Source organism: Ranitomeya variabilis, chromosome 6, assembly GCF_051348905.1.
Source record: "Ranitomeya variabilis isolate aRanVar5 chromosome 6, aRanVar5.hap1, whole genome shotgun sequence".
NCBI lineage: Eukaryota > Metazoa > Chordata > Amphibia > Anura > Dendrobatidae > Ranitomeya > Ranitomeya variabilis.
In genome coordinates, this window is record NC_135237.1 from 71,676,892 (window position 1) to 71,821,070 (window position 144,179).

Genomic DNA, 144,179 nt, shown 5'->3' on the forward strand with positions numbered 1-144,179 from the left:
CTGTATGGGCCCCTCTCTCTCTTTCACCTGTAGATTTTGAGCCTTTATAGTCAGCAGGGTCCTAATGCTCTCTCTCTTTCCCTCCTGTAGAGTGTAAGCCCTTATGGTCAGCGGGGTCCTTTCTCTCTACCTCCTAATGTGTATTTTCCAAACAATTACAAGACTTACAGTATATAGAATCAAGCAAGTGAGCAAATTAAAATTTCAAAACATCCGCTCATCTCTAGTAATGATGGTAATCCAGACGATCGCTTGCTTTCTTTCGTCAGTAGAATTCTTTATTTCTACTGTATACAGATACAAACTGCTTTTTAGTATACACCTGATGTGATTAGTTAGCAGTCTTCCCTGATATTATTTTATTACAAGCTGCATATAATGCTGTGCTATGGGACTGCGTAGACAAAACATAGATTTAAGGCTCGGTTAAGGTAAATCATGCAGTCTTGAATCCTTTTCTCCCTAAAGACCTTAATACATTATTAATGCAGACTGCATACACTGCCATATTAAATATATTGATCTTACGTTCGGCAAAGTGTGAAAAAATAGTTTGATGGCGCCACTGTATAAGCCAAGATTGCCTAAAATGACAACTTTTATTGTACAGTAAATATAATGGCGCATCTTTACACTTGTATTATTTCAACGGCAGTGTCCATCATTAATGTGAATGTTGAAATTATAATGAAAACACACCTTTGTAGAGGCAGGAAAATTCAGAGGTGTTATTATAATGCTTCGACTTGGTAGGGCTTTCAGGATTACAATTTCTTAAGTCAGGAATAAAAAAATATTCCGCATGAAGTCATTCACACATCTGCTTTTAAAATCTGGAATTGTGAACCTGGATTTAGGAGGAGGTATTGAGATTACTTAAATGCTCCCTCTGATAGGGATTCTAGAGTAATATATGTAGAAGCTGGTTCCCATGGTGGTGCCCCATTGCTGGGTGCAGTAGTGCACCTCATATTTAAAATAATTGTTTGCATAAAATGCATATGCTTTTTAATAAAGTCAACCTCATCATTGAGGTACCTTCCTGTTTTAGTTAAAAAATATTCTGATGCCTCACACCTTTTTCATGATTAATCACAGTATAGAGGGAGGTAACATCCAGAGACCCCAATATGTACTCTTCTTTTCACGTGCATTTATTGAGGAGGTTTAGAATGTGTTTTGTATCTCTTAGATAGTCTGGTAAAAGTGAAACACACTGCTGTAATTGTAAAACCACATACCTAGACAGGTTAGCTGTAAGGCATTCAATTCCTGATCTAATAGGGCTGTCGGGTGGGTATCACGGATGTGTCAGAGGCTGTAGACCGCTGCTCTGCATCTGACTGCAGAAGGTCTCAGCAGTTTGCTTTGCCGACTTCTTCCCGGGCCTTCAGACCCTAGCTCCCAGTGGCAATCTTTCCCCGGCTCTAATTGACTCACCTGTACCGGGGTGTTTATACAGTGGGTATCGAAAGTATTCAGACTCCTTTAAATTTTTCACTTTTTGTTTCATTGCAGTCATTTGGTAAATTCAAAAAAGTTCATTTTTTCTCATTAATGTACACTCTGCACCCCATCTTGATTGAAAAAAAAACAGAAATGTAATTTTTTGCAAATTTATTTAAAAAGAAAAACTGAAATATCACTGAACTTTTTTGAATTTACCAAATGGCTGCAATGAAACAAAGAGTGAAAAATGTAAAGGGGTCTGAATACTTTCCGTACCCACTGTGGTGGCAACCTTCCCCTGGCTCTAGTTGACACACCTAGACAGTAGTTTGACAATAAATGGCTTCATCCATCCAATAACCATGAGTGGAGAAAAAGTTTTGGTGTTATCATTAATATTCTCTGAAAAAAGGCCAAGAAAGCAAAAAGTCTGCAGAGGGATGTAAACTTTTGAGGACAACTGTAGTTTTCCATTTGCCTCTTGTTCTCACTAACCTTTGGTTACTTGTAGACTGGATATACAGAAAGGTATAACACTTAACTACAGGATCAGACTACACAGAGTTTCTTCATAGTCTGTAACTATGGAGACATGAAAAGTCATTGGATTGGAATAAAGAAAGTGATATGGGATAGATAGATAGATAGATAGATAGATAGATAGATAGATAGATAGATAGATAGATACTGTAGATATGTCTACAAAGGACAATATAGCCTGATACTTATTAGCCTTCTACACTCAGAGCCATACCACATAAAATTATTCCCCCTAGACATGAAGATACTTGGATACAGAAACTGTCATCATTACTGCTACATTCTATATCTGCTGAGTTACACTGTGGGTACATGATGATGAGTACTGATCTTCATGATTGTTTCTATGAGATATGCTGTATTATTGAGCCTGTTAATTAAAGGAAATTTGTCACTATGAAATCTGCAGGCATCATGTTATAGAGCATCAGTAACTGAGTAGATTGATATATAATTTTGTGACAACAGGTTTAGTATAACCTGTGTTTTAATTACTTAATCCTCTGCTAGTTTTCAGTCCAGTGAGTGGTCCTCTCAATGACTGACAGCTTTCTTTGTATAATAGTCCACATAGAGGTAGCTGTCAGTCACTGATAGGACCACCCACTGAACCAAAAATCCCCAAAAGAGCAGAGGATTAAATGATTAATACACAGGATATACGGAATCTTTTTTTCACAAAACTATATATCAACCTACTCTGCTCCTGCTGTTCTATAACATAATGCCTGCAGATTGGATTGCATTTTCATGGTGATAGATTCCCTTTAAAGGAACAAGACTAATCACTTTTGACACAGACCCTAGTGTGTTAGAGCGTTAATCAAATTGGTCTATTTTATGGTGACATTTTTAGTTGGTGTGTGTAGTAAAAGAAATAAAGGCCACAGCTTGGAGTACAGTGATGGCAGTTTAGTCTGAGAAAAGTGGAGTCCAGAAGTCATTTGCATAGCTATCCAGCAGGAGGACCTGCTAAAAAATTACCACTGGGGCAGAAAATGGTTTGACCAGGAACAGAGGAAAATGGGAGTGCTAATTCACTGCACATGATGAGGATTTGCCAAATTACTGAAAAGTTGAGATGCCACAATAGAGCAAATGGCAAGTGAAGAGTGTAGCCCCAAATGCAAAGGAGATAGCTACCAAAACTAAGACCTACCCTCCACACCTTCTGTCTGGCATATGTGTTGTCTGATGTAAGAGGCATGTGCCTCTGCCTCTTGAATCACATTCATCAGTAAGTGTGTGCTCTTTTCTAAGCATGTGGTACATAACACAACAGCAACCAGCCACGAGAGGAACAGGACAGCCAGGTGTCACCTCCACACATATGTGCTTTTCACAAAAGAATGAATCTTGGCCACTACCTTCCTGGGATGTGGGTTTCTACATCACAACACAATCACTGTCCTCAGCCCATTACTTTTCCTTCTGTGCCCCATACGTCTGCTTTGTGAGACTGAATAGAATATAGTACTATGCTTCTAAATGATATATTTAGCCACACATGTAAGGATCATTCATTATTTTATTAATGTAAGTCTACCGATAGATTTTTATGTACAATGCTAATGCCCATAGACAATAAAATTATATGATATTTTCACATGACTGCATGTCCATGACATATACTGTATGTCTTCTTGACTTCTGGAAAATAAACAATTGACATTGCGTTGCCGAGGTCCCATATTAACAAGGCTCCTATAAATCAGCATTACAGGAGCAGCAATACATGAAATATAACAATGCAGGTTGGAGCTTACTTCAGAGTAACTACTACATATGTCTTCATACTACTCCTTATAGATAACTTTTCATAGTAAGAATCATGATTATCTTTATTTTATCAATAAAAATAATTCATAGTTAGCTATTTTGGTACATGTGTGTAAAGTAAATGTTGTCAGTGTGTATCACCATGTAGAGATTGCAATGAATAGAAGCTTAAATGAGTTCTGCCTAATTGTCCAACCTGAAGACCTTAAGAGACAGAAGTTTACTAGATCAAGCTGATTTTCCAATGAGAGAGCACTAAACGATCATACATGGATTCAAGATAAGTTATGATTCCTGGAATACTCCTTTAATTGACAATTTGGGCCTGATGCATCAAAGTTTTCATCCCAAAATTATGCCGTAAAAGCTTAGAAAATTCACAACATTTAGATTCAACATGGAGCTGTGCCTAAATTTTGCAATTTTTGGCGTCTTCACAACAGTTTCTCCCAGCTCCAGGTAGAGCTGGGGCAGGATGGGGGGGATGTGGTGACCACCACTTGTCAAATTCATTACTAGCAATGGTGCTCGCTATGACACAAATCTTAATCCAGCAGAAACTGAAGAAGGAATTATGGTGAGGCACACACAGAGTTGTACTTCGCCTGTTTGATGCCGCTGAATCATGAAGGGCATCTGACTCCAGCATGCCACCTCGTCAACACTGACGTGAACAACTCTGGTCTTGATGAATCAGGTATTTTGTTTTTGCAACTTTTTATAATAAAATGCATCATTGTTATTGGACACCAAAGTAGAATTTTTGCCCTGTATATAAATACGTAACATATATCTTCAGTGGCAAAATAGACACCTCATCTTGCTTCAGAGTTAATTAAAATGGCTTAAGGATGAGGTTGAAAGTTGCTATCTGTGAGTGAATGTCCCAAGTCTTTAAATAATGCATAAAATATTCCACATTGTCTAAGAAATTTGAAGTCCATGGGATGACTTACAACCTCCACTGTGGATGAACATTTCCAAGACTTGTATCCTTGTACATGCATGCACAGAATTATGATATTCTCTCCTCTAATGCTTCTTAACCATGTCACTCCATCATTTATGTATGAGCCATGCATAGTTACATAGATACATAGTTACAGAAGTTGAAAAAAGACCTAGGTCCATCAAGTTCAACCTTTCTCCACCAATTGTACAAAAATTTTATTCTCTGTTCCCACTGATGGTGTGCTGAACCTCCATTGAAGTATTTGTAACCCTTTTCAATAAAGATGAGGGTATCAGACATTTTAATTTTCCTATTAGCGCGATTATTCTCTGAAGTTATTAGATGTTATTTCCCACTAATTTAATGTGTTTATTATGCTCTGGGATTCCTCCAGACACCAAAGCATAATAAATTTGCAATACATTAAAATCAGATAAAAATCCGCTCACCTCTCCAGCTCCTTTGCTACTCACCACCACCTGTCCAGTATTCGCTGCATCCTCTCATCCTCTTGCTTACGTTGGAATCTTCGGTCCTCTGATACTATGCCAGGCCTTCTGGAGTCAAGGCATTCGGGAGTGCTCTGCGCAGGTGCACGGAAAGACATAGCACCATAACATCATGACATGTGCCTTGACCTTCCATTTGCTTGTACAGAACCCACCCAGATGCTTGACACCTATAGATCCTGCACAGTGCGGGTGCCCTGAAGGTTCCATTGTGAGTGGCAAAGGATTAAAAGATGTGGCGAGGATCCGACATCGGGCAATGAGTAATGAAATGGCTAACTATTTATCTTTTTTTAATACCTTTTGAAGATCCATTATTTTTTCATTAAAATAGTGAGAAAGCAAACGCCATTTTACTGAGTCGGCGCAGAGGCGAATTCCAAAAATTAACATTTTGGCGATTATTGTAAAATTTGAGTAGAATTCAATTTTGCCCAATTTTATTCGGACATTTCTCCTTTTCAATCACTTTAACAGTAGGAACAGGACAATCCGCAACACTTTTTTTCCCATAAAAAATACAAGATGATATCTATTAGGCCTATGTCACACTTGCAACTGCAATGCGAGAAACTTGTGCGAGTCTCTCGCCTCAATACCCAGCACTGCTGCCGGCACTCGGGACATTCAGCGGCATAGAAATACATGCAGCCACACACTCCGGTCCCGAGTGCCGGTGGCAGCGGCGCATATTGAGGCGAGAGACTCGCGTGAGTTTCTGGAATTGCAGTTGCAAGTGTGACACCGGCCTTAAAGTCATTAATGTCCTCGGGGGATATGCCAATAACCATTTGAATATGGACAAGTCTAAAACATAACTTCTGACACTAATCTTACCAGAGTCCAAGAGTAACAGAATGTTAACTAGTGTTGAGCATTCCGATGCTGCAAGTATCGGGTATCGGCCGATACTTGCTGTATCGGAATTTCCGATACCGAGATCCGATATTTTTGTAATATCGGATATCGGTATCGAAACAACATTAATGTAAAAAGGTGTAAAAGAAAGAATTAAAATAAAAAAAATCGCTATACTCACCTGTCCGACGCAGCCGGGACCTCGGCGATTGTAAGCGGCAGCGTTGTTTCTTTAAAATTCGCGCTTTTACTTGCTTACGTGAATTCCCGGCTTCTGATTGGTCAGGGCGGCCATGTTGCCGGGACTCGGACCAATCACAGCAAGCCGTGACGAAATTACGTCACGGCTTGCTGTGATTGGTCCGCGTCCCGGCAACATGGCCGCCATTAACCAATCACAAGCCGTGACGTCACGGGAGGCTGGACACGCGCTTATTTTGAAAAGCGCGCGTGTCCAGCCTCCCGTGACGTCACGGCTTGTGATTGGTCACGGCGCCATATTGCCGGGATGCGGACCAATCACAGCAAGCCGTGACGAAATTACGTCACGGCTTGCTGTGATTGGTCCGCGTCCCAGGAACATGGCCGCCATTAACCAATCACAAGCCGTGACGTCACGGGAGGCTGGACACGCGCTTATTTTGAAAAGCGCGCGTGTCCAGCCTCCCGTGACGTCACGGCTTGTGATTGGTCACGGCGCCATATTGCCGGGATGCGGACCAATCACAGCAAGCCGTGACGAAATTACGTCACGGCTTGCTGTGATTGGTCCGCGTCCCAGGAACATGGCCGCCATTAACCAATCACAAGCCGTGACGTCACGGGAGGCTGGACACGCGCTTATTTTGAAAAGCGCGCGTGTCCAGCCTCCCGTGACGTCACGGCTTGTGATTGGTCACGGCGCCATATTGCCGGGACGCGGACCAATCACAGCAAGCCGTGACGTAATTTCGTCACGGCTTGCTGTGATTGGTCCGAGTCCCGGCAACATGGCCGCCCTGACCAATCAGAAGCCGGGAATTCACGTAAGCAAGTAAAAGCGCGAATTTTAAAGAAACAACGCTGCCGCTTACAATCGCCGAGGTCCCGGCTGCGTCGGACAGGTGAGTATAGCGATTTTTTTTATTTTAATTCTTTATTTTACACATTTATATGGTTCCCAGGGCCTGAAGGAGAGTTTCCTCTCCTTCAGACCCTGGGAACCATCAGGAATACCGTCCGATACCTGAGTCCCATTGACTTGTATTGGTATCGGGTATCGGTATCGGATTGGATCCGATATTTTGCCGGTATCGGCCGATACTTTCCGATACCGATACTTTCAAGTATCGGACGGTATCGCTCAACACTAATGTTAACTATAAAATTACAGGTACTGTATCTCAAAGTGCCTGGATTTATTTTAAGAAAAGACAAATATATATTGGCACATTTTTTTCAGCAGCATGTCAGTATAAATCCAGATTGCAACATTATCCTTACAAGAATAGGCAATTCCTTATTAAATAGTTAAAGCACATTGTGTTATTAAACATAGAAGCACAAATGTACCGAGAAATGACACATTAAGCAACATTCATCACTTCCGAAATCTTACTTTTCAATTGCGAGCCTACAAATTGCTCACATTTATTATCAAAATGTTAATTTTACTTTGCATCCAGAAAGTTAAATACAAAAATTCCAACCCTTCTGGAATGAGATACTGCCCCTGCTGGGACTATACAAAGATAGAGACTTGGATATAATTACAGATGACATCTCTCTCCGGCATTGTGGGTAGTGCCATGATGAGAAATGGTGATGAGTAGACTTGTCATTTACACGTATACTACTGTAGATGCCTTATTAGAGGTGAAGCTGATGCATGTCCTATCAGCAGCGCTTTCTATAAATCAATAAAATAGAAAGCACAGGCATTCACGAGGGTGAAGTGATATCCTTATGTCCACAGCTTAGGATGATTTTCATATTAACCCTTACGTGGCATTTTGCAGCAGCTCAAGGCGATGCGTGAACAACTTATACTGAGTCTATTGCTGGCTTAAGCCTACACTTGCTGCAATCTAAATGTACTTCTATCAGCTGCAGGGAGAAATAACCTCAGCTGTGAGATTAGATGCACATAATGTTATTTGAGCATAGCCCAGATACATACGATATGTGTAGAGGACTGTTCTTTAGTTAATCTTATTGAGAGCTATATTTTCCCACTGGTTAATACAGCACTAAGCATTTTTTTAAAGAAATCTCTGCATTTCAGCACTGGACTCTCCGGACAGCGCCAAAAGAATGACAAGAACTTCGAAAGGTTCTGAAATAAAATGCAACAATTGCCATCACACGAATCCCGCAGAAATCCTTAAATCACCTAAAACTCTTAATATTATGCAAGTTGCCTCCTGTCAGTAAGGCACACAACATGTTAAACAGACGGCATGTTAGACAAATGCTTGGGTCCTACCTTAGGTCCCTTGGTGGAGGGACATCTGACATTGTTCGTCGCACCAGCTGTTTGGTTCATGTCGGTAGAATAAGTGTTTCCGTCAACTTCTTTTTTCTTTTCCAAGTCCCAAAGGAACCTTACAAGAGTTGCAATCCTAAGACTGTACGGTGTCTATGGCAGCATGTTATGCTTTTTAATATTCTGTCTTTAACGTGGAAGCGTAAAGGGTCCCAAGTAGATGAGCTCTGTCAGAGGGATATTCCAGACAATGTGATGCTGGGCTGCAATACCCAGCACGGCTCTGCGAGCAAGCACGAGCTATTAGTACACAAATAACGTGATTCTCAGCTCAAGAAGTTCAGCAGAATGAAATGGTGTGAGATCTCCCAGCAGATGTGTGCAAATCAACTAGATCCGGGCAGTGCAGCTCCACCTCTGGCACAGATCACTGGAGATCACTGAATTAGGCTCAGTCGCCCTTACGGTACACACAGCAGTCACATTTGTTCCTTGATAAACTTCCTCAACAGATTGACTCAGCTGCTGTACCTGTCACGTTATTTTACTCCCACTTTCTCCTCGCTGTATATTATGTACTGTTAACTCCTTCACATCTAGATGCCTTTTGGGCTTTTTTTTGTGTGTGTGTCAACAGCAATATTTTAAGAATGATCTAATGCATACTAAAAAAAGTAAAAAAGAATATATAAATATATTAGTATCATTATGTGAAATTAATATTGAATTATTTATACTATTGACCATATTATGCTCCAATGTTTTTTCTTTCTTTGATACCAATGAATATAATTTAGTGATTTTTTTTTTAATAGCAAACATGGTACACAATCAGTCATGAAGTTTTGCAAATGTCACTGCCTGGGGGTAGGAAAATGATCACTGTCAATCCAGTTCAAAACCCTTTCATTCTCAGAATGTAGGGCATGTGTGGACCTATGGTTTTACATTACCCGCTGTGAATGTAGGGGGAGGTGGGAAAAAGGCAAAAAAGTAGAGAGGACATCAAGTTTAAAACACTGGACCAATTTTTTTTTAAATAAATTGTGTTACGTGTCTGATTAATTAGGGATTTGATTGTACAGTCTACTTTATGATGATAATCTGTAGAGTGCTTTACACTAGGTTAAGACTTCACTTTTAAGGTCCCCACACATATTTGTTAACTTTCGGCCAATCGGCTACAGTGCCTTGAAAAAGTATTCATATCCTGTGAAATTTTCCACATTTTTTCATGTTACACCCACAAATTAATATGTATTTTATTGGGATTTTATATATGTTCACATGGTGTTCTGGTATAGAATTTAAATATTAATGGTGATTCTAGTGCAGTATTCATGTTCTGATTATGGTTTTCGTGCTGTATTCATGATCTGATGATAGTTCTGGTGCTGTTTGCATGTGCTGATTATGCTTTTGATATTGAATTTACATACTGATGGTGGATCTCATGCTGTATTCATGTAGTCTTGATGCTTTTTGTAATATATTCCTTTATTAATGGTGGTTCTAGTGCTGTGCTCATGTAGTCATGATGGTTCTGGTGTTGCATTCATGTACTGATGGTAGTTATGGTGTGATGTTACTGTACTGATGATGGGTTTTGGTTCTGCATTTATTTACTTAGGATGGTTCTGGTGCTGTATTCATATATTGATGGTGGTTCTGATGTTGCATTCATAAACTGATAATTCTGGTGATGTGTTCCTGCACTGTTGGTAGTTCTAGTATTGCATTCATGAGCTGATGATGGTTCTGGGGATGTATTCATGTACTGATAATGGTTCTCTTGTTGCATTCATGTACTTATGGTGGTTCTGGTTCTGCAGGAATGTAATGGTCATTAATTAGTCAGAATATCTGCTGCAAAGCTGTTAAGGGAGTTATTAAGCAGTACTTCATCTATATTTATGTCAGGAACATTAAATTAAAATACTGATTGTAAAATACTTCAATAACACCTACTACATTATCAGTACTCAAAGTAGTATTAATGTAAGTTTTTATGGTGTTACATAGGACTGCAGAGAACATCTACCACATTACCTGCAGGAAAATGTGGCTTTAATTTTAGTTAGCATTACCTTCAGGGGCATTAAACTATGTGTTATTTCTACAAATAGGCATGGTCTGAAAAGGGGGGAAAGTTTTTTTAAACTGTTTTTATTGATTTTAGCATAAATGAATAAACAGAATTACAATATGCTGGTACAATTAAGCTAGGTATCACACTAGTGCACAAAATTGCTATAGTATAACTTGTAGTTAAACTTCCATTAACATCTTTTAACCCCCCGGGGCAAGTTTTTTTTAATGTAGAACCTTTGTGATATCTGTGTCTGTCTCCTCGACTCCTGCTTCGCTCATCGGCCGACACAGAGTGACTATTCAGTAGCCCTGTTTTTTCCTTGGGCTTGTGCCTGCTACCAGTCCAGAAGCTATGGAGTTAAATTCTATTAGGTTAGGTTTCTCCCTGCCTTTAGCCCTGGGTGGGGCTCTTCTCTATTTAATGCCTTAACGACATGGCATATATATACATCATATGTCATGACTCCCTCTTCAACGCTGAGCCTGCTTGTATTCCAGCACATGACAGCTGATTTGATCAGCTGTTAAATGAACCCTAACAGCTGCGGGTAGAATTGTGATCCACCCGTGGCTATTAACATGTTAAATGCCGCTGTCAATCTCCGATAGTGGCATTTAACATGATCATGCTAGAAGCACGTTACTAACTCCACCCATCGGCACCCCTGTCACATGATCGCTGAAGCACTGCTATATATAGCACAAGCGATCAGAAGATCACAGCTTCAAGTTTCCTAAAGAGACTATTGAAGCAAGTAAAAAGTTTTAAAAAATGTTTAATATAAACTATAAAAGTTCAAATCACCCCACTTTTGCGCCATTCAAAAAAACAATTAAAAAAACACAGTTGGTATCGCCGCATTCCGATACTCCCAATCTATCAAAATCTAAAAATAATTAATGAAATCAGTAAACGACATAACGAGAAAAAATTAGAAACTTCAAAATCATGTTTTTTTAGTCACTGCAACATTGCAGTAAAATGCAATAGCAGGCAATCAAAAGATTGTATCTACCCCAAAATTGTATCAATAAAAGCGTCAGCAGAAAATAAGCTCTCATCTGGTCCCAGATCCTGAAGAATGGAGATGGCGCCATTTTTTAACAAATTTTGGACCTATACGTGTCTGATATCTGCAAACTTGTAATGACCTGTGGAATCATAATGGCAGGTCAGTTTAAGTATTTATATAGAAAACACCGTGTGCACTGCTATCATTCGGTGCAGAGACTAGGTACCCAAATCCTTCAATGGACAGTAAAGAAAGTCTCGCACTCAACTTAAGTATTGGTGTTTTTGCAGATTTATTAGTACTGAAGTAGCACTGGAGAAACGTTTCAGCCTTGACTAGGCTTTCATCAGTCACGTGTTGTGTCTTTCGAAGTGTATCGACAGTACTTAGAACTATGACGCAGACCATGCGTGTTGCAATAGGAGGCCGCCTTGTGGAAGCATGGAGTGATTTTTAAAGCAGGTAATGATACAACTTAAATGATCCTGCCTAGGATTTAGAGGTAGTAGCCTCAAAGGGCAGCCAGACACCGCGTCAGAGAGGATCTTATACTTACCACAGCGGCTTCCCTCCAGCCACCAGATTACATTGCTGGACGCCCACTCACAAGTGTGACCCCAGCCTTATACTATATCTCTGTAGAGAGGTTAAAGGATGAAGGTCAGGTTTACTTTGGAATCTGTCAGGTGGCTTGTGTCCAGTCTTTCCATGGTAGCGTTTTTGAACCTGTGGTCTCTAACTGACGTGACTGGTGATTATGTATCCCCTCCAAATGGTGGTAGATCAAGTGAAAGAACTGGCCTGTTTAATCCAAGGTCTTGCAGACTGGATTTGGCATTGTGACATAGTTCAGGTCCAAGCCCCTGCAGCACCTTTTTCGTGAACCTAAAATTAACCTTTCTGACCAATTTTCAGGTGACTCTAGGAATTATTTTTTCTTTTAGGGAGCATTGTTGCCTGTATTTCAGAGTCCGATTACAATCATCTGGTTCTGTACTCCAAAGGGTGAGACTCATCATTTTTCTGCTGCAGGGTTAACCCCAAAATTTACGCATTTTTTCTTGCCTTGATGCTTCAAAGCTCTCTACAGCAGACTCGTTTTTTGAGGCCTTAGGACTCATATATGACAACTCTGACTGAGCACTTTTTGCTAAGAGTAAAATAACAACCCTCCACCATGGGCAGCGTCCTGCTGAGGTCATGCCTCCTAAAGATATGCCAAGGAAATCTTTATCTTTAGGCATCACCCCTCCCACCTCATGAACAAATGTCCTACTTTAGTATCCCTTAAATGTTGTGCCTTTTTCTTATCAGTTTATTTGTAATCATGCCTGAAGAAGGAGCCTCTGTTCTCAGAAAGCTTTCAAACATATATTATTTTCTGATTAGCAAATAAATTTATCACTGCGAGAATACTTTTGTCATCATTGGGCAGAAAAGTATTCACATTGATTTTTCTGTCTAACACAGTACCACAATATAATTTTGTTATTGTACATGATAATATAAGCAATTGTGAGTTTTGGGGAAACAAGTGGGCCTTCGAGGCATGGCGCAACTGTCTCAATGATTCAAAACATAAAATTACTGTTATCACGGACCACAAAAACCTTCAGTATCTTAAATCAGCCAAAATGCTAAATCCTAAGCAAGCTAGTTGGGCTTTATTCTGCTCTAAGTTTGATTTTATGGTGAAATTTAGACCGAGTACAAAAAGCATTAAAGCAGTGCTCTCTCCCAAAGTTTCAGAACTACTCCCCTTTGTAGCTTAGGTAAATGTTATGTCTTTGGTTTCTCTAGATCTTGATGAGGAGATATGTAAGCCTCAAGAGTTAGCCCATGACAATGCTCCTTTCCAAAAATGAATTGTTATTCCCCAGTTTTGTCTGAGTACATCAAAAGTCTTATTATTCTGCTCTAGCAAGTCACACAAGTCTAGCAAGATTGTAGGGGACATGCTAGTGCTTGCGAGATATGTGCCTGAATGAAATTTCCCCAAACTCGTCCCGCCAGACGTCTTCAGTCCTTACCCATCTCAAAAAGTCCTTGGACCCACCTATGAATGATCTTCACTACAGATTTCCCACTTTCAGAAGGAAAGATAGTTATTTGGGTAGTGGTAGACAGGTTTAGCAAACAGTGTAATTTTGTTCCTTTGTCTGGGTTGTCTATATCTCAAACCTTACAGTAAGTAAATTGCTTGACAACAATGGGATTCCAGAAAATATTGTTTCTGATAGAGAAACTCAGTTTGTTTCCAAATTCTGAAGGGCATTCTGTGGTAAAAAGAATATTGAATTGTCCATTTCATCAGCTTGTCACTCAGAGACCAATTGTCAGACTGAATGTGCCAACCAAACACTCGAGCAGTATCTTCAGTGCTTTGTCTCCTACCATCAGTCTGACTGAGTTGAACAGCTGCTGGTAGTTGAATGTGCCATTAATAATCAATATTAAGAATCCATTAAGACGCATCCATTCTATTGTAATCTTGGGTATTACAGTCGTGTTTTTGACTTTGCAACCTTTGAAATTGATACTCCAGAGGCTAGTAAATTCATAGACAAGTTGAAGCTTGTCTGGTTAAGAGAGAAGCTATGAAGGGCACAATCTAGACATACATTTTCAACTAATAAAAGGGAAATGGCTAGGCCACACTTTGCTATTCGGGACAAAGTGTGGTTATTCATCAGAAATATTAATCTAAAAGTCCCCTCCGCTACACTAGGACTCAAATTCATTGGTACTTATGAGATATAAGAGGTTGTCAATCCAGTGGCCTTCTGGCTAATACTTCCCCCTTTTTCTTGGATTTCCGATGTGATCCACAGATCTTATGTAAAGGCATACCATTTGCCTGTGCACACTCTAAAGCATCCCCTTACCCCAACTTTGGTTAAAGGTAACCTTGAGTTTGAGATAGAAAACATCCTTTATTCCAGGACAGTAAGGGGGTATGTGCACTATCTGGTACATTGGAAGAGCTATGGTCTAATTCTCACCAGATGGTTCCAGAAAGTCTTTCCATGATAAGACCTGTTCTAAGGGTCCAAAAGCTCATAAGAGTAGGGGTCCTGTGACATCCATACCTCTCCCATCTACTCATCTACCAGCCCAGTTTTAATAGTTGGACTTATGTCTCTGACCTGTCAAGAAGATATTGGGTTGAAATCTGTTAGGTTGTGTTTCTTCTTGTTCTCTGCATTGGGTGGGGCTCCTCTCTATTTAACCCCTTCACCCCCGAGCATGTTTTCACCTTCATAACTAGGCCAAATTTTACAATTCTGACCAGTGTAAATTTATGGGGTAATAACTCTGGAATGCTTCAACGGATCCCACTAATGCTGAGATAGTTTCATGACAGTGGTAAAATTTGTTCGATATGACTTGAGTTTATTTGTAAAAATATCGGAAATTTGGCAAAAAATTTGAATTTCTTTAATTTTCAAACTTTGAATTCTTATGCTCTTAAGCAAGAGCTTTATGCCATACAAAATAGCTAATAAATAACATTTACCACATGTCTAGTTTAAATCAGCATCATTTTTAAAGTTAGAAGGGCTAAAAGCTTATCAGCAATTTCTCATTTCTCCTGCAAAATTTAGAAAACTATTTTTTAGAGATCACATCACATTTAATGACAGAAAATACTCAAAAGTGACACCATCCTAAAAACTGTACCCCTTAAAGTTCTCATAATCACATTCAACTGACTCCATTTTAGAAACCAGACTCATCAATGTATTTATCTAGATGTGTGGTGAGCCTCTTAAACTCCTAAGTGCTTCACTGAAGTTTATAACCTAGAGCTGCCAAAATAAAAAAATAATCACATTTGTAATGCAAAATTGTTCTTTTAGCCCCACACTTTTAATTTTCGCAAGGGTAACAGGATAAAATTGACCCCAAAATTGTTGTGCAAATTCTCCTGAGTACATCAATACCCCATATGTAGGGGTAAATTACTGTTTGGGCGTTTGGCAGGGCTCGGAAGCAAAGGAGCACCGCTTGACTTTTTGAACATAAAAATGGCTGGAATCGAGTGCGGACACCTTGTCGGGTTTGGAGGGCCTGATGTGCCTAAACAGTTGAAACCCACCACACCTGACCCCATTTTGGAAATAAGACCTCTCAAGGAATTTATCTAGATGTGTGGTAAGCACCTTGAACCCTCTGGTGTTCAGTCTATAATGTAGAGCAGCGAAAATAAAAAATCACATTTTTCCCACAAAAATGTTCCTTTAGCCCCAATTTATTTCACAAGGGTAACAGGAGAGAATAGTCCCCAATATTTGTTGTGCAATTTATCCTAAGTATACTGTTACCCAAATGTGGCAGAAAACTACTGTATGAGCACATGCATGGCAGGGCTCGCAAAGGAAGGAGTAAAGTTTTGGAAAGCGGACTTTGATGGAATGGTCTGCGAGTGTCATGTCGGATTTGGAAAGCTCCTGAAGTGTCTAAATTCCCAAAACTGATTCTATTTTGAAAATTGAATCCCTCAATAAATTTGTCTAGATGTGTGGTGAGCACCTTGAATCCTCAGGTGCTTCACAGAACTTTACAACGTTGAACTGTGAAAATGTAAATATATACACTCACCGGCCACTTTATTTGGTACACCTGTCCAACTTCTTGTTAACACTTAATTTCTAATCAGCCAATCACATGGCGGCAACTCAGTGCATTTAGGCATGTAGACATGGTCAAGACAATCTCCTGCAGTTCAAACCGAGCATCAGTATGGGGAAGAAAGGTGATTTGAGTGCCTTTGAACGTGGCATGGTTGTTGGTGCCAGAAGGGCTGGTCTGAGTATTTCAGAAACTGCTGATCTACTGGGATTTTCACGCACAACCATCTCTAGGGTTTACAGAGAATGGTCCGAAAAATAAAAAAAATCCAGTGAGCGGCAGTTCTGTGGGCGGAAATGCCTTGTTGATGCCAGAGGTCAGAGGAGAATGGGCAGACTGGTTCGAGCTGATAGAAAGGCAACAGTGACTCAAATCGCCACCCGTTACAACCAAGGTAGGCCTAAGAGCATCTCTGAACGCACAGTGCGTCGAACTTTGAGGCAGATGGGCTACAGCAGCAGAAGACCACACCGGGTACCACTCCTTTCAGCTAAGAACAGGAAACTGAGGCTACAATTTGTACAAGCTCATCGAAATTGGACAGTAGAAGATTGGAAAAACGTTGCTTGGTCTGATGAGTCTCGATTTCTGCTGCGACATTCGGATGGTAGGGTCAGAATTTGGCGTAAACAACATGAAAGCATGGATCCATCCTGCCTTGTATGGAGCATCTTTGGGATGTGCAGCCGACAAATCTGCGGCAACTGTGTGATGCCATCATGTCAAAATGGACCAAAATCTCTGAGGAATGCTTCCAGCACCTTGTTGAATCTATGCCACGAAGAATTGAGGCAGTTCGGAAGGCAAAAGGGGGTCCAACCCGTTACTAGCATGGTGTACCTAATAAAGTGGCCGGTGAGTGTATATTTTCCCACAAAAATGTTATTTTAGCCCCAAATGTTTTATTTTAACAGGGATAGCAGGATTAAATGGATGACAACATTTTTTGTGCCATTTCTCCTGAATAAACCGATACCCCATACATGGTCGAAAAATACTGCATACAGTGCATAGCTCAAAAGGGAAGAAACGCCATATTGGAGGTTAGATTTTGTTGGAATGGTTTGAGGGTGCCATGTTACATTAGCAGAGCCCCTGAGGTGCCAGAGCAGCAGAAACTCCCCATAAGTGACCTTATTTTACAAACTACACCCCACAATGAATTAATCTAGGGGTGCAGTGAGCACATTGACACCATATGTGCCTTGCAGAATTTTGTATCATTGTGCGGTGAAGAAAGAATAATTACATTTTTACCACTAAAATGTTGTTTCAGCACCAAGTTTTTCATTTTTTTAAGGGCTAATAGGAAAAAATTAACCTGTTTGTTCTGCAATTTCTCCTGAATGCACCAATACCCTACGTGTAATATAGAACTACATTTCAGGCAAGATACAAAGTTCAGAAGGAAAGGAGCACCATATTCTAGTACAGATTTTACTATTATGGTTTGCGGGTGCCATGACCCACTGGGGGAGTCCCTTAAATGCCAAAACAGAAAAATCCCCAAATGAGGCTCCATTTTACAAAATACACCTCTCAGTGAATTTATCTAGGTGTGCAGTGATTATATTGACACTACAGGTGTGTCATATAATTTTATATCATTGGGCAATTAAAAAAAATACATTTTTACGACACAAATTTTATTTTAGCCCCATATTTTACATCTTCATACAGGGAAATCGGTAAAAATGGCACCAAAATGTGGCACACAATTTCTGCTGAAAGTAGAAATACCCCATTTGTGTATGTACAGTACTGCTTAGCCCAGTGGCGAGACTCGGGAGGAATCAAATGTTATTTGCCTTCTTGATTTTACAAGTATAGTTTGCAGATTCCATATCCAGAGCCCCTAAGTGCTAGAAGAGCAGAATACCCCCTCAACTGACCCCATTTTGGAAATTATACTAATTTTGGAATGTATCTGTATGTGTTCTGGTGATTTCACTACATGGGTGTTTTACAGAAACAGATATTGTTTTTGGAGACACATACCCATCAATTAGGTGGGCTCTCATTGCCATGGAAATGCCAAACACATCCATCAACAGATGATGGACTTGAGTAAGGACTAGCTTTTATGTGGATTGAGTAGAAGCTTTTATTGGGAACATGTTACATAACATTTTGGATCTCTTATACTGCACTCTACGCTTAACACTTACACCAGGGTTTAAATCTAAATCTCTGAATTATGCAATTCAGACAAAACCCCTGAGTGATCTGTTCACTAAAATGTAGCACAAGAGTTACTCTGCACTCCATCTGGTCCCTGCTCAGTGTTGTCCTTCTTTTCAGAAGTGCACAAAACTGCACGCCTAAAAAGATGGACAAAGTGAGATCATAAGCCAGATGGCATCCACAATGCCTCCTTCTGCCTCATTTTAGGGAATCTTCCATTGGGGCTTCCGTCTGAATCAGGTATTTCAGAGATTTACACGGAAACCCCAGGGTAAGCACTCAAAGTGGAGCGTAGTATAAATGTGTGCTGAGCATTCAAGCAATCTTTGGGAGGCAGAATGAACAAATCAACAGCAGGTCAAGAATTGGTTTCATTTACATTTTACGATACTCCTCATGCGGTATAAGTGATTAGACGACTTTATTTTTTGGATCGGTTCGATTACAGCGATACCAGATTCATATCCTTTTTATGTTTGCCTGCTGTCATATACTAAAAGATGCTTTTTTCTTGCAAATACTAGTTTTTGCATCACCATATTTTGAGAGCTATAATTTTAAAATATTTCTACCGAAAGAGTCATGTCACAGCTTGATATTTGTGGTATAAGAGTTGCCATTTTTATTGGTACCATTCTTGGGCACATGATACTTTTTATCACTTTCTATTCAGACTTTTGTGAAGCAAAATGAACAAAATTAGCAATTCAGGAAATGTTTTGGAGTTTTTTTATGTTGTTCTGCTTGTCATAAAACTTATAAGGCACATTTGTATCCTGTTTATGTTTTGTGGCTGTTACACAATAAAAACTTTTGTAGAAAAAATTATTCTTTTTGCATGGCTGTATTCTGAGAACTATAGCTTTTTTTTTTTGCCACTGATGGAGTTGTTTTGGAGCTTATTTTTTGTGGGACAAGGTGACATTTTCAGCTATACAATTTTTAATTACATTTGTCTTTGTGATCGGTTTTCATGCCACTTTTTGCTCTGTGGTATGATGAAAAAGCATAGTTTTTGCCTCGTTTTATATTTATTTTTTACGGTGTACACTGAAGAAGTTAACAAAAGTGACAGTTTTACAGGTAAGGTCATTCTGGACGCATCAATACCAAATATGTGTAGTTTTTTTAGCAAAAATATATTTATGGGTACGATTAATTTTTTTATTATTATTGAGTGATTTTTCTTAAAAAATATATTTTTCTGTTTTTTTAGCTTTTTTAAATTTTTTACTAAGTCCCTCTATGGGACTTTCACTTTCAGCTCTTTCATTGCTGTTATAAAGCATGGGTCAAGCAGGGATTAGGTATCCCGCTCGGCGATAGGTGTGGAACCTACTGTATATAGGGACGATAGGGCCCTAGATCTGTCTAGGGGGCCTCCACTTCCCCCTTCCCTAGTTCTTTTTTTCCCTCTCCATTATCCCTTCGTGTTGCACTTAGCCTTTCCTACACTGTGCGTGACATTATCACCTGCCTTTCATGTTTGCAAAAGAAAAAACCTGACAGTTGTTTTTTTTTGCTGTGCTTTTTCTCTGTGAGGTTTTTCTTTTGCTGAGTTCATGGATCCCGTTTCTAAACTTGCAAAGCAGCTGCAGAGGTTGGCACTGGAGGTGACTAACCTTAGTACTGAGGCTCAGCAGCAACTGCAGCGACTGCAGGCTCCTATTGGGGGGAACTGTGCTGGTTGGCCGGTGCAGCTTGAACCCAAAATTTCCCTCCCGGACAGGTTTTCTTAGGGTAGGGACAGTTTATTTGTGTTTAAGGAAGCATGCAAATTGTACTTTAAACTTCGTCCTTACTCTTCTGGAGATGAGGAGCAACGAGTAGGAATTATTATTTCACTGTTGCAGGGGGAAGCTCAATCCTGGGGTTTTTTTCTGCCACAGAATTCTATGTGTCTCCAGTCTTTAGAGGAATTTTTTAGGACCCTTGTCTTAAACTATGATGATCCTGACTGTATTTCCTTGGCTCAATCAAATCATTCAGCATTGCATTCAGCAAGGGAATTGTTCAGTGGAAACTTATAGCTCTGAATTCCACAGGTAGTCAACTGATACCAAATGGAATGACCCAGCTCTCAGAAGCCAGTTCCTTCAGGGCCTCACTGAAAGGTTAAAGGACGCATTAGCAATGTATGAAACTCCAGTGTCTTTGGAGACTGCTATGTCCTTGGCTATTCAGGTGGATAGACGTCTGAGGGACAGATGGGTAAGACCACCTGCTTCTGAGCCCTCTTTGCAGGACAGGATCCTGGTGTTGGAGGGAAGGTCCAGGGGTGAACTTATACTTGCAGAGTTAGAGGAACCCATGCAGTTGGGGCTACGTTCATGTCGTATGTTTTCCCCGATATTTGCAAGAAAAAGGGTGTATTTTTTTATTGGGAAGAAGGGACATTTTATTGGGGCATAACCTGCATTTCCAAAGCAAAAGGAGACTTGATTAACCCTTGGGAGCTTTGAGCTTCATAATCAAGGGGTGTGTTCATCTTCATCCTGCAATTCTCGTTTTGCCCTGACATGAGAAATGGTGCTGGAGAGCAAGTGTGAAAAAATTTCTGTGTTTGTAGACAGTGGAGATGGAGACAGTATGGGGGTTGCTGAGTTTGCCTAGAACTCATGTTTTTGTCTGTCCTAACTTGGCTAAACCTATTCCTATTTGTGCCATCATCTCAGCACCACTTGCACAGAGAGCACTGACACAAATTGTTCATAGCATAAGACTGAAGGTGGGGTCTCCGTATTATGAAATAATCCCTTGTTATGTCCTGAAGGGTCTCCACACTCCAATGGTTCCGGGTTTGACCTGGTTGATGAAGCGTAATCCAACTTTGGATTGGCAATCCAGAAAGATTGTAAAGTGGGGAGATTACTGTGATGGTAACTGCCTAAACATTTCCCCTTCTGCTATATCTACAGGGACCTAACCAACATTTTTGTCTGGCTTTGAGGACACTCCCAATTTTGCAGTTTTGCAGAAGGGGTAGGCATTTCGGCCTTGTACACTGACCTGGAGGGTGAGGTGTTTGAAGCTCAGGGGGATGCCCCTGCTTCCTGCCCTTCAGTGAGGTTATTTGTGCTTTCTAAATTGCACCACAAGTAACTAGAGACTTGCTGGCCACCCAGGTTGTAAGGCTACCGTGGACCACAGGGCTGATTGCCATGGTCAGGAAGGGATTACGTATCCTGTTTGGCGATAGGCGTGGAACCTATATAGGGACGATAGGGCAGACACGGTGATGTTAGATCTGTCTAGGGGGTCTCCACTCCCCACTTCCCTAGTGTTTGGTTCCTTTTCCCTTATCCCTTCATGTTGCACTTAGCCTTTCCTATACTGTGCGTGACAAGATCCTTCAGAGGTGTGTCTTTATGAAAACATATGGGAACCAATATGACATAACAAAATGCATATTATATATCAAGGACCCACTCAAAATATCATAGAAAAACTCATAAGAAACAACAAAGAGCTTTAAATGTCCTAATAGTAGTATGGATATACCAAAAAAGCATCTGTAATATTCAATTCAACAGAGACTACAAGAATATATATAAGAATAGTCTTTATTATAACAAAATATTAAATATCAAACAATGCAAGTTAAAAAATCCATACTGAATAAACAATTAGTATGGTAAAGAACAGGCGGGCAGCAATTCAACCACGTGTGCAAAGGAGGGCAAGTGCTATGAGGCTATAGAAAAAATATATATATATGTACACATGTCCTAAAATACAAGTTAATCTCTTTTAGTAAAGTGCATAGTGCATTCATCAGGACAAATAAAACAGATATATATATATAGCCTTAAATCACAGGGTAGAGATAAATAATATATAAATAGATTAATACCACTATATAACAATGCATCATTAGTCAAGTTAGCAAAGTCTCTTACTCATCCTCATGCCCTAACCAATGCACAGGAGCCCCGATGCGCGTTTCGCTGTTGCTTTCTCGGGGGGCCGTGCATTTGTTTCCAGAATGCAACCTTAAATACCCAACCACAATCCCCCATAGCCTGTAAATGCGATGCAGAGAGGAACATCCGGCCACATCATGTGAACATATGAAGGTGGAGTCACGGGCCGTAGTAGCAGGAGATACATCCAACCGCGTCATATGAGCGTGCAAAGGCAGAGCAACCCGCAGTCCGATACGTCACTTCCGGCATCATGGAGTGGTGAGTTAGGAGTAAATACTCCTTCTGACGTCAGTACAACGCATGGCCCTGGTAATTGATGCCATCCGAGACGCATGTTGAGGGAAGCACCGCCTGCACACGCTACCCACAGTGGGATAGAGGTGTGTCTTTAGCCTGACTGCTCTTTTTTGTTACCCTGTGAATATCGACCTCTCTATTGCAGAATACAGGATACTCAGGGAGTCAACAGGAATAACATAGGAGCAAAAACTGGAAACATTTGACCTGTTGAAAGATCCTTTTTATGTAGCAAAAAAAGAGAATAACATGTTTAAGTGCTACCTAACATGTGCAGCACATTGATTGGGGTCCTGGAACTCACATCAATCGCTCAAAACGTTGCCTAGCAGTACTCTGCAAGCACAAGCACTAAGCACACACAAAGCAGTACATGGGCTCAATAGAATGTGTAAGAATATGCACATCACTCGTACAAAATAATATCCTTACCTGCCAGAATTAACCAATAAAAAGATCACCAAGGTTGCGATGACATACTGCGCACATAGTGCATTTTTACCACTGCAAAATGTCAATATTTTTGCTGGAATTTTCAAAAATCGAGCAGGGCATTTTTTGTCACAGTTGTGTCAAAATAAAGTATCATAGCAACAATTCAGCCTTAAAGAGATTAGGGTACTATAAACTCTACACACAGCCTTGCGTGTTAATAATCCAAAAATTGAAGTCTAAATCAATGACTAGTTTAAGCAAATTTTTGCTCACAAATATCCTCAAAATTGCCAGAAGTGCCCATTTTACCACAAATTAATGTAAATCTCCTTCTGTTATTGTATGGTCTATCTTTTTACAGCTTGTCATTGCCTGCTGGGCTTTCTCTCTAGTTCATACTACCCATTTTTTATTCCCTTTGAGGTTTTAAACTTTTGCAGCCTGTCTTTTCTGAGCTGGGTTAAAAAATGTCAGATTACCAAATAAAAAATGATAAATAATACAAAATGCAAATTCAAAGAATAATGGATGCCTCTGAGAGATGTGAGTTTGTTATTCAGTGTCAGGTTCTGACTTGTAAATACATGTAGACTGAATTATTTTTTTTTCCTTTCACTGTGTTCAGAATGCAATAAACTAAAAATAACCTAGATTTATTGAATAATGAAAAGTTATATTGATTTCCAAAATACTTATCTGGGAGTCCTGCATTGTACCAGTGAAAAGAAGGATGGAAGATCCAATGCTTAGCATGTGTGTAGCATCTGCAGCCTCTAAGGCCCTGTTCACACTGAGTTCATGTAGTGCATGTGGTGGTTCTAACTGAATTCCCAATAAACGTTATTCAAACAAAACCCCCAATGGAGCCAGAGTTAAATGATAAAAAGTTCAGGACCACAGTCTACTACATTTTTGTGATAGTCTAAAATACAAAAATGCAGCAAAAACAGCAGAATCTACGATAATTGAACTCAGTTTGCATTATTAAAATCTTTAGGTACATAAAAAGATTCTATCAGAAGGCACACCGCCGAAACACGCGTTGGGGAAGTGGCACCATCGCTGCAGTACAGGTAATTATGTCTTAGCTCTTTCAGCATCAATCTATGCATTTTGGTAGTTTAACAGCACTTTAAGATTCCTTTTTCTCTATTGAGAGCTTATGCACTACGCACTTTAGCGCTGACTAGCACTGCTTTCATACAGTATATTACTTTATATTACGTTTTGGGACAAGGCTTTCCCCACGAGCTGTCCAATCCTTATATGAGATATTTGTATCTCTGTTTGCAGCTAAATACTAAGACATCTGTCTCGTCTGGCTGTGGTGCCACATGTTCTTGGCTCACTATTGATTAATGTTTTTTATGTGTTATTTTGTGTTTTTGCAATCATGTATTAATAAAGTTCTGTATAATTGAATGGTTCCTGGTGCACTATTTTTTCTTTATGTTTTCATTTGCCCTTTTTTGGTGCTGAACTAAGGAGTCCAATTGTATACATGATCACATATATTTAAAGGTAGTGATTTTCCATACACCTGATTAATGAGTTACCTGGTCATGGACATTACAGTACACGGTTAAACTTTGGTTTGCAACCCGTGAGCTTGATGTTAATGGCAATAAAACAGCTGACATCAACCGCACAAAAATTACCCCACTTGCCACAGCACCAGGGCAAGTGGGAAGTGCCAGTCAAAGCATCAGAATTGGTGCAGCTAAGATATGTCTTTTTGGGGGCGGCTGCGAGCTGTGATTTTTAGATTGGCCCCATGGCCCATTCCAGCCTGAGAATACCAAACCCCAGCTGTCTTCTTCAGCTTGGCTGGTTGTCAAAAATGGAAGGGACCCTAATGCCATTTTTTTATATTATTTATGTAAATAATTTAAAAAAAAAACTGTTTTGGGGACCCCTCTATTCTTGTTAATCAACCAAGAAAAAGCAGACAGCTGAGAGTTGCAACCTGCACCTGTCAGTTTTGCCTGTGCTGGTTATCAAAAAGAGACGAAACCTGGCATAATTTTTTTAATGTATTTATTTATAGCACAAGTGCTGGCTGATGAATACTCCCATCAGCAGCATCCGCTCTCGATTTTATCAGCAACAGCAGGCGTAGGCTGATGGAAGAAGTAGTCTCTCATAAGTTCAATGCCTCTGTGATCGGAGGTCAACTTTTCACAGCTACTGGATCACACTGTCATTTGACAGGGTGGGAACCGCAGCTCTCTGACCGGTGGTAATAATCTTACCGCTGATCAGAGCCGCCAGTGTTTCTTGTGCTGTCTTGCAGATGACAGCGTGTGAAACACTCGAAGTTCGGGGAGCCGAACCCAAACAGTAACACGGACTTCACGGAGAAGTCCGTGTTTGGGGTTTGTGCCCGAACACTACACTGTTTGGGTTCACCCATCTACAGTGGCGATAACTGGGAAAGTATACAATCTTTAGTTATTTAATCACTATTGTTGGCTGTTGGCAAGTTTTTAATTAACATGGAAGACTCCTTTATTTTAACTTTTTAAAAACATTCTGGTGGTAAAAATATGGAGGAGTTGCATGTATAATGGAGAAAGTGATTAGGAAAAAATGAGAAATAATTATTAAATGCAAATAATGTAGACTTCAGAGTATAACATTTCAAATATCATGACAACATTTGGGAAATACAATTTATATTACAGAATTTTACATAAAAGTTATTTTTGTACTATAAGATAATTCTCCCTCAAACACAGGTTTTTTCCAGTTACTTGTTAGTCATTGATTGATGAATCCCATGTGTAGGTTTCACTGTTTCCCTTATCAGAGAGTGCAGAAACGTAAATGTAACCATTTGTATGGTACAATGACTTTTACGCCTTTGTTAGCTTATTTGATTACTTTTTTTTTCATTTGAAGCCAGTGGTTTAGTTGTCCTTTTCAATATATTCATTGCTTTATATTCATGATTTAAGCAAGTCATTACTCTAGCAGTATTTTTACCTATAAATTCAAATTCTGATTTAGTAGGTATATGTAAATTCTGAAATATATCATGTAAAGTAGGGCAACAAACAGCAGTGAAAAAAGTCTCAGGGTGAAAGCTCGCTCACACTGGTGTATAACATGGTGGAGTGCTATGAGATGTTTTCTCAGACCAATGTTATATTATGGGGCAGCACAGGTCTGCTAATATTTTCTCATGCCAATTTGTGAGTGGCTCTGAAATGCAGATCATGCGCACCCATACAAGTCCATGGGTGTGTGTGAAACATTGGACTGCACTCGGATGTCATCTGAGTGCAGGCCAACATCCGATGTGCTGTGATTTTCTCATGCAAGAGAATCAGATCACACTAAGGTGAAACTTGGTTCAAATTTTGACAGACTTTGACCCAACTGTCATTAACATTGCCCGATTCTCTCGCATGAGAGACTCTACACCAGTGTGAGTAAACTCTAAAGTTGTTGAAGACAGCATAACGATTGAAGATCATTGGCTGAAAGTCAAAAGAGGCAATCTTTTAGTAGGAATCCTAGTTAGATATTTTTTGGGGGAGGAATGAAAATTAAATAATTAGGGAATTACTTTACTTTTTTGTTTTGTTTTTCATCATCAAATGTTTAACTGTTAAGCATTGTTATGCTTAAAAATTACCCCATTTACACAATGGTACTGGTTTAAGCTGGCAGTCCCTGTGATCCAGCAGTTAAATTATGGGTATCTGCCACTCGGAGATTGACGAGGACCGAGGAATAAATATGAATAAATATACAGTATAAATATACAGTTTTCATTTAACATTGTGTATAGAATAAAGGAAGTGCACTGACTGTATTGGTCCATTCGGTCATCTGACTGCTGGTCATGTGGGTGTCAAGACGCTGGCAGCAGGAAACTGCTGGGTCTAATTACTCAACACAACCCTAACAGTGATAATTGTCACCAGAACAGAGATTTCCCCTGTAACTAGAGCTACTGTGAAAAATTAAAAAATATCCATGAAAGACTTCTGATTTTTTAAGAGAAATGAATATAAGCTAAAATACACATACACGTAAAGTAATCTCACCTATAAAACTTTCTCATTGCCAGTCACTTTTGTAAATAGAGCAGAGACACAGTCACTCTGAAATGGACAAGCAAGGAGGAATAAATATTAGAGATGAGCAAATTTGAGCAGAATTGAATTCTATTAAAATTTCTAAAAATTGTGCATGCCCATGTTTATTGCACTCTGGGGCCATGAGAGACCCCAGATAATAATACAAAAGATTCATTATTTAATTTTCATCAGATAATTTTGATGCAAATTAAATTTACTGTAAATCTGATAGTCTTAAGCAATAACCTTGATGCAAATCAAATTTCACCGTGAAATAAAATTTATTTGTTGAATTCAAATCTCACCAGATTTGATCATCTCTACTAAATATAAGTCTTTTTTAAGGCAACACTACATTATTTTTAGCAACATATGGATTAAAATGTGAAAAAACATATATATATATATATATATATATATATATATATATATTACTACTTTTTAAAACTAAAAGAGTAGAAAAAAAATCATATCTTTATCCCAACCAAATAGAAAAGTTAGTCATCTTGTGATAGAAATATATATATCATGTAGATCTCACTTGCATGTATACTCCTCTATAATCATATATACTCATATATTCACAGCTAATATGTTATTCAGCTAGTTTATAATCAATGGTTTAAAATGGCTGACATAAACTGATATAAGCCAGACAGATTGTATGGGGTTTTCCATGCAAAAGCAGAACAACGCCAGATGTATTACGTGCTGATCAGATGTCTCAACCATGTATACTCCTCCATCTCCTTCTTCTCCACACTTCTTCCCTCCTTCTCCACTCCCCCACCACACCTATCTTCTCCACCTGTTTCTTCTCCACTCCCTTCAACCAATCCTCCTGTTTCTTCTTCTTCCCTCTCCACCTCCTTCGCACACCCTGATTCTCCCCCTTTCTCTTCACAACACCTTTCTATCTCTCTCTATCTCCTCATTCTCCTTCTCCGCACCTCTTTCCTCCTTCTTCACTCATCTCCTGTTATGGACCTGGTGGTTAGGTGCACCAGGAATGACCTGATAGTTAAACACGGAATCGGGATGAGCTCTGGGGTAATGGGAACTCTGCTGACCGCAAACGCTACTCCTATCAACACAACTAAAAATAGCCGTGGAGCGTGCCTGACTCTACCTAGACGCCTCTTCACAGCCTAAGAGCTAACTACCCCTAAAGAAAGGAAACAAAGCCTCACTTGCCTCAGAGAAATTTCCCCAAAGGTAAAAGCAGCCCCCCACAAGTATTGACTGTGAGTTAAGAGGAAATCACAAAGACAGGATGAATTAGGCTTTAGCAAAGAGAGGCCAGTCTAACTAAACAGATTGAAGATAGAAAAGGGAACTTTGCGGTCAACACAACAAACTACAAAAACCACGCAGAGTGTGCAAAAAATACCCCCGCACCGACTCACGGTGCGGTGGTGCCACTCTGCACCCCCAGAGCTTCCAGCTAGCCAGGCAGTTTCATGATAGCAAGCTGGACTAGAACTTAGCAAGAAAAACCATAAGTAACAAATGAACAAGCCGGAACTTAGCTTTTGCTGGAGTAGTCAGGTCCTCAGAAAGATCCAGGAGAGATCTGAACCAGTACTAGAACATTAACAGCTGGCATGGAGTAATGATCTGAGTGGAGTTAAATAGAGAATCCAGCCTAGCCCTAAACGAGGGCAGGTGGGGAAGGAATCTCAGAACCAGCAGCTCCACTCACAGCCCCAGAGGGAGTCCACGGACAGAACTCACCGAAGTACCATTCATGACCACAGGAGGGAGTTCGAGAACGGAATTCACAACAATCTCCACATTCTCTCTCTCCTCCTTCTATTCTTTTTTCTCACTCATCAACCCCTCCTCCTTCTTCTTCCTCTTTCTTCCTCTTCGTTGCCGGCTGGGCCAACGCCCAATTCAAACAATGTGGTGCTTACAGCACAAGGATCCCCTTCTATGTCCCTGGCACAATCCAGGCATTGCCAGTTGTGATATTGGGGAAAGAAGGTGAAAATCCCCTTACACAAAATGCAGTAGGCAACCCCTAGACACATCAGGCAGCAGACAGCTCAGCCCTGGGTGCAGAGGGTGGAGGACTGATATCACCATCTATTGATAATGTAAAACTTACTTCAGCTCCGGTCAGAGCTGCCTACATTCACAACAACATACAATTATAAGCCTAATCCATCACAGCTTCAGCAGAGGGGGGAGACATCCTCACACAAAAAAGCAACTTCTAAGTCCAACATCAGCCAGTGTATGACCCCAGTACACGCTATCACAACTATTCCTCTGATGAAGATGAAGAGGGAACATCATACATGCTGCCCAGTACTAGGAAAAGAAACCCACAGGCACCAAGAATGCAGGGGCAGATAGAGGCACCACCATTACACTATGTGCACTTAAAGTCAGGTGACAATCGTCCAGACCCAGGGATGCATCCCATGGCATTTTACCAAAGAATGCAGCAGAACCAGCAAACTTCTGCAGCCGCCTGGAATGATCTCTGGGCCATAAATGGAAATAAAAGCAGGTAATGCACTCTGGCCAATCATGAAGGAACAATTCAAATTTCCAGCAGAATTACATGTCCACGCTTGGGAAGTCAGGGCCACAGCTAATTGAACAGCTCAGAGAGTGGGCCAAAGGCAGATTGGCAGGACAAGCCCTCAGCTTACATGACATGAGCCAAGACAAGACAGAGTCTGTAAAGAAGTTTCATGGCAGAGTAATGCTAGTTTTCCAAGACTTGGGCTTCACCATTCATGACCAGATACACAGGCAAATGTTGGCACAGGCCTTTGTGCATGGACTGAGACAGCCAATCAGGAAACCACTGATAGTGGCTAGGCCTGAGAATAGGTCAATCGCAGTGGACTGACCCAGCAAAATGGTTTATGTGTCCCTAGGAGACTGTTTATTGCTGATTGTCACCAAAACTGCCGCCATTATAGTGCCACAAAGAGCGTGAAGAAGGAAACGGGTGCCATGCTGCTGAGAACGCTGGAAGGGGAACCAGAGGTGAAGACGCTGCAAAGTGCCGAGCGACACACTGGAAGAACCACTGCAGACTCCAGAGAGGAGACACCGAACTCAATAAGGTTAGCAAAGGGGAGAAGCTATGTCAGACCAGGGGGAAGAAGTGATGACAGATGCAGCCACAGCCCCTGTAATGCCCCAAGACCTTGGGTTGGATGCAGTCACCAATCCCATGGCACCCCCAGGCCTCGCCACGGATGCACCTGCAGGCCTCATCTTACCACCGCAGCTTCAATCAGCAGGCCAGACCCCACTGCCACTACAGTACCCATCATGCCGTTGTCCACAGTAGCCAAAGGGATTGAGTCCCAGCCAGGGGTGCAGAAGAGAGCCCCTCTCATGGTGACCACTGACCTGGAAGCGCAACCACCCTACAAAGACAGAAGAAGTGTCAAGTGTTACAACTGTGGCAAGTTTGGCCATTTCCGGAACCAGTGCAGAGCACCCATGCAACCCAAGAATTGGTCCAGAGAAACCGGTCAAGGAAGAAGTGCAGAAAGCAGTGAAGTACCCCGTCCATAGGACAGAGGCAAGCAAGCCAGGTCCGCAAGACACTACACTCCTGACATGTAAAACCCCATCTGCAGGACCAATACCTCAAATTACCCTGAAATGGATGGCGTTGTCAGATCTTTTCTTCTGCACACTGGTGCAGCCAGAAGTGTGATGAGACCTGTGGAACTTGCTGATCCCACCTGCTTATCAGAATCCTCTGTGTCTCGCATGGGCATTGATGGTCAAGTCAGATATTCTCAGCTTACAAAGCCACTGAGCGTGTACACTCAGCCAGGACACTCTATCCTGTCCCAGTTTGTGGTGTCAGGGACCTGCCACTCAACCTGCTGGGAGCGAACCTACTGCAGAAGCTGAAGGCAACCACAGTGTTCCAGGAAGATGGAACAGTGACACTTTCTTCATCCCTGACCCAAGAAGAATCATGCTGGCGGCCCTACAAGAACCTTAAACAACTGATGAGGCCTACGCAAGGAGGTACTGGACATAGTACCAGAAAGTCTATGGTCTAAGGGACCCCAGGACATGGGAAAACCTCAAGTTTCCCCAGTATGGGTGTCACTCAAGCCAGGTACCCCGTACCCTCATAAGGCCTAGAGTCAAGCTGCCTCTGACTAACTGAAGGTCTACCTGGAAATAGGAATCATTGTTCCTTGCACATCGCCTTGCCATAGCCCGCTTTTCCCGGTCAAGAAAAAGACTGTAAAGGGAGAGCCAGCCAACTTCAGAATAGTACATGACCTGAGAGCTGTGAATGAGGCCACGGTGTTTGAAACTGCAATTATGCCGAATCCGCACACTCTGCTCTCAAATGTGCCTGCCACAGCAAAAGTGTTCACAGTGACCTACCTGGCTAATGTTTTCTTCAGTGTTCCCCTTCACCCAGATTACCAGTACCTGTTTGACTTAACGCACCAGGGGGGACACTACACATGGACAGTGATGCCACAGTGGGCCCAGAACAGCCCTTCACAGTTCACCAAAGCAATGTCCACAGTCCTCACCAACTGGGTCACAGAAAATGCAGAAGTAACCCTGCTACAATACGTGGACGATCTACTCCTTTGTGCAGTTGGCTTTGACATGTGTAAAGCCCATTTCTTGTATCTCCTACTCTACCTGGCGGAGCAGCACTGTAAGGTCTCAAGCAACAAAGTCCAGTGGTGTCTGAAGCGTGTTACGTTCCAGAGACACTGTATTGCTCACCAGGCGAAACACCTGACAGATGACCGGAAGACCACAGTGGAGAAGATGGTTCCTCCAACAACTCCAAAGGTGCTACAGGCCTTCCTTGGTCTAGTTTTGTATTGCAGAATCTGTATCCCTGATGTTTTAGTCCTAATGCAGCCTCTGTGTGAATACGTCAGCATGACCCCGTTCCTCCTGACAGATGCAGCCTTCAGCTCATTCAACAGGTTAAAAGGCTCTGTAGTCTCAGAGCCATCACTAGGCCTACCTGACTACGAGAAGCCATTCCATCTCTACTTGATGGAAAAAGAAGGCCTTGCTACTGGAGTCCTGACGCAGCTTCAGGGGGGAAAGCAGAGACCTTTGGACTACTTTTCAGCTCGCCTGGATCCAGTTGCAATGTCACCAACTGCAGATGCACAGTCCTCAATCCGTCCACTCTACTCCCACTCCCAAGGGGGGATACAGATATGGATCCTCAGATAAAAATTCTGATCAAGATCAAAATCTGCATGATACCTTCTGAAGGGATCTGGATTTGCTCTGGACAGGTGACCATGATTGCCTCAGCATCATGCAACAGGAAACAGCAGGACTACCCAAGGTGGCAGAAGAGCCACTGACCAACCCAGAGTTGATCCTCTATGTGGATGGCTCCAGATATGCAGATGACGAAGGAAGATTCCACAGGGGATGTGCAGTGACCAGCAATCAACAGATCCTGTGGTCCAGAAGTCTGCTGCCTAGTCTGTTAGCCCAGGAAGCAGAACTGATAGCGCTGACGAAGGCCTACCAGATGGCAGAAGACAAGACTGCAAAAATGTATACCGATTCGAGGTACTTGCATGGCATAGCACATGACTTTGGGCCCATCTGGGCTGCAAGGGACTTCATCACAGCAAGCGGAACAAACGTGAAGCATCATGGAGCCATTAAGGACCTGCTGAACGCACTTCAACTTCCAAAAGTGGTGGCAGTACTAAAAGTCAAAGCGCATGGAAGACTAAACACAGTAAAGGCACGAGCCAACAACGTGGTGAATATGGCAGCCAAAGAAGCAGTCAAAGGAAGACAATATGGAGAAGTGGGAGAGGTCGTATAGCCGGACGGCTACTACAGGACAACTGAAGACAAGAACCCTGACAAGATGATGTCCTGGGATCTGCTCAAAAAGCTGCAAGAGCAAGCCCCAAAGGACAAGAAGGAATGCTGGATGCGGAAGGGAGCAACACATGAAGAAGGAAGGTTATGCTCAATGGACTACAAACCCTGTTTACCCCGAAGCATGTACCCTATCGTCTGTCTGACCTGCGGCAAATGCAACCCTGGAAGAATGGAGAAAGTTCCCACACATCATCTTGCCAGACCACTGTACCCCTTCCAGGGGATCCAGATAGACCACATCCAGATGCCGCCAAGTGGAGGTTTTGAATATGCCCTTGTGGTCGTGGACGTGTTCTCAGGATGGCCAGAAGCTTTCCCAGTGAGGAACCAGCCAGCAAAGACTACTGCAAAGAAGCTACTCTCAGAGATGAGATATGCAGATATGGGGTCCCAGAAGTGATAGAGAGTGACCAGGGACCCGCATTCACAGCAAATCTCACGCGAGAGATCTGGTCAGCAGTAGGGTCAGACTTAGGCCTACACACTCCCAATCACACTACTCAGTGTTAGGCACACTCCCAGAGGCCCAGAAAAGCTGTCACCATATGAAATTTTGTTTGGGTCTAGTCCCAGGTTAGGGGTATACTTTCCCTCAGCAGCTGATTATGCAATATGATACTTTGTCTGCTTATGTAATTGAACTCACCAAGAAACTTGCTAATATCCATTCTCAAGTTTTTTTCTGCATTGCTAGATCCAGATTCAGTGTCCGGTATACACTCCTTGAAGCCAGGTGACTGGGTGTTGGTGAAAAAGTTTGTACGGAGAACACCACTTGATCCCAGATTTGATGGTCCTGTTCAAGTGCTGCTGATGACACCAACCTCTGTGAAACTGGAGGGAAGACCCACTTGGATCCACTCATCGCATTGCAAGAAAGCTCCCCTACCAGAAGATGACACCCAAGCCAGAATTATGTTCTGGATGCCCTGCCTGACCAAATAGATGACCTACCTGATAAAGAATACACTACACATGCTATTGACTAAGAGACTGATTGCAACAAACCCCCGTTAGGGACAGATCTCCTGACCGCCCATTTGCGAAAAGTCTGTACGGAGTGGGGCGTAGGCGTTAGGCTTGCGTCAGTTCACCGGCAGCACAAAAGAGTTGCAGCGCTTTGGGACAGGAGGCTAGGACTAGGGAAAGTGCTATCTAAGGGGGGCTTGTGATAGAAATATATATATATCATGTAGATCTCACTTGCATGTATACTCCTCAATAATCATATATACTCATATATCCACAGCTAATATATTACTCAGCTAGTTTGTAATCAATGGTTTAAAATGGCTGACATAAACTGATATAAGCCAGACAGATTGTATGGGGTTTTCCGTGCAAAAGCAGAACAACGCCAGATGTATTAAGTGCTGATCAGATGTCTCAACTCTGTCCTAGATGCAGAAAGATGCAGAGAGCTCAATTTTAGTTGCTTAATCAGAATTCATATGTGCATTAATCACAATATTCCACATATGTTTAGATAGCCAATAACAGAGGAGCTAGACAATATGGTAATTAACTAACCACCCCTAACAACCCCTAACCACTCCTTTCTATATGCAATTATAAAACTATGTATGTACAATAAAGTATCAGTATTGATGGAATGTTTTTCTGTCACAATGGTGTACAGTCTATTCTTGATGAGCGCTCAAAATACTCAGTCTTATTGGGAACGGCCGCAGCACACACAGGGATAAATTTATCCAATCCAAATTTCCATATCAATTAAACTAATACAAATTAAAAACAGCTAAACTGTGTCTGGTCCAGGAGTCCAAAATATTGTGAACCTACAACGGTTAATTGACTATTGTATTTGCAACTAAAATTATGCCATTTCCAATATATGTACATTTTTTATATCAATTCTTTCAGGGTTTCAAGGTTTCTGCTTTAATAAGATCATTTATGGTTTGCTTTATGTCTTGATCAAACACTGTAATGGAAAAACAGGTGTGCAACTTGTAATACATTTACCACAGCCTTGTAGGAAACTAGTGTAAATAGCTTTTTATCTGCAGGAAATAATCAATGAAATAACAATCATCAGCATTTGATAAAGTGTAAAAGTAAGTATAGAAGAAAATTACAGAATTATTCATTAATACAATGACTGATTTTTTTCTTGTAAACCTATAATGTGTTCTTCTTTACCGTTATGTTGCTTAAAGGGAATTTGTCACCAGGTTTTTACTACCTAATCTGAGAACAGCACAATGTAGAGCCAAAGACCCTGGTTGCAGTGATGTGTCACTTGCTAGGTTGTTTGCTATAGCTTTGATAAAAATCATTGTTTTATCAGCAGGAGATTATCGCTAGAGGAATAGTAATCCTGCTGTCTGGTAGTCCTGAAAATTCATGAGTTGTGTATAAACACGCCCCCACCATATGATTGCCAGTTTTCTATCTATGCTCTGTGTACATAGAAACCTGGCAATCAGTGGTGGGGGCGGGGTTATACAGAGCTCAGCATTCAGAGAGCTGCTAGATCTGCAGCAAATATAGCTACAGAAACTACAGAAAGCAACCCAATAAGTAATACATTGGTGGAAACAGGGTATCGGCCACTACATCATGCTGCTCTCAGATTTTGTAGCGAAAACCTGATGACAAATTCGTCTTACAGAAGATCTTTCATCAAATTTTTTCTTTTTTGATCTGGACACTCAATGTAATAGTGGCTGCAGAGTAAAATAACACTTTGTTTATTTTTGTACTACATTGCAGAGATATGTACAATCAAAGTATTTGGGCACTTTACTGTTGTTCAGTCTAAGTGAGTGTTATCAGATAGCAGTGCATACATAAAGAAGAAGTACATGCCCCCAGTGAAAAGGATCTAATAACACCCACTTGGACTTGGCTAAAGTTAACTGATTAGGTGCTAAATACTTTGACTTCTAATACTTCTGCCATGTGGAGAACAAATTAAAAAAATATATATTTTGTTCTGCAGCCATTATTACATCGTGTGTCCAGCTCAACATAAAAAAAATTGGGTGAAAGGTCTTTTTTAAATGTTACCTTAGAGAAGAGTTGGCCAACTGAGTGTTTGGCCAATAGCCAACTCTCGTAGGTTCCAAATACTCAGGAGAGCGTTAATGTTTTCTCTGTGGAAAGACTCGTCTGACAGAGGTTTAGTTGCCTGCAGAGTCACAGCACCCAATCCGTCTCTTCCGTGTAGGGAGACATGGTCTGGTAATCCAACCAAAATCAAGTTTTTACAAATTTTATCTAATATAAACGAGGACTAAAACAAACATTGGTTAGATTGGCAATTTATTTCATGCTTATCAAATTCCAGTGACAAGGGAGGTCAAAATTGGTGCAAATGAAAAGTGGTGTACAGTAATTACTTACCGTATAATAAGCATTCAAGTTAATACTTGAATGACAGGTGAAATCCAATGAGTTAATAATGGTTTATTCTTGCAAACCAGGATAGCATGACTTTAACCCTGGGGTCACACTTGCAAGTTCAATGCTAGAAACTCTCGAGTCTCTCGCATCAAGTCCTGGCACTGCTGCTGGCACTCGGGACAGGTGTGTGCGGCTGCATAGAAATATATACATCTGAACGCTCCGGTCCCGAGTGCCGGCTGCAGTGCTGGGTATTAATGGAAGTGACTCACGCGAGTTTATCGCATTGAACTTGCAAGTGTGACCTGGGCCCAATAAAGAGAAAAGGGAAAAGTGGCAGTTGACCAGACAGCTTGGGCCATAAGTTGTATTGTGCCCTGATGGACCTGAAATGATAACATGTCATTGTGGAATTGCATGATATGGATATGAGTAAGTAAACATTGCTAAAAGAAACTTTATAAAACAACTTGTCTAGTTATGAATCATAGTATTTTTATTTTTTTTATTGTTTATTTTTATTTTTAGGATTAGTATTTTTATCCAGTCCTGGCTTAGAGTGAACATATGGCTGGAGATTCAACGTGATGAAGGCATGCAGAATCAGATGGCAGGTAGGAGACGGCGAGGAGGGCTAGTTAAGCTGAGTAAGCATTTTTTTAACGTTTATTATGCACTTTGATCTGAAGCAATGTTTCCCAAACTCCTGTCCTCATGGCCAACAACAGATCATTTTTTCAGGATTTCCTTAGGCTGGGTTCACACTGCGTTTACAGCAGCCCATTCAACACATACGGTAACGGGCTCCTGTAAATGCAAGTGTCAGTATGGCAGCATGCTAGTGCAGATAGAGCATCTGCTAGCTCTATCTGCGCTAGCAGTGATGGACCCAGAAACTCTGCAGCCCCCGTCTCAGGCTCCGTCACTCAATGACGGCACATCGCGTTTATGCCGCGGTGTAACGTAGTCTGTCTAACGGACGCCCATAACACAGTGTGAACCCAGCCTTAGTATTGCACAGGTGGTGAAAGTATCATCAAGGCATCACGAATTCTCTCACCTGTGCAACACTATGGAAATCCTGAAAACATGACCCGTGGTGGGCCGTGAGGACTGGAGTTTGGGAAACACTGGTGGAGATCCCAGGGCATGATATGGACATTCAATGTGCACATAATAGCCTGCAGTGTATCGACTTTCCAAGTAAAAACTGTACGATTTATCAACTTAGAATTTTGTAAGATTTTCCCATCTCTAATAATTAGTAATGTTGTTTTTGGCATGATCATAATATTTGTTTTACTAATTTAATTTTTATTATTTTCTGAGAGTAGATTATTTTCTTATATTTTATGCACATGATTATGGTGGCAGTTAGCATTTATAGTTATGCTTTGTCACAGCTGTATAGACCAGGGGAAACAGTTTGAAGATGTTTCTTGACTTCTATGGGAGAGTGTTGTGGGCATGCTCCGTAACCCAGGAGGTGATAAGGTAATTGAGTAGGGATGGGTAGCCATCACTTATTGTGAAAGATGCGATCCTATATTTGGATGATATATTTTATTGTAAACTTGCTTGTGATGATAATAAAATAACTGCTATATAATGATCTTTGTAAAACAGTAAATGTTAGCTTATTATAAGGCTTAGTGATCAGAGAAAAAACTGCAAGATTCCACAACTTTTTAAAACACAGTTAAGTTGAAAATTAAAAAGAAAGAAAAATACTTACAAATCTTGAAAACTATATTTAACATAAATAATTGGATTTGAATAGATCATTTTGGATGACTGCTTTTCTTTAACTCTCTGTCTCTCTATGTAGAATCCTCATTCTGTACTATTTTGAATTTTGTACCTTTAAAAAGTTTACACAAGACAGATTATGCATGTCAGTATCCTGAACTCCGGGATTAGGTTTCTTCCAAGTTATAAATAGACATTACATTATTGATACTGTGTTCTGTTACACTCTATATTTCGCTTCATAACTCTCATACTTTTATTATCAATCTGCTTTGTCGTGTGCCTCCTTTTTCAATTACAGAGATATATATACTCACTGCATACACGGGAGAGGGTGTAAATAACACCAATTTTGCACAAAATATAAAATGTATATAAAAATCGGAGTGATTTTTTGCTCAGAATAAAATGTCTTTTTTTCGCTTCATGGTACCTGCTTTCCTTTGTGGCAGAGAACGTTGGCGTATCTCAGTGTCCTTGTAGCTTTGCTCCATGTTGAAATTTGTATTTGTTCCCTCCTCCATGTCACATACCTAAATCACTTCTGAACCCTATACCTCCACTGCATCCAATAACCTATAAAAAGCCTGTAAACACTAACCAAAACTCGTTTCTTTAGACCCAAGTGGAGTCACCAGAACTTTGATATAATAGACATCAGAATTAGTTCTGGTGATAAAGAAGCAGGAACCATCATCAAAACACATCCCCCAGGCATTGATTTTACTAACAGCCATCAGTACTTAAAGTGATTTTCCATGGATTAAAAAAAATATTTATGAATTGTTAGGATTTGTGAAAAGAATTGCATTTTAAATTTACATGTATTAAAAATTCTGACATTTTTTCTCAATTTTTCCTCTTACCTGACTACCAAACGTTCCCTAATATCTTCAGTCTCAACAAAGGAGGAAACAAATTTGTATTGAAAAGTTTGATTAGTGTGTAACCTAGCTCCCATAATTATTTGCTCCATTAGGTAAGGGTTGATAATCCGCCCCTCCCATAATTCTTGTTGAGCCCCTCCACAAACTCTCTTTCTCCTGTGTCAAGACTGAAGAAATGAAAGAACTTCAAGTCCTCTGATAAGAGGACAGGGGCTCAGAAAAGACGTAAGAGTTTTTAATATTTGTAAATTGAAAACTTTTCTTTTTTTTCTCAATTCCTACCAGTTTATAAACAAATTAAATTCCATGGAAACCCCTTTTAAGGGCAAGCATTTCACCTATAGAAGGTTCAGAGCAGAATTGGACTTTTTCTATGATTACACAACTTCTTGTAACCTGTAAAATTGTTATAATTTATATTTCTGGAAATGTTATCCAATCGTATGTATACTGTATAAGAAACTTTAATGCACAGAGCATGAATTGGGTCTATGCCTAAGTGGATTAGTGTAAAGGAGTGGCACAGAAACTAGAAACTTATGAAGGCTGACTGTGATGTTTTACATACGTTATTACATGTATTATACGGTATCTAACCTGACAAAGAGGTTTGTAGAATTGAGGAAGAACTCCCGAAACATGTGTTAAGGAGGTCCACTGTTGCAGATTGGAGCTCTGGTAAATATGCCTGTCTGTATGCCTATACTGAGTGTTGTATACATATCTGCTTAGTAAACCATATTTGTTTCACTGCACCTGGTCTGTCTCCTACCAGATGGTTTGGAATCATGACATTATAGCCTTATTTCTAATATCCAAGCTGTCTGGTTTGCGCCACACACCTGGGACAGTCCCCAGCATCTTCCAGCATCACATACATGTATTAAGCAGTCGGCACTTTGCTTATTGCATATTAAACCTTACTGTCTTGGATGTTCATTATGATGTATATTGCATTGGTAGTGTGATTAGAACTGCAGCATATATTTCCATCATCAATATTAGGTTCTTACTAGTGATAAGCGAGTATACTCGTTGCTCGGGATTTCCTGAGCACGCTCGGGTGAGTAGCCTGCTTGATTACATGTGGGGGTTGCCTGGTTGCTAGGGAATCCCCACATGTAATCAAGCAGGCTAGCAGCTGTAAATCATTCAGCTGCCACGATGAAAACTAAATCTCCGAGCAGTCATAAATACTCGGAGGTCACCCGAGCATGCTCAGGAAAACCCGAGCAACGAGTATATTCATGCATCATCATCGCTTACTAGTTTACAGGCTCCATATGTATAAATCCCTATAAATGGAGTGATTCTTACTATAACCTCTGTACAGTGTATTTTTTGTTTTCTGTTTGTATGTGTTGTGATCTCCTTTTCTTAATTATGTCCTTTTTTAAAAATAATTGTTTCATAAAAATCAATACTTTTAGACACTATTTTACCTATAGAAGCATGTAAAGGGCTGCACCACCACCAACGAGGAGTACAAAAAAGATACACACTGCTTAGGAGAGAGTAAAAGATTAGTTGGAAGGCCCTAGAACAGGTTAGGAATTTAGTTACTAAAGGGAGAAGCTAGGAAATTCTGGAGATAGTAGGCCATAGTGTGTGATGGAAAGAGAGCAGCAGGCGTAATAGCAAGAAGTAACCATTGGATTGATAGTGGCAAAACAAGATGCAGCATGGAGAATAGGAGAAGCCTAGTGCCACAGAATTGTGATACAGAGAAGGAAGGATTTTGATTTAGTGAGCGAGTATGAATGAGTGAGTATGGTGCTAAAGAGTAGAGTCAAGTATCACAGTGAGTTCGAAATAGAAGCCTGAGACAGTGAGAGACTGGGACTGGTGCAAGTATAGGAAGGGTCCTGGAGGCTACAATGAAAGAATACTGGCATAGCTGGTCAGAAGCACTGAAGCATTGAGCTGAAGTCAGATACTGAAAGATTATGGTGATCAAACATGCTTTATGTAGAAACTGTACTGCTTTCCTTAAGCTGGAACCTCTGTTAGTAACACAATCTGTGACCCTTAAGAATTGTGCCTGTTATTCTCTCTATATAATGTTAAAAAGAAATTAGTGAATAAATTCAACTGGAATTGAATTTTGCGGAATTTTACAGAAATCTGGATTCACCTAAATGCTTATTTACATATAATTTGCTTCAACACAGAATCAGCAACAAGGCAACTTTTCCCATGGTGCTTGCGCTGATGTCAGTGAGTTGAACTGTGTTCATTAGCTGTGAACTCCCAGGACCTTTCTGAAGGTACAGCGAGCGTGAGAACTTTCTCACGCTCACGGTGACGTCAGTCAAGTCATTGGAGTTTACCGCTAGACACTGAGCAGCGATTGCAGACACTACTCAGTGTCTCTGTGGATGGCAGGCTGTATAGTCACATCATGCAGCAATGCAGCCTTCTATCTAGATATAGCAGAGCTAGACCCATTGCGGGGCAAATGGATTATTATCTTCTCAGCAGACAAGTGAGGATCATGATTGTTCATTATTTTAATTCTCTTACAGGGGACAATGGCATCACTGGAATAAGTGATGACATGAGTATGGTTTAACTAAGATTGTGTTTTTATCCAATATGTCTATGAGGGTAGAAATGGGGGCGTCTTACAGACACCACTCCATTACTAAGCTGTGGGCTTGATGTCACCAGAAAATACAAAGGTGACATCAGCCCAACAAATATGAACCCCATTTGCCAATGCCACAGAGCAAGTGGGAACAGATGGGTGAAGCACCATCTAATAGATGTGCCTTTTCTGGTGGGGCTGTGGTCTGTTATTTTTAGCCTCGTGGGGCAATATCCATGGCCCCTTACCATACTGGGAATACCAGCCCCAGTCTGCATTAGCTTGGCTGGATGTCAAAAATAGGGGGGACCCACACCATTTTTTTAAATTATTTTCTTAAATAATAAAAAAAAAAAAAGGAATGGGGATCTCTCTATTCTTGATAACTAGCCTTGCTGAAGCTGGCAACTGATGGTTGCAGCCCTCAGCTGTCAGTTTTGCCTGACTAGTTTTAAAAAATACAGGGGAACCACATGTCATTTTTTATTATTTTTTAATCTATAGCGCAGCTGGTGGCTGATGATTACTCCCATCAGCCGCCACTTTCTCTCCTGTTAACAGTTTAATACAACTTTCAACATTGTCTCCTGCTAGTGCTGGTTGCAGCATAAGCAGGGGACCATGATGAGAGCTGTCTTTACTTCAGCACCTGGCGCCAGAGAACAGCGCAAACAGTAATGCTGATTCCCGGACGCTGGTATGTGTCACACTGATGACACAGGCATGTCATCTGTGTGTCATCAGTGTGCCCATGCTGGTACTAGAAACACTGATGTCGGGAAGAGCAATTAGTGACCTTGAACATTTACAGAATTTTGGCTGAGTTTTGCTGATTTTGAGGCAAAATGCTTGGAAATCCAATCCAGATGAGCTACGTTCATGCCTAATTTGAGATTGGCAAATATTTTCCACACAGGTTCACTCATCTCTATACAATACCAGTGCACCCCTTACATTTGAGTGATGCATCATTACAACATAGTTTTATTTGATCTTTATAAACTATTAATATGGCCATACAAGCTATAAACTGCTGAAAACAGTCCTCCCTGTGAGTCTCATATTAGCTGTATTGTTGCTGAGAAATTCTCTTTTATTACTTTTATAAGTGACCTCTTCCAGGCTCCAGGGCGGATAGCGCCTGGAGATAGCTCTGCCTCCAGACCTTATATTACATGAAGGAGGCATTTCCAGTGTGAGGCAAGTAATCAACACAGAACAAGAGGAATAAAATTTGTCTTCTTGCACGCAAATGTTTTGCTTCTCTCTCAGCTCTGCTGTATTGCAACTATATTACAGCCCTGTCTGCCTGTGACCTGGAAGCTGAAACTGCAGTTCCTGTGTCAGTTATCAGGAGAGCATAGAGCAGCAATTACACATCACACTGGTAACACTGGTAATCATGTCATATCCCACTGGTAATCATGTCATATCACACTGGTAAGTCCACCTTGTGCTTAGAAAAACCTCTGTGGGCAGAGTTATCTACAGGCACCATCTGCCCTGGAGCCTTGAAGAGGTCATTTATATAAACTGAAAAAAAGATGATTTCTCAGCAACAACACATCGGCTATGAGACACACAGAGAGGACTGTTTTCACATTATATAACCTGTATGCCCATAGTAATAGTTTAGATAGGTTAAATGTGGTGACAGATTCCCTTTAATAGTCCTTTACAACATATGGACAGCATAATCTTAGATTACATGAGTGATTGCGCGCCCTTTGGGCACGCGCTGTGATTACGAACCACGCAATGGGGTGTAACCACGCACCAGACTGGCGTATGTGCAGACTAATAGCAAACATAAATAACTGGTGCACCTCTCCTGCCACTCCTACCTTGTGTATGAAAAATCTCTGTAGTTAATACTGTTCGTGTACAGTTATCCGATAGTGCTATCCGTGAAGAAAGTGAACGGGTAAAGTTATCCCATATCTCTATTACTAAAGGAAATGAATGGGTAGAGCTATCCAAAAGCGCTATTTCACAATGTTCCTGAGCGTAAGCTATTTCACATGGTTGAGCACACTTGGGATCTGCCCCAAGGCCCTGCCCATGCCCAATGCTTGATCCGTAGACCAAAGCTAGAAGTTAGTCCCACTTTTGTGTACAAAATTTTTGGGCTTTTACAATTGTTAAAAAGCTTAATAAAAGACTTCTTTGTACACACAGTTGACAGTAAACCATTTGTAAACCTTAGGAATAAGTTTACCTTGCTTCTATGTCTCAAATGTTTTGACCCATATTTGTTGGCTTTTCCTTCCCCTGGTGAAATCCACATATAATTGACAGTGTGAAAACACTGGGAAAGGCAAATAAATTCCTACAATATCCAAGGACTGTCCCTGAGATTTATTGATGGTCATTGCAAAAGCCAACATGACAGGAAACTGACGCCGTCACATCTGGACTGGCAAGTTTTTATCTTTGGAAATTAGGTCAATTCTTGGAATAAGAACTATCTGACCGTTTGCTTTTCCATTTAAAGCAACGGCATGAATAACATTTGATTTTAAGCTTTACACATAAAGCCTTGTGCAATTACAAAGGCCACGCTTTCTGTTAAGATTACGCAGGAGCATAATTTCGGCTCCTGGTTTCAGCTTTAGTTCATGAGGAGGCATCCCAGCGGGATTCAGAGTTAAGAAACTCTACAGGGTAATCTGTGAGAATCACACCCTCCTCTTCCACAATTGTGTCGACAGAGAGATATGTTGAGTGTTCACCTTGAACTTGACTAAGAATTTTATCAACAATAATATACTTGGCACTCAGGAGAACTTTTTGCAAGATAAAGCATCATTTATTTAGTGCATCCAGTTCAACATGAACGTTTTCGGTCTAATCACAAGACCTTCATCAGACAGAGTTTTTTGAATACTGGAAGTCACAATTTGTCTGTATGGGCCCACAGTGGTGCCAGTGTCAGGCAGACTTCAGGAGATACGAGGCCGCCTTGAATAGCCTGAGGGTATAGGGGATGTGCGCTGCAGAGAGGCGAGGTACTCGCTAGGGCAAAAGCGCTGTTGCCGCTGGAAACATCGGCGCCGTGCTGCAGGGGATACGTTACTCCCGGAGATGCTGCATCTCCGGGAGTAACGTATCCCCTGCAGCACGGCGCCGATGTTTCCAGCGGCAACAGCGCTTTTGCCCTAGCGAGTACCTCGCCTCTCTGCAGCGCACATCCCCTATACCCTCAGGCTATTCAAGGCGGCCTCGTATCTCCTGAACTCTGTCTGACACTGGCACCACTGTGGGCCCATACAGACAAATTGTGACTTCCAGTATTCAAAAAACTCTGTCTGATGAAGGTCTTGTGATTAGACCGAAAACGTTCATGTTGAACTGGATGCACTAAATAAATGATGCTTTATCTTGCAAAAAGTTCTCCTGAGTGCCAAGTATATTATTGTTGATGAAGTACGGGTTGGATACCTAACTTGAGCACCTCCAAGAAGCCCAGAGTGCTGTGTCTACTATTATTACATATTGACTAAGAATTTTGTCATTCAAGATGTGAACATCATCATCATTCAATGGCGTAAGAATTGCTTTATTGGCAATTGCTTCTACCGTTGCATCGGTATATCCAATTGAGTCGCCAAAAATAGCTGTAATTAAATCACCCTCTTCAATAAAAGAATTTGGGATTTCAATTGTGTCTTCTGGTAGAACATATACATTTGACAACTCTCCATTGCCAAGTTTCAGTAACCATGAGTTGTACTCAACTTCGTCCTGAGACATTCTCATATTCTGTTGTAACTTGAACCGTGAAAACTAATTCCAGGATTTTGAGTATTTAATGGTGGACTGTACAATTTGGGCTCTTTTTCCATCTTCCACTACTGGTAGGGTTTGACGAAAGTCACCACCGTTTATGAAAACTTTTCCACCAAATGGTCTTTTTTTTCCACATATGTCTTGGAACAAATTATCCACAGCGTTCATATTAAAACAAGGAGTCATTTTTACTTCATCTCAAATAATGACAGCTGACTCCCTAAGCTCCTTTGCTTGAAGTGAGGTTGGCTTAATTTTTGACACTGTGGTCTCATTTGTTGTAATTCTAAGGCCAAACTTGGAATGGTAGGTGCTAACGTTTTGTAGTAATGTAGCCGCCAATCCAGCGGAGGCTACTGAGCAAATATATTTCTTTTCTGCTTGTAGTGTCTTGTGTAAGCAGCTGTACAAAAAAGTCTTCACACTGCCTCCTGAGCGTCCAGAAAAAACAGCGTGAGCTAGTGTCATCTGGCTGTGATGAAGCATTGACTGCTTGCATAATTGCATCGAAAGCTGATTTCTGAGCTACATTAAGCATAGCTTTCAATTGCTCAGCCTCCTGCTTTATTACAGCATAATTCAGTTGGTCCAGTATTTCATCTGGAACATCTACTGGAGTTCGCAATCCGTAGTCAGCACAGGACTTTTATTGCTTAAGAGCACTTCATTAATATCATGAAGAGCCAGTTGCTCAGCAATTTCTGAAGTATACTGCCTGGTATAATCCTCCATAAATTCGGTTTTATATTTTTGCCATAATCTCAATGGTTTAGCTGTTTCCCCATATACATAAATTATAGCAAATAAGTCGCGAAGTTGGTAGGGCATTTGGAAAGCGATTGCATCCATTATACCATCTTCCCATTGGGAATCATCTTCCAAAAGATGAAGATCAATGCACGCATTTTTATACATGTCATGTACGACTCCATTGACAGTCCTTAAGTCAGCATAAAACTTTGCTCCTCTTACGTGAAGTAAAAGGAGTTTTAGGTAATACAGCTCACCATCTGTTAAAGACACTGTATACATTCGGGCTATTGTTTTCCCAAATTAAACCCGTTGTTTTTTCCATCCTTCTGGTACAGCTTTTCTATCCCAGACATAGTGTTCAGGGATTTCACTGTACAAATACTCACGGGCGGAAGCGTCAACTCTGTTTAGCTCAAAATAAGCCTGCAGAGTAGAGGCTTTTAAGTTCGAAATAACCATATCCACATTACCATCTTCGAAGAACACTTCAAGGTGAACAGCAAGCCTTTTAATGGCTGGTTCATTCTGGTTTAATGTATCAAACTTGACATTGACACAGTCATGTCCTTTGTATACATATTTGAAAAGATATTTAACACTTTTTATTGAAGCACATATCTCAGCATTGATATGACAATTGTACTTGAGTAATAAATAGGGGTTCTATGGATTTACCCATCTATTGTCAATTTCTCGCGTTCCGCGTCTGGTGTTCCCGGTATTGCGTCGACAGTGCTGTGGGTAACCATCAACATTGGGGTTTGTCTCTGTATTAAATTCCTTTGGGAATTTTTTTGCGCATTGACCATTTGTCATGCATATACCACCAGGTTGATCTTCGCCACATGGGCCATGAATCTTGTGCTTCATCACTGCCTCATGTAGTTTTGGATTTGCTGTCTCATTTGGGATTTCAGCAGAGACCAATTTGTCAATTATTTCTTTGTCCCTCATGTTATCTTCCTCTCCGAGGATTTAGAGCATGTGAGCGTATGGTAGTCCATGCTTTTGAAATTCTGTTACATGCACATAGGCAACTACACGGCCAAAAATGTGTTTTTTCAAAATCTTGTTAAGCACAGCTTGGAGTTTGATTGTAAATACTCGTGCAACCAAATCTTGTCTGAACTCTGGCCTTTGCCATGGTTCTAAGTTTTCAGCAATCTCTTTCCACTATGGACTACAGGTCATCATAACAAAAATATCTGGCTTTCTGAATTTTCAGATAACTGTCATGGCATCTTGATACAGGAAAGATATATATCTTGGTACCATGTTAGCCAGTTGATAGAAACATATTTAGAATTGAGAGTCCTCAGTGGTTGATACCTTTTAATGGTGAACTGAAAAGATGGTAACAAATTGCAAGTTTTCGAGACTACTCAGGTTTCTTCATCAGGCATAGACTAAAAGAAATTCTGAAGAATCACATATTTATGGACAACACATCACAGAAAAACGCCATAGATAAGACAGGTGATATGAAGCAGAATTACCATTATGTGAGTGACAAACAGTTATGTCCATAAATATTAGAACAGTTCACAGATAAGGGATGTTTTATTGTCCCCTGATTGGGGTCTGGTTCTGTTATGATGACCCCACATGGTCTGAGGGGTAAATTCCTTAGTTGATGTAAAAAGACATAAATCCATGCGACACATTCATTCCTGCACTGAGTGTCAAAGGTCATCATCCACTTATATTCCCATACTCCTCTGTCTCTCTGAGATTTGAAGTTACCTTTTAATACCTGATGAAGAGACCTGAGTAGTCTTGAAAGCTTGCAATTTGTTACTATCTTTTCAGATAGCCATTAAAAGGTATCAACCAATAAGGACTCTCAATTCTAAACGATTTTCATGGTGTCTTGGTAATTTTGCTGCATAGCTCTTGGTCTTCCAATGAAAGTGGATGGTAAAATTACTGGTGTCCCAGCTTTTAGCCCTTGGTGTAATGCAGCATTATGGATGTGATGCATAACACCGGCATAACTGTTGACTCGTAATGCCTTTTGATTTTGTTTTATATATTCGATCCTGTCGGATTCAATTTTGACATAACTGTCAACGATAAATTGTTGCGTCAACTTCCCAGCATTTAAAAGGGGATAGAACTAGTCATGAATGGCAAGCCTGTATGCATAGTACTGCAACAGGGTGATTTTTTCTTGTCGATCTTGATCCACTGGTATGGATGGTGGATGAATGTCACCAATTCCTTGATGTTGCACACTTAGGGCAATTGGAGTTGTCAAATTTATTGTCCATCCACTGTCCCCATATGGAAATAGAAGTGGATATGTCATTGCATCACACTTTCTTTGAAGCAAGCTGATTTGAACAGTTGGGTTTTCACTTTTGAGGTGAACTCCGATGTCCCTATTAAATGGGAGTTCACCCATTGCATTTTTATAAATTGTAGCTACTTCATTGCACCTTGGTGCATTGTAGCGCAGCTGGTCATCATTGTAGTCATTTATAATTGACATTGTTATTTCGAGTGGATCGCGATTTTCTAATTCAGCAATCCTCTTTTCCTCTATTTCAAATTCCCTCATCATTGTGAAGGCTCTTGCGAGTGGGTCAATTGCTTTCATTTTCTCTCCAAGAGATGATAGCAGTGCTGGGAGGCACTTTTTATTTGCTTGACTTCTTGTACTTAATGCTTCTTCACTGTTCAAGATATAAATCTGGGCAAACTTGGGAGTACTACCCACAGCGGGATGCAATGGGGCAGTTCTGTGGTTAATTTGCCCATGAATTCAAAAACAGTATGGACCATGCCCAGGAGGTGGCGCTACTTGTGCTCCCATTGATGCCAAAGCAAGTGAGCTATTGGATTGCCTTATATTAGCCATAAACTTATTGGAGTGCTGATGCTCTCCTTTCATCAACTTGACTAATTGATCATCCATACGAATGGGACGTAATTGGATGCGCCGTCTCTTGCAGCAGGAAGGGAATGTTTTGTCCTGCTCCATTTCATCTTTGAAATTTTTAGTTCGCAGAACTGACATCGAAATGTCAGTTCCCCAGCATAGTGCTCTTCAATACATGTCTCATCAATTTGATTGAGAAGGCCTCTAGCCGCAAATGTAATTTGCCGTTGTCGAGTGGCTCTTGCATTTTGGACACGTATTCTATCTTGTTCTCTTTTTTGTGAAATATGTGTATCACTTTGTGCATTGCGTGTTGCTCATTGCCGTGCAGCATTAGATGCTCCACGTGATTCAGTTACTTCATTAATTTCTCTTGCTCTGGCTGCCCTCTGTCGGGCTGCATCAGCAGTTCTTCGACAATTTCGTTCATCTTCTGCTTCACTAAGATGCCAGTTATGCATCTGTATGCGATTCGCTTCTCTACGTGCAGCAGCATGCTCAATTTGATCCATCTTTGCACTGTTGCCTAAGTGTTGCCTCACAATGTTGCCTCAGCTGTGGATGACTCATAGCGCACAGACACATGATTCAGCTGTGGATGACTCATTGTGCACAGACACATGGACACCTCCAAATTAGGTATGTGGATAGTCTGAAAGAGCGACACATTTTCCACAATAAATATAAGAAAACTGACTGAACAGCCATCTAGTCTGAACTGGTGCATAACCAAAAAGTCTTACATAGCAAATAGATAATGGCTGCACTGAATTTTACTGTGCTAAAGCAAGGAAATGTGCAATACATGAAATGTGAATAGCATAATGGCTTGGGAAATTTATGAAAAAACACATGAGATTCTTAGCACAAGATTTGGCCAAATGTTGTGAGCCCATCCACCAAACATCAAGGTAATCTCAAAACGGATGGGTAACTGAGCTGACTGCCTAGTGTGAACACTTACCTATGGCTAATAACATGGTAAAGTGTTATGATCTGGTGGCCTAGGAGCAGCATGGACAAGCTCTGGAGTAGGTGGCCTCTATACTGACCGCAGACCCTGAACTTAACACCGCAACTAGAAGTAGCCATGGGATGTTCCTGTCACTCCCTCGACACCTCGTCACAGCCGGAGGACTAATTACCCCTAAAGAAAGAAACAGGAAAACTATCTTGCCTCAGAGAAAATCCCCAAAGGAAAGACAGCCCCCCACAAATATTGACTGTGAGAGGAGAGGGAAATTACAAACGCAGACTGAAAACAGAATTTAGCAAAGGAGGCCACGCTACCTAGAAAGAAAAGACAGGACAGAGTACTGTGCGGTCAGTATTAAAAGACTACAAAAATCCACCACAGAGAATACAAAAATCTCCACACCTAACTAAAGGCATGGAGGGTAACTCTGCGACTCCAGAGCTTCCAGCTTGGCTGAATAAATCCTTGCACAGACAAAGCTGGACAAGAAAAAACATAGCAATTTACTGAACTGTAAAGTCCACCGCATGTGGACTGCAAAAACAAAGCCAGGACTTATCTTTGATGATTTGGACAATCCAGCAGGAGAAACCAAGCAGAGATGTGAATCCTCCAGAAAACAATTGACAACTGGCACTCACTAAAGGGTGAAGCCAGACTAAATAGCCCCATCCAAAGTGGAAGCACCTGATGACTGCTGTGAAGGACAAACAGCAGCACTACCACTTATAACCACCGGAGGGAGCCCAAGAGCAGAACCCACAACAGAATTCACAACGGTACCCCCCCCCTTGAGGAGGGGTCACCGAACCCTCACCAGAGCCCCCAGGCCGATCCGGACGAGCCAAATGGAAGGCACAAACCAAATCGTCAGCATGAACATCGGAGGCAACAACCCAAGAATTATCCTCCTGGCCATAACCCTTCCACTTGACAAGATACTGAAGCCTCCGTCTTGAAAAACGAGAATCCAAGATCTACTCCACAACATACTCCAACGCCCCATCAATCAACACTGGGGCAGGAGGATCAACAGACGGAACCACGGGCACCACATATTTCCACAACAAAGATCTATGAAAAACAATATGGATGGAAAAAGAGGCTGGAAGGGCCAAACGAAAAGACACTGGATTGATAATCTCAGAAATCCTATAAGGACCAATAAACTGAGGCTTGAACTTCGGGGAAGAAACCTTCATAGGAACATGATGAGAAGACAAGAAGACCAAATCCCCAACCCGAAGCTGGGAACCCACACGCCGACGACGGTTGGCAAAATGCTGAGCCTCCTCCTGAGACAACACAAAATTGTCCACAACATGAGCCCAAATCTGCTGCAACCTGTCAACCACAGAGTCCACCCCAGGACAATCAGAAGACTCAACCTGCCCTGAAGAAAAACGAGGATGAAACCCAGAATTACAAAACAATGGTGAAATCAAGGTAGCAGAACTAGCCCGATTATTAAGGGCAAACTCGGCCAATGGCAAGAAAGCCACCCAATCATCCTGATCGGCAGACACAAAGCATCTCAAATAAGTTTCCAAAGTCTGGTTAGTTCGCTCGGTTTGGCCGTTTGTCTGAGGATGAAATGCGGAAGAAAAAGACAAATCAATGCCCAGCCTTAGCACAAAAGGACCGCCAAAACCTAGAAACAAACTGGGAACCTCTATCGGACACAATATTCTCCGGAATGCCATGCAAATGAACCACATGCTGAAAAAACAACGGAACCAACTCAGAAGAGGAAGGCAATTTAGGCAAAGGTACCAAATGGACCATCTTAGAAAACCGGTCACAGACCACCCAGATAACAGACATCCTCTGGGAAACAGGAAGATCTGAAATAAAATCCATTGAAATATGCGTCCAAGGCCTCTCAGGGACCGGCAAAGGCAAAAGCAACCCACTGGCGCGGGAGCAGCAAAGTTTGGCCCACGCACAAGTCCAAAGGACTGCACAAAAGAACGCACATCCCGTGACAAAGAAGGCCACCAAAAGGACCTACTAACCAAATCTCTGGTACCAAAAATCCCAGGATGGCCAGCCAACACAGAACAGTGAACCTCAGAAATCACTTTACTAGTCCATCTGTCAGGAACAAACAGTTTCCCCGCTGGACAGCGATCAGGTTTATCAGCCTGAAACTCCTGAAGAACCCGTCGCAAATCAGGGGAGATGGCAGAAAGAATCACCCCCTCCTTCAGAATAACAACCGGCTCAAGAATCCCAGGGGAATCAGGAAAAAAACTCCTAGAGAGGGCATCAGCCTTAATATTCTTAGAACCCGGAAGGTACGAGACAACAAAATCAAAACGGGAGAAAAACAGGGACCATCGGGCCTGTCTAGGATTCAGCAGTTTGGCAGACTCGAGGTAAATCAGATTCTTATGATCGGTCAAGACCACAATACGGTGCTTGGCCCCCTCAAGCCAATGTCGCCACTCCTCAAATGCCCACTTCATAGCCAACAACTCACGATTGCCGACATCATAATTGAGTTCCGCAGGCGAAAACTTTCGAGAAAAGAAGGCACACGGTTTCATCAAGGAACCATCAGAATTCCTCTGAGACAAAACGGCCCCTGCCCCAATCTCAGAAGCGTCAACCTCAACCTGAAAAGGAAGAGAAACATCCGGCTGACACAACACAGGGGCAAAAGTAAATCGGTGCTTAAGCTCCTGAAAGGCAGAAACAGCCTCAGAGGACCAGTTAGCTACATCAGCGCCCTTCCTCATCAAATCGGTCAGGGGTTTAACCACACTGGAGAAGTTGGCAATGAAACGGCGATAAAAATTAGCAAAGCCCAAAAATTTCTGAAAGCTCTTCACGGACGTGGGCTGGATCCAATCATGAATGGCCTGAACCTTAACCGGATCCATTTCTATAGATGATGGAGAAAAAATGAAGCCCAAAAAAGAAACCTTCTGTACTCCAAAGAGGCACTTAGACCCCTTCACAAACAAGGCATTATCACGAAGGACCTGAAATACCATCCTGACTTGTTTCACATGAGACTCCCAATCATCTGAAAAAATCAAAATATCATGCAAATATACAATCATGAATTTATCAAGATAATTCCGAAAAATATCATGCATGAAGAACTGAAACACAGATGGGGCATTAGAGAGTCCGAATGGCATCACAAGATATTCATAATGGCCCTCGGTCGTATTAAACACAGTTTTCCATTCGTCACCCTGCTTAATACGAACAAGATTATATGCCCCTCGAAGGTCAATCTTAGTAAACCAACTAGCCCCCTTAATCCTGGCAAACAAATCAGACAGCAAAGGCAAAGGGTATTGGAATTTGACCGTGATCTTAATCAAGAGGCGATAATCAATACAGGGTCTCAAGGAGCCATCCTTCTTGGCAACAAAAAAAAAACCTGCTCCCAATGGAGAAGAAGATGGCCGAATATGCCCCTTCTCCAAAGACTCCTTTACATAGCTCCGCATGGCGGCATGTTCAGGCACAGACAGGTTGAAAAGTCGGCCCTTAGGAAACTTACAGCCTGGAATCAAGTCAATAGCACAATCACAGTCCCTATGCGGTGGAAGGGAACTGGAATTGGGCTCATCGAAAACATCCTGGAAATCTGACAGAAACTCAGGAATTTCAGAAGAGGGGGAGGAGGAAATTGACAACAGAGGAAAGTCATCATGAACCCCCTGACAACCCCAACTAGTCACAGACATAGATTTCCAATCCAACACCGGATTATGTACCTGTAAGCATGGAAACCCCAGCACAATAGCATCATGCAAATTATGCAACACCAGGAAACGACAATCTTCCTGATGGGCTGGCGCCATGCACATGGTTAACTGTGTCCAAAACTGAGGTTTGTTTTTAGCCAATGGTGTAGCATCAATACCCCTCAAAGGGATAGGACTCTGCAAAGGCTGTAAGGTAAAACCACAACGTCTGGCAAAGTCTAAGTCCATCAAATTTAAAGCGGCACCTGAATCCACAAATGCCATGACAGAGAATGACGATAATGAGCAGATCAGGGTCACAGATAACAGAAATTTAGGTTGTACAGTACTGATGGTAACGGAATTAGCGATTCTCTTGGCAGGCTTAGTGCAATCAGAAATAACATGAGCAGAATTGTCGCAGTAAAAGCACAACCTATTCTGATGTCTGAATCCTTGGCGTTCAGCTCTAGACACAATCCTATCACACTGCATTGGCTCAGGACTCCGCTCGGAAGACAATGCCATAGTGTGCACAACTCTGCGCTCACGCAAGCGCCGATCAATTTGAATGGCCAGAGACATAGAATCACTCAGACCTGCAGGCGTGGGGAAGCCCACCATAACATCTTTAACAGAATCAGAAAGACCCTTTCTGAAAATTGCCTCCAAGGCATCCTCATTCCATTTAGTAAGCACAGACCATTTTCTAAATTTCTGGCAATATGATTCTGCCGCTTCTTGACCCTGACACAGGGCCAACAAGGTTTTCTCAGCATGATCCACAGAATTAGGTTCATCATACAATAACCCAAGCGCCTGAAAAAAGGTGTCTACATTAAGCAAGGCCGGATTCCCAGATTCCAGGGAAAATGCCCAATCCTGCGGGTTGCCACGCAACAGAGAAATGACAATTTTTACCTGCTGGATGGGATCACCAGAGGAACGGGGCTTCAGAGCAAAAAACAGTTTACAGTTATTTTTAAAGCTCAAAAATTTGGACCTGTCCCCAAAAAACAGATCGGGGGTAGGAATTCTAGGCTCTAAAACAGGAGTCTGCACGATATAATCAGAAATACCCTGTACTCTAGCAGCAAGTTGATCCACCTGAGAAGCAAGTCCCTGAACATCCATGTCAGCGCCTAACTCTTGAGCCACCCAGAGGTGAAGAGGGAAAAAAAACACAACAGAGTACAGAGAAAAAAATGGCTCAGAACTTTCTTTCCCTTCTTTTGAGATGCGGTTAACTCATTGTTGGCCAGTTGTACTGTTATGATCTGGTGGCCTAGGAGCAGCATGGACGAGCTCTGGAGTAGGTGGCCTCTATACTGACCGCAGACCCTGAGCTTAACACCGCAACTAGAAGTAGCTGTGGGATGTTCCTGTCACTCCCTCGACACCTCGTCACAGCAGGAGGACTAATTACCCCTAAAGAAAGAAACAGGAAAACTATCTTGCCTCAGAGAAAATCCCCAAAGGAAAGACAGCCCCCCACAAATATTGACTGTGAGAGGAGAGGGAAATTACAAACGCAGACTGAAAACAGAATTTAGCAAAGGAGGCCACGCTACCTAGAAAGAAAAGACAGGACAGAGTACTGTGCGGTCAGTATTAAAAGACTACAAAAATCCACCACAGAGAATACAAAAATCTCCACACCTAACTAAAGGCATGGAGGGTAACTCTGCGACTCCAGAGCTTCCAGCTTGGCTGAATAAATCCTTACACAGACAAAGCTGGACAATAAAAAACATACCAATTCACTGAACTATAAAGTCCACCGCATGTGGACTGCAAAAACAAAGCCAGGACTTATCTTTAATGATTTGGACAATCCAGCAGGAGAAACCAAGCAGAGATGTGAATCCTCCAGAAAACAATTGACAACTGGCACTCACTAAAGGGTGAAGCCAGACTAAATAGCCCCGTCCAAAGTGGAAGCACCTGATGACTGCTGTAAAGGACAAACAGCAGCACTACCACTTATAACCACCGGAGGGAGCCCAAGAGCAGAACCCACAACAGAATTCACAACAGTAAAGCCTGCTTTTATAGGAAGCACAGAACCAACTGTGTCTGGATGTAGTTAAAATCACAGCATGGTGAAGGGCGGGGGCGTTCAAGTCAGAAAAAATAGTACATAGTAAATATAAGAAAACTGACTGAACATCCATCTAGTCTGAACTGGTGCATAACCAAAAAGTCTTACATAGCAAATAGATAATGGCTGCACCTTGACGTTTTGTGGATGGGCTCACAACATTTAACCAAATCTTGTGCTAAGAATCTCATGTGTTTTTTCATAAATTTCCCAAGCCATTATGCTATTCACATTTCATGTATTGCACATTTCCTTGCTTTAGCACAGTAAAATTGAGTGCAGCCATTGTCTATTTGCTATGTAAGACTTTTTGGTTATGCACCAGTTCAGACTAGATGGCTGTTCAGTCAGTTTTCTTATATTTAATATGTACTGTTTTTTCTGTCTTGAACGCCCTGCCCTTCACCATGCTGTGATTTTAACTACATCCAGACACAGTTGGTTCTGAGCTTCCTATAAAAGCAGGCTTTACCATGTTATTAGCCATAGTTGTTGTGAATTCTGTTCTTGGGTTCCCTCCGGTGGTTGTTGGTGGTATTGCAGCTTTCTCTGGCTTGCAATCATGGTCAGGTGTTCCTGCTGATTGCAGGCCTGACTGGGGTATTTAGGGCTGCTGGATTCATTAGTCAGTGCCAGTTGTCCATTGTTCTTGGAGAGATTGCTTCTCTCTCTGGTTCCTCATGCTCTGCTGCCAATTCATCTAAGATAAGTGTCTGTTTTTTGTCTCTGTGCACACATGCAGTGTGCTTGTAATTCAGTGCAATTCATTTGTGTTTTTGTCCAGCTTAGACTTTGTCTGGATTTTTCAGTCATGCTGGATTCTCAGGAGTTGCAGATATACTTGCTATGTCTTTAGTTAGATGTAGTATATTTGTATTTTCTGCTGTGGATATTTTTAGGATTTTAATACTGACCGCTTAGAATTCTGTCCTATCCTTTTCTATTTAGCTAGAAGTGCCTCTTTTGCTAAATTCTGGTTTTCTGTCTGCGTGTGTCTTTCCTCTTATACTCACAGTCAATATTTGTGGGGGGCTGTCTATCCTTTTGGGGCTCTTCTCTGAGGCAAGATAGAATTCCCATTTCCACCTATAGGGGTATTTAGTCCTCCGGCTGTGTCGAGGTGTCTAGGACGGGTCAGGCACACCCCACGGCTACTTCTAGTTGCAGTGTCAGTTTAGGGTTCGCGGTCAGTACAGATACCACTTACTCCTGAGAACGTCTCTCATGCGGCTCCTAGGTCACTGGATTCTAACAGTACAACTGGCCAACAATGAGTTAAATGCATCTCAGAAGAAGGGAAGAAAGGTGTTGAGCCATTTTTTTTTTCTGTAGCCTGTTTTTTCTTTCCTTCCCTCTTTTCCTCTTAGTGACTGAGGAGACTTGTGCTAGCATGGATGTTCAGGGATTAGTTTCTCGTGTAGACCAGCTTGCTGCTAGGGTACAGGGTCTTTCGGATTATATTGTTCAGACTCCGCTTTTAGAGCCTAGGATTCCTACTCCTGATTTGTTTTTTGGGGACAGGTCCAAATTTTTGAGTTTTAAAAACAACTGTAAACTGTTTTTTGCTCTGAAACCTCATTCCTCTGGTGATCCCATTCAACAGGTTAAAATTGTCATCTCCCTGTTGCGTGGCGACCCTCAGGATTGGGCATTTTCACTGGAATCTGGGAATCCGGCCTTGCTTAATGTAGACGCCTTTTTTCGTGCTCTAGGTTTATTATATGATTAACCAAATTCTGTGGATCAAGTGGAAAAGACCTTGTTGGCCCTGTCTCAGGGTCAAGAAGCGGCAGAATTGTATTGTCAGAAATTTAGAAAATGGTCTGTGCTGACTAAATTGAATGATGAAGCTTTGGCTGCAATTTTCAGAGAGGGTCTTTCTGAATCTGTTAAAGATGTTATGGTGGGGTTTCCCATGCCTGTTGGTCTGAGTGATTCTATGTCTCTGGCCATTCAGATTGATCGGCGCTTGCGAGAGCGCAGAACTGTGTGCGCTGTGGCGTTGTCCTCAGAGCAGATGCCTGAGCCTATGCAGTGTGATAGGATTCTGTCTAGAACGGAACAAGGATTCAGACATCAGAATAGGTTGTGTTTTTATTGTGGCGATGCTTCTCATGTCATTTCAGTCTGCCCTAAGCGTACAAAGAGAATCGCTAGTTCAGTTACCATCAGTACTGTACAACCTAAATTTCTGTTATCTGTGACCTTGATCTGCTCATAGTCGTCATTTTCTGTCATGGCGTTTGTGGATTCAGGCGCCGCTTTGAATCTAATGGACTTTGAATTAGCCAGGCTTTGTGGTTTCCCCTTGCAGTCTTTGTAGAACCCTATTCCTTTAAGGGGCATTGATGCTACACCTTTGGCTAAAAATAAACCCCAGTTTTGGACACAGGTGACCATGTGCATGGTGCCAGCTGCTATGATCCTACTGGCAAGGATCGCAGGTCAGACTAGCTAAGTAACTGAACAGACTAATAGCTCTGGGGAAGTGGTAACTAGATTGACCGCAACCTGATCCTATCCGCAAACAACTATAGGCAGCCGTGGAACGTTACCTAAAAATCCTAGACGTCTCTTCACAGCCTGAGAAACTGACTATTCCTGGAGGGAAAGAAAGTCCTCTCTTGCCTCAGTGGAATGACCCCAAAGATATAGAATAGCCCCCACAAATATTAACGGTGAGTTAATGGGAAAGCACAAACGCAGAGATGAAATCAGATTTAGCAAATGAGGCCCGCTAATACAAGATAGCAGAAAATAGGAAGGGAACTGTGCGGTCAATAAAAAAACCCTATTCAAAATATCCACGCAGAGATTGCTCGAGCCCCCGCACCAACTAACGGTGCGGGGAAAGCAACTCCGTACCCCAGAGCTTACCAGCAAAAAGAAATCACATATTAGCAAGCTGGACTAGACTCATCATACACAGAAATCATATTGCAGGCAGATGAGCAAAAAATATTAAAACCGAACTTAGCTTATCCTGAAGAGGCAGAAAACAAGATAATCAGGAGTAATCAGAATAGCACTGAATACATTGACAGCCGGCAACAAGTGGAAGTGAAGCAGAGCTAAATAGGAGCCTCCCTGGTGAATAACGAGGCAGCTGATCCAGCCAGACCCGCAGGATAATAAACCAAACCACCAGGGGGAGCCAAAAAACCAAAGTCACACAATACCATCTGTGACCACAAGAGGGAGCCTGAAAACGGAGTTCACAACAGTACCCCCCCTTGAGGAGGGGTCACCAAACCCTCATCAAAACCCCCAGGGCGATCAGGGTGAGCCACATGGAAGGCACGAACCAAATCGGCATCATGAACATCAGAGGCGACAACCCAGGAATTATCCTCCTGACCATAGCCTTTCCACTTAACCAAATACTGAAGCCTCCGTCTAGAAATACGAGAATCCAATATCTTCTCCACCACGTATTCCAATTCTCCCTCAACCAGCACAGGGGCAGGAGGCTCAACCGAAGGAACCACAGGCACCACATACCTCCGCAACAACGACCGATGGAACACATTATGAATAGCAAACGATGCCGGGAGGTCCAAACGAAATGACACAGGGTTAAGGACTTCCAAAATCTTATAAGGACCGATAAACCGAGGCTTAAACTTAGGAGAGGAGACCTTCATAGAAACAAAGCGAGAAGACAACCACACCAAATCCCCAACGCGAAGTCGGGGACCCACACAGCGACGGCGGTTGGCAAAGCGCTGAGCCTTCTCTTGTGACAGCTTCAAATTGTCCACCACATGATTCCAAATCTGATGCAACCTATCCACCACAACATCCACTCCAGGACAGTCAGAAGGCTCCACCTGACCCAAGGAAAAACGAGGATGAAACCCTGAATTACAAAAAAAAGGCGAAACCAAAGTAGCAGAACTAGCCCGATTATTAAGGGCAAACTCGGCCAATGGCAAAAAAGTCACCCAGTCGTCCTGATCAGCAGAAACAAAACATCTTAAATAGGTTTCCAAAGTCTGATTAGTGCGCTCGGTTTGGCCATTCGTCTGAGGATGGAAGGCCGACGAAAAAGACAAATTAATGCCCATCTTAGCACAAAAGGTCCGCCAAAATCTAGACACAAACTGGGATCCTCTGTCGGAAACAATATTTTCAGGGATCCCGTGCAAACGAACCACATTTTGAAAAAACAGAGGAACCAAACTCGGAGGAGGAAGGCAACTTAGGCAAGGGCACCAAATGGACCATTTTAGAAAAACGATCACACACCACCCAAATGACCGACATTCTCTGAGAGACAGGGAGATCTGAAATAAAATCCATGGAAATGTGCGTCCAAGGCCTCTTCGGGACAGGCAAAGGCAACAACAAGCCACTGGCACAAGAACAGCAAGGCTTAGCCCGAGCACAAATTCCACAAGACTGCACAAAGGAACGCACATCCCGCGACAAGGAAGGCCACCAGAAGGACCTAGCCACCAAATCTCTGGTACCAAAAATCCAAGGATGGCCTGCCAACACCGAAGAATGAACCTCGGAAATAACTCTGCTGGTCCATCTGTCTGGGACAAACAGTCTCTCCGGTGGACAACGGTCAGGTCTATCCGCCTGAAACTCCTGCAGCACTCATCGCAAATCTGGGGAGATGGCAGACAAAATCACCCCTTCTCTGAGGATACCAGCTGGCTCTGAATCACCAGGAGAGTCAGGCATAAAACTCCTAGAAAGAGCATCAGCCTTCACATTCTTCGAACCAGGCAGGTATGAGACCACGAAATCAAAACGAGAGAAAAACAACGACCAACGAGCCTGTCTAGGATTCAGCCGCTTGGCCGACTCGAGATAAATCAAATTCTTGTGATCAGGCAAGACCACCACACGATGCTTAGCTCCCTCGAGTCAATGTCGCCACTCCTCAAATGCCCACTTCATAGCCAACAACTCCCGATTACCAACATCATAATTCCGCTCGGCAGGCGAAAACTTTCTTGAAAAGAAAGCACATGGCTTCATCACAGAGCCATCAGAGCTTCTCTGTGACAAAACAGCCCCCGCTCCAATCTCAGAAGCATCAACCTTGACCTGGAAAGGAAGGGAGACGTCTGGCTGACATAAGACCGGAGCCGAAGAAAACCGGCGCTTCAGCTCCCGAAAGGCCTCCACAGCCACAGGAGACCAATTAGTAACATCAGAACCCTTCTTGGTCAAATCCGTCAATGGCTTAACAACACCAGAAAAATTAGCGATGAAGCGACGGTAAAAATTAGCAAAACCCAAGAACTTCTGAAGACTCTTAACAGATGTAGGCTGAGTCCAGTCATGAATAGCCTGAACCTTGACTGGGTCCATCTCAATAGCAGAAGGAGAAAAAATGAAACCCAAAAAAGGGACCTTCTGGACTCCAAAAAGACATTTTGAGCCCTTCACAAATAAAGCATTGGCACACAGGACCTGAAACACCATCCTGACCTGCTTAACATGGGACTCCTAATCATCCGAAAAAAACAGAATATCATCCAGATACACAATCATAAATTTATCCAGATATTCGCGGAAGATGTCGTGCATAAAGGACTGAAAGACAGAAGGAGCGTTAGAAAGTCCAAAAGGCATCACCAAGTACTCAAAATGGCCTTCGGGCGTATTAAATGCAGTTTTCCATTCATCACCCTGCTTAATACGCACAAGGTTATACGCACCACGAAGATCTATCTTGGTGAACCAACTAGACCCCTAATGCGAGCAAACAGATCAGATAACAATGGCAAAGGATACTGAAATTTGACCATGATTTTGTTTAGAAGGCGATAATCAATACAAGGTCTCAAGGAACCATCCTTCTTAGCCACAAAAAAGAATCCCGCACCAAGAGGGGAGGAGGAGGGGCGAATAAGTCCTTTCTCCAAAGACTCCTTTATATAACTCCGCATAGCAGCATGCTCCGGCACTGACAAATTGAAAAGTCGTCCCTTAGGAAACTTACTACCAGGAATCAAATTTATAGCACAATCACAATCCCTATGAGGAGGTAGAGAACTGAGTTTGGGCTCATCAAATACATCCTGGTAATCTGACAAAAACGCAGGGACCTCAGAAGGAGTGGATGAAGCAATTGACACCAAAGGAGCATCACCATGAATCCCCTGGCAACCCCAACTTGACACAGACATTGCTTTCCAATCCAGGACTGGATTATGAGTCTGCAACCATGGCAGGCCCAACATGACAACATCATGCAAATTATGCAATACAAGAAAGCGAATCACCTCCTGATGAACAGGAGTCATGCACATGATCACTTGTGTCCAGTACTGAGGTTTATTCGTAGCCAATGGTGTAGCATCAATTCCCCTTAGTGGAATAGGGAATTTTAAAGGCTCCAAAACAAAACCACAGCGCCTGGCAAATGACAAATCCATCAGACTCAGGGCAGCACCTGAATCCACAAAAGCCATAACCGGGTAAGATGACAGGGAACAAATCAGGGTAACAGACAAAATAAACTTAGGCTGTAAAGTACCGATGGTGACAGATTTATCAATCTTTTTTGTGCGCTTAGAGCATGCTGAGATAACATGAGCTGAGTCACCACAGTAAAAGCACAACCCATTTTGCCGTCTATAATTTTGCCATTCACTTCTGGTCAGAATTCTATCACATTGCATAGACTCAGGTGTCTGTTCAGAAGACACCGCCAAATGGTGCGCAGGTTTGCGCTCCCGCAAACGCCGATCAATCTGAATGGCCAGAGTCATTGACTCATTCAGACCTGCAGGCGTAGGGAACCCCACCATGACATTCTTAATGGCTTCAGAAAGACCTTTTCTGAAATTTGCAGCCAGGGCACACTCATTCCATTGAGTAAGCACCGACCATTTCCGAAATTTCTGGCAGTACACCTCTGCATCATCTTGCCCCTGAGAGAGGGCCAACAACGCTTTTTCAGCCTGGTTCTCAAGATTAGGTTCCTCATAGAGCAATCCAAGGGCCAGAAAAAACGCATCCACACTGAGCAATGCAGGATCCCCTGGAGCCAATGTGAAAGCCCAATCTTGAGGATCGCCACGCAAGAAAGAAATAATAATCTTAACTTGCTGAACAGAATCCCCAGAGGAACGAGGTTTCAAAGAAAGAAACAACTTGCAATTGTTCTTAAAATTCAGGAACCTAGATCTATCTCCAGAAAACAACTCTGGAATAGGTATTCTAGGCTCTGACATAGGACTGTGCACAACAAAATCCTGAATACTTTGTACCCTTGCAGCAAGATGATCAACACTGGAGGCTAAACTCTGGATATCCATATCAGCAGCTGAACTCAGGGCCACACCAAGATTAAGAGGAGGAGAGAAGCCAGACACACAGCAGCTAGACACACGGCAGCAAAAAAAAAAAAAAAATATCTCCAAGCTTCTGCCATGCAATTAACACTTTAATGGGCCGGCTGTACTGTTATGATCCTAGTGGCAAGGATCGCAGGTCGGACTAGCTAAGTAACTGAACAGACTACTAGCTCTGGGGAAGTGGTAACTAGATTGACCGCAACCTGATCCTATCCGCAAACAACTATAGGCAGCCGTGGAACGTTACCTAAAAATCCTAGACGTCTCTTCACGGCCTGAGAAACTGACTATTCCTGGTTGGAAAGAAAGTCCTCTCTTGCCTCAGTGGAATGACCCCAAAGATATAGAATAGCCCCCCACAAATATTAATGGTGAGTTAAGGGGAAAGCACAAATGCAGAGATGAAATCAGATTTAGCAAATGAGGCCCGCTAATACTAGATAGCAGAAAATAGGAAGGGAACTGTGCGGTCAATAAAAAAACCCTATTCAAAATATCCACGCAGAGATTGCTCGAGCCCCCGCACCAACTAACGGTGCGGGGAAAGCAACTCCGTACCCCAGAGCTTACCAGCAAAAAGAAATCACATATTAGCAAGCTGGACTAGACTCATCATACACAGAAATCATATTGCAGGCAGATGAGCAAAAAATATTCAAACCGAACTTAGCTTATCCTGAAGAGGCAGAAAACAAGATAATCAGGAGTAATCAGAATAGCACTGAATACATTGACAGCCGGCAACAAGTGGAAGTGAAGCAGAGCTAAATAGGAGCCTCCCTGGTGAATAACGAGGCAGCTGATCCAGCCAGACCTGCAGGATAATAAACCAAACCACCAGGGGGAGCCAAAAAACCAAAGTCACACAATACCATCTGTGACCACAAGAGGGAGCCTGAAAACGGAGTTCACAACAGCCAGCCCATCAGGAAGATTGTCGTTTTCTGGTGTTGCACAATTTGCATGATGCTATTGTGCTGGGTTTTCCATGGTTGCAGATACATAATCCTGTGTTGGATTGGAAGTCTATGTCTGTGACTAGTTGGGGTTGTCAGGGGGTTCATAGTGACGTTCCTTTGATGTCAATCTCCTCTTCCACCTCTTCTGAGGTTCCAGAGTTTTTGTCTGATTTTCAGGATGTATTCGATGAGCCCAAGTCCAGTTCCCTTCCACCGCATAGGGACTGTGATTGTGCTATTGACTTGTTTCCAGGCTGTAAGTTTCCCAAGGGCCGACTTTTCAACCTGTCTGTGCCTGAACATGCCGCCATGTGGAGTTATGTTAAGGAGTCTTTGGAGAAGGGGCATATTCGGCCATCTTCTTCACCGTTGGGAGAGGGATTCTTTTTTGTTGCTAAAAAGGATGGCTCCTTGAGACCCTGTATTGATTATCTCCTCTTGAATAAGATCACGGTCAAGTTTCAATACCCTTTGCCTTTGCTTTCCGATTTGTTTGACAGGATTTAGGGGGCTAGTTGGTTTACTAAGATTGACCTTCGGGGGGCATATAATCTTGTTCGTATTAAGCAGGGTGATGAATGGAAAACTGCGTTTAATACGCCCGAAGGCCATTTTGAATACCTTGTGATGCCATTCGGACTCTCTAATGCTCCATCTGTTTTTCAGTTCTTCATGCATAATATCTTCCGGAGTTATCTTGATAAATTCATGATTGTATATTTGGATGATATCTTGATTTTTTTCCGATGATTGGGAGTCTCATGTGAAACAGGTCAGGATGGTATTTCAGATCCTTCGTGATAATGCCTTGTTTGTGAAGGGGTCTAAGTGTCTCTTTGGAGTGCAGAAGGTTTCTTTTTTGGGCTTCATTTTTTCTCCCTCATCTATAGAGATGGATCCGGTTAAGGTTCAGGCCATTCATGATTGGATTCAGCCCACATCCGTGAAGAGCCTTCAGAAATTTTTGGGCTTTGCTAATTTTTATTGCCGTTTCATTGCTAACTTCTCCAGTGTGGTTAAACCCCTGACCGATTTGACGAAGAAAGGCACTGATGTAGTGAATTGGTCCTCTGTGGCTGTCTCTGCCTTTCAGGAGCTTAAAAGCCGATTTACTTCTGCCCCGGTGTTGCGTCAGCCGGATGTTTCTCTTCCGTTTCAGGTTGAGGTTGACGCTTCTGAGATTGGGGCAGGGGCCGTTTTGTCTCAGAGGAATTCTGATGGTTCCTTGATGAAACCGTGTGCCTTCTTTTCTCGTAAGTTTTCGACTGCTGAATGCAATTATGATGTCGGCAATCGGGAGTTGTTGGCTATGAAGTGGGCATTTGAGGAATGGCGACATTGGCTTGAGGGAGCCAAGCACCGTACTGTGGTCTTGACCGATCATAAAAATTTGATTTACCTCGAGTCTGCCAGACGCCTGAATCCTAGGCAGGCTCGATGGTCCTTGTTTTTCTCCCGTTTTGATTTCGTGGTCTCGTATCTTCTAGGTTCTAAGAATATTAAGGCTGATGCCCTCTCTAGGAGTTTTTTGCCTGATTCTCCTGAGGTACTGGAACCGGTCGGCATTCTGAAGGAAGGGGTGGTCCTTTCGGTCATTTCCCCTGATTTGCGACGAGTTCTGCAGGAATTTCAGGCTGACAAACCTGACCGCTGTCCAGTGGGCAAACTGTTTGTTCCTGACAGAAGGACTAGTAGAGTGATTTCTGAGGTTCATTGTTCTGTGTTGGCAGGCCATCCTGGTATTTTTGGTACCAGAGATTTGGTTGGTAGGTCCTTTTGGTGGCCTTCTTTGTCACGTGATGTGCGTTCTTTTGTGCAGTCCTGTGGGACTTGTGCGCGGGCCAAGCCTTGTTGTTCCCGTGCTAGCGGGTTGCTTTTGCCTTTGCCGGTCCCTGAGAGGCCCTGGACGCATATTTCTATGGATTTTATTTCAGATCTTCCGGTTTCCCAGAGGATGTCGGTTATCTGGGTGGTTTGTGACCGGTTCTCTAAGATGGTTCATTTGGTACCTTTGCCTAAATTGCCTTCCTCTTCTGATTTGGTTCCGTTGTTTTTCCAGCATGTGGTTCATTTGCATGGTATTCCGGAGAATATTGTGTCCAACAGAGGTTCCCAGTTTGTTTCTAGGTTTTGGCGGGCCTTTTGTGCTAGGCTGGGCATTGATTTGTCTTTTTTTTCCTCATTTCATCCGCAGACAAATGGCCAGAGCGAGCGAACTAATCAGACTTTGGAAACTTATTTGAGATGCTTTGTGTCTGCTGATCAGGATGATTGGGTGGCTTTCTTGCCATTGGCCGAGTTCACCCTTAATAATCGGGCTAGTTCTGCTACCTTGGTTTCGCCCTTCTTTTGTAATTTTGGTTTTCATCCTCGTTTTTCTTCGGGGCAGGTTGAGCTTTCTGATTGCCCTGGGGTGGACTCTGTGGGTGCGGATTCTGTGGTTGACAGGTTGCAACAGATTTGGGCTCATGTGGTGGACAATTTGGTGTTGTCTCAGGAGGAGGCTCAGCGTTTTGCTAACCGTCGTCGGCGTGTTGGTTCCCGGCTTCGGGTTGGGGATTTGGTCTGGTTGTCTTCCCGTCATGTTCCTATGAAGGTTTCTTCCCCTAAGTTTAAGCCTCGGTTTATTGGTCCTTATAGGATTTCTGAGATCATCAATCCGGTGTCTTTTCGTTTGGCCCTTCCAGCCTCTTTAGCCATCCATAATGTTTTCCATAGATCTTTATTGCGGAAATATGTGGTGCCCATTGTTCCCTCTGTTGACCCTCCTGCTCCTGTGTTGGTTGATGGGCAGTTGGAGTATGTGGTTGAGAAGATTTTGGATTCTCGCCTGTCGAGGCGGAGGCTTCAGTACCTTGTCAAATGGAAGGGTTATGGCCAGGAGGATAATTCTTGGGTTTTTGCCTCTGATGTCCATGCTGCTGATTTGGTCCGTGCCTTTCATCTGGCTCGTCCTGATCAGCCTGGGGGCTCTGGTGAGGGTTCGGTGCCCCCTCCTCAAGGGGGGGGTACTGTTGTGAATTCTGTTCTTGGGTTCTTGGTTGTTGGTGGTATTGCAGCTGTCTCTGGCTTGCAATCATGGTCAGGTTTTCCTGCTGATTGCAGGCCTGACTGGGGTATTTAGGGCTGCTGGATTCATTAGTCAGTGCCAGTTGTCCATTGTTCTTGGAGGGATTGCTTCTCTCTCTGGTTCCTCATGCTCTGCTGCCAATTCATCTAAGATAAGTGTCTGGTTTTTTGTCTCTGTGCACACATGCAGTGTGCTTGTAATTCAGTGCAATTCATTTGTGTTTTTGTCCAGCTTAGACTTTGTCTGGATTTTTCAGTCATGCTGGATTCTCAGGAGTTGCAGATATACTTGCTATGTCTTTAGTTAGATGTAGTATATTTGTATTTTCTGCTGTGGATATTTTTAGGATTTTAATACTGACCGCTTAGAATTCTGTCCTATCCTTTTCTATTTAGCTAGAAGTGCCTCTTTTGCTAAATTCTGTTTTTCTGTCTGCGTGTATCTTTCCTCTTATACTCACAGTCAATATTTGTGGGGGGCTGTCTATCCTTTTGGGGCTCTGCTCTGAGGCAAGATAGAATTCCCATTTCCACCTATAGGGGTATTTAGTCCTCCGGCTGTGTCGAGGTGTCTAGGACAGGTCAGGCACACCCCACGGCTACTTCTAGTTGCGGTGTCAGTTTATGGTTCGCGGTCAGTACAGATACCACTTACTCTCATGCTAGGTCACCGGATTTTAACACATAGGTAAGTGTTCACACTAGGCAGTCAGCTCAGTTACCCATCCGTTTTGAGATTACCTTGACGTTTGCTGGATGGGCTCACAACATTTGGCCAAATCTTGTGCTAAGAATCTCATGTGTTTTTTCATAAATTTCCCAAGCCATTATGCTATTCACATTTCATGTATTGCACAATTCCTTGCTTTAGCACAGTAAAATTGAGTGCAGCCATTATCTATTTGCTACATTTTCCACAATGGCTCATGCTGCATGACACATCTAGTTTGTTTCATTTTGCTCAATAATTTTGGCAGACAGCAACCCATGCCTCTCTTGTACAGCTTTATCTTTTAATGAGATGCTGTGTCTAAAAGAGGAACTGTCGTTTTTGGTTTTTCTACCCTCTACAAATCAGCAAAATGAGGGCAATTTTGGATTTAGGATAATCAAAATGTTTTTTGTAAAATTTTGGAAAAATTGAATTTGCCTCGTATTCATTCACTCATGTCTGTTTATGATTTTTAAGATTGGGCATTGTTTACTTTCAGTTGATATAAATCTGCTCTGGTATTTTAAAATGAAACATTTGTTGAACACTAAAAATAGGCAATAGACAACACATTTTTGTTTCATGACACCATTTAAAAACGATGATTTCCTAGTTATGTAATTTGAAGTTAAAAAGACAATGAAAAAATTCACACTCTATAAACATTTCTATTTATCACTTTGAAAAATTAGTCAAAATCATATTGATACAGCTGTGAAGAAATGAACATTAGCTGGAAAAAAATTCTCTCTGAAAATATGAAATTCTACTTTCAGATTATACGTTAATTAGATATGAAAGCCAAGTAGGATTCAACACTTTTAATACAACTCTTGAAAGAATTCTTTAGAAACTCTCCGGAGTAAATGTAACAATGTACTTAAAGAGAATCTTTAAGAACATTGGTTTTCACAGAATGCCTTTGAATAACTTCTTAACATATTTGGTTAACCCCCACTCACAGTGATGACTTTGCACCAATCCGGTTAATCAAATGTAGAGTCGGGAATGTTGAGTGATGAGGGAGGATTCATAGGTCTCCCGTCAAGCGGAATCAAATTACTGCCAAGGCCAACGGACCGGAGTCCTGTGAATAAATTCTATCTCTGCTATTTTTCTTATTAAGTAATTTTTTTAAGAGTAATAACATATTTAAATTATCATCAACATAGCTAAGGGCATATAAAAGCAAATTTATTGCTACTACTTGAAAAAAATAAAAAAGTAGTAAGACACAAAACTTGTATGAATTTACAATTACCGTAATCGTACTGACCCACTGAATTTGACAAACAATTTTTACCATACTCGATCATTCCAGAATATCCCACTTCTTTGCCTTAAAAAACTCTTTGGATACCTTCACATTATGATTTGAGTCTCATTGTTCATCCATACTGTAAAGTGTCATCCAATCAACGTTGTTGTGTTTGGTTGAATCTAAATAGAAAGTATCACCCTGTACACTTCAGAATTCATAAAGCTGCTTCTGTGTTCAGTCACATCATCAATAAACACTAGTGACCCAGTGCCATTGGAAGTCACACATGTTCGTGCTATCAAACTGCTTCCACTATGTTTTACAAAGGATGTGCTTTGGTTTATGAACCATTCTAGGTCTTTGGGCAGAGACAGACTGCCGTATTTCTCGTGCGAGAATCGTATCGCAATGCATGGACTGATCTGGCACCTCTCCTGACCTGAGCAAAACAGCACGATGGATTACTATGCAGCTGTCAAGCTCAGGTCAGGAGAGCCGACAGCCAGTACGAGGTTTACGATGCGATTCTCGCACAAGAAATACAGCAGTCTGCCTCTGCCCTACTCCATACTTTCTTTTTCCTATCATTCTGGCACAGGTTGATTTTATTTTATTATTATTTTATTTTACTCACTTATAAAGTGCCATTAATTCTACAGTGCTTTACAGATCCTAGTTTAATCAAAGAATGCTTTTCCAGAACTGAGCTGGCTTCTTTAGATTTTTTGGCAAAGGCATTTTTATTTTTTACGGCTGATTAATGGTTTGTACCTTGTGGTGAACTCTCTGTATTTGTAGTCTTCTCTTTATGTTGTGAAGGGAGTTTTCTTCACCATGGAAGGGATTCTGTGATCAACCATCACTGTTATCTTCCATGGATGTTTAGGCCTTTTTGAGCTCTCAAGCTAATCAGTGCGCTGGTTTTTTTTTTCAAAATGTACCAAACTGTTGGTTTACCCACTAATATTTCTGCTTTGTATCTGATGTATTTCTTCTTTTTCTCAGCCTAATGGTGGTCCATATAATTTCCATTGAGAGCTCCTTTGACCACATGTTGTCGGTTCCCATCAAAAGCTTTCAAATACAAATTCTACACCTGTAATCAGCTCAAGCCATTTTATCTGCTTAACTGATGAAGGTTTAACAAGGATATACCCCACGCAGCCCGTTAAAGAGTTTTTGTGAAAATTATCCATTTACTTTTAGTCCCTTCAAAAAAAGGCAGCTACAAATTAATGAGCTTTAATTCCAAAACCCTTACTTAAATTAAGATGTGAAAATCCTTAAATTAAACCTGAGAGTCTGCACTTTAATCCAATATTTATTATATAACTGAATCTTGAATATGTTTTGGTAAACAGCTAAAATACCAATACTTGCATCACTGTCCAAATATTTCTGGACCTAACTGTATGTGATATTTGTTATCAGGATGCCTCCATCTCTTCACATATGCCTGTGCAGCCTCCCCTCCACACCCTACATGGGATAGTATGCAATCAGATCTATATCCCTTTGCTGAATGGTGGAGGACACGTCCATTGACCATCTTTCTACCAATCATTTATGTTACTCAGTAACAGGAAGCTGTGTCCAACGGCCGCTCTGAGAATAGTGTATAACTGCATTGAAAATTCTAATCCTGTCTCACCCTTTTGTTGCAAGTCCACAACATGGAGCCTAACCAATCTTCCCCCATGATAATGGTATTTACCTTGCCTGCCTATGTGGTACTCTGCTATTGCTGATAATACAACATACATATGTTGAATCAGGACAACCACTGGGACCTAACATCCAATGTACCATATGTATAACACACTTGAAATAAGAATAAATCCCCTGGTACTTTCCATTTATTTTAGTATGTTTTCATTCTCTACTGAAATATTAGCAAGCCATCAAATTTAGAGCTGGCAATAAAATTGTGCATGTAAAAAAAGACTAAAATATTGGTCACTGGCTCATATCAGGTATGCTGTAGTGAAGAAGAAAATTTGGAATATAGCTAGAGGTCATGGATGGAGTAGCAGTCAAGCTAAATGAGGAGAAGGTATTGTAGTCTGAAGAAATGCCATGAGTTAGAAGCATGAACCAGGAAGGAAGATGAGGTGAAAGTCAGGATTTGGGTAAACAAAGTAACATTAGCCAAACAAAGAATATGCCATGATCTGCAGGCAAGAAACAAGTTTTAGGTTTCCTGGGTGATGTGAAATAGAGATGAGTGACCTTTTGAGGTCCGGTTCAATTTGACGGTCCGGTTCGACAAACGTACCTGAACCCCATTAAATTCATTGGGAGGCCAGGCCAAATGAATGCACAACACCTTAAAGAGTGACAAAAATCTTCCCAAACAGCTAAAATTAGGGGCAGACACCCTTGGTGTCAAAGGACTCACATTAGAAATTTGCAAATGGCACAGCAGCAGCCATGGTCCACGCATGCGGTATGGCACAAACATCAATTTCATACAGTACAATTAGTAGAAAAATGTAAGGAAAGTAGCACAGGTAGTTGACTGATCAATACTGATCAATTGACCCACAGTACAACCTTTTCTAATGGCACAGCAGCAGTCAGCCATGGGCCATGCATGAGGTATCAAGGTCTGGGCCAGCATTTACAGCTTTGAATTGAGGCTTCAATGATGACCAGGTATTTAAGGAGGCAGTATAAACCTTCTTAGCTGGGAACTCTAATACCTCATGCAACACCTCCAATTATTTTTCCAGCCACACTCAGGTGGCACAAGCATTAGTTTCATGCAGTACTATTAATAGAAAAATGTAAGGAAAGTAACATAGGTGTGTCTGGGAGCCCTACTTACACAGGCAACCCACCAGATGGAGACCAAGTTAATTTTGAGTCTCCACATTTAATAAAATTATTGTCGCACACCACTAAAGTGACTTCAATTTCCACAGAGTAGAAATAGTATAATAGGCCTCTAGCACACCTTCCACTACAGGCAGTCTATCAGACAGAGACCCAACTTGGAGACTCCATATTTCAAAAAATTATTGTCATACACCACTAAAGTGTCATCAATTTCCACAGAGTAGAAATAGTATAATATGCCTCTGACACGCCTTCCACTACAGACAACCCACCAGCTATAGGCCCAACTTCGAGTCTCCCTATTCAAAAAAAAAAATATTGTCACACACCACTAAAGTGGCATCAATTTCCACAGAGTAGAAACAGTAAAATAGGTCTCTGACACACCTTCTACTACAGGCAACCCACCAGATGGAGACCTGTCATGGATCCCAATGGCTGGGGATAGCACTGGACAAGCAAAATAACATAAATAACGGACGAGCTCTAGGGTGATGGAACCTGGGCTGACCGCTGCCCTACTCCTGACAAACACAACTAGAAATAGCCAGGGAGCGTGCCTACGTTGATTCTAGACGCCACGCGCCAGCCTAAGAGCTAACTAGCACTGCAGAGGAAATAAAGACCTAGCTTGCCTCCAGAGGAATGAACCCCAAAAGGTATAGTTGCCCCCCACATGTATTGACGGTGAAATGAGAGGAAGGCACGCACATAGAGATGAAAATAGATTTAGCAAAATGAGGCCCGCTATAACTAGAAAGCAGAATGATACAAAAGGGGTCTGAGCGGTCAGCAAAAAACCCTAATCAAAAACCATCCTGAGATTACAAGAACCCATGTGCCAACTCATGGCACATGGGGAGAACCTCAGCCCACTAGAGCTACCAGCTAGCATAGAGTCATAATTAGCAAGCTGGACAAAAAACCAAACAACTAAAAAACAGAACTTAGCTTATCCTGAGAGATCTGGGAGCAGGTAGTCAGGAACCAAACTGAGCACATCTGAGTACATTGATAGCCGGCAAGGGAATGACAGAAAAGCCAGGTTAAATAGGAAACACCCAGCCTCTGATGGACAGGTGGAAAGCAGAGACCGCAACCCACCAAAGTCACCCAGTACCAGCCGTAACCACCAGAGGGAGCCCAAAAACAGAATCCACAACAGTACCCCCCCCTTGAGGAGGGGTCACCGAACCCTCACGAGAACCCCCAGGGCGATCAGGATGAGCTCTATGGAAGGCGCGGACCAAATCAGTCGCATGAACATCAGAGGCGACCACCCAGGAATTATCCTCCTGACCATAACCCTTCCACTTAACCAAATACTGGAGTTTACGTCTGGAAACACGAGAATCCAAGATCTTCTCAACAACATACTCCAATTCTCCCTCCACCAGCACCGGAGCAGGAGGCTCAACCGAAGGAACAACGGGCACCTAATACCTCCGCAATAACGACCGATGGAACACATTATGAATAGCAAACGATGCTGGGAGATCCAAACGAAAAGATACAGGGTTAAGAATCTCCAAGATCTTATAAGGACCGATGAACCGAGGCTTGAACTTAGGAGAAGAGACCTTCATAGGGACAAAACGAGAAGACAACCACACCAAGTCCCCAACAAGAAGTCGGGGACCCACGCGGCGACGGCGATTAGCAAACTGCTGAGTCTTCTCCTGAGACAACTTCAAATTGTCCACCACCTGATTCCAAATCTGATGTAGCCTGTCCACCACCACGTCCACTCCAGGACAATCCGAAGGCTCCACCTGACCAGAGGAAAAACGAGGATGAAACCCCGAATTACAAAAGAAAGGAGAGACCAAAGTAGCAGAACTAGCCCGATTATTAAGGGCAAATTCGGCCAGTGGCAAAAAGGCAACCCAGTCATCTTGATCAGCAGAAACAAAACACCTTAAATAAGTTTCCAAGGTCTGATTAGTTCGCTCCGTCTGGCCATTCGTCTGAGGATGGAATGCAGACGAGAAAGACAAATCAATGCCCATCTTAGCACAAAACGTCCGCCAAAATCTAGACACAAACTGGGATCCCCTGTCAGAAACGATATTCTCCGGAATCCCATGCAAACGAACCACGTTCTGAAAAAATAAAGGGACCAACTCAGAAGAGGAAGGCAACTTAGGCAAGGGTACCAAATGAACCATCTTAGAAAAGCGGTCACACACAACCCAGATAACGGACATTTTCTGTGAGACAGGGAGATCTGAAATAAAATCCATGGAAATGTGCGTCCAAGGCCTCTTCGGGATAGGCAAGGATAACAACAACCCACTGGCCCGAGAACAGCAAGGCTTAGCCCGAGCACACACTTCACAAGACTGCACAAAGGTGCGCACATCCCTTGACAAGGAAGGCCACCAAAAAGACCTGGCCACCAAGTCTCTAGTACCAAATATTCCAGGATGACCAGCCAACACAGAAGAATGGACCTCGGAGATGACTCTACTGGTCCAATCATCCGGAACAAACAGTCTTTCTGGTGGACAACGATCAGGTTTATCCGCCTGAAACTCCTGCAATGCACGTCGCAAGTCTGGGGAGACGGCGGACAATATTACCCCATCCCTAAGGATACCAGTAGGCCCAGAGTCTCCAGGAGAGTCAGGCACAAAACTCCTGGAAAGAGCATCTGCCTTCACATTCTTTGAACCTGGCAGGTATGAAACCACAAAATTGAAACGAGAAAAAAACAACGACCAACGAGCCTGTCTAGGATTCAGACGCCTGGCAGACTCAAGGTAAATCAGATTTTTGTGATCAGTCAAGACCACCACACGATGTCTAGCACCCTCAAGCCAATGACGCCACTCCTCAAATGCCCACTTCATGGCCAAAAGCTCCCGATTACCCACATCATAATTGCGCTCGGCGGGCGAGAATTTTCTAGAAAAGAACGCACATGGCTTCATCACCGAGCCATCGGAACTTCTCTGTGACAAAACCGCCCCCGCTCCAATCTCGGAAGCATCAACCTCAACCTGAAAAGGAAGTGAAACATCTGGTTGACATAACACAGGAGCAGAAGAAAACCGGCGCTTAAGTTCCTGAAAGGCCTCCACAGCCGTAGGAGACCAATTAGCAACATCAGCACCCTTTTTAGTCAAATCAGTCAAAGGTTTAACAACACTGGAAAAATTAGTAATGAACCGACGATAAAAATTAGCAAAACCCAAGAACTTCTGAAGACTCTTAACAGATGTAGGTTGTGTCCAGTCACAAATCGCCTGAGCCTTGACGGGATCCATCTCAATAGTAGAAGGAGAAAAAATGTACCCCAAAAATGAAATTTTCTGGACTCCGAAGAGACATTTTGAGCCCTTCACAAACAGAGAATTGGCCCGCAGGACTTGAAACACCTTCCTGACCTGTAGAACATGAGACTCCCAGTCATCAGAAAACACCAAAATATCATCCAAATACACAATCATAAACTTATCCAGATATTCACGGAAAATATTGTGCATAAAGGACTGAAAGACTGAAGGAGCATTAGAAAGTCCAAAAGGCATTACCAAATACTCAAAATGGCCCTCAGGCGTATTAAATGCGGTTTTCCACTCATCACCCTGTTTTATCCGCACAAGATTATACGCACCGCGAAGATCTATCTTAGTGAACCACCTAGCCCCCTTAATGCGAGCAAACAAATCAGTCAATAATGGCAATGGATACTGATATTTGACTGTAATCTTATTCAGAAGGCGATAATCTATACAAGGCCTCAGGGAACCATCTTTTTTTGCCACGAAAAAAAAACCTGCTCCCAGAGGGGACGAAGATGGACGAATATGTCCCTTTTCCAAGGACTCCTTAATATAATTCCGCATAGCAGTATGCTCTGGCACTGACAGATTAAATAAACGACCCTTAGGGAACTTACTGCCAGGAATTAATTCTATAGCACAGTCACATTCCCTATGAGGAGGGAGCGAATTGAGCTTAGGCTCCTCAAAAACATCCCGATAGTCAGACAAAAATGCAGGGACCTCAGAAGGAGTAGATGAAGCGATTGAAATCAGAGGTGCATCATCATGAACCCCCTGACATCCCCAGCTTAACACAGACATTGTTTTCCAATCCAGGACTGGATTATGAGTCTGCAACCATGGCAGACCAAGCACTAGTACATCATGTAAATTATACAGTACAAGGAAGCGAATCACCTCCTGATGAACGGGAGTCATGCGCATGGTCACTTGTGTCCAGTACTGCGGTTTATTCATAGCCAATGGTGTAGAGTCAATTCCCTTCAAAGGAATAGGAACTTCCAGAGGCTCCAGACTAAAACCGCAGCGTTTGGCAAATGACCAATCCATAAGACTCAGGGCAGCGCCCGAATCCACATAGGCATCGACGGAAATGGATGACAGTGAACAAATCAGAGTTACAGACAAAATGAACTTAGACTGCAGAGTACTAATGGCAAAAGATTTATCAACCTTTTTTGTGCGTTTAGAGCATGCTGATATAACATGAGCTGAATCACCACAATAAAAACACAATCCATTTTTCCGCCTATAATTTTGCCGTTCACTTCTGGACTGAATTCTATCACATTGCATAGTCTCAGGTGCCTGTTCAGAAGACACCGCCAACTGGTGCACAGGTTTGCGCTCCCGTAAACGCCGATCAATCTGAATGGCCATAGTCATAGACTCATTCAGACCTGTAGGCGCAGGGAACCCCACCATAATATCCTTAATGGCTTCAGAAAGACCATCTCTGAAGTTTGCAGCCAGGGCGCACTCATTCCACTGAGTAAGCACCGACCATTTCCGAAATGTTTGACAATATACTTCCGCTTCATCATGCCCCTGAGAGAGGGCTAATAAAGCCTTTTCAGCCTGAATCTCCAGGTTAGGTTCCTCATAGAGCAATCCCAGTGCCTGAAAAAACGCATCCACACTGAGCAATGCAGGATCCCCTGGTGCCAATGCAAATGCCCAATTCTGAGGGTCGCCCCGCAGGAAAGATATTACAATCTTAACCTGCTGAGCAGAGTCTCCAGAGGAGCGAGATTTCAAAGAAAGAAACAATTTGCAATTGTTCCTGAAATTCAGGAAGGTAGATCTATCTCCAGAAAAAAACTCTGGAATAGGAATTCTAGGTTCAGACATGGGAGTGTGAACAACAAAATCCTGTATGTTTTGAACTTTTGCAGCAAGATTATTCAGGCTGGAAGCCAAACTCTGGACATCCATGTTAAACAGCTAAGGTCAGAGCCATTCAAGGGTTAAGAGGAGGTAAGAAGCAGCTAGACAGCAATTAAGGGCTAGGCAGCAAAACTCTGAGGGAAAAAAAAAAAAAAAAATTTCCCTTAAACACTTCTTTTTCTCCTGCTTCAGCCCAAACAATTAACACTTTGTAGGCCGGCTATACTGTCATGGATCCCAATGGCTGGGGATAGCACTGGACAAGCAAAATAACATAAATAACGGACGAGCTCTAGGGTGATGGAACCTGGGCTGACCGCTGCCCTACTCCTGACAAACACAACTAGAAATAGCCAGGGAGCGTGCCTACGTTGATTCTAGACGCCACGCGCCAGCCTAAGAGCTAACTAGCACTGCAGAGGAAATAAAGACCTAGCTTGCCTCCAGAGGAATGAACCCCAAAAGGTATAGTTGCCCCCCACATGTATTGACGGTGAAATGAGAGGAAGGCACGCACATAGAGATGAAAATAGATTTAGCAAAATGAGGCCCACTATAACTAGAAAGCAGAATGATACAAAAGGGGTCTGAGCGGTCAGCAAAAAACCCTAATCAAAAACCATCCTGAGATTACAAGAACCCATGTGCCAACTCATGGCACATGGGGAGAACCTCAGCCCACTAGAGCTACCAGCTAGCATAGAGTCATAATTAGCAAGCTGGACAAAAAACCAAACAACTAAAAAACAGAACTTAGCTTATCCTGAGAGATCTGGGAGCAGGTAGTCAGGAACCAAACTGAGCACATCTGAGTACATTGATAGCCGGCAAGGGAATGACAGAAAAGCCAGGTTAAATAGGAAACACCCAGCCTCTGATGGACAGGTGGAAAGCAGAGACCGCAACCCACCAAAGTCACCCAGTACCAGCCGTAACCACCAGAGGGAGCCCAAAAACAGAATCCACAACAGAGACCCGACTTGGAGTCTCCACATTTAAAAAAAATATTATCACACTCCACTAAAGTGGCATCAATTTCCACAGAGTAGAAACAGTACAATAGGCCTCTGACACACCTTCTACTACAGGCAACACACTAAATGGAGACCCAACTTCGAGTCTCCACATTTCAAAAAATTATTTGTAACATCAGCAGCAGTAGCCACAGCAGGCAAAAAAAGCCACAACAAAGGTGTTACAGACATCAATAACGCAAGTTCAATACATGACACTAAAAAAAAACATTGCCTAGTCTGCCCAGTCTGCAACTGGGGTGCAAAAGTCATTGGAGATCCATGACTTGTTCATTTTGATGAAAGTTAGGAGGTCTACACTTTCAAGGGACAGCCAAATGCGCTTATCCTTCAGTACACCACTAGCAGCGCTTAAGACATGTGCCGAGAGATCACAGGTTGCTGGACATGACAAAATCTCCAAGGCATGACAGCTGTGCTCAGGCCACTCTTCCATTTTTGAAGATGAAAATGCAAAAGGGTTCACCCCCCCAATGGCATTCATATTGAGCTCCAGATACTTGTACTCTGTTTTGATGGTGCACGGGCTGGTCTAAAAAATGTGTGAAACGACTATCAGAAATTGCTTATACCACTTACACTGCTGCTGCTTATTAGTGTTGAGCGATACCTTCCGATATTCGAAAGTATCGGTATCGGATTGGATTGGCCGATACCGGCAAAATATCGGATCTCGACGATACCGATACCCGATACCAATACAAGGTCAATGGGACACAAATATCGGAAGGTATCCTGGATGGTTCCCAGGGTCTGAAGGAGAGGAAACTCTCCTTCAGGCCCTGGGATCCATATTCATGTAAAAAATAAAGAATAAAAATAAAAAATATGGATATACTCACCCCTCCAGCGGACCCTGGACCTTAGCTGTGTAACCAGCAGCCTCCGTTCCTAAGAATGCAGAGTGAAGGACCTTCGATGACGTCGCGGCTTGTGATTGGTCGCGTGACCACTCATGTGACCGCTCACGCAACCAATCACAAGCCGCGACGTCATCACAGGTCCTACACTCACTGCATTCTTAGGAACGGAGGCTGCCGGTTACACCTCTAAGATCCAGGGTCCGCCGGAGGGGTGAGTATATCCATATTTTTTATTTTTATTCTTTATTTTTTACATGAATATGGATCCCAGGGCCTGATGGGGAGTCTCCTCTCCTCCAGACCCTGGGAACCATACACTGGGAACTTCCGATTCCGATTTCCGATATCACAAAAATATCGGAACTCGGTATCGGAATTCCGATACAGCGAATATCGGCCGATACCCGATATTTGCAGTATCGGAATGCTCAACACTACTGCTTATGCTAATGTTTTTGCGATGACACCTTAATGTTCTTGGGGTTAGACGTCTAGAACTTCGATGCACACTTTGTGCCTCAGTGCTGTTTTGGGGAAAACCACTCTTAAGATTGTCTACAAGCTTGCTTCAATTTTCCAGCATGCACACGTCCCTTTCAAGGGGTGGAAACATCTGGCTAAATGTACTCTTGTACCTTGGATCTAGCAGAGTAGCAACCCAGTAGTTAGCAGTATTTCTAACCCTAAGAAAATGAGGATCATGTTGAAGACAGTGCAGCAAGAAGGCACTCACATGTCAGGCGCTTCCATGAGCTCCAAGTCCATGGTGTGTTGGTGGTGGGGTAACACTCATGGTTGCTTCCTCCATCCCCTCCTACCAACCACGGACAACAGAGAGGGGATCATTATTTACTTCATCTCCTGACTGTTGCACATCCATCACCTTTTCCACCTCATCCTCCTCCTTCACTTTCACTAACAGTTTGTCTGGTACCATAGTTCCCCCTCAATTGCTTTAAGCCACCCTTTCATGGCAACCGCCTGTGCAACAACAGACCAGAAATTTTAACTTTTGTTATCCCTTCCTCATCCTCCTCTGCTTCCATCTCTTCCTCTGGGACCACCACCTCCTCATGCGGACTATTCAAAGTGTGTTCCAGTAAGTAAATAACTGGAATGCTGATAATGGCATCGCCAGCGCTAACATCTTAATAGCCATTTCAAAACTGTGCAGAGAGTGCAGAGGTCCTCCATCTGTGCCCACTCTGCAAGTATGATTTACTCCACGCCTGAACTGCATTGGCCCAAGCTATGCAAAAGGACATACTGCACCAGGGCTCATTGCTGCTGCCACAGTTGGTGCAACATGTGCAGAGTGGAACTCCTCCCTGTTGAAACATCGCTATTCAAACTGTTAACTGGTAGACCAAAAGGCCTCTGTAGCAATGAAAGTTGATGACCTGCAGGGTGCAATTGATGGAAATGAGCACAAAGCAACTGTGCTTTCTGCAGCAGTGCATCCAGGCTGAGATAGTGGTGGAGAAATTGCTACACCACCAGGTTGAGGATGTGAGCCATGCAAGGCACGTGTGTGAGGTTGCCCCAACATAGGGCTTCCACCAGGTTTGCACCATTAGCACATATGGCTTTCCCTGGTTTAGTTGCAGCCAGCCATTGCTCTAACTTGGCCTGGATAAGTGTTCATAATTCTGGAGCTGTGTGGCTGCAATCTCAAAGGCATATTAATTTTAACACTACATGATTATAATGAGCCATGGTTGTGCAGTACAAAGGTTGGGGGATTCTATCTGCACTTTTGTAATGCTTTTCAGATTAAGGGAGATTTTGAGGACACATTTGGAGACCCTAAACAAGGTGGAGGAGCCAGAAGCATTGGAGGAACTGTTAGATAAAAAGGTTTGTCCTGCAAGCCTTGGGAAATTTAAAGACTCTTGGTGAAGCCCCTTGACTGCCTGCCCCCACACTCACCAGTGATGCTTGCTTGTTCAGGTGTCAATGATGAGAGGCACCCTGGCAGACATAGATTTTTTCAGAGGATGGGTGATGTTGTCTGCGACATGCTGGTCTAGCGCAGTCACAACTTTCTTAGAGAAGTAATGGCTACTGTGCAACTGGTACTGAAGGACTGCAATGGCTATTAACTTTCTGAAATCATCTGTATTAACCAGGTGGAAAGGCAGCATTTCCATGGCAAACAGTTCAAGCATTTAGCTTTGGCATGTGTAGGAGGAAACATTCTTTTATATGACCACAACTGTGGGGTCGAGGGCTGGTTGCTATACTGAGAGAGGGTGGAGTACGGAGAACAGGACAAACTGCTAGACTGTGGGTGAGGTGCCGGTGGAGATGTTATAGTGGTTTGAGAAAGATGTATTGTGCTTGGCAACACCAAAACAGCAGGCATGTCCACTTCTGCAACAGCTGACAGGTTCTCAATCACCCCGACTGTGACAGCTAAACAAGTGGAGTTTCTGCCAATGGAGTCCTGTGTGCGAAGACTTAGCACGGTGATGGAGGAGCCAGATGCAGCAGACGTCGTTGATTAGATGACAGTGATTGGCAAGGCTCATTAGTCAGCATTTTAGCACAGTGAGATTCCCAGACCAAGGCATGTTTATCGAACATGTGCTGGTTCAGGCATGTACTTGTCAAATTATTGCAATTTATTCCACTACTGAGTTTTTTTTAAATAAAATGTGGCAGATAATGTGAGTTCTGTCATCTTTTGTGGTCTCAAAATAGGTCCAGGCTAGGAAACCCTTGTCACCCCTGCAAAATGCACACACATGACCGGTGCTAGCCACAGCAAGTGATGAGGCTAAGGATCCAGTGCTTGTTGTTGTTGCATCACTTTGTGTCTGTGCTGGAAGCCTCAACTTAACCACCTCATCTTCCTTCTCCTCCACCTCCTTTGCTGAGGTACTCAACTGCATACCTCTGGGGTCACACCAAGTGGGATCTACAACCTCATTGTCATCCTTTGTGCTCTCACACTCCTCACCCTGAGAGTCATCCTCCTCATCTTTGTGCCCTGACACTACAGTACAGTCTGCGTGCACCTCTGGTATCTGAGTCTCATCAAGATCACCTCCACCCTCGTCGGTTAACATCTGGTGATGAGGGTCTGGATTCTGCTTGGACTCTTGGCCCTGGATATAACATGAAAAAATTTTGGGCATTGGTGCAGATGCTTTCCCTCTCTGGCTACTGTGAATCTTTGTAGCAGACCTCTGATGCCCATGGAATAGAATGTGTCAACAGTACTGCAGAATGGCCCATGTGTGCTTCCCCACAGTCAGTTAGACATTTGGAAATTTGTGACAAGGGGGGGAAACAAGGGTGATTGGGGTGCCACCTCTGAGGATTGTACTGTGTGCTATGTTAAGGTGGAGGAAGAGGAGGAGAGGCCACTCGATGCTGTGCTTGCCACCCATTGAAGCACACGCTCTTTCTGGCCCTCATCTACAAGGTGAACTGCTGTGCACTGCCAAAGAAAAGGAGTGTAGTAGCTTGTCCAGTAAGGCTGATTTCACACATCAGGTTTTTTGTTTCAGGCTAAATCCGGCTCTTTAGAGAAAAACCAGGACCGGAAAAAATAAAAACTGGAACTGGTTTTTCCCCCATTGACTTGTATTAGCGCCGGATCGCGCCGCATGGCCCAGCGTTCCTTCCATTTTTTTCCGGATCCGGCTAAAATTCCAATTCCGGCTTCTGAAAAAAACGTCTACTGCAAAGTTTTTTGTCTCCGGCGAAAAAGCCTGAAGCGCTTCCGGCTGTTTGCTACAATAAAAGCCTATGAGAGCCGGAAGGTGCTGGATCCGGAAAAAGGCGGATCCGGTGGCCTGATACGGTTTTTTAAACTGAGCATGCTCCAAATTTTTTTTTTAGCCAATACTCTAGATAGGCTAGCTGGATCCATCAAAAAAACGGATCAGTCGCATCAGTTTTTCACAATCTGAGCCGGACCCAGTTTTTCCAACACTCGCCGGATTTAGCCTGAAACAAAGAACCTGATGTGTGAAAGCAGCCTAACAGTCTTAATAGAATGGAGGCAATGGTACTCACAGAATGTTATTGAAACTTTGTAGAAGAAAATACAGAAAATAAATCTAAACTTCTCTCAATTATTAAAACTAAATGAAAGTTATCACCTGCGCTAAAAGGATGCGTTGGGAAATAGAATCAATATATGGACACAAGGGAAAAAAGTTGTGCAGATACAATAATTTAGAAAGTCATGCCGTTAGCCATAATAATCACTGCATTAGCACTTACTAAAATAGGGCTGTAGCCGCGCCGCAGCGTAGCTGTAACTTTACCGGTGAAGTGTCCAGTGATTGGTCCCGGAATCAGGTCCGCTGGATGGGTATACGCTGGTCACAGGGAATTCGAACAAGCCGCCAGCCTCTAGCGTGCCCCGGCCGGAAGCAACGCCGAAGCAGTGGCGGAGCGTGGAAAGGGCGTAGCTAAGGTGTGACGTCACACAAGGAGTAAGGACGGGGAGCGTGCAGGGACATAAACCAACGCGTTTCGAAGGATGAATACCTTCTTCGTCAGGGCTGCTGTTCCCTGAAGAGCCCATCCTTATATAGTGCTAGATCATTGACCCTTTCCTGTCCAGTTCGTACAATTCCCCAGAAAAGCGACGAACAGTTCAATTTGTATTTCTAACAACAGCGTTTGTAATTTGGGGCACTAATAGTGGAAGCTGAGATAGTATACAAGTTGCACTGGATATGAGTTACAAAACCAGTAAACCGCTGGTTGGTACATGCATAAATGGATATAAATCATTTAGTGGGAGCATGCCATGCTTACAAGAATAGCCAAATAGTGCATCCCTCAGAATCATGCATAAATGGCTGATAAATTGGGAGTGTCAGGAATTGGATAAGGGAATATTGTACATAATACGGGTAAATAAACAATAATTACTTTAAAAACAGGCCTTTATTAGAATATTGGGCTAGAAAATATATATATATACAAAAATCCGATAAGATTAAACATGAACACCTGGTCTAAAAAATTATTCCATTATAAAAAATTATTCCGTTAAAAAAATCCCCCACCAATGGGACAAAATGGTAATTAAAATCGGGAATATAATAGGTAAAATTTATTGGATAATCCTAAAAGGAATAAAATAATAGCAAGATGCTAGATGAGAAACTAGAAGGCATATAACTCAATCTCCTGGTTAAGTCCATTAGGTGCTAGACTATCTAGAGTAAAAATCCATTTGGACTCCACCTTCGACATTTCTTTAATAAAATTACCACCTCTAGCATTTTGCTGGACTGATTGAATTCCGCAGAAAAGAACGTTGGAACACGAACAATTGTGATATTCCGCAAAATGCCGAGATAGAGGGTGTCCTTTATACCCTTTGTTTATGTTGTCTAAATGTTCTTTTATTCTGATTCTGAGGCGCCTTTTCGTACGGCCCACATAAATTTTATTACAAGGGCATTTTAGTACATAAATCACTCCAGCTGTCTCGCAGGATATTCTACTTTTGATGTTGAATTTTTGTGTTCCACTGGAGTCCATAAATGTGGTTTGTAGTTCCTTGTTAAAAGTTGTGCGAGTGCAACATGGACATATGCCACATGGTTTAAATCCACAAGTGGGACGTGTAGTTGCTGATTGGAGTGTTGTCCGGTTCTGGTGCACCGATTTTGTAGTTGGCGCTAAAAGGAGGCCCAAGTTTCTTGCTTTCGTATAAACGAATCTTGGATTACTAGGCAATAGATCTCCAATATTTTTGTCGCCCTGTAAGATGGGCCAGTATTTACGAACAATATTATTGAACATTTTGTACCCTGAGTGAAACTGTGTCACTATTGGTAGTTTATTGATTTGTTGTTGAATATTAGGCAAATCATTATTCTGTTTTCCTTTATTCAATAGAGTTGTTCTCGGTATGAGGCTTACTTCCTGTCTTATCATATCCAGAGCTTGAGTGTCATAACCTTTGGCTTCAAATTGTTGGGTGATGCGCATGGTTTCCTCATTATAATTGTCTATATCTGTACAATTTCTCCTGATGCGCATATATTGCCCTTTTGGAATATTTGTCAGCCAAGTTGGTAGATGACAACTGGATGTGTGTATAAAACTGTTCGAGTCCACATCTTTGTGGTAGCACTTGGTTTTCAATATATTGTTCTCCACATAAATTGTTAAATCTAAGAAATTGACCGACACCCTGCTGGTGGTGGGTGTGAATTCCAGACCAAACTGGTTATTATTTAGATTTAAAATGAACTGGTCCAGTTCAATAGCCGATCCTTCCCAGATGAATAGAACGTCGTCAATGAAGCGACGCCAGAACTTTAGTCCTGTTTGAGGGGTACCGCCTTGGAAGATATGATGGCGTTCCCAGTTGCCTACATACAGATTAGCATAACTGGGCGCAAAACGAGTACCCATTGCGGTACCCCATGTTTGCAGATAATATTGACTCTCATATTTGAAATAGTTATGAGTGAGTATGAATTTGATACTATCCAAAATAAATTGGATTTGAGGTTCTTTATACGACCCCAAAGAATGCAGGAAAAAATCCGCTGACTGGCAACCCTTTTCATGATTAATCACGGTGTAAAGTGATTTAATATCCAGCGTCCCCAAAATATACTTGTCCTGCCAAAAAATAGATTCCAAGGCTTTTATGGTATGTGTGGTGTCTTTTAGGTACGCCGGCAATAGGGGCATACATTTTTGTAGGTGTTGGTCCACATATTTAGATAAGTTAGCGGTTAAACAATTGATGCCAGAAATGATCGGGCGGCCAGGGGGATTGGAGGGGTCCTTATGTATTTTAGGAAGATGGTAAAAGACGGCTATTGTTGGGGTTTGATTATTAATGAAATGGAATTCCTTCTTATTAAGGATCCCCAAAGATTTACCTTTTTGGGCTAGACGGTTTAATTCCTTAGTGTAATTGCTAGTAGGATTAAAACTCAACTTCTTATAGGTTATAGGGTCATTCAGAAGTCTTAAGGACTCATTGTGGTACATTGCACAATCTAATACCACAATACCACCCCCTTTATCTGCCGGACGGATAATGATATTGTGGTTCTCTTGGAGAGTAATGATAGATCTTTTCTCACTATTGTTAAGGTTATATGCAATGTGACGAAAATTATTTTTCCCAATTTTTCTAATGTCTGTGGTCACTAAAGTCTCAAAAGACCGGAAAGCAGTGGAGTACTCGTTTATTGGGTTAAAAGTGGATGGAAGGGCCAAATCGGTATGAGTATAAGTTTGAACATCCATAGTGGATTGATTTACATTAGTATACCTACCCGTATTTCCCTTTTTCAAGAAATATTTTTTGATGGCTAAGTTGCGCATAAATTTCTTTATGCTTATATATAAATTGAAAGGATTGGCCTTCGTTGTAGGAGCAAATTTCAGACCCTTTTGTAAAAGTTGTAAACAATTGGTTAACGAAATGCGTAATTTATGGGAGATTGCCTCCTTGGAAAAATACGCTAAGGCAGGCACTGTCCCTAAAGGGCTGATCATCCAAAAAACCCTTGCAGGTGACTTTGGGGATCCTAAAATCCAAACGGAGTGGGATAATATGTTTGCAAGATTTTCCAACGAGGCCCTTCAATTTATCATTGATAAACGTCACATTAATCTCCATAAAATTAATCAGGCTATTACTGGATTATTCGAACAGTTGACAGCATATAACCATATGGAGGATCTGCATGACCTCACCTCAAACATCATGTATCGAATAAAGGAGAAAGAGAAAGACATTATTAACAAAAAAATGAGAAAATTCGCTAGAGACAATCTACCACTCGAGAATATTCAAATTACTAATGAGCCTACACCTAGTCCAACCAACCAGTATGTTACTCTGGATGAATACAATCTAACACCGACTACTAATCTAGAGGACTTATCTTTGGTATTCTCCACATACACCAATACGGATTCAACACAATATACCCCGATGTCTACCCGTACTAGGAACAATTTTGAGGAGGAACTAATCGATCCCCAAAACAATGAAGAAACTCCGGTTATTTATGAGAATAGAGGAAATCTCTCATCACTCTCACCAACAATAGCCAACAGTGGGGTTGATATCCAAATTCCAACATCGAATCAATACTCCCAACTCTCCACAATGGAGGCAAATTCTGAGGCAGCTACAGACTGGGATACGGCAACTCCCACCACTAGTACAAATACTAGAGCACGATATCAAGCTGTACCGAGTAGGCAAGCTAGTAAATCATCCAATCAGATGAATTTTAATAGCAAACGGCCTTTAAATTCATCTGTTAACTGTAATACCAAAAAAGTGCCAAGTCAACTGATTGGTAGGACTAACACTCTGAGTAGAAGAGTTAGTAAACCACATACCCAACTACCAATCAAACGGGATTTTTTTCATCCTCTAGGTACAAAACCAAAAGAGGCAAGAGGGGTGGGAAACTCGCCCAAAAGAAAAAACGGAAAAAAATAGGAATACATACACAGAAAATTTTTAATCTTAGTTCGTATCAATTAACTTGCAGTGAAGAACAACTTTTACAAAAGGGTCTGAAATTTGCTCCTACAACGAAGGCCAATCCTTTCAATTTATATATAAGCATAAAGAAATTTATGCGCAACTTAGCCATCAAAAAATATTTCTTGAAAAAGGGAAATACGGGTAGGTATACTAATGTAAATCAATCCACTATGGATGTTCAAACTTATACTCATACCGATTTGGCCCTTCCATCCACTTTTAACCCAATAAACGAGTACTCCACTGCTTTCCGGTCTTTTGAGACTTTAGTGACCACAGACATTAGAAAAATTGGGAAAAATAATTTTCGTCACATTGCATATAACCTTAACAATAGTGAGAAAAGATCTATCATTAATCTCCAAGAGAACCACAATATCATTATCCGTCCGGCAGATAAAGGGGGTGGTATTGTGGTATTAGATTGCGCAATGTACCACAATGAGTCCTTAAGACTTCTGAATGACCCTATAACCTATAAGAAGTTGAGTTTTAATCCTACTAGCAATTACACTAAGGAATTAAACCGTCTAGCCCAAAAAGGTAAATCTTTGGGGATCCTTAATAAGAAAGAATTCCATTTCATTAATAATCAAACCCCAACAATAGCCGTCTTTTACCATCTTCCTAAAATACATAAGGACCCCTCCAATCCCCCTGGCCGCCCGATCATTTCTGGCATCAATTGTTTAACCGCTAACTTATCTAAATATGTGGACCAACACCTACAAAAATGTATGCCCCTATTGCCGGCGTACCTAAAAGACACCACACATACCATAAAAGCCTTGGAATCTATTTTTTGGCAGGACAAGTATATTTTGGGGACGCTGGATATTAAATCACTTTACACCGTGATTAATCATGAAAAGGGTTGCCAGTCAGCGGATTTTTTCCTGCATTCTTTGGGGTCATATAAAGAACCCCAAATCCAATTTATTTTGGATAGTATCAAATTCATACTCACTCATAACTATTTCAAATATGAGAGTCAATATTATCTGCAAACGTGGGGTACCGCAATGGGTACTCGTTTTGCGCCCAGTTATGCTAATCTGTATGTAGGCAACTGGGAACGCCATCATATCTTCCAAGGCGGTACCCCTCAAACAGGACTAAAGTTCTGGCGTCGCTTCATTGACGACGTTCTATTCATCTGGGAAGGATCGGCTATTGAACTGGACCAGTTCATTTTAAATCTAAATAATAACCAGTTTGGTCTGGAATTCACACCCACCACCAGCAGGGTGTCGGTCAATTTCTTAGATTTAACAATTTATGTGGAGAACAATATATTGAAAACCAAGTGCTACCACAAAGATGTGGACTCGAACAGTTTTATACACACATCCAGTTGTCATCTACCAACTTGGCTGACAAATATTCCAAAAGGGCAATATATGCGCATCAGGAGAAATTGTACAGATATAGACAATTATAATGAGGAAACCATGCGCATCACCCAACAATTTGAAGCCAAAGGTTATGACACTCAAGCTCTGGATATGATAAGACAGGAAGTAAGCCTCATACCGAGAACAACTCTATTGAATAAAGGAAAACAGAATAATGATTTGCCTAATATTCAACAACAAATCAATAAACTACCAATAGTGACACAGTTTCACTCAGGGTACAAAATGTTCAATAATATTGTTCGTAAATACTGGCCCATCTTACAGGGCGACAAAAATATTGGAGATCTATTGCCTAGTAATCCAAGATTCGTTTATACGAAAGCAAGAAACTTGGGCCTCCTTTTAGCGCCAACTACAAAATCGGTGCACCAGAACCGGACAACACTCCAATCAGCAACTACACGTCCCACTTGTGGATTTAAACCATGTGGCATATGTCCATGTTGCACTCGCACAACTTTTAACAAGGAACTACAAACCACATTTATGGACTCCAGTGGAACACAAAAATTCAACATCAAAAGTAGAATATCCTGCGAGACAGCTGGAGTGATTTATGTACTAAAATGCCCTTGTAATAAAATTTATGTGGGCCGTACGAAAAGGCGCCTCAGAATCAGAATAAAAGAACATTTAGACAACATAAACAAAGGGTATAAAGGACACCCTCTATCTCGGCATTTTGCGGAATATCACAATTGTTCGTGTTCCAACGTTCTTTTCTGCGGAATTCAATCAGTCCAGCAAAATGCTAGAGTTGGTAATTTTATTAAAGAAATGTCGAGGGTGGAGTCCAAATGGATTTTTACTCTAGATAGTCTAGCACCTAATGGACTTAACCAGGAGATTGAGTTATATGCCTTCTAGTTTCTCATCTAGCATCTTGCTATTATTTTATTCCTTTTAGGATTATCCAATAAATTTTACCTATTATATTCCCGATTTTAATTACCATTTTGTCCCATTGGTGGGGGATTTTTATAACGGAATAATTTTTTATAATGGAATAATTTTTTAGACCAGGTGTTCATGTTTAATCTTATCGGATTTTTGTATATATATATATTTTCTAGCCCAATATTGTAATAAAGGCCTGTTTTTAAAGTAATTATTGTTTATTTACCCGTATTATGTACAATATTCCCTTATCCAATTCCTGACACTCCCAATTTATCAGCCATTTATGCATGATTCTGAGGGATGCACTATTTGGCTATTCTTGTAAGCATGGCATGCTCCCACTAAATGATTTATATCCATTTATGCATGTACCAACCAGCGGTTTACTGGTTTTGTAACTCATATCCAGTGCAACTTGTATACTATCTCAGCTTCCACTATTAGTGCCCCAAATTACAAACGCTGTTGTTAGAAATACAAATTGAACTGTTCGTCGCTTTTCTGGGGAATTGTACGAACTGGACAGGAAAGGGTCAATGATCTAGCACTATATAAGGATGGGCTCTTCAGGGAACAGCAGCCCTGACGAAGAAGGTATTCATCCTTCGAAACGCGTTGGTTTATGTCCCTGCACGCTCCCCGTCCTTACTCCTTGTGTGACGTCACACCTTAGCTACGCCCTTTCCACGCTCCGCCACTGCTTCGGCGTTGCTTCCGGCCGGGGCACGCTAGAGGCTGGCGGCTTGTTCGAATTCCCTGTGACCAGCGTATACCCATCCAGCGGACCTGATTCCGGGACCAATCACTGGACACTTCACCGGTAAAGTTACAGCTACGCTGCGGCGCGGCTACAGCCCTATTTTAGTAAGTGCTAATGCAGTGATTATTATGGCTAACGGCATGACTTTCTAAATTATTGTATCTGCACAACTTTTTTCCCTTGTGTCCATATATTGATTCTATTTCCCAACGCATCCTTTTAGCGCAGGTGATAACTTTCATTTAGTTTTATACTTCTCTACTTAGCAGGGGTTTACACAGACCCTGCCTGATCACCAGCAGCAGCGATTGCTTTAGTGTCTTCTTAATAGTGTAGCGCCAGTGTACCACTTTATACATTCTCTCAATTATTAATTTAAAAGCATTAATTTCAAGCAACTATATCAAAAGCAGATAAAGAAGGGCTGTTTCATCAACAAAGCAACTAAAAATAATTATTTTAATTTTCCATTCTTTCTGGAACAGAAGTAGATATAATTGCTATTCACACTATGAGGTATTTCATGTGACTCTTATTTAATTAATCTTAACATGTCTCTAGATTTTTATTTTTGCACAGTACTCAAATGCACATTCTAGGGGGAAGAAAGTGGAATTATTTGTAATAACAATGGCAAACGAGACTGAGAATAAATTAACACTGAGTCAATTTGGTTGCAGATCTGCGAGTTTGATGTCAATTGGTTTTTCATGTGTGGTATGAGGAACACTTGGTTTCTTTCATGAATAGTGATTATCTGCATGTAGCATACTCAGATATACAAAGTCCTGCTTCAAGAAAAGATTTAATTTGAAGCTGAAATATAAAATTCTCATTTACTTTCTCCTAGCATTACAGTATTTTATTACTCATGTGTCATGGGTTTACAGCAACAGAGAGGAGCCAGAAGACTGCAGCGTCTGAATTCTCGCACTTCTGCACTGATTAGAAGCACCTCACCCTCATATTAAATGGTGCAGGTTTCTGCTAGCATCGCAGGGGCTAAACTTTTCAGTTGAGAGCTGCTAGAGCTTTTTCAGCAAGGTCTCAGCTGTTCAGTGTTGGTCTCTCCCATGGATGCCAATATTAGCTTCTTGCTGCCTGGCTCTGGAGCTGGAGTAGTTAGTTTTTTGAGGAGGAGTGTTTATCTTAAGACTGTTGCTTGGTTATTCGGTTCTGTGCATTTCCTCATCCTCCCCTATTTATTTTTTCCTTCCATCATTTTCCGGTGTTCCACTCTATTGTTTGTGAGTGCATATTAGTGTGATTGGTATTATTCTCCTTTATCCCTCTACCTATTCCCTTGTTAGTCTGGTTTGTGTATATTCATACACTACTACTACCCACTGCTCTAGGTGAGTGAGAGAACAGATTAAGGGTAGGTTCAAATTAAGGGCAGCTCAGCAAGGTATATGGCCCCGGCATTTTCACTATTAGAAGCAATCTGGGGAGCAGGGATAGCTAGGGAGCCCCTAGCGCTAGCAACAAGGAAAGTGCCCCTGGCCCCAGGATACTCGACAACAGAGTCATGACATTAACAATGGCCCAGACTATTTTTTTTAAATTAATTAAGGATCCTATTACTCCTCTGTGTGGTCAACTGCAGTAGCTCAGCCTAGAGGTGACAGATCTTCGCACTGTGGTGGCTCAGTAAACTGACACGGCTGGTTTAGGGACCATTACTTCCAAGCAATCCCAGGTAGAGCCCAAACTTGCTTTGCCTGACAGGTGCTCTGGGGGGCATGACAAGTTTGCTTTTTTTAGGGAGGCCTGTAAGCTATACTTTAAGTTACTTCCTCACTCCTCAAGAACTGAGGAGCAAAGAGTGAGCATCATAATTTCGCTCCTACAGTGTATTATTAGGTTAATTCCCAAGTGAAAGGTCATTGGTTTGAATTGAGGAGCAGCCACGAAGACGATTTCCCAAGAAAAGAGAAAACAGCATCATCTAGCTCATCAATAGCGGTCCTTTGGCCAAGAAAATTGCCAAACTGCATCATGTGAGTGCCATGACATTGGAAGAATACGAAATGAAATCCGTCCATCCATTCAGAAGCCAAATGGTGGACATCCAGGCAAAATATTGGAGTCAACAAGTCGGCTCATTCCAAGGTCTATCAGTTCTGGGGCTACAAACAAGGCAGTGGAGGTGGCTGATATGCTTCATAATAGTAAGAACGCAAACATTGATTCAAACACCATGCAACGCACATTACACAAGTCTGGAATAGTGGCCCAGAAAAAGATGAAGAAACTTCAATTTCAATATTGTCATAAGACGCGTCTGTTGGAGTTAGCAAACAAACACGAAAAGAGGACATTTAAAGATTTAAAATGGGAGATTTGGAGCGATGATATAAGGTCAATAGACTTGGCTTTGATTGGTGCAAATGTGTCTGAAAGAAACAAGGGAAGAAGGGCTAACGGATTGAGAAATTAAAGGAAATGTCAAGTTCGCTGGAAGAAGTCTGATGATATGGGATTGTTTCACAGAGCAAATTTTTTCCTGAAATTGTATGTGCCACCAAGTGGACACAGCAGCAGATCAACTAAAAATATGCTAACTGAGCCCCATAAAACAACAGCACAATGCAAGTTTGATAATGATCCCCCAACAGAATAGGGCGGGCATATGCAAGCGCACACCAGAAGTTTATTTTCCCGGGTGCACTATGGAACGCAGAGCACTTCCAAAAAATGGTGATGCGCACCCAGCCCTTAAAATGGCCAATTAACCCTCTCAACACATAGTGTGCTGGAGGACTGAACAGTGTCTGCCATATGTGTCCCTATTAATGCACCTACTGTACAAAACCAGGGCTCCTCTTAATGCCACCACTGTACCCCTGTGAAAACAGTTTCCACTCGAGGTATAAATAATGCCACCTTTGACAGTCACAAAACTCTGAGTGCCCCTATATCAATAATGCTTCTTAAGTGCCCACTTAACATTTAATATTGTCCCCTGAGTCCCTAAATTGTACAGCTTGTCACGATTCACACCGTGACTGTCAAGAACCCTTAGCCGCGGCCAGCAGTTTGTCACGAAATCCACAGGGATTCCTGACCACTGCCACCATTAGGTCACGGATTGGGGAGACTTTAGACCAACAGACGGCTATCACATGTGCAGGGGGCTTATCCTAGTTATCCCTCCACTGCCACAATGTGATGCAAACACACACGAGGTTAGGGACCTCTTAGGTTACAGCAGGGGCTTATTTTAGGTATCCCACTGCTCTTCAATATACCATGAACTGCAGGGAATTGTGTATATCCCGCTTGCAGTTCCACTTAAACCTTGCAGCTCTCTGGCGCCCCCCTTCCCGTCAGGTCAGATTAGGTACTGCACCTAGGGTAATTAGTCGCCAGAAAGGCTGCCTGCTATGTACTGGCAATTGGGCCCGCTGCAACGAGGCGATAACTACTCCCACTCAGGCAGGAACAATAATTATCAAGCCGCAGTCGCTGCAGTGACACCCAACGGCCTGTACACGGTATTGCTGCCACCAGCTCCGATTAAACGGGTCCGGAGCTAACCCAAAAACAGTAGCGTAATTTCCCTTCAAGAGACAGGGTACGTTTTTAGAGCATAAAGAACGAACTAGTATTAAATATTATACTCCAGAAAGGTTAGGCAGTGCTTTATCAAAATATTTTACAAAGATGTTACAAATGAGACAATTGCAAATATGTACAAGGTAATTATGAAAATAAAAGGATTAAATGAAGAAAAGATAACACTCACATATTCTCAGATCATTGCATTGCAGGCAACCATACGTCCCAGCTCATTGGACGTGCTGCGGGCACATCAGGAAAAGACAAGAAGCTCAAATCTGATCTCTTGGACGCCTGCCAGCACTTAAAACCTACAGTCTGTGACCTCACAGAAAGGGATGGCTTTTCCAACCCCTCCTACTTCTTCTGCTAACTGATTTTTCCCTAATCTATATCTAATTTCTATAACTCCGCGACACAACATGTCATAGTTGTGACAAACCCAGCATTCATCTGGGATTAACGTGGGCTTTCTAATGAGATCAAATATGTCCTATTATTTACAGAGCAATCCCTACTTCTTCACCCGATGGAGTTAGACGTCTGTGTTTAGAGTGATGGGTAGATGCTTCGTTGGAGATCAAGGATATGTATTTATCATTCTCCTATCTTAAATAGTTTGCCTAATATCTCACAATAACAGAACAAAGGACTTTCAGATTCTAGAAGTTTCTAATCCAGTTAAAGCTGAGCACTTTCTACTACAGGAAATGCCGGTCGTAAACACCTTTTGTCAATAAAACTCTCTTCCCCCATGTACATTGACAAGGCAGCTCTTGGCTGAGTGAAAGGGAAGGGTTTTTTTTAGCCCACAGCTTGCTAGCAACAGAACTATCATACAACAAGGAGAAACGGAGTTCATGTCCAAAAAAGTTACATCATATTTTTGATTTTTATGTAAATTGCACCAGTCTGAGTGCTGCACCGGTTTTTGTCTGTGCTACCTTCCATCTTTGACTATCCTGATTTTTATTTAATTGTATTGTTATATGTTGTTGGTAATTTATTGGCATCTTTTGTAAAATTAATAAAATATGATGTAACTTTTTTGGACATGAACTCCATTTCTCCTTGTTGTATGATATTGGCTTTGGGAGTGTCCTTATTGTAATTAATATGTCTTCCCGATAGACTCCCCCACTGTGGCTGTAAGTATGTGGAAGAATGTCATTTTGTTTTCTTCCTTTTTGGGTTTGTTTTATTAGCAACAGAACTAAAGTTATATGATATTTCATACCATATCGTGACACCTCCCCCTTTTAGCGTGCACTACGGCGGCAGAACCTCTCGGTATGCCTCCATGCGCACCTCCGTGGGTTCACCCTGGCGGGAGAGTCTATCTGCATTCCCATGCTCTTTGCCCGCTTTGTGTTTAATGGTGAAGTCAAATTGCTGAAGGGCAAGGCTCCAGCGTAGCAACCTGCCTTTGGTTCCACACATGGTGCTTAGCCAGCGCAGAGGGTCGTGGTCGGTCACCACGGTGAAGGTGCGACCGCACAAGTAAGGCTGCAAGCGCTGCAGGGCACAGACTATGGCCAGGCACTCCTTCTCAATGGTGGAGTAGGCCACTTCCCTCGGCAAAAGTTTCCGGCTCAGGTACAGCACGGGGTGCTCTTGGTCCTCCGAGTCGACCTGGCTGAGCACAGCACCGAGGCCAAACTCGCTGGCGTCGGTCTGTACCAAGAACGGTCGACTGCTGTCGACTGCTTTCAACACAGGGGCATTGCACAGAGCAGTTTTCAACGCCTGGAAGGCCCCCTCACAGCCATCTGTCCAGTTGACGATGTGGGGTAGCTTCTTCCTGGTGAGGTCCGTCAAAGGTTTTGCCAGGCTACTATAGTGCTGCACAAAACGCCTATAGTACCCTGCAGTGCCCAGGAAGGACATCACCTGTTTCTTGGTCCCAGGAGTGGGCCAGTTCACGATCGCGCCCACTTTCTCAGGCTCTGGTTTCAGGGTGCCTCCGCCTACCCAGTGCCCCAGGTAGTGGACCTCCCTCATGCCAATCTGGCACTTTCCCGGCTTGATAGTCAGTGCTGCTCGGTGAATTCGTCTGAGCACCTCCTCGAGATGCTGCAGGTGTTCATCCCAGGAGGGACTGAAGATGGCAATGTCATCTAAGTACGCCACGGCGTACTTCTCCAGTCCCTGAAGCAGGAGATTGACCATCCGCTGGAAAGTGGCAGGGGCATTCTTCATGCCGAAGGGCATGACCGTGGACTCGTACAGTCCAAAGGGTGTGATAAAGGCGGACTTCTCCTGCGCCTCGGGGCTCAGGGGAATCTGCCAGTATCCACGACTCAGATCCATTATTGTCAGGTATTTTGCGCCCGCTAACTTCTCAAGCAGCTCTTTGATGCGTGGCATTGGGTGCACGTCAGAGGCTGTAATGGCGTTGAGCCCCCTGTAGTCCACGCAGAACCGGGTGGTCCGGTCCTTCTTTGGCACGAGAACTGTTGTGAACTCTGTTTCCGGGCTCCCTCCTGTGGTCGTGAGTGGTACTGTGTGAGTTCTCTCTTTGGGCTCCCCCTGGTGGCTCTTTTTGTTATTTTGCAGGTTTCTGGCAGGATCAGCTGTCTCGTCATCTGCTAGTTAGGTTTCCTATTTAATCCACCTGGTCCTTCATTCCTTGCCTGTTGTCGTTGTATTCAGTGCTATTCTGATTGCTCCTGTCTACATCCGTTATCAGTCTCTCCAAGAGAAGCTAAGTTTGGTTTGCTTATTTTTGCTCATCTGTGTTCAAGATGTTTCCTAGTATATGATGAGTTTTGTCCAGCTTGCTAATATGTGATTTCCCTGCTTGCTGGTGCTCTGGGGTGCTGAGTTGCTCCCCCCACATCGTTAGTTGGTGTGGGGGTTCTCGCATTCTCTGCGTGGATATTTTTGCATAGGGTTTTTTACTGACTGCACAGATCCCTTGCTATTTTCTGCTATCTAGCGTTAGCGGGCCTCATTTGCTTAACCTCTTTCATCTCTGCGTTTGTCTTTTCCTCTTAACTCACCGTTATTATTTGTGGGGGGCTTCTATATCTCTGGGGTTATTTCTCTGAGGCAAGTGAGGTCTTTACTTTCTCTTTAGGGGTAGTCAGTTTCTCAGGCCGTGAAGAGACGTCTAGGATTTCAGGAAACGTTCCACGGCTGCCTATAGTGTGTGCGGTTAGGATCAGGTTTGCGGTTAGTCCAGTTACCACATCCCCAGAGCTCGTCCTATTATCTTCTACTTAGCTGGTTAGATTTGTGATCCTAAGCCACTAGGATCATAACAGAGAACTACCGGTGAGTAGTGTTGAGCATTCCGATACCGCAAGTATCGGGTATCGGCCGATACTTGCGGGTATCGGAATTCCGATACCGAGATCCGATACTTTTGTGGTATCGGGTATCGGTATCGAAACAACATTAATGTGTTAAAGAAATAATTAAAATAAAAAATATTGCTATACTCACCTCTCCGACGCAGCCTGGACCTTACCGAGGGAACCGGCAGCGTTCTTTGCTTAAAATGCACGCGTTTACTGCCTTCCGTGATGTCACGGCTTGTGATTGGTTGCGTGCCGCCCATGTGACCGTGACGCGACCAATCACAGCAAGCCGTGATGTAATTTTCAGGTCCTGAATGCAGAATTAGGCATTCAGGACCTGAAATTACGTCGCGGCTTGCTGTGATTGGTCGCGTCGCGGTCACATGGGCGGCACGCAACCAATCACAAGCCGTGACGTAATTTTAAAATGCGCGCGTTTCCTGCCTCCCGTGACGTCACAGCTTGTGATTGGTCGCGTCGCCCATGTGACCGCGACGCGACCAATCACAAGCCGTAACGTAATTTTCAAATCCTGAATGCCTAGAATTAGGCATTCAGGACCTGAAAATTACGTCACGGCTTGCTGTGATTGGTCGCGTCGCGGCCACATGGGCGGCACGCAACCAATCACAAGCCGTGACGTCACGGAAGGCAGTAAACGCGCGCATTTTAAGCAAAGAACGCTGCCGGTTCCCTCGGTAAGGTCCAGGCTGCGTCGGAGAGGTGAGTATAGCAATATTTTTTATTTTAATTCTTTCTTTTACACATTCATATGGATCCCAGGGCCTGAAGGAGAGTTTCCTCTCCTTCAGACCCTGGGAACCATCAGGGATAACGTCTGATACTTGAGTCCCATTGACTTGTATTGGTATCGGGTATCGGTATCGGATTAGATCCGATACTTTGCCGGTATCGGCCGATATTTCCGATACCGATACTTTCAAGTATCGGACGGTATCACTCAACACTACCGGTGAGGCCCACGCACTCTTTGACCGTCGAATCACCCCCAGCTGTAACATCTCATCGATCTCCTGGCGCATAATCTGCTGCACCTGGTCAGAGATTCATAGGGTGTTCGCCGTAGTGGGGCGTGATTCCCGGTGTCCACCTCGTGGACGGCTAACTCAGTCCTTCCAGGTCGGTTGGAGAACACGACCCGGAAGGGTTCCAGTGTGGTTTGCAACTGCAACCGCTGTGGTTCATCTAGCGAGGCGCTTACCTCCACGTCCTCAACGGACCCACGGGCCTTGGCTTGGACCAGCATGTCCAGGAGGGTGTCTTCCTCCCCTTCTTCGGGGGCACTGCAGACCGGTAGGACGAAAGGTTCACGTTCGTGATGAGCCTTCATCATGTTGACATGAAAGGCCTTTCGCCTACCCCGAGTGTGGTCAAGCGTGACCACATAGGTGACCGGATTGAGCTGTTGGTGGACGACGTACGGGCCCTCCCAGGCTGCCTGAAGCTTATCCGTTGGTACGGGAACCAGCACCCACACCTTTTGACCCACGTGGTAGGTCCGCTCCCGGGCGTTCTGGTCATACCAGTGCTTCTGATCAGCCTGAGCCTGCATCATGTTGTCATGCACCAACTGCATCAAGGTCTGCATCTTGTCACGGAAGCGCATGACATACTCCACTATGGACACTTCAGAAGGGTTCAGCTCCTCTTCCCAGGATTCTCTTACCAACCCAAGGGGTCCCCGGACTCGCCTGCCATACAGGAGCTCGAAGGGGGTGAACCCCGTCGAGGCCTGCGGAACCTCTCGGTAAGCGAATAGCAGGTGTGGGAGGCACCGCTCCCAGTCACGCCCTTGTGTCTCAACCAGCATGCGTAGCATCTGTTTGAGGGTACCATTGAAGCGTTCTCACAAGCCATTGGTCTGTGGGTGATACGCACTCGATACCAGGTGCTTCACCTGCATTTTCTTACAGAGAGCCTCCATTAGGTGAGACATAAATTGGGTCCCTTGATCAGTAGTGTTGAGCGATACCGTCCGATACTTGAAAGTATCGGTATCGGAAAGTATCGGCCGATACCAGCAAAGTATCGGATCCAATCCGATACCGATACCCGATACCAATACAAGTCAATGGGACTCAAGTATCGGACGGTATTCCTGATTTTTCCCAGGGTCTGAAGGAGAGGAAACTCTCCTTCAGGCCCTGGGATCCATATTAATGTGTAAAAGAAAGAATTAAAATAAAAAATATTGCTATACTCACCTCTCCGACGCAGCCTGGACCTCACCGAGGGAACCTGCAGCGTTGTTTGCTTAAAATTCGCGCTTTTCCTTCCTTACGTGAAGTCCCGGCTTGTGATTGGTCACGTGCCGCCCATGTGGCCGCGACGCGACCAATCACAGCAAGCCGTGACGTAATTTTAGGTCCTTCAGGATTTTAAAATTATGTTCTGGCTTGTGATTGGTCGCGTCGCGGTCACATGGGCGACGCGACCAATCACAAGCCGTGACGTCACGGGAGGCTGGACACGCGCGCATTTTAAAATGCGCGCGTGTCCTGCCTCCCGTGACGTCCCGGCTTGTGATTGGTCGCGTCGCCCATGTGGCCGCGACGCGACCAATCACAGCAAGCCATGACGTAATTTTAGGTCCTTCAGGATTTTAAAATTACGTTCTGGCTTGTGATTGGTCACGTCGCGGTCACATGGGCGACGCGACCAATCACAAGCCGTGACGTCACGGGAGGCTGGACACGCGCGCATTTTAAAATCCCCGTGACGTCCCGGCTTGTGATTGGTCGCGTCGCCCATGTGACCGCGACGTGACCAATCACAAGCCAGAACGTAATTTTAAAATCCTGAAGGACCTAAAATTACGTCACGGCTTGCTGTGATTGGTCGCGTCTCGGCCACATGGGCGACGCGACCAATCACAAGCCGGGACGTCACGGGAGGCAGTACACGCGCGCATTTTAAAATGCGCGCGTGTCCAGCCTCCCGTGACGTCACGGCTTGTGATTGGTCGCGTCGCCCATGTGACCGCGACGCGACCAATCACAAGCCAGAAGCTAATTTTAAAATCCTGAAGGACCTAAAATTACGTCACGGCTTGCTGTGATTGGTTGCGTCGCGGCCACATGGGCGGCACGCGACCAATCACAAGCCGGGACTTCACGTAAGGAAGGAAAAGCGCGAATTTTAAGCAAACAACGCTGCCGGTTCCCTCGCTGAGGTCCAGGCTGCGTCGGAGAGGTGAGTATAGCAATATTTTTTTATTTTAATTCTCTCTTTTACACATTTTTACATTAATGTTGTTTCGATACCGATACCCGATACCACAAAAGTATCGGATCTCGGTATCGGAATTCCGATACCCGCAAGTATCGGCCGATACCCGATACTTGCGGTATCGGAATGCTCAACACTATTGATCAGTAAGCATTTCTCTGGGAAATCCTACCCGTGCAAAGATAGCCAACATGGCATCCGCCACCTTATCTGCCCTAGTCAAAGACAGAGCTACTGCCTCTGGGTACCGGGTAGCGTAGTCTACCACAGTAAGAATAAATCGCTTTCCAGAGCTGCTGGGGACGGCCAGCGGGCCCACAAGGTCCACCGCAATCCTCTGGAAAGGCTCCTCTATCACTGGCAAAGGGATCAGGGGAGCCTTAAGAGCAGGCCCCGCCTTCCCCACTCTTTGACAGGTGACACAGGAGCGGCAGTAGTTTGACACATCTGTCTCCATTTTAGGCCAATAGAAGTGTTGAGACAGCTGGGCCTTAGTTTTGCTGATCCCCAAGTGTCCAGCTAGCGGGATCTCATGGGCAATCCACAACAACTCACCCCGGAATTGCTGCGGGACGACCAGCTGTCTTTCCCTCAACCACTCCTTTTGTGATTCTCCGGGTACTGTCTCCCGGTACAACCTTCCTCCTTCCCAGAACACCTTCTCCTTATCAGTCTCGGAGAATGACGTCCCGGCGAGTTGTCTCAAACTCTCTAGGCTCGCATCTGTGTGCAGAGCGGCCTGAAACTCCTTGCTAGGGGAAGCCAGAAGCGACGTCAGGGTCCCTTCCCCACGGGAGCCCTCTGGGACCTGCACTGGGTCCACCTCTGGTTCAGTCATACTGATGACTGAGGAGGGTCCGGGAGGCAGACAGTTATCTGCGTTCTGGGCACTCTGACTGCGGGTGGCAGCAGCTACGTAGGCTGTCTCCCCGGGGGTTTCTACAGACCCATCAGACGACGCTGCTATGGGCTCTACCTCTCCATCCACCCCATTACTTCAGGAGCATTGCTACTTATGGGCCAGTTACCTTCCTTGGTGGCACTGGTCAATTGCATGGCATCACCTTCCTCACGGTTCCCATGTATCTCCCCATTTCTTGTAACACCGACACTTGCCCCTGCTAGGGGTTCCTCAGCCATCTCACTCTGCAGAGTGACGTGGCTGAGCACTCCTGTACCTATGGACACATCAACTTTCACAGAAACATCATTATCAGGTTCAGTTGGCACAGGTACAACATTTTCACCATCAATCCTAGGGAAAAAATGGTTATCAGATGCATCATTACAAGATAAAGCATGGTCAGGTAACACATGCGATTTCCCATCATCATCATCATCATCATCATCAGGGTTAACGTTACTCTCATTAGTAGATTGGGGAGGGGTGTCAATGACGTAGTATGCAACCAACCTCCCCAAATCAGTCCCCAACAAAACATCAGTGGGCAAATTATCAGACAGCCCCACTTCCTTCACCCCGCTCCCAGCACCCCAATCAATATAAACCTGGGCCATCGGTAAGGGACAGCTGATGCCCCCAATCCCAGTGACAGTTAGGGTTTTCCCCAAAATGATTTCTTCAGGGGCCGCCAGTTCGGGTCGGATGAGGGTTCGTTCAGCCCCGGTGTCCTTGAGGCCTGTAGCAACATGACCTCCCACAGTGACGTGCTGTACATTGTCACACACCCTCCCAACCACACCACCCACCAAAAGAACTGCTGCATTCAGCCCTGGGGCCTTGGCTGGTGGGTTCTTCTGCTTGGTTGGACAGAAGGTACTGATATGACCAGGCTGCCTGCAGTGGTAACACTGGCGAAGTTCGGTGGTAGGTCTGGTGCTGTTGGCCACGGGGACAGGACCTCTGGTATGTTGGCTGGCAGGGGGACTGGCGTTGGCTGCAGGCTTACCCCCTCTCCAGCTGGAGGTGACTGGCTTCCGCACTTCCGATCTACGGTTGGCCTCGTAGGCATCGGCAATCTGCGCTGCTTTCGTCACATCTTTGGGTTCTCTGTCCATCACGAACTGTCGCACATCAGTTGGGCAAAGATGGAAGAACTGGTCTTTGATCATCAGGTCGTGCAGCTGTGCAAAGGTGGTCACTGACAGTCCTTGGGTCCACTGGTCAAAGTGGGTCCCCAGTCCATGCACCACATCACTGTAGCTGTCGTGTGGGCCACGTTGGAGGGTCCGGAACTTTCTACGGTACACCTCGGGTGTAAGCTGGTACTTGGCTATCAGAGGCTGCTTGATGGCCTCATAGTCACCATCTTGTTCTTGAGGGAGTGCAGCAAACGCCTCCAGAGCTTTTCCTCTCAGCCCTGGTGTCAGGTATCGTGCCCATTCTTGTGTAGGTATCTGGTACTGCCTGCAGGCTTTCTCAAAGGCCCGCAGAAACGTGTCCAAGTCCCCATCCTTTTCCATAACAGGGAAGTGATCGGGCCGGGGCTTCGGCATCTGAGCGCTGCTGGACTCACGGCTGGACTGGGACGACCCCTGCATTTGCAGTTGGGCCATCCGCAGCTGGTACTCCCGCTGCGCTTGGGCCTCTCGCTCGGCTCGGGCCATGGCTCGCTCCTGGTATTGTTGGATCAGCTGCAGACGATGGTCCAGGTCATCTGCGGAGCATTGTTGCAGAACCAGCTGCAGGAGGAGGTCTGCGCCCCCTTGGTTGCCAGTAGGGCCCGTATTCAGTGGTTGGACCTCTGCTGCAGCACCATGTCCGCTTGTGCCGGCTTCTGCGGCCTCTGGGCTCTGTGGCCTGGCTTGGTCTGCTTCGAGTTGCACCAGTTCAGCGACCATTTGAGTCTTGGTCATGCTGTGGGGGTTCAGGTCATTATACGTGCATATCCCAGCAAGAGTGTCCCTCTTCTGCTGGGCGTACCAGGCTTCTCCTTTCGCAGCCATGGTTGCCAAATAAAAGATAGGATAGAAAAACGAAGAGAAAGGGAGGGGATAATTGCCAGTACACAATTGTCTCACAACTAATAAGCACTGAGTTCGTTCTCCGAAACTTATTTGCGCAGAGTTCTCGCAAGAACTTTCTGCAAGGTTTTAGTGAGAGGAATGATTGCTCAAACCAAATCACTAATCTAATCTAATATCCCACCGCCTTGCCACCAATTGTCACGATTCACACCATGACTGTCAAGAACCCTTAGCCGTGGCCAGCAGTTTGTCACGAAATCCACAGGGATTCCTGACCACTGCCACCATTAGGTCACGGATTGGGGAGACTTTAGACCAACAGACGGCTATCACATGTGCAGGGGGCTTATCCTAGTTATCCCTCCACTGCCACAATGTGATGCAAACACACACGAGGTTAGGGACCTCTTAGGTTACAGCAGGGGCTTATTTTAGGTATCCCACTGCTCTTCAATATACCATGAACTGCAGGGATTTGTGTATATCCCGCTTACAGTCCCACTTAAACCTTGCAGCTCTCTGGCGCCCCCCGTACCGTCAGGTCAGATTAGGTACTGCACCTAGGGTAATTAGTCGCCAGAAAGGCTGCCTGCTATGTACTGGCAATTGGGCCCGCTGCAGCGAGGCGATAACTACTCCCACTCAGGCAGGAACAATAATTATCAAGCCGCAGTCGCTGCAGTGACACCCAACGGCTTGTGCACGGTATTGCTGCCACCAGCTCCGATTAAACGGGTCCGGAGCTAACCCAAAAACAGTAGCGTAATTTCCCTTCAAGAGACAGGGTACGTTTTTAGAGCATAAAGAACGAACGAGTATTAAATATTATACTCCAGAAGGGTTAGGCAGTGCTTTATCAAAATATTTTACAAAGATGTTACAAATGAGACAATTGCAAATATGTACAAGGTAATTATGAAAATAAAAGGATTAAATGAAGAAAAGATAACACTCACATATTCTCAGATCATTGCATTGCAGGCAACCATACGTCCCAGCTCATTGGACGTGCTGCGGGCACTTCAGGAAAAGACAAGAAGCTCAAATCTGATCTCTTGGACGCCTGCCAGCACTTAAAACCTACAGTCTGTGACCTCACAGAAAGGGCTGGCTTTTCCAACCCCTCCTACTTCTTCTGCTAACTGATTTTTCCCTAACCTATATCTAATTTCTATAACTCCGCGACACAACATGTCATAGTTGTGACAAACCCAGCATTCATCTGGGATTAACATGGGCTTTCTAATGAGATCAAATATGTCCTATTATTTACAGAGCAATCCCTACTTCTTCACCCGATGGAGTTAGACGTCTGTGTTTAGAGTGATTGGTAGATGCTTCGATGGAGATCAAGGATATGTATTTATCATTCTCCTATCTTAAGTAGTTTACCTAATATCTCACAATAACAGAACAAAGGACTTTCAGATTCTAGAAGTTTCTAATCCAGTTAAAGCTGAGCACTTTCTACTACAGGAAATGCTGGTCGTAAATACCTTTTGTCAATAAAACTCTCTTCCCCCATGTACATTGACAAGGCAGCTCTTGGCTGAGTGAAAGGGAAGGGGGGTTTTTAGCCCACAGCTTGCTAGCAACAGAACTAAACTTATATGATATTTCATACCATATCATGACACAGCTCCCTTATACACAGTATGAGGGATCCATAGCTCTACTATACACAGTATATTTCCCCTATAGCTCCCCTATACACAGTATCTTCCATATATACAGTATGATGGGTCCACAGCTCCTCTATGCACAGTATCAAGGGCCCACAGCTGACCTATACATAGCAGGGTGGGTCCACAGCTTTCCTATGCACAGTATGAGGGGCCCACAGCTGCTCTATACACAGTATAATGGGCCCACTGCTCCCTCAAACACAATATAATGACCCCCACAGTAACACCCACACTATATAATGGCCACCACACTGTCTAATGGCTCCCATAGTAGCCCCAATATTATATATTGGCCCTCACACTTTATATTAGCCTCTACAGTAGTCATGACACTATATGAAGGCCCCTAAACTGTAGAATGGTGATAATATTAGCTCTCACACTGTATAAAGGCCCCACAGTAGTCCCCGCACTTTATATTGGCTCGCACACTGTATAAGCACCTCTCGCAGTAGTCCCCATATTAGTTCCCAAACTGTATAATGGCCCCAACAGTAGTCCTCACACTGTATAATTGCCCCAACAGTAGTCATCACATTGTATAGTGGTCCCCACATTGTCCCACAAGCTGTATAATGGTCCTCTCATTAGCTCACAAACTATATAATGGCCTCAACAGTAATTCTCACACTGTATAGTGGTCCCCACATTAGCTCCCATGCTGTATAATGGCCCCCTCACTATATGAGGGCCCCCTGAAATTTTACTCACATTGAACTAATTTGCACAGCCGTCTATTGAATGCAGGTGAATCCGCATGAGTTCACTGAACCGTGCAGATTCACCACGTCCAATACATTGTACAGGTGACATTTATCTTGCAGAGACTCACATGTCCGCAAGATGAATAGACATGCTGCAGTCTGGAAAGATGCGCCACATGTCCGTCTCCACAGGGGAGCCACGGGCGTCAGTGCACGCATAGTGGGTATGGGATTTCTTGAAATCCCATCCACTATGCTGTAACATTCGGACTCTGCGGGTTGGACACTGCACAAGTAGCATCCAACCCAGAGCATTTACTGACCGTGTACACCTACCTTCACAGAGACAAACATGTCCGCCTGGGACACTACAGCCGATGCTGATAGACACTGCACAGACCATAAGCGGCCTTTATCACCTGTCAGAAGAGCTTTAATAACTTTATTATAATAATAAGTTACTTACTATGACATTTATTACACATAACGCAGCTCATGCCGTGGTTACTGTATGGGGGCTTGTTATACTCATAGGGTGGGCTTATAGTAGGACCCCGGTTGTAAGAATAATAAGCCCCATACCTCCCCATCAGCCCCCAAAACAGCACTTATTGCATGTGATGTTATGCAGGACACTAAACACTGTAATAATAAGAATAATAAGCCCCCCGCCCTGTCCTCCCTCCACTACTCGTTCAATTCCCACCCTGCCCCATCCTCTCATTCACCGTCCAGTGACCATAACATACCTGAATTTAATTAGCCTAATACATTCTGGCCACTCTCAGATGAAGTTTGCAGGCAGATAGTTTAGAGATGACACTGGCAATTTCTGATCCAAGTGCTGCAGGTGAAGAGCATGAGATGAGCACAGGCCCAGGCAGTGCCTGAGGTAAATCAGCAGTGAGCACTAGGACCCAGGGGAGGTCCAGCATGCAAGAGTCAGAGCAGGCACAGTGCAGCTGACAGCAGAGCCTTTCAGAAACTTATCAGGTGAGCTCTGGCTGCACATTACACTGCACTGAAGACTCTGGCAGCCAGTGTGCAGCGTCTCAGGAAGATAGGGGAGCAGGCAATTTGCTATGCTCTCCCTTTGTGCTGACTGATGACAGAAATGGCCATGGTTCTGGGTGGGCCCCTTCATGGGAAGGGGCCCAGGGCGACGGCCCCCTCTGGCCCTCCGTAGCTACGCTACTTGCACTACTCCATACAGATCTTCTCCACATCTTTCAGGTTTTGGTGCTGTCACTGGGCAACATTGAGTTTTAGTTCACTCAAAAGATTTTCTATTGACTTCCGGTCTGGAGACTGGCTAGGCCACTCCAGGACCTTGAAATGCTTCTTACGGAGACACACCTTAGTTGTCCTGGCTGTGTGTTTCAGATCATTTTCATTCTGGATGACCCAGCCACAACCCATTTTCAGTGCTGAGGGAAGGAGGTTGTTGGCCAAAATCTTGTGATACATGACTCTCAATCCTCCTTTCAATACAGTGCAGTAGCCCTGTTGCCTTTACAGAAACGCACCCCCAAAGTATGATGTTTACCCCACCATGCTTAACGGTTGAGATGGTGTTCTTGGGGTTGTACTCATCCTTCTTCTTCCTCCAAACATGGCGTGTGGAGTTGATACCAAAAAGTTGTTTTGGGGCTCCTCTGACCAAATAACCTTTTTCCATGTTACATTATGCAAGCTTTCACACTCTCCATATACAGAATGGTAAGCTTTAGGGGCAATTTTTATGCCTCAGAAGGAATTGTAGTAGCACAGAAGACTTTAAACTACAAGCACGTGATTTAATGGAAAGGTTTGCAGCAAGGGGCTACCCACGTAAAATTATTTCAAGGGCATATCAACACTGTCAGAAGATTGATCATAAGGATACATTCAGCCAAGATTGTGCGAAATACTGAGGACCATTTTTATAACCACGTATAACAACCAGTGGCAAGACATTAGGCGGATTGTGGATAAAAATTGGGGAATACTGTTTAGTGAACCAAAATTACGACAGTGTATTTCCATGTGTAGATGATTGCAAGAAGATTCATAAATCTGAACGACCATCTCAAGGCCCAGGGGCGTAACTACCGCGGTCGCAGCGGTCGCCATTGCGACCGGGCCCGCTAGGTCAGGGGCCCAGGGCCGGCAGGTCAGACGCCCCTGGTCACCGCACTATGTCCGCCTCCTGCTCCCGCACACTTCCGTCACTTACTTCTATCTATAGATAAGCAGCAGTGCGCAGGCTCAGTGACGCTGCAGAGCGGCTCCTTCCATCCATAGCAGGGGGTGGCTCTCTGTATCCGCCGTCACGCCCCTGACGCGCCCACTACACAGACTGGTGAGGCGTCCCGGCACTTCCAGTTCTCGCGTGCGGATGCTTTCTTCAGTTGCCATGTTTCCGGCGGTGCCCGGAAGTGGCAGCACCTGTTTCCATAGTGACCCGCGGCCGTCCTAGCCATGTCCTGTCACGCACTGCGGCTCCGACTCTGCCGCCTGTCCCCGGCCCTCAGGAGCCTTCATTATGTCCAGGGCCAGAATCCCGACCCCCAAACCAAGGAGTACTTCTACTACATCGACCACCAGGGACAGGTACGGGGGCACAGTGCGGCAGGAGCTCGGGCCCCTGGGGCCCATAGCTGTGATCGGCTGCAGCGTGATTTCTCCTCTTTATTTTACAGCCCGCACAGTGGTATGTATATACCGCACAGTGGTGCTGGATAGACCACTGTGCAGGCTGTGCTGTATATACCACTGTGCGGGCTGTGCTGTATATACCACTGTGTGGGCTGTGCTGGATATACCACTGTGCGGGCTGTGCTATATATACCACTGTGCGGGCTGTGCTGTATATAGCACGGTGTGGGCTGTGCTGTATATACCACTGTGTGGGCTGTGCTGTATATATCCCTGTGCGGGCTGTGCTCTATATACCACTGTGCGGGCTGTGCTCTATATACCACTGTGCGGGCTGTGCTGGATATACCACTGTGCGGGCTGTGCTGGATAGACCACTGTGCGGGCTGTGCTGGATAGACCACTGTGCGGGCTGTGCTGGATAGACCACTGTGCGGGCTGTGCTGGATAGACCACTGTGCGGGCTGTGCTGGATAGACCACTGTGCGGGCTGTGCTGGATAGACCACTGTGCGGGCTGTGCTCTATATACCACTGTGCGGGCTGTGCTGGATAGACCACTGTGCGGGCTGTGCTGGATAGACCACTGTGCGGGCTGTGCTGGATAGACCACTGTGCGGGCTGTGCTGGATAGACCACTGTGCGGGCTGTGCTCTATATACCACTGTGCGGGCTGTGCTGGATAGACCACTGTGCGGGCTGTGCTGGATAGACCACTGTGCGGGCTGTGCTGGATAGACCACTGTGCGGGCTGTGCTGGATAGACCACTGTGCGGGCTGTGCTGGATAGACCACTGTGTGGGCTGTGCTGGCACCCAACACCATGTTGCAGTGCAGGAGATTCCTCCTGCACGGCAACAGTCCGAGGCGTATCTAGGGGAAGGGGGCAGCCGGGGCACGTGAGAGACAGGAAGCAGCTCCAGTCATCACGATGAGACAGCTTCTCAGTCTGTATTTTCCCCCCCTCATACATCTCATGTACGTCTGAATGAGATCGTATTTAAGAGAAAGCCAAAATAACCCCGGGACAGAAGGCGAGAGCAGGGGGGAGGTGCGGGACAGAGCCGCTTTAGTCAGGAGAAGCTGAGGAGCCGCAGCCGGTTTACATCAGCCACCCCTGTACCAGAGAGGAGATTGTGAGTTGTGTATATGAGCTGGTATCTGGTGTGTGTGTGTGTGATATCTGTAGTATGTGTGTGTGTGTGTGTGTTATCTGTAGTGTGTGTGTGATAACTGTAGTATGTGTGTGTGTAATATCTGTAGTATGATGTGTGTGTGTGATATCTGTAGTGTGTGTGTGATATCTGTAGTGTGATATCTGTAGTGTGTGTGAGGCAGGGGCGTAACTACCACGGTCGCAGCTGCAAGCGGCTCTGGCAGGTCAGGGGGCCGTGTGTCCCCTTGAGCCTGTCTCCGTTATGCTTGTGTCCCTTGTCCCCATGTGCCAGTCTCCCTTGCTCACTAGTCCCTGTGTCCCCTTGTGCCAGTCCCCCTTGTCCACTGGTCCCCGTGTGCCCCTTGTGTCAGTCTCCCTTGCTCACTTGTCCCCGTGTGCCCCTTGTGTCAGGCTCCCTTGCCCACTAGTCCCCTTGTGTCTGTCTCCCTTGCCCACTAGTCCCCTTGTAACCTTCTCCCCTGCCTCCTAGCCCCCATGTGTCCCCTTGTGCCTGTCTTCCTTGCCCTCTCCCCTGCCCCCTCGTCACCATTTGCTCGTGTCTTTCTCACTGCCCCTGTATGGAGGGGCTGCATTATACTATGAGGGGGGCTGCATTGTATTCTATGGGGGTTACATTGAATTGTATGGCGGGGGGGCCCCATTTGGAAGTTCGCACCGGGGCCCATAACTTTGTAGTTACGCCACTGTCAAGGCCTATAGCCGGGCTTCAAAGGAGACCGCGATTTCAGCTGATGCATCATTGCATATAGCACAAGCGATTGGATGATCGCGTCTTCAAGTGCCCTAAGGGGGCTAACCATAACAGAAAAAAGTTAAAAAAAGTTTGAAAAACATGAAAAAATAAAAAAGACTAAAAGTTCTAGTGAGCACACTTCCCCCAAAAAATAAAATACACATATGTGGTATTGACGCATTCAGAAAAGTTCGATCTATGAAAATATAAAAACAATGAACCCGATCAGTAATCATTGTAAGCAGAAAAAAATTCAAGGACTCTGAAATTGAGTTTTTTTGGTAGCCACAATTCCACAAAAAGGCTGTTAAAAAGAGATCATGAAGTCACGTGTACCACAAAATGGTTCTAATAAAAAAATAGTCTTGCCTTGCAAAAAAAGCTATCACACAGATCCATCGGCCAAAAAATAAAAATGTTATGAGTCTCAAAAAATGGTGACACAACTCAAAAGTTTTTTTACAAACTTCAGATTTTTTTTTCACCACTAAAATAATACAAAAACTGGATATTTTGGGTATCGCTGTAATCATATTGATGAGGAGCATTATAATGGACTAGGTGGAGGCCCGATGCTGTCGCATCGGGAGGGTGGTGACATGGGTGCCCCGGTGGTCTGGATCTAAGCGGCGGCCGGGATCCCACCAGCGGCCAGGATCCCAGCGGCGGTCTGGACCCCCAGCAGCAGTCTGGATTCCAGCGGCGGCCTGGATCCCAGAGGTGGGGAGGGGTCCTTGCGGCATGGGGTTTTTGTGGCGGGGAGTCCCAGAAGTGGGGGATCCAGCGATGACCCACTGGTGGTACTGCGCAAGGGCCTGGTACCAACAGCGGGTGCTATATTGGAATACCCATCACTTGGGTATTCCAATATGGCGGTCGGCGTACTTCCGGTGCGGCGCGGTGGATTGAGGGATTCGAGGACGTCCAGATGGAAGTGGATGACAGACAATTTAAGGTAGTTATATAAATAGATGGTCATTTTTACAACAAAATATACGCTGTAAAAGATAATTCCCTAAAAACAATATCGGAATTGTGCTTTCTTCACAATTTCACCGCACTTGGAATTTTTTTTTCCCCATTTTCCAGTACAGTATGTGGTAAAATGATTGGTGTAATTCAAAAGTACAACTCGTCCTGCAAAAAGTAAGCCCTCATTTGTCTATGTGGAAAGAAAAATAAAAGAGTCATGTCTCTGGGAAGAAGAGGAAAAAAAAAAAAGGAAATGCAAAAACGAAAAATTGGCTGAACTGTGAAGGGGTTAAAAAAGAGGAGGAAAAAAATGAAAACGCAAAAATAAAAACCTATTGTGTGCTTAATGGTTTAAAGACAAAATAAGTAATCATGCATTTTCATGCTTTCCATTTTCACACTCACCACTCATAGACTCATAGGCCAGTGTCGCAATGCTTTTTTGAGTATTTTGTTGTTGTATGTGTGCTCTTGTTTTGTTCTTGTGGATAGATTACAGACTCATAAGAATTAATGTGAATTTTTTCATTTTGTTCTACAATGATATGTGTTGTGGATCAAACTCGCCATTGCAAATCAATGGCCAAGTGATTAAATAGAAAAATAGCACAGAAATGTCATCCATGTGCTGTCCGTATTTTACTATTTCACGCATAAGAGAAGCTAAGATTTGTTTTCTTTTCATATATGAATAATAGATGCTATAAGGATTGTAAAAACTGACACGTACTAAAAATTGATTTAACGCACTGAAATAAAAACACGGACCCTTTTTCACGTATAAGAAAAAACAGAATATGGGAAACAAGCTTTATTGTCTTTTCACGAACAGTTTTCAGCATTCCCCTTAACAGCAGAGGCATGATTATAATAACAGGTAATACCTCTATACACAACCGATTACACAGGATCCACCAAGTGCAATAGGCAATGTCACAGTGCTCCTCCTCTCCCTCCCTTCTCAATTACCTTTGCACACGCTCATTAGATGCTTCAATATAACAGCTAGGGTCAGCGTCTGTTCATAGTGGCTTATGTACATGTGAGTTTCCTGAAACAGCAGGAAGTTAGAGCTAAAAAGCCCCAGTGGCCAGTATTAAAGTGGCAAGATTTCTCATTTTTATTTTTTTCCAAAAGAATGTGCTATAAAAAAAACAAAAATGAAAGAAACTAGGCAGAAATAACAAACCATATCAGTGACAATGAGGTGTCTCCAGTGAAAACAATAGGACACGTTTTGTACATATTTTTCTTGCTGATTTTCTGAGCCAAAAATAACCTCTAAGTACATACAGAAGGGTTAACCTGATTTAACATCCCATTTAATTCACCTGTGACTAAGCTGATATACATACAAAATAAATGGAAATTTAAATAAAATAATGGCATTTTGTCTTTTTTCCTCGTACGCCTCTAAATACAGTACTGTATATGTCAGCAGCTTTTTTTATTGGATTCCGTTAAGAATAGATTGAGCATGGGAATGTAAGATGGCATGCAAGATATTATTTTGTGCTCTCAGAAGTCCTTAGCTGACCCCTTGATAACAGGTTCAGTGCTCTTGTAAAGTGTACAGCTTCTCTTACTAGAACTATAAAACTGTGACCAGGGAAAAACCTAAGATACAGTAAAAACATATATGACAGATTTCAGTTGGATGCTTTTCCATCAAAGGGGAAAGAGCATATTTTTAAAAAAATAAAAATGTACCGGTAAATCATATGCGCCTCCATCTTAGGCCAGTCTCACATGTCCAGATAATTCCGGTACCGGAAAAATCGGTACCGGAGTTATCCGTGTCCGTGTGTCCGTGAGCTCACGTGGCACATCAGTGTGGCACACGTGCGGCAGCCGTGTGCCGCCCGTGTGCCTACTGGGTACCACACGGACCGTGCAGGAGACAGCGCTACAGTAAGGGCTGTTCCCTGCTTTGGGTGCTGAAGCCGCTGTTCATTTCTTCTCTCCAGCAGCGTTCACTGGAGAGAAGGAATGAAAAATCATTTTTTTATTTTTTTTGCGGTTGAAATAAAGTTCCCGGTAACCACCAAAATCATATAATAAACGGGAATACAATAATGCACAAAATGACTGATACATAAAACTCACAAGTATTTATAAAGACTTAAAATATACATAATCAACATTATTATAAATATAATCAATGCATAATCCAGGCTTGTTGCCATCCCTATTTCTTTTATTAGAGGTCACAACTGGCCCATAGGATGGTAATTGCAGCCAGGAAGCGTCAAGAAGGCACCAATATGGTGAACAAACTATGAACATAATGTAAAAATTAATAAACAATACTAAAACAAATATAAATTTAAAACAACCGAATAAAATGATTATTGCATGGAGAGGATCTGTTCAAAAAAAATAAAAAGGGAGGGCAAAAGACCAATGGCCATCTACAGAAATGAGGAGAAGCTAAGTGACTCGTTCAGGCCTTTGAGGTCATTGTGTCAAGTGTATCAATCCAGCTTCTCGCTTGGGCTAAAAGGTTCCTGATGTTTCAGCCCCTAAACCCAGCGTATAAAATGTCAATGCCCCTAATCATAAGAGACCTGGGGTCACAGTAATGATAAGCCCTAAAAGTGTTGTGGAATGGTTGGGAGGGGTCGGCCAGCATCTTGGCCGCGACAGTATCCCGAACATTCTCCTGTACCCTCACTCTAGGCTCCCTAGAAGTTCTGTTTCTGCAGTTGTTAATTGTGTTGTAACAGTGTCAGATTCTGGTCATATTCCTACCTATAAAACTGCAGCACTAATATATTCAATAATAATATGTTCTAAGTACTATATTTTTGCAGCTTTTTTTTCTGCTGCACACTCTCCTTTTTTTGCTGCATTTTTATTGCAGATTTGAAACAGTTTTTTTGTAATGTAGTTTTCTTAGTGCAAAGAAGCTGGGATCCTGCACTTATTAATGCAACTGCATTTTTCAGGATCCTCATAAAAGCACTAGATGGTGGCCCGATTCTAACGCATAAGGTATTCTAGAATGCATAGCCATGTAGTATATAACACAGCCCACGTAGTTTATAACACAGCAACGTAGTATATAGCACAGCCACGTAGTATATAACACAGCCATGTAGTATATAGCACAGCTCATGTAGTATATAACACAAACCATGTAGTATATAGCACAGCCCATGCAGTATATAACACAGCCACATAGTATATAACACAGCCCACATAGTATATAGCATAGCCACGTAGTATATAACACAGCCCATGCAGTATATTACACAGCCCACGCAGTATATAACACAGGCCACGTCGTATATAACACAGCCCCCCATAGTATATAGCACAGCCAACGCAGTATATAACACAGGCCACGCAGTATATAGCACAACCCACACAGTATATAACACAGCCCACGTAGTATACAGCACACACAGTATACAACACAGGCTACGCAGTATATAACACAGCCCACCTAGTATATAGCACAGCCCACGCAGTATATAACACAGCCCATGTAGTATATAGCACAACCCATGCAGAATATAACACAGCCACGTAGTATATAACACAGCCCACGCAGTATATAACACAGCCACATAGTACATAGCACAGCAATGTAGTATATAACACAGCCCATGCAGTATATAACAGGACAAATTGTACAACAACTTTTGGGGTCCAATTTCTTCTCTTACCCTTTGGAAAATAAAAAATTGGGGGCAAAAAGATCATTTTTGTGAAAAAATATGATTTTTTATTTTTACGGTTCTGCATTATAAACTTCTGTGAAGCACTTGGTGGGTCAAAGTGCTCACAACACATCTAGATAAGTTCCTTAGGGGGTCTACTTTCCAAAATCGTGTCACCTGTTGGGGGGTTTCAATGTTTAGGCACATCAGTGGCTCTCCAAACGCAACATGGCGTCCCATCTCAATTCCAGTCAATTTTGCATTGAAAAGTCAAATGGCGCTCCTTCGCTTCCGAGCTCTGTCATGCGCCCAAACAGTAGTTTACCCCTACATATGGAGTATCGGCGTACTCAGGACAAATTGTATAACATCTTTTGGGGTCCATTTTTTCCTGTTACCCTTGGTAAAATAAAACAAATTGGAGCTGAAGTAAATTTTGTGTGAAAAAAAGTTAAATGTTCATTTTTATTTAAACATTCCAAAAATTCCTGTGAAACACCTGAAGGGTTATTAAACTTTTTGAATGTGGTTTTGAGCACCTTGAGGGGTGCAGTTTTTAGAATGGTGTCACACTTGGTTATTTTCTATCATATAGACCCCTCAAAATGACTTCAAATGAGATGTGGTCCCTAAAAAAAAATGGTGCTGTAAAAATGAGAAATTGCTGGTCAACTTTTAACCCTTATAACTCCCTAACAAAAAAAAATTTTGGTTCCAAAATGGTGCTGATGTAAAGTAGACATGTGGGAAATGTTACTTATTAAGTATTTTGTGTGACATATCACTGTGATTTAATTGCATAAAAATTCAAATTTGGAAAATTGCAAAATTTTCAAAATTTTCACCAAATTTCCATTTTTTTCACAAATAAACGCAGGAAATATCAAAGAAATTTTACCACTATCATGAAGTACAATATGTCACTAGAAAACATTGTCAGAATCACCAGGATCCGTTGAAGCGTTCCAGAGTTATAACCTCATAAAGGGACAGTGGTCAGAATTGTAAAAATTGGCCCGGTCCATAACGTGCAAACCACCCTTGGGGGTGTAGATGATTGCAAGAAGATTCATAAATCTGAACGACCATCTCAAGGCCCAGGGGCGTAACTACCGCGGTCGCAGCGGTCGCCATTGCGACCGGGCCCGCTAGGTCAGGGGCCCAGGGCCGGCAGGTCAGACGCCCCTGGTCACCGCACTATGTCCGCCTCCTGCTCCCGCACACTTCCGTCACTTACTTCTATCTATAGATAAGCAGCAGTGCGCAGGCTCAGTGACGCTGCAGAGCGGCTCCTTCCATCCATAGCAGGGGGTGGCTCTCTGTATCCGCCGTCACGCCCCTGACGCGCCCACTACACAGACTGGTGAGGCGTCCCGGCACTTCCAGTTCTCGCGTGCGGATGCTTTCTTCAGTTGCCATGTTTCCGGCGGTGCCCGGAAGTGGCAGCACCTGTTTCCATAGTGACCCGCGGCCGTCCTAGCCATGTCCTGTCACGCACTGCGGCTCCGACTCTGCCGCCTGTCCCCGGCCCTCAGGAGCCTTCATTATGTCCAGGGCCAGAATCCCGACCCCCAAACCAAGGAGTACTTCTACTACATCGACCACCAGGGACAGGTACGGGGGCACAGTGCGGCAGGAGCTCGGGCCCCTGGGGCCCATAGCTGTGATCGGCTGCAGCGTGATTTCTCCTCTTTATTTTACAGCCCGCACAGTGGTATGTATATACCGCACAGTGGTGCTGGATAGACCACTGTGCAGGCTGTGCTGTATATACCACTGTGCGGGCTGTGCTGTATATACCACTGTGTGGGCTGTGCTGGATATACCACTGTGCGGGCTGTGCTATATATACCACTGTGCGGGCTGTGCTGTATATAGCACGGTGTGGGCTGTGCTGTATATACCACTGTGTGGGCTGTGCTGTATATATCCCTGTGCGGGCTGTGCTCTATATACCACTGTGCGGGCTGTGCTCTATATACCACTGTGCGGGCTGTGCTGGATATACCACTGTGCGGGCTGTGCTGGATAGACCACTGTGCGGGCTGTGCTGGATAGACCACTGTGCGGGCTGTGCTGGATAGACCACTGTGCGGGCTGTGCTGGATAGACCACTGTGCGGGCTGTGCTGGATAGACCACTGTGCGGGCTGTGCTGGATAGACCACTGTGCGGGCTGTGCTCTATATACCACTGTGCGGGCTGTGCTGGATAGACCACTGTGCGGGCTGTGCTGGATAGACCACTGTGCGGGCTGTGCTGGATAGACCACTGTGCGGGCTGTGCTGGATAGACCACTGTGCGGGCTGTGCTCTATATACCACTGTGCGGGCTGTGCTGGATAGACCACTGTGCGGGCTGTGCTGGATAGACCACTGTGCGGGCTGTGCTGGATAGACCACTGTGCGGGCTGTGCTGGATAGACCACTGTGCGGGCTGTGCTGGATAGACCACTGTGTGGGCTGTGCTGGCACCCAACACCATGTTGCAGTGCAGGAGATTCCTCCTGCACGGCAACAGTCCGAGGCGTATCTAGGGGAAGGGGGCAGCCGGGGCACGTGAGAGACAGGAAGCAGCTCCAGTCATCACGATGAGACAGCTTCTCAGTCTGTATTTTCCCCCCCTCATACATCTCATGTACGTCTGAATGAGATCGTATTTAAGAGAAAGCCAAAATAACCCCGGGACAGAAGGCGAGAGCAGGGGGGAGGTGCGGGACAGAGCCGCTTTAGTCAGGAGAAGCTGAGGAGCCGCAGCCGGTTTACATCAGCCACCCCTGTACCAGAGAGGAGATTGTGAGTTGTGTATATGAGCTGGTATCTGGTGTGTGTGTGTGTGATATCTGTAGTATGTGTGTGTGTGTGTGTGTTATCTGTAGTGTGTGTGTGATAACTGTAGTATGTGTGTGTGTAATATCTGTAGTATGATGTGTGTGTGTGATATCTGTAGTGTGTGTGTGATATCTGTAGTGTGATATCTGTAGTGTGTGTGAGGCAGGGGCGTAACTACCACGGTCGCAGCTGCAAGCGGCTCTGGCAGGTCAGGGGGCCGTGTGTCCCCTTGAGCCTGTCTCCGTTATGCTTGTGTCCCTTGTCCCCATGTGCCAGTCTCCCTTGCTCACTAGTCCCTGTGTCCCCTTGTGCCAGTCCCCCTTGTCCACTGGTCCCCGTGTGCCCCTTGTGTCAGTCTCCCTTGCTCACTTGTCCCCGTGTGCCCCTTGTGTCAGGCTCCCTTGCCCACTAGTCCCCTTGTGTCAGTCTCCCTTGCCCACTAGTCCCCTTGTAACCTTCTCCCCTGCCTCCTAGCCCCCATGTGTCCCCTTGTGCCTGTCTTCCTTGCCCTCTCCCCTGCCCCCTCGTCACCATTTGCTCGTGTCTTTCTCACTGCCCCTGTATGGAGGGGCTGCATTATACTATGAGGGGGGCTGCATTGTATTCTATGGGGGTTACATTGAATTGTATGGCGGGGGGGCCCCATTTGGAAGTTCGCACCGGGGCCCATAACTTTGTAGTTACGCCACTGTCAAGGCCTATAGCCGGGCTTCAAAGGAGACCGCGATTTCAGCTGATGCATCATTGCATATAGCACAAGCGATTGGATGATCGCGTCTTCAAGTGCCCTAAGGGGGCTAACCATAACAGAAAAAAGTTAAAAAAAGTTTGAAAAACATGAAAAAATAAAAAAGACTAAAAGTTCTAGTGAGCACACTTCCCCCAAAAAATAAAATACACATATGTGGTATTGACGCATTCAGAAAAGTTCGATCTATGAAAATATAAAAACAATGAACCCGATCAGTAATCATTGTAAGCAGAAAAAAATTCAAGGACTCTGAAATTGAGTTTTTTTGGTAGCCACAATTCCACAAAAAGGCTGTTAAAAAGAGATCATGAAGTCACGTGTACCACAAAATGGTTCTAATAAAAAAATAGTCTTGCCTTGCAAAAAAAGCTATCACACAGATCCATCGGCCAAAAAATAAAAATGTTATGAGTCTCAAAAAATGGTGACACAACTCAAAAGTTTTTTTACAAACTTCAGATTTTTTTTTCACCACTAAAATAATACAAAAACTGGATATTTTGGGTATCGCTGTAATCATATTGATGAGGAGCATTATAATGGACTAGGTGGAGGCCCGATGCTGTCGCATCGGGAGGGTGGTGACATGGGTGCCCCGGTGGTCTGGATCTAAGCGGCGGCCGGGATCCCACCAGCGGCCAGGATCCCAGCGGCGGTCTGGACCCCCAGCAGCAGTCTGGATTCCAGCGGCGGCCTGGATCCCAGAGGTGGGGAGGGGTCCTTGCGGCATGGGGTTTTTGTGGCGGGGAGTCCCAGAAGTGGGGGATCCAGCGATGACCCACTGGTGGTACTGCGCAAGGGCCTGGTACCAACAGCGGGTGCTATATTGGAATACCCATCACTTGGGTATTCCAATATGGCGGTCGGCGTACTTCCGGTGCGGCGCGGTGGATTGAGGGATTCGAGGACGTCCAGATGGAAGTGGATGACAGACAATTTAAGGTAGTTATATAAATAGATGGTCATTTTTACAACAAAATATACGCTGTAAAAGATAATTCCCTAAAAACAATATCGGAATTGTGCTTTCTTCACAATTTCACCGCACTTGGAATTTTTTTTTCCCCATTTTCCAGTACAGTATGTGGTAAAATGATTGGTGTAATTCAAAAGTACAACTCGTCCTGCAAAAAGTAAGCCCTCATTTGTCTATGTGGAAAGAAAAATAAAAGAGTCATGTCTCTGGGAAGAAGAGGAAAAAAAAAAAAGGAAATGCAAAAACGAAAAATTGGCTGAACTGTGAAGGGGTTAAAAAAGAGGAGGAAAAAAATGAAAACGCAAAAATAAAAACCTATTGTGTGCTTAATGGTTTAAAGACAAAATAAGTAATCATGCATTTTCATGCTTTCCATTTTCACACTCACCACTCATAGACTCATAGGCCAGTGTCGCAATGCTTTTTTGAGTATTTTGTTGTTGTATGTGTGCTCTTGTTTTGTTCTTGTGGATAGATTACAGACTCATAAGAATTAATGTGAATTTTTTCATTTTGTTCTACAATGATATGTGTTGTGGATCAAACTCGCCATTGCAAATCAATGGCCAAGTGATTAAATAGAAAAATAGCACAGAAATGTCATCCATGTGCTGTCCGTATTTTACTATTTCACGCATAAGAGAAGCTAAGATTTGTTTTCTTTTCATATATGAATAATAGATGCTATAAGGATTGTAAAAACTGACACGTACTAAAAATTGATTTAACGCACTGAAATAAAAACACGGACCCTTTTTCACGTATAAGAAAAAACAGAATATGGGAAACAAGCTTTATTGTCTTTTCACGAACAGTTTTCAGCATTCCCCTTAACAGCAGAGGCATGATTATAATAACAGGTAATACCTCTATACACAACCGATTACACAGGATCCACCAAGTGCAATAGGCAATGTCACAGTGCTCCTCCTCTCCCTCCCTTCTCAATTACCTTTGCACACGCTCATTAGATGCTTCAATATAACAGCTAGGGTCAGCGTCTGTTCATAGTGGCTTATGTACATGTGAGTTTCCTGAAACAGCAGGAAGTTAGAGCTAAAAAGCCCCAGTGGCCAGTATTAAAGTGGCAAGATTTCTCATTTTTATTTTTTTCCAAAAGAATGTGCTATAAAAAAAACAAAAATGAAAGAAACTAGGCAGAAATAACAAACCATATCAGTGACAATGAGGTGTCTCCAGTGAAAACAATAGGACACGTTTTGTACATATTTTTCTTGCTGATTTTCTGAGCCAAAAATAACCTCTAAGTACATACAGAAGGGTTAACCTGATTTAACATCCCATTTAATTCACCTGTGACTAAGCTGATATACATACAAAATAAATGGAAATTTAAATAAAATAATGGCATTTTGTCTTTTTTCCTCGTACGCCTCTAAATACAGTACTGTATATGTCAGCAGCTTTTTTTATTGGATTCCGTTAAGAATAGATTGAGCATGGGAATGTAAGATGGCATGCAAGATATTATTTTGTGCTCTCAGAAGTCCTTAGCTGACCCCTTGATAACAGGTTCAGTGCTCTTGTAAAGTGTACAGCTTCTCTTACTAGAACTATAAAACTGTGACCAGGGAAAAACCTAAGATACAGTAAAAACATATATGACAGATTTCAGTTGGATGCTTTTCCATCAAAGGGGAAAGAGCATATTTTTAAAAAAATAAAAATGTACCGGTAAATCATATGCGCCTCCATCTTAGGCCAGTCTCACATGTCCAGATAATTCCGGTACCGGAAAAATCGGTACCGGAGTTATCCGTGTCCGTGTGTCCGTGAGCTCACGTGGCACATCAGTGTGGCACACGTGCGGCAGCCGTGTGCCGCCCGTGTGCCTACTGGGTACCACACGGACCGTGCAGGAGACAGCGCTACAGTAAGGGCTGTTCCCTGCTTTGGGTGCTGAAGCCGCTGTTCATTTCTTCTCTCCAGCAGCGTTCACTGGAGAGAAGGAATGAAAAATCATTTTTTTATTTTTTTTGCGGTTGAAATAAAGTTCCCGGTAACCACCAAAATCATATAATAAACGGGAATACAATAATGCACAAAATGACTGATACATAAAACTCACAAGTATTTATAAAGACTTAAAATATACATAATCAACATTATTATAAATATAATCAATGCATAATCCAGGCTTGTTGCCATCCCTATTTCTTTTATTAGAGGTCACAACTGGCCCATAGGATGGTAATTGCAGCCAGGAAGCGTCAAGAAGGCACCAATATGGTGAACAAACTATGAACATAATGTAAAAATTAATAAACAATACTAAAACAAATATAAATTTAAAACAACCGAATAAAATGATTATTGCATGGAGAGGATCTGTTCAAAAAAAATAAAAAGGGAGGGCAAAAGACCAATGGCCATCTACAGAAATGAGGAGAAGCTAAGTGACTCGTTCAGGCCTTTGAGGTCATTGTGTCAAGTGTATCAATCCAGCTTCTCGCTTGGGCTAAAAGGTTCCTGATGTTTCAGCCCCTAAACCCAGCGTATAAAATGTCAATGCCCCTAATCATAAGAGACCTGGGGTCACAGTAATGATAAGCCCTAAAAGTGTTGTGGAATGGTTGGGAGGGGTCGGCCAGCATCTTGGCCGCGACAGTATCCCGAACATTCTCCTGTACCCTCACTCTAGGCTCCCTAGAAGTTCTGTTTCTGCAGTTGTTAATTGTGTTGTAACAGTGTCAGATTCTGGTCATATTCCTACCTATAAAACTGCAGCACTAATATATTCAATAATAATATGTTCTAAGTACTATATTTTTGCAGCTTTTTTTTCTGCTGCACACTCTCCTTTTTTTGCTGCATTTTTATTGCAGATTTGAAACAGTTTTTTTGTAATGTAGTTTTCTTAGTGCAAAGAAGCTGGGATCCTGCACTTATTAATGCAACTGCATTTTTCAGGATCCTCATAAAAGCACTAGATGGTGGCCCGATTCTAACGCATAAGGTATTCTAGAATGCATAGCCATGTAGTATATAACACAGCCCACGTAGTTTATAACACAGCAACGTAGTATATAGCACAGCCACGTAGTATATAACACAGCCATGTAGTATATAGCACAGCTCATGTAGTATATAACACAAACCATGTAGTATATAGCACAGCCCATGCAGTATATAACACAGCCACATAGTATATAACACAGCCCACATAGTATATAGCATAGCCACGTAGTATATAACACAGCCCATGCAGTATATTACACAGCCCACGCAGTATATAACACAGGCCACGTCGTATATAACACAGCCCCCCATAGTATATAGCACAGCCAACGCAGTATATAACACAGGCCACGCAGTATATAGCACAACCCACACAGTATATAACACAGCCCACGTAGTATACAGCACACACAGTATACAACACAGGCTACGCAGTATATAACACAGCCCACCTAGTATATAGCACAGCCCACGCAGTATATAACACAGCCCATGTAGTATATAGCACAACCCATGCAGAATATAACACAGCCACGTAGTATATAACACAGCCCACGCAGTATATAACACAGCCACATAGTACATAGCACAGCAATGTAGTATATAACACAGCCCATGCAGTATATAACACAGCCCACGTAGTATATAGCAATGTGGGCACCATATCCCTGTTAAAAAAACAATTAAAATAAAAAATAGTTATATACTCACCTTCCGTCAGACCCCGGATTCAGCCGAGGCCTTTACCGATGCTCCTCGTGATGCTCCGTTCCCAGTAATGCCTAGCGGCAATAACCCGTGATCATGTAGCAGTCTCGCGAGACCGCCACATGATCTCGGGGCATTGCCGCAATGCATTCTTTGGACCGGAGCGCGAGGAGCGGGAAAGGCTGCGGCCGACAGGCAGCATCAATAGTAAAAAGTTGGTCCGGGATGGTCGCTGATTCAGTCGAAGCGTGGTTTAAATCTCGCGCCAATTTGTGACCAGACAGCACCTGTCACTGATTGGTCGCGGCCGGCTGGGCGCGACCAATTAGCGAAGCATGATTTAAATCCCGTGCCAATGTCACTGATTGGTCGCGGCCGGCCGGGACCAATCAGTGAAGCATGATTTAAATCCCGCTCCAATGCCGCTGATTGGACGCGGCCGGCCGGGCGCGACCAATCAGTGAAGCGGTGTTAAATCGTGTGGCGTGAAGCATGATTTAAATCCTGCGCGAATGTCGAACAATTACTCGGAGGTCACCCGAGCGTGCTCGGGAAAACCCGAGCAACGAGTACACTCGCTTATCACTAGTCATAAGAGATGGGTGGGAATAACCACTCACATATCCCTCCCCCAGGGGTGTGGTTTGGCTAATAAAATGGAGGCCGAGTCTCTCATTCAGGGGCTGTTGCTGGAGGGGTGGAGATCTCCAGTGTGTGTTGCTAAAGACACTGACCTGAGCTGGAAGAACTGCAGTACTATATGGGCTACTTGTTTCCTGTTTGTTTTTCACTTTGTGCCGGAAAAGGCTGTTCGTTTGTTTTTCTATCCAGCAATACCGCTTTCTGTGCCTACCTCAACCGCAGCTGAGTGAGTACAGATCCCTACACCACATTAATTGGACTGCATTCGGATGACATCTGAGTACAGTTGATGTTTCACATGCACCCATAGACTTGTAAGGGTGCGCGTGATCCACAGCATGCTGTGAATGTTTTCTCATGCCAAATTGGCACTGGAAAATAATGGCAGATGTGAGCTGCCCTATAGTATAACATTGGGCTGAGTGCTATCAGATAAAACATCGGCCGTGTTATACAGTATGTCAGTGTAAGTGAGCCCTTAGACAGCATCTTTAACCCCTTTCTGTCATTAGACGTACTATTCCGTCCATGTGGGGTGGGCCCTACTTCCCAAGGACGGAATAGTACGTCATACGCGATCGGCCGCGCTCACGGGGGGAGCGCGGCCGATCGCGGCCGGGTGTCAGCTGACTATCGCAGCTGACATCCGGCACTATGTGCCAGGAGCGGTCACGGACCGCCCCCGGCACATTAACCCCCGGCACACCGCGATCAAACATGATCGCGGTGTGCCGGCGGTATAGGGAAGCATCGCGCAGGGAGGGGGCTCCCTGCGGGCTTCCCTGAGACCCCCGGAGCAACGCGATGTGATCGCGTTGCTCCGAGGGTCTCCTACCTCCCTCCTCGCCGCAGGTCCCGGATCCAAGATGGCCGCGGCATCCGGGTCCTGCAGGGAGGGAGGTGGCTTACCGAGTGCCTGCTCAGAGCAGGCACTGGTAAGCCTGCACCGATGTAAGTGAGATCGGTGATCTGATAGAGTGCTGTGCACACTATCAGATCATTGATCTGTAATGTCCCCCCCGGGACAAAGTAAAAAAGTAAAAAAGTAAAAAAAACTGTCCACATGTGTAAAAAAAAAAATTAAAAAAAAAATCCTAAATAAATAAATTAAAAAAAAAAATTATTCCCATAAATACATTTCTTTATCTAAATTAAAAAAAATCAAACAATAAAAGTACACATATTTAGTATCGCCGCGTCCGTAACGACCCCACCTATAAAACTATAACACTAGTTAACCCCTTCAGTGAACACCGTAAAAAAAAAAAAAAAAAACGAGGCAAAAAACAACGCTTTATTCTCATACCGCCAAACAAAAAGTGGAATAACACGCGATCAAAAAGACGGATATAAATAAACATGGTACCGCTTAAAACATCATCTTGTCCCGCAAAAAACAAGCCACCATACACCATCATGAGCGAAAAAATAAAAAAGTTATAGTCCTCAGAATAAAGTGATGCCAAAATAATAATTTTTTCTATAAAATAGTTTTTATCGTATAAAAGCGCCAAAACAAAAAAAAGTGATATAAATGAGGTATTGCTGTAATCGTACTGACCCGAAGAATAAAACTGCTTTATCAATTTTACCAAACGCGGAACGGTATAAACGCCTCCCCCAAAAGAAATTCATGAATAGCTGGTTTTTGGTTATTCTGCCTCACAAAAATTGGAATAAAAAGCGATCAGAAAAATATCCCGTGCCCGAACATGTTACCAATAAAAACGTCAACTCGTCCCACAAAAAACAAGACCTCACATGACTCTGTGGTCTCAAATATGGAAAAATTATAGCTCTCAAAATGTGGTAACGCAAAAAATATTTTTTGCAATGAAAAGCGTCTTTCAGTGTGTGATGGCTGACAATCATAAAAATCCACTATAAAAGTAAATCAAACCCCCCTTCATCACCCGCTTAGTTAGGGAAAAATTAAAAAAATGTAAAAAATGTATTTATTTCCATTTTCCCATTAGGGTTAGGGCTAGGGTTAGGGTTAGGGCAAGGGTTGGGGCTAAAATTAGAGTTAGGGTTTGGATTACATTTACGGTTGGGAATAGGGTTGGGATTAGGGTTAGGGGTGTGTCAGGGTTAGAGGTGTGGTTAGGGTTACTGTTGGGATTAGGGTTAGGGGTGTGTTTGGATTAGGGTTTCAGTTATAATTGGGGGGTTTCCACTGTTTAGGCACATCAGGGGCTCTCCAAACGTGACATGGCGTCCGATTTCAATTCCAGCCAATTCTGCGTTGAAAAAGTAAAACAGTGCTTCTTCCCTTCCATGCTCTCCCGTGCGCCCAAACAGGGGTTTACCCCAACATATGGGGTATCAGCGTACTTGGAACACATTGGAGAACAACTTTTGGGGTCCAATTTCTCCTGTTACCCTTGGGAAAATACAAAACTGGGGGCTAAAAAATAATTTTTGTGGAAAAAAAAATAATTTTTTATTTGCATGTCTCTGCGTTCTAAACTGTAGTGAAACACTTGGGGGTTCAAAGCTCTCACAACACATCTAGATGAGTTCCTTAGGGGTTCTACTTTCCAAAATGGTGTCACTCGTGGGGGGTTTCTACTGTTTAGGTACATTAGGGGCTCTGCAAACGCAATGTGATGCCTGCAGACCATTCCATCTAAGTCTGCATTCCAAATGGCACTCCTTCCCTTCCGAGCCCTCCCATGCGCCCAAACGGTGGTTCCCCCCCACATATGGGGTATCAGCGTACTCAAGACAAATTGGACAACAACTTTTGGGGTCCAATTTCTCCTGTTACCATTGGGAAAATACAAAACTGGGGGCTAAAACATAATTTTTTGGGGAAATTTTTTATTTTTTTTATCTTCACGGCTCTGCGCTATAAACTGTAGTGAAACACTTGGGGGTTTAAAGTTCTCACAACACAACTAGATAAGTTCCTTGGGGGGGTCTAGTTTCCAATATTGGGTCACTTGTGGGGGTTTCTACTGTTTAGGTACATTAGGGGCTCTGCAAACGCAATGTGACGCCTGTAGACCAATCCATCTAAGTCTGCATTGCAAATGATGATCCTTCCCTTCTGAGCTCTGCCATGCGCTCAAACGGTGGTTCCCCCCCAGATATCAGGTATCAGCGTACTCAGAACAAATTGGACAACAATATATAGGGTCCAATTTCTCCTGTTACCCTTGGAAAAATACAAAACTAGGGGCTAAAAATAATTTTTGTGGAAAAAAAATATTTTTTATTTGCATGGCTCTGCGTTATAAACTGTAGTGAAACACTTGGGGGTTCAAAGCTCTCACAACACATCTAGATGAGTTCCTTAGGGGGTCTACTTTCCAAAATGGTGTCACTTGTGGGGGGGGTAACTGTTTAGGTACATTAGGGGCTCTGCAAACGCAATGTGAAGCCTGCAGACCATTCCATCTAAGTCTGCATTCCAAATGGCGCTCCATCCCTTCCGAGCCCTCCCATGCGCCCAAACGGTAGTTCCCCCCCACATATGGGGTATCAGCGTACTCAGGACAAATTGGACAACAACTTTTGGGGTCCAATTTCTCCTGTTACCCTCAGGAAAATACAAAACTGGGGGCTAAAAAATAATTTTTGTGGGAAAAAAAATTTGTTTTATTTTTACGGCTCTGCATTATAAACTTCTGTGAAGCACTTGGTGGGTCAAAGTGCTCACCACACCTCTAGATAAGTTCCTTAGGGGGTCTACTTTCCAAAATGGTGTCACTTGTGGGGGGGGTTTCAATGTTTAGGCACATCAGTGGCTCTCCAAACGCAACATGGCGTCCCATCTCAATTCCTGTCAATTTTGCAGTGAAAAGTCAAACGGCGCTCCTTCCATACCGAGCTCTCCCATGCGCCCAAACAGTGGTTTACCCCCACATATGGGGTATCAGCGTACTCAGGACAAATTGTACAACAACTTTTGGGGTCCAATTTCTTCTCTTACCCTTTGGAAAATAAAAAATTGGGGGCAAAAAGATCATTTTTGTGAAAAAATATGATTTTTTATTTTTACGGTTCTGCATTATAAACTTCTGTGAAGCACTTGGTGGGTCAAAGTGCTCACAACACATCTAGATAAGTTCCTTAGGGGGTCTACTTTCCAAAATCGTGTCACCTGTTGGGGGGTTTCAATGTTTAGGCACATGAGTGGCTCTCCAAACGCAACATGGCGTCCCATCTCAATTCCAGTCAATTTTGCATTGAAAAGTCAAATGGCGCTCCTTCGCTTCCGAGCTCTGTCATGCGCCCAAACAGTAGTTTACCCCTACATATGGAGTATCGGCGTACTCAGGACAAATTGTATAACATCTTTTGGGGTCCATTTTTTCCTGTTACCCTTGGTAAAATAAAACAAATTGGAGCTGAAGTAAATTTTGTGTGAAAAAAAGTTAAATGTTCATTTTTATTTAAACATTCCAAAAATTCCTGTGAAACACCTGAAGGGTTATTAAACTTTTTGAATGTGGTTTTGAGCACCTTGAGGGGTGCAGTTTTTAGAATGGTGTCACACTTGGTTATTTTCTATCATATAGACCCCTCAAAATGACTTCAAATGAGATGTGGTCCCTAAAAAAAAATGGTGCTGTAAAAATGAGAAATTGCTGGTCAACTTTTAACCCTTATAACTCCCTAACAAAAAAAAATTTTGGTTCCAAAATGGTGCTGATGTAAAGTAGACATGTGGGAAATGTTACTTATTAAGTATTTTGTGTGACATATCACTGTGATTTAATTGCATAAAAATTCAAATTTGGAAAATTGCAAAATTTTCAAAATTTTCACCAAATTTCCATTTTTTTCACAAATAAACGCAGGAAATATCAAAGAAATTTTACCACTATCATGAAGTACAATATGTCACTAGAAAACATTGTCAGAATCACCAGGATCCGTTGAAGCGTTCCAGAGTTATAACCTCATAAAGGGACAGTGGTCAGAATTGTAAAAATTGGCCCGGTCCATAACGTGCAAACCACCCTTGGGGGTGAAGGGGTTAAACACACACAGTGGCCATGCGTTTTCATTAATTAACATTCACCTTGCTTTCGTTGATAAATGCAGTGGATTTCTGCCCAATAAAATGCAGCAGAAAACGCCGTATTTACAGTACATGGGAACAAGGCCACAAAGGGAAAGTGACAGCTGATCCCATTACTCTGCATGTTTTATATTAGTATTTGCAAACCTAACTATGAAAACATGCAAAGATTGAAATTACTTGTTCCAGTGAATATTAATAGTATTCTTTCAACAAAACATGACAATTCCCTCCCTACCCCCAAAAAACATGTGAGTCTCTGTGACAGGTGCCTTTAGGCAATGCCTTAGAAATACCCTTAGGGGGTATTCTCGACTACGGTAACAAAATTGACAGCCACCAAGCAATAGAAATAAGAATACTAATTACATGAAAATGTTTATGTACTTTTAATCATGTTTACTTGTCATAATTTTTAAAGAAACATTTACCTAGCAAATATTGTATACAAGGGGCAGAGGGTGCGGTTGCCCCGGGCCCCACGCTCAAAGAAGCCCACCTGGATCTACGCTTCACTTAGTTGTATCAGCATGCTCAGCTTGCCAATACATTTAATCCCTGCTCTCTACTACTGCTCTCTGTTCTGTAGACTGCAGGTCACTTTAAGCCTGTGGTCTAGGGAACCGCTAAGGTACTGACGAACACACAGGGCATCAAAGTCCTGGCACAGCGACATTATCGTACCATACCGGGACTCTGATGTCCTGACATCCCACCATGGACAACATCTGCAAGGAGTTTGTATGTTCTCCCCGTGTTTGTGTAGGTTTCGTCTGGGTTCTCCGGTTTCCTCCCAAACTTCAAAAACATACTGATAGGGAATCTAGATTGTGAGCCCCAATGGGGACAGTGCTGATAATGTCTGTGAAGTGCTGTAGAATTAATGATGCTAAATAAGTGAATAAAATGAATAAATAAATGTGGGGACCATCATTCAGCATAGGGGTTAATGTGGGGCCCATTGTACAGTATAGGAGCTAATGTGGGGCCCATTATACAGTGTTGGAGATAATGTGGGGGTCAATACACAGTTTGGGGTTTACTGTGTGGGTCTTTATACAGGTGTGGGAGGTGATGCAGGTGCATTATACAGTTCGGAGCTAATATGAGGGCCATTATACAGTTTGGGGGCTAATTATGGTCCCATTATACAGTTTGGGGACTAATATGAGGTCCATTTTACAGTGTGTAAGCTAATGCAGCTGCCATTGTACAGTTTTTATGCTAATGCAGGAGCAATTACACAGTTTAGGTGCTAATATGAGGGCCATTTTACAGTTGGGAGGCTAATGTGGGACCATTATACAGCTTGGAAGCTAATGTAGTGGCCATTATACAGTTTGGGGCTCATTGTGGAGGCCATTATACAGTGTTGGAGCTAATGTGGGGGGCATTAAACAGTTGAAGACTAGTGTGGAAACTACTGTGGAGGCCATTATATAGCATGAGGGCCATGTGGGGGTCATTATAGTGTGTATGGGGAGCAGTGGGGACATCATACTATGTATAAAGAAGCTGTGGAGGTTTCATACTATGTATAACAGAGCTCTGGGCCCACCATTCTGTGTATAGGGGTGCTGTACATTGGGATTTTAGTGGACATTATTAAATGTTAAGTAGGCACTTAAAAAACATTGTCATGCAAGCACTCAGAGAATTATGGTCGTCAAAGGGGAAAAATGTTACACTGTTTTCTAGGGCATTTGCACAGGGCATTAATATTTTTAGGGAACAATTTTAACATCTAAAGGGAACATAGGAGGCATTATTATTATGTAAGGGGCACAGCGGTGAGCATTGTTATGTGGGGCACAAAGAGGAGCGCTGCTATTGTGTCAAACAGCTGGTGCAGTAATAGGGACACATATGGCAGTAGCGGCTCAGTATTTTGGTATCAGTAGGATGAGCGGTTTGTGAAGGTTCAGAATAGATGGGGACGGAGCTGTGAATGTGGGAAGTCAAATGTGTCTTTGTTGTAATTTCTGCAGACATGTCCTGGCTGGAAGAAGTTTCCATGTTAGTTTGGGTCATATAGCAAAGATGTGATAATTCAACTACTCCATCAGAAAGAACTTCAGCTGTTAATCATCATTTATAACTGTACTGTGATCACTTGTGTGTTCTGCAGGACTAGTATTTACCACTATATGTCACATATGGTGGTAATATCAGTGTGCCACCATTGATGTCATCAAAGTTACGGGTGAGGGTATGTACACACATTCTGTATTAGGCAGCGCCTTGGACGCAGCACATTTCCACTGCGTCCAAAGTGTGCCAACTTTTGAACGCAGGTGATTCTGCATGTTTTCATTGAACCATGTGGAATCACTGCATCCAATACATTGGATGGGTGAAATTTATCCTTAGGAGACTCGCGTCTTCGCAAGATGAATAGACATGCTGCGGTCTGCCGGTGCACATATAGTGGGCATGGGATTTGTTGAAATCACATCCACTATGCTGTAACATCTGGCCGCTGCGGGTTGGATGCTACAAATGTGCGCAGCGTCCTACCCGCAGCATTTACTGAATATGGGAATACCCTTAGAGGCCTACTCAGACGTTTCACCCTCTCCCATCTGATCTGAAACCCTAGCTGTGCCTCTGGGAAGCTCAACTCTTGAAAGTTGTTTTACACAATATCACCATACAAAACTACATTCATTATATTTGAAATATTTTGCAGAAATTTCTCTTATGCCATTTTATAATCACATAATAAATATAAACTCTGCTTCTTTTACCAATGAGAGAAAATTGTCGAAACTTAGTATTCAAAGTTTACCTATCACTTGCTAAACAAAATTGAATTAAATACCTTGTACAAATACCTGAATTCACCTGATTCTGCAACTTATTTCCACTTATTTTCTTTGTTTTGCACTATGTCACTACATTGAAGAGATGTTCACATTTGTTGCTTTTTGAGCACTGTATGTGAAGTCTCTGCTTACAGTCCAATTGGAAATTTCATGACATCTACTCTAGCAGAATTGTGTTTTCAGCCCTCCCATCAAGATGCTGGCAGTCACATCTCTGCAGCGTCTGTTACTGATAGACTGCCTGATCAGCTACTGAACTGTGATTGGCAGTGTCTGGGAGGGAGGGGTGAAAGTGTGCTCCCCAGAGACAACTCTGAACAAACTTCCAGTTGTGCTACAAGCAGAGAATTCACACATTGCGCTTAAAAAATTACAGATGTGCTTATCTCTGCAATATAGCGATGCATCTCAAAAAAGATGCATCTCAAAAAAACGGCAGAATCAAGGGAACTAAGGGATTTTACTAGGTATTTCATTCCATTTTATTAAATACTTGACAGATCCTCTAATGACCACTCTCTGGCACAGATCACTAAGCCAGTTGTGAATCCACCTAACATTTGCCTTGTGCATTCTATAGTTGGGCATTTTTTCAATAATGATGGTATCAGATAGTTTGTCAAATGCTTTGCTGAAGTCATGCTATAATATATCTACTGAATTTCCCTGGTCCACCCAGTCAGTGATTCTGTCATAGAAGGAAATTAAGTTAGTCTGACATGATTTATTAGTTACAAACCCATGCTGGCTCTGGTTAATCACTTCATTCTCATCCAGGTACTCGCATACATGTTGTTTAACAATTTGTTCAAAGATCTTTCCTGGTATAGAAGTAAGGCTCACAGACCTATAGTTCCCTGTGTCCACCTTTTTCCCCTTTTTGAAGATAGGGACAACATTCGCTCTTCTCCAGTCTTCTGGGACTTCTGCTGTCCAAAAAATTTTCAAAGATTATGGAGAGTGGTTCAATAATTTCCTCTACTATCTCCTTCAGTACCCTAGAATGTAATTCATCGGGACCAGGCGACTTGAATTCATTTATGTTAGCTAAGTATTCCCTCATTATCTCTCTCTGTTTATAGATAGTTTGTATTCTTTTATTCCTTCAATAGTACGGTGAAGATCAGTCGATGTTATATTTACTTTCCAAGAGAAAACAGATGCAAAGTAGGGATTTAAAAGTTTGGTCTTCTCAACATCATTTTTTTACCACTTTACCATTTTCATCCTCTAAAACTCCTATAGCATCTTTGACTTTTCTTTTACTTTTGACATACCTCCTTTCTTATTGCTTTTGACATATCTTGTAAGCCTTAATCATTATCAGCTTTAGATAATCTGATGTGCACCCTGCAGGTTCTTCAGACAACATTATATTCTTCTTTAGATATGCCTCCCTCTTTCCATTTGATAAACATTTCTTTCTTTCTTTTTAGCATGTGTTTAAGTTCTGTGTTCATCCATCCTGATTTCTTTAAATGCTTTTTATTCTTTCCTCTTTTAGGGATTGTTAACAATTGTGCTTTGAGGATCTCATGTTTCAACATTTCCCATCCTTCCTGAATATTTCTATACTTAAGGACAGTCAGCCACTGGATCCCTCCTATCCTCTTTCTGAGTTCCCTAAAATTTGCTTTCTGAAATCCAACCTTGAAGTCTAGGTCTTCACAGGTCTTCCACCTCTAGTTATCCAAAATTCTATGATAGTATGATCATGGTCCTTTCCATTGTTCTCTCCTTGTATTCTTACCCAAACTGTTTCCACAGAACTCAGAGTCTCTGAAGCTTCAATCTCTGTGAAGATATATTCGCTTTTCTAGCATGCAATGCGAGATGGATAAAAGGGAGTATCTTAATATGGGGGGAGCAACTTGATATGAGAGGGAATAGCTTAATTTGAGAGGGAGTACCTTGATTTTGGGTACATCTCCAAAAGTTTGCGGTGTAAGACTGTCAATTTTATGTAGAATATCTGGAGTTTTATATCATCTGGAAATAATCTTGTAATTAAGTACTTGGTATTTGAAAAGAGACTAATAATGTGAACCCTTGCTCTAATGTAATAGAGCAAGGGGTCCTGACAGGACTGAAAAAATGTTTTGCTTCCTCCCCTGCCCAGGGTCTGTGATATGATCAGACCATGTTCCTGCACGGCCAGACACAGCCATTACACAGTACACAGCAGGGGCACATTTATAAGATTATCTCAGCACAGGAACATTTTATTTAAACACATTCAGTTTATAAAGTATTATTATTCCAAGATCTATTGATTAAAATCAACTCTAAAATTAACTTTGTTCATGGGAAAATCCCTTAAAAGGAAGCTGATGGAATTTTAATCACATAATAAAGCAGCATTATAGAAACAGGAATATAGGGTTAAATGGAGCATGTCACCAGGTGTTAGGGCTAGCAGAATGCACCACATAATTAGGAAGATGGTATAAGGTGCGTTCGCAGCCCGGGGTCCACCGTGCAGAGATGGAACCTGCTGCTGAGTAATGACGGACTATATGGCAGTATAATGTGGATACACACACATGGGTTACCTTCACCCGGTATGAAGGAAGCGAACCCTGTTGTGTCACAGGGCTGCAGTACCGCACAAAGAGCGCAAGCAGGGAGTCACAGAACTCTATCCTAAGACTCAGGGAAAGAGTTCCTCTAGACCTCTTGCACTCAACACCACTACTGAGGTGTCAGAGTAAATGGAAACAATAATTAAATGCACAAGAGTGCATGCAGTGCCGCTCTGGCGGACGCCACTAACCACCCAGACTTGGGTCAGGAAAGCGCACTATTAGCGCACGGCGCCGTACTGGCGGTCACTGCAATAGGACGCAGTATCGTGTGTTAGGTGCAGATAGCACAGTTGGGCGCTAGATAGCAAGCATCCACCATTCGCGAGCAGTCAACAACACTAGGAAGGGGGATGATTAATGAGCGACTTTCACACATCTACACACAAATGTTTTAAAGTATACACTAGCGCATGGCCGAGCGGCCATGAGAACCTTTTATAGCAGCAGTCCTACGGAACCTTCCAGATGGTCCAATAGGAGCCGGAACAGGACCTGAGCATGTGACCCCTGACCTCCAATGGGAGGTCGTCCCGTGGGCATGCTCAGTATGGGAAAAGCAGGACTTAGTCACAGAAAGACCTGCTCGCTGCTGATCATTGCTGGCTACAAAGGCAGAGCCTGGAAGGGCAGCAGTAACCAGTTGCACAGTATCAACTTGAGCCAGATGCTGGGACTGATGTCTCTGCTGAGCAGGCTTCACTGCGGCTGAAGAAGAATGGGAGACCGCAGTGGAGATGGTTCGAGATTCCCTCTGTGCAGAGGCGGGAACTCGACACCTAACACCAGGTTTGTCCCTTATGACATACAGCCATCAACTTTCAGCCCTCAAGTACAGCATTCTAATATGCTGTATATATGCCTCCAATCTGGCCTGCAACAAAAAAAACACCTTTTATTATACTCACCTGTAGGGCGGTTAGGTCAGATGGGTGTTGCTGGTCTTGATAAGGCGTCTCCCTACTTCTTTTGATTCCGTCCTGTGCTTCGTGTGGATGACATGTCCTACATCATCCACACAGTGGTCCCTGGAATCGTGCTCCTGCACAGGCATACATCTCTGTGCACCCTAGGGCAGAGTAAAGTTCTGCGGTGTGCATGCACCGGGGCTCTTGGACCTGTTGCAGGCCTTATTGGGGACATATATACAGCACATTAGAAAGCTGTATATGAGGGCTGAAAGATGGTGGTCTTATCTAATGCGGGACAAACCTGGTGACAGTTTCCCTTTAAATAGATTATTTGCTAAATAAATATATTCTTGTGCAAGTGATTGACAATTCAGCTTCACAGAGCATGAATGCAATAATAGAACATTTTATACTCTGGTAGGTCAGTTCGCTCTTGGTTACAATAATAAAATTATACAATTGTTAAATAAAGTAATACTTAATCTTTAGATTGCTTCAACGTGGAATTTTGTTTCAGACCAACCAAAGTCAGATTCAATTAGATTTGAGCAATTAGTGCCATCAATATTTAAAGTTTAGTTTAGTTTGCAGCTATGCTCTATAAGTCAATAAATTGCATTACAAGCTAAAATACTATACTGTACATTGCCTTTGGAATACGGAATTAATAACAGGCTATAATGAAGTTTTTATGTGCAGGGGATGTAGCTGTAATCAAACACCTTCACACAGTAACAGAGCAATATGAAAATTCCCATAATTATCAGAAACCTCAATACCTTAATAGTTTAAAACCAAACAGGGGGTAATTGAAAACCTTTTGTTACTGGTGAGTAAATTAAACCTTTAATCAAGTAGTTCTTCCTGTTGAGAGTAAGGTTGAAAATATTGAATGCGTTGTTTTGAATCTCAGTTAATTCATGTGTAAAATGAAGGTTACAAGCCGATGATACAAACTTACTATACTAATGCTATTTCTATTATATTTATACTTTCTACAAATTGCTTATATTTCAATTGTAAAGAGGTTCTCCAACAAAATATTGTATTTTTGATGGTTAATAACACACAAGGGAATGTGGAAATAGAATGAAAGCACCACTGATTGCTGCTCTTCTACTCTGATGCCAATTATGGTGCCAAGGCAGACTGGATAGTTACTAAGAATACAGTGATGAACAGGGTTGTGGAGTCAGAGTCCTGGAGTCAGAGTCGGAGCCCATTTTGGTGGAGTCGGAGTCATTGTCATGGAAACTGAGGAGTTGGAGTTGGAGGTTTGGCTTACCGACTCCACAGCCCTGGTGCCGATGAAGGTTAAATGGAAGGGAGGCTGTCCTATATAGGTTAGGAAAAATAAATGAAAAAATGCAGTAGAATAATTGTAACATTGATCTGTTAATCTATTAGACACAACTGCTCCTCTGTCACTCCCATCCCAGTCCTCCAATTCGTCTTCACCCTCCATGTCTTCCAATGGGCGTTATCACTAACTAGACCTCACAGAGTGATTTGCAAATATTTGATAATGTGAAGATTGCGCCCATCATTAACATCAATGACGTACTTCATGCCCCACATGTTCATGGTGCCTATTCAGTATGTGTGTTTTCCAGCAGACCTAAAGGAAGAAGACCTAAAGCCAGCAGATATCAGGAACAGGCAAAAAGCAACGATGCTAAAAGTGTGGGGAGCACCAAGGAAAGGTGAGTATAAGAGTTTATTATTTTTTGTAAACCTCTTTTGGAAGATTTTATTTGTATGCAATTTATTTAATGCAATTCAAATCTCCTTCCCTGAATATTGCGAATCACTGTGGATCCAATTTCAGGAGATTCGTGAAATAAATCAAATTTAACACCTTCACAACTTTGGATGTATCCGTACTTGTAGCTTGGAAGGTACTTACCGACCTGGGACGTATGGATGCATCCACGCGATTTTGCATGCACAGGCAACGTGGGCACGTGATCGCCACCGGGTGTACAGCTGACATGACAGCTGACACCCGGCACTGCAGTTTAAACCTTTAAAGGGAACCTATCACCCCGTTTTTTTCGGTATGAGATAAAAATACTGTTAAATATGGCCTGAGCTGTGCATTACAATAGTGTAGTTTGTGGACCCCGATTCCCCACCTATGCTGCCGAAATACGTTACCAAAGTAGTCATTTTCGCCTGTCAATCAGGCTGGTCAGGTCGGATGGGCGTGGCTTCTTCCCCCAGATATTGCGTAGTTTTCCGTTGGTGGCGTAGTGGTGTGCGCATGTCCAACGTCCCCAATCCTGCACGGGGGGGTGAAAATAGCAGCGATGTCCGTTATTCCATTGGTGGTCGGTGGGCGCGGCCATCTTCCTTTGGCCGCGCGTGCGCAGAAGCGGCGCTCTGCTGGCCGCGGCTTCAGGAAAATGGCCGCCGCGATCTCCATCTGCGCACGCGCGGCATCCCGCGGCCATTTTCCTGAAGCCGCGGCCAGCAGAGCGTCGCTTCTGCGCACGCGCGGCCAAAGGAAGATGGCCGCGCCCACCGACCACCAATGGAATAACGGACATCGCTGCTATTTTCACCCCCCCGTGCAGGATTGGGGACCTTGGACATGCGCACACCACTACGCCACCAACGGAAAACTACGCAATATCTGGGGGAAGAAGCCACGCCCATCCGACCTGACCAGCCTGATTGACAGGCGAAAATGACTACTTTGGTAACGTATTTCGGCAGCATAGGTGGGGAATCGGGGTCCACAAACTACACTATTGTAATGCACAGCTCAGGCCCTATTTAACAGTATTTTTATCTCATACCGAAAAAAACGGGGTGATAGGTTCCCTTTAAATGCTGTGATCGATATAGATCAATTTAAAATGCAGGCATGGGAAGAGGCTCCCTATGCCCTCCGATTGGTGCCCCGATTGGTGCCCCGCAGCATCATCACGAGGGGCTGATCGTTGCCATGGTGAACCAATGTCATCATGATGACATCTGGGTCACCATGGCTAGCAAGTTAGTTAGATCATGCACAGTGTCAGTGCAGCACTGACAGTTACAGTATGAAGCATAGCAATGCTCCTGTAAAAAAAATTGTAAAAATATATATTTTTAAAAATCACAAAATAATAAAAAATATATACCGTATTTATATTGTATCCATACATAAATAATTTTATGAAAAAAAATGTACATATATTTGAAATTACCGCATTTGGAATAACCCAACCTATAAAACTGTCCTACTAATTAACCCCTTCAGTGAATATCATAAAAAATAAATAAAAAACAAGTCAAATAACTATGTTTTGTCATCATATCATATATAAAAGTGGAATAAAATGCGATCAGAAAGATGAATGTAAATAAAAATGATATTGCTGAAAATTACGTCTTGTCCTACAGAAAAACAAGCTGCCGTACAGCTTCATCAGCACAAAAATCTAACAGGTATAGCTCTCAGAATTAATAATTATTTTCCATAAAATAATTTTTACTGTGTAAAAGAAAAAAAAATTAAATAAATGTAGAATTGCTGTAATTGTACTGACCCAAAGAATAAAGCTGCCTTATCAATTTTACTACACAATGAACGGTAAAAAAAAATTCCTGAATTTATGATTTTTATTCATTCTGTCTCATAATAATCGGAGTAGCAAGCAATCAAAAAATATCATGTGCCCAAAAATGGTACCAATAAAAACAACAACTCGTCCCGCAAAATGCAAGCTGTCATACAGTTCCATCAGTGGAAAAATATAAAGTTCTCAGAATAAAGCGATGCAAAAATAATTATTTGTTTATTGTGTAAATGCTCCAAAACACATAATAATATACCACATATACTCGTGTATAAGACAAGTTTTCAGCACATTTTTATGTGCTGAAAATGCCCCCCTCGGCTTATACACGAATCATTGTCCCAGAAAGACGGTGGGGGAGAGGAGCTGCGGAGCAGTGGGTCACAGAGGCAAGAGCCAGCGGCTGCAGCTAAAGCCTTTGCCCACTGCTAAAGAGAAATTATTTCATTTCTCTTAGGCCTCATTCACACGTCAGTATTTTTTGATCAGTATTTGAGTGCCAAAACCAGGAGTGGAACTTGCATAGAAAAACTATAAGTCAAGGATTGACAACTGTCCTCTGTTTTGGTGACACTCCTGGTTTTGGCATACAAATACTGATAAAAAAATACTGACGTGTGAATGAGGCCTTATAGCATGCAGTTACAGCCGCAGCTGCCGGCTTCCAGCACACACCCTACTTATGGTACCTTCCCTGCGCGCCCTCGCTGCATCTTGTTCCGGCCGGCACCAGCAGTTCTTCAATAAGTTTGAAAACAGAAAAAAAGCCAGGACGGTACTGTCCGGTAACTCGACAAGTTCTTTTGAGATCACAATCAGGGTGTCATGTAAATAACGCTTATAAGGCAGCCACTGAATCTCATCGCTGGTGCTCTTCTGAAAAAACATCCATGTTTTCACTCCATATGCAAGAAAAAGAAAAGAAGGCACTCACCGATCTCATGTGTAACCCCTTTATTCCATCTTCAAAACATGATTCATGGCCGGGGGAGTAGGAATACGTGTGAGCAGGGGAGGACGACGGCCGTTTCGCGCTGTGCTTGCGCTTCTACGGGTCAGTATGTATGAGGGCAAAATGACTGAAGTTATATGCTGGCCATAGCACACTCCCCCCGCCAGAACCCCTCTCACCTACCATGAAATACACCACAATTAAAAATACACAGATTAAAAACATTACATCTCTTCCACAATATTCAGAAAGCGAAAATTGATAGAGTATTATACATGCCTAATTATGACTATAAATATGTCGGTAAGCTATTCACCATTGTTCACGCTCCTGCCACCTCTACACACAGACCTACGACCATGCAATAATTTTACTATATATACGAATCCGAAAAAATATATATTACAGAAACACTGACATGTCTATCCTGTCATTGAAGCCCAACGGCCCCATTGCGCTCGTGCGCATAATCCATCTTGCTTCACATCTCAGAAGCAAGTTTCCCAGATTTCCTCCTTGCACAGGTAAATTAACCTTCTTAATCCCAGCAAATGTGAGTACTCCTGGATTCCCATCATGCTTCCCCCTGACATGGGAGATCAGACGTGGGACACCTTTTCCTGACAGAATAGACTTACAGTGTTCCCGAAAACGGACATACATAGGACGTATTGTTTTCCCTATATAGAAATATTTACACGGGCAATAAACTACGTAGACCACATGGTCCGTTTTACATGTAATGAAATCATTAACCATGTGTTCCACTGATCCCATATGCAGCACCCGCTCTGTATTACGCTGACTGCAAAAAGGGCAATGTCCACATTTATGGTTCCCTTTTGGTATACCCACATTAAGCCAATTCTTATTAGATTTCAGGACACGATTCCTGACCAATTTGTCCCTTAACCTCATACTACATCTATTGGCAATCAAAGGACCTCCCAGAGGGAGGACAAAGGGAAGCGATTTACCTTCTGCTTCAAGTACAGTACTATGGATCGGCATATACGCCTAGCGATTAGAAAAAATTGGCATATCCTAGAGCATGATAAGGACTTAGCGGATGTCACAGCGAGAGGTTTGGTTTGATTGCCAATCAAAAAATGTCATGTGCCCGAAAATGATACCCAAAAAACGACAACTCGTTCCGCAAAAATCAAGCTGCCATACAGTTCTATCAGCAGAATAATATAAAAGTTATAGATCTCAGAATAAAGCAATGCAAAAATAATTATTTTTTCTGTAAAACCCCGCTTAGACCAGGGTTTCCTGGTAAATCTCTGAAATGCATGATTCAGATGTAACCCCTGGTGGAAGATTCCTTATAATGAGGCACATGGAGGAGGTGTGGAATGCTGTCTGGCCTATGATCTGGCCCTGTCCATCTTTTTAGGCTTGCATAAAAGTACCGTCAGCCACAGTTTTTTGCCCCTCTGAAAAGAAGAACACCACTGAACAGAGGCCAGGCAGAGTCCAGAGTAACTCTGCTGCCTCATTCTAGAGAATGGATTCCGCAGTGGTTTCATTTGAATTACGTCATTCAGAGACTTAGATGGAAACCACCATACAAGTGCTCAGCGTAGGCTTCCAAATAAATGTGATCTCAAACTTTATGCAAAATGTTCCCAATAAAAGCTCCAACTCAATCCACAAAAATAGCAAGTCCCCACACAGGTCCTTCACTCCCAAATCCAAATGCCCCCTCCCTTCTGAGCCCTATAGTGTGTCTAAACCACATTTAGTTTCTACATGTTTGGCAAAAATTGGGCCGAAAAAAAATTGCTGGAAAAATTTGATTTTTAATTTTCACAGCTCAACGTTATAAACTTCTGTTAAGCACCTGAGGGTTCAAAATGCTCACCACAGAACTAGATACATTCCTTGAGGAGCTTAGTTTCCAAAATGGGGTCACTTGTGGGGGCTTTCCACTATTTAGGCACATTAGAGGCTCTCAAACACAACATGGTGTCGGCTTTCGATTCCTGCAAAATTTGCATTCAAAAAGTCAAACGGTGCTCCTTCCGCTCTGAGCCCTGCTGTGCGCCCAAACAGTAATTTTCTCCCACATATGGGGTATCACCGTACTGAGGAAAAATTGCACAACAGTTTTTAGGGACTATTTTCTCATGTTACCCTTGTGAAAAAAAAATTGGGGCTAAAAGAACATTTTTGTAGAAACAATGTGATTTTTTTATTTTACTGGCTCAACATTATAAATTTCTGTGGAGGTTTCAGGTGCCCACCACACATCTAGATAAGTCATTTAAGGGGTCTAGTTTCCAAAGTAGGGTCACTTGTTGGGAGTTTCCACTGTTTATTGGTGGACATGAAAAAACCTTAAAAACATGAATTTATTTAGTATACTTAATTTTAACACCTAACCCTGTGCACTGCGCTGATAAAGAATTATTTGATGGATATATAATTAATACTTATATTTTGATTCACCCATATAGCAGTCTGCAATAATATAAGGATAACACTAACTGCTATAGGTAACCAAAATCTGAATAATACATAATGCTAATGTCATGAATAGTGTTGAGCATTCCGATACCGCAAGTATCGGGTATCGGCCGATACTTGCGGGTATCGGAATTCCGATACCGAGATCCGATACTTTTGTGGTATCAGGTATCGGTATCGAAACAACATTAATGTGTAAAATAAAGAATTAAAATAAAAAATAGGGATATACTCACCTCTCCGACGCAGACTGCACCTTACCGAGGGAACCGGCAGCCTTCTTTGCTTAAAATGCGCGCGTTTACTGCCTTCCGTGACGTCACGGCTTGTGATTGGTCGCGTGCCGCCCATGTGGCCGCGACGCGACCAATCACAGCAAGCCGTGACGTAATTTTCAGGTCCTGAATTTTTCTGAAAGTCCTACAGATAAAACATCTGTAATTTGCAGCTAAGAAGAGGCAAGAACAGTTCCAACCTGAGCACCACCAGCATGCAAATGCACATTTTAAAATGCGCGCGTGTCCAGCCTCCCGTGACGTCACGGCTTGTGATTGGTCGCGTCGCCCACGTGACCGCGACGCAACCAATCACAACGCCGGAACGTAATTTTAAAATCCTGAAGGACCTGAAATTACGTCACGGCTTGCTGTGATTGGTTGCGTCCCAGCCACATGGGCGGCGCGCGACCAATCACAAGCCGGGACTTCGCGTAAGGAAGTTAAAGCGCGAATTTTAAGCAAACAACGCTGCCGGTTCCCTCGGTAAGGTGCAGGCTGCGTCGGAGAGGTGAGTATAGCAATATTTTTTATTTTAATTCTTTATTTTACACATTAATATGGTTCCCAGGGCCTGAAGGAGAGTTTCCTCTCCTTCAGACCCTGGGAACCATCAGGAATACCGTCCGATACATGAGTCCCATTGACTTGTATTGGTATCGGGTATCGGTATCGGATTAGATCCGATACTTTGCCGGTATCGGCCGATACTTTCCGATACCGATACTTTCAAGTATCGGACGGTATCACTCAACACTAGTCATGAATCAATTGTTACAATAAATGAATATCCCAGGTCATATCACAGATAAAAGGCCTATTTTTTTACCCTGGAAAAACAACTAGGCTGTCCCTGCCTAGCAGCGGAGGTTGGCACCCTATATATATATGATTTGGTACCCCCCGCTCAATGGTGGCTTGCCCTCACTTGCCCAATTTTTTCCCTTCTTGAAATATAGACATAGATAAATCACTAGTCTAGACAGCTTAGGTACTATTCTATGCAAGGTATATTTGCACACCATAGAGGATAAAAAAAACTTATCATATTGGATGTATAGTCATGGTGTCAGTCTCCAATTCTTTCACCTCATCCTTGATTTATGAGCTAAGTATTCTCCTTTTTTCAATTTTCTAGAGCAATAATGCAATTCAGATTTCATTTATTTCATATTTACATGCTGTAGCACTACAAAGTGCTACTTTATTTGTTGGTACTAAAGATCACAGGCTGCACATAAGTCAACAGTGAGATGCAGCAGCAAAAAAGCAAACACAGTTCTAGGATGTATTAAGAGCATGGAGTCTAGATCACGTGAAGTATTTATCCCCCTACTTC